This window comes from Amblyraja radiata, chromosome 31 (assembly GCF_010909765.2).
Source record: "Amblyraja radiata isolate CabotCenter1 chromosome 31, sAmbRad1.1.pri, whole genome shotgun sequence".
NCBI lineage: Eukaryota > Metazoa > Chordata > Chondrichthyes > Rajiformes > Rajidae > Amblyraja > Amblyraja radiata.
The window spans coordinates 31,895,892-32,039,177 of record NC_045986.1 but is presented as its reverse complement, the minus strand read 5'-3'; the positions used below and the strand labels follow the sequence as shown (position 1 = coordinate 32,039,177).

The following is a 143,286-nucleotide window of genomic DNA, read 5'->3' as shown; positions in this document are numbered from 1 at the left end:
TTATGTTTACTTTAGCTTTCAGCTAAATCTTAACTACATTGCACTTTTAACTTTTGCACTTTTTATAATGCATTTTTAATTTTGCTTTTCTTTTCTTTTAGTTCTTCTATTTTATTTTATTTCATTTTATTATTTCATTTATTGTATGACATGTTTTTATGTGAAGCACTTTGAGTCTGCCTCGTGTATGAAATGTGCTATATAAATAAAGTTGCCTTGCCTTGCCTTGCCTTGAATGCTGATGACTATACTGGTGGCACAATATCACAGCTGGTGGACCTGCTGCCTCTCAGCTCCAGAGAGCCAGGTTCCATCCTGACCATCAAGGCTATCTGTGTGGAGTTTGCACGCTCTCTCTGTAACTGTGTGGGATTCCTCTGGGTGCAATGTTTTTCTCCCACATCCCAGAAATGTGAGTAGTAGGTTAATTGGCCTCTGCAAATGGCCTCTTCATGGAAGACGAATGGAAGAATCTCGCGGAACTGAAGGGAATGTGAGGGGTTAGAATAAAATTAATGCAATATGGGTGGCTGATAGTTTGTGTGTATTCAAAGGGCCTGTTTCCATGCTGTACAGCTCTGAGACTACCAATGATGGAATTAACAATAATGGACTAGTGTAGCTGGGACATGTTGGCCGGTGTGGGCAAGTTGGGCTGAAGAGCCTGTTTCCATGCTGTATCACACTATGACTATGACTCTATCTCATCATCTATCTGCTCATTAGGAAGGAAGGAAAGAAGGAAGGAAGGAAGGAAGGAAGGAAGGAAGGAAGGAAGGAAGGAAGGAAGGAAGGAAGGAAGGAAGGAAGGAAGGAAGGAAGGAAGGGAGGAGGGAGGGAGGGAGGGAGGGAGGGAGGGAGGGAGGGAGGGGAGGGGAGGGGAAGGAGGGGGAGGGAGGGAAGGGAAGGGAAGGAGGGGGAGGGAGGGAAGGGAAGGGAAGGGAAGGGAGGAAGAAAGAAAGACCTACACTGGACAGCAGTGAGGAGCAACAACTCTGAATCAGGGAACTCCAAACCCAACTGTTGCATTTAATATGTAAATTGGCACCCAGAACTTTTTGTAATCACGAAGGTCAACAGTACTGCATTGTGCACAATCTTTATCCTTGTGGATGATTGAGGAGATAGAACTTTTAGAGAGAGCTACTACATTGAAACAGGCCTTTCAGTCCACTGGGTCTGCACTGCCAATCAACCCCCCATTTGCTTTGATCCTATTTTTATTTTACTGACATTCCCAACTCTCCCCAGATTCCACCTCCAATCTGCACACAGGGGCAGTAAATCTACTGCCACACACATCTCTGGGAAGGAAAGAAAATGGAGCATGCGGAGGAAACCTATTCAGTTACAGAAAGAATGTGTAAATAGGCCTAGACAGTACAGGAGGTCAGGATGGAACCTGGATCCTTTGGCACTTTGTGGGAATGGCACTATTAGTTGTGCCCTTGTAGCGAATTCCCCAATATCACCCAACCCCCAGCTCATCTTATGATCCCTATTCCCTTACTCTTACTCTCCACTGATGTTAAACCAGTTTGGGCGAGGGGGCATGCCCTCATCTCCCATGTCATCTCACCACCAAGCCAGTCACATCAGCCAAGCTCAGGATAAGTTACTGGGGCTTTTACAGGCATGGTGCCTGTATGTAATTTATCGACAATGTTCTAACATGGTCTTATAACAAACATCCACAACAATGCACCATCATCAGCACATATTTTAAGTGACAATACTTCCTCTGGCACAAACAAACGGCCATTCAAAGACACTCAATTACTATGTTATTTTAATTTTCAAATGTGAAAACATTGAGAATATTGAAATCCTGTTCCTGTTTTCCCTGATTGTGAGCTGATTCTTCAGTCTGACCAGCGTCCAAGTTTAAGAATAAGGGGTAAGGCCATTTAGAATGGAGATGAGGAAACAGAGGTACTGATTGGGGATGATCAGCCATGATCACATTGAATGGCGGTGTTGGCTCGAAGGGCCGAATGGCCTACTCCTGCACCTATTGTCTTTTGTCTATTGAATACTCGTGAATCCCATACTAATACTGAAAACTACGAGTTTACCTTTTTGCAATAGGCAGATCTGAGACAAATCAACCAATTTGAATTAAAGGTAGACTAAAATGCTGGAGAAACTCAGCGGGTAAGGCAGCATCTATGGAACGAAGGTGACTTTTCGGGTCGAGACCCTTCTTTAGACCCGAAACGTCACCTATTCCTTTGCTCCATAGATGCTGCCTCACCCGCTGAGTTTCTCCAACATTTTTGTCTACCTTCGCTTTTTCCAGCATCTGCAGTTCCTTCTTAAACATAATGTGAATTAAAGCTATTTTCATCAAATGTTATAAATTTCAGTATTTCATTTGTTCAGATACCACAAAGCCAATGGTGCCGTAAATCCAATGGCATTTTAAATTGTGCATAAATCATGTTTAAATTCCAAAGTCCTATGTAAGATATTGTAGATCAGAACTTACTAATTTACCCTGAAACTGACCCTCCCTTTACCTGTTACACACTGCGTTTCTGCAATAGCTCGGCGTGTCAGGGCAAAGGGCTCAGTTTGTAAATGTAACTGTAGAGGATGTCACTCACAACTGTCAGTTCCAATGCTTGGAGAAATTACTTTGATATCATTGGTGGCTTTTCCAATTTTAAAATGTCCCAAATCATTTAAAGGCCCAAAGAATATGTTTGAACTGCAAGTGCCATTTGAGGCAGCAGCTGCAAGATCCCACAGACAACAATGAAACAAATGTCTCAGTTTCACTAGCTGGTTGAGCAATAAATATTTGCCTGGACATCTGGGACAATGCCCATGCTCTTCAACTGCTGCTTGGTCCACCAATGGACTAAGTGGAGGCACAGGAGGTCGTTGCACGTTGGAGGGAGGCACTGCCAATGATGGTCACCACCTTATCTTGTGGTGCATGTCTGTCTGCACTGGGAGCCGGAACTCACAACATCAACAACATAACTTTCAGCAGCCCATTACCAAGAACATAGTGCCCCAAAGCAAGGACTTACAACAGTATTGGATTGCAAACTGAAGACTAGGACTGATTTCAGTTTGGTGGGGAGAGTCGGGAAGGGGTCGATGGTAATTAGCAAAGCAGTCAGTAAACATAGAAACATAGAAAATAGGTGCAGGAGTAGGCCATTCGGCCCTTCGAGCCTGCACCGCCATTCAATATGATCATGGCTGATCATCCAACTCAGTATCCTGTACCTGCCTTCTCTCCATAACCCCTGATCCCTTTAGCCACAAGGGCCACATCTAACTCCCTCTTAAATATAGCCAATGAACTAGTAGTCACTCACCTCCAAGCTGTCATCAGCGTTAACCATCCAGCAATCGGTCCAGGTCGCTACAATCAAGAAAAACGTTGACACGAAGGCAAGACTGAAGGACATGAGCTGCAGCATAAAAATCATCTTCACTCTAGGCTGGAACACTAAAGGTGATGAACATTCATAGTTAGATTTTTGTAATAAAATGAAACGGATTCAAAGATCTAAAGCAAAACACTCTGCTTTCTCAGCACATTTGAGAAATATAACATTTATTTGAAAGAAAAGGTTTGCTCTGGCATTACCTCCACCCGCCGCACTCAGGAATCATTGTAAATATTCAGTCACTTTCAGAATCACAGAAACTAATTATTCTGCCCTCTCTGGGCTCAGGGACCCGTGAAAATCAAACGTGCTGCCGGAAATGTTGTCTTGACAGCTGGTCAGAGCTGGAAAAATCCAGATGGACCCTTAACCTCCTGAATATTTACGTACTGTTTTGCATTGGGATTTCTTTGCAGCTTTTATCCGTTGTAATAGTTATTTGATCAGATAGACAAAAATGTAACTACATCTTCTCATCTCACTACAGAGTGTATGAATAATTTCACAAATTTTCCTTCCCCATCATTCAACATCACCCTCTCCTTCCACTGCATCAACCCCACAATGTCCCCCCGATGTTGGGGGACATCGGCGGGGGGGGGGAGGGGGAATCCAGAACCAGGGGTCACAGTTTAAGAATAAGGGGTAGGCCATTTAGGACTGAGATTAGGAAAAACATTTTCACACAGAGAGTTGTGAATCTGTGGAATTATCTGCCACGGAAGGCAGTGGAGGCTAATTCACTGGATGTTTTCAAGAGAAGTTTGATATAGCTCTTAGGGCTAAAGGAATCAAGGGATAGGGGGAGAAAGCAGGAACAGGGTACTGATTTTGGATAATCAGCTACGATCATATGGAATGGCGGTGCTGGCTCGAAGGGCCGAATGGCCTACTCCTGCACCTATTTTCTATGTTTCAAGACCTAAACACAAAGGACTAATCTCAAAAGTGTATCGACACTACCAGTAGGGAGTGCAGTGACTCTGGCATCAATCAATAAGCATACATTCACACAAGAAAGCCAATGGCATGTTGGCCTTTATAACAAGAGGAGTCGAGTATATGAGCAAAGAGGTCCTTCTGCAGTTGTACAGGGCCCTGGTGAGACCACACCTGGAGTATTGTGTGCAGTTTTGGCATGTTGGCCTTTATAACAAGAGGAGTCGAGTATATGAGCAAAGAGGTCCTTCTGCAGTTGTACAGGGCCCTGGTGAGACCACACCTGGAGTATTGTGTGCAGTTTTGGCATGTTGGCCTTTATAACAAGAGGAGTCGAGTATATGAGCAAAGAGGTCGTTCTGCAGTTGTACAGGGCCCTGGTGAGACCACACCTGGAGTATTGTGTGCAGTTTTGGTTCCCTAATTTGAGGAAGGACATTCTTGTTATTGAGGGAGTGCAGCGTAGGTTTACAAGGTTAATTCCCGGGATGGCGGGACTGTCATATGATGAGAGAATGGAGTGGCTGGGCTTGTACACTCTGGAGTTTAGAAGGATGAGAGGGAATCTTATTGAAACATAGAAGATTGTTAAGGGTTTGGACATGCTGGAGGCAGGAAACATGTTCCCGATGTTGGGGGAGTCCAGAACCAGGGGCCACAGTTTAAGAATAAAGGATAAGCCATTTACTGTGATGGAAGGCAAAAGTCTTATCTCTTCCCTTTGTTCTTCTCCCGCGGTCCAGCAGTCCAACTGCAACATCAAGGCGAACTGGGGCTCCCGATGTTCAAGCCCCTGGCGGGCGATGGTAAGTCTCGCGGCCGTTAAGCCACGCTGGGTGATGTTAGGCCCCGCTCCAAGTCATTTCACCCCGCGATTCAGGCGAGAGAAGTTGCCGTTGTGGGAGCTCCGAAAAGCGGTCTCCCACCAGGGACCTGTGAGCTCCCGATGTTACCGTCCATTGCTGCCGGAGCCTCCGAAGCTCCGAAGTCGGGTCGCAGCCACGCGCCACTACAGCTCCTCCCGCCCCGAAGTCGGCCAGCTCTACAATGGCAGGTCCGCAGGCTTCGCGACTGGAGCTCTCAGGTTGGTTCCAGCCGGAGGCCGCCGCCGGCTCCACGATGTTAGGCCCAACGACATCGGAGACCTGACCGAGAAAAGGTCAGGTCCCAGAACAGGGAAGAGATTAAACTAGATAGATCCACTCGATGTTAGGGAGGTCAGAGCCGATGATGGACTGGGTTGTGAGTCTGGAATTCTCTACCTCAGAGGGCGGTGGAGGCCGGTTCTCTGGATACTTTCAAGAGAGAGCTGGATAGGGCTCTTAAAGAATAGCAGAGTCAGGGGATATGGGGAGAAGGCAGGAACGGGGTACTGATTGGGGATGATCAGCCATGATCACATTGAATGGCAGTGCTGGCTCGAAGGGCCGAATGGCCTACTCCTGCACCTATTGTCTATTGTCTAACCCCAACCAGGGCTGTGACCCCTCCCCCCTCACTGGGGTATTGACTAGCTTGTCCCTACTCGGAACACACTAGGATTCAAACTTGGAACCCTTCAGCTCGCTATTGATCTATCCAAAAAGGTGAACATAGAATCATAGAAAATTTACAGCCCAGGAGGTGATTCAGCCCATCGTTATTGTGCCAATTAAAAAATGTCCAACCGGTATAATCCCTGGTCACACGATGAACCTGCAGGTCACATCGAGCCACTCGTGAGTGGTGAGTATTTCTGCCTCTTTTCACCTATTGAGACAATTATTTCCATATCACTCTCTGTGTGAAAATATGTTTCTTCATCTCCCCTCTAATCCTTCTAGCAGCTCCTTTAAAACTCCTCTGCACACAGAGAATGGATCCAATCAGGACAAGATCAGGATTACACCCGTGCTTCACCGTCACTGATATAGGAAGAGTCAAGAGTATTTTATTGTCATGTGTCCCAGATAGGACAATGAAATTCTTACTTGCTGCAGCACAACAGAATATGTAAACATAGTACATAACGGGAGATAAAAAGTTCATTGTGTATATATACACATGCACGCATACTCGATAAATAAACAAATAGAATGCAATAATAATAATAGTCTGTGGTAGTTCAGAACTTATTTGTGGTCGTGTTTAATAGCCTGATGGCTGTAGGGAAGAAGCTGTTCCTGAACCTAGACGTTACATTTTTCAGGCTCCTGTACCTTATTCCCAATGGCAATGGTGAAATAAGTGTATGGCCAGGATGGTGTGGGTTTTTGCTGATGTCTATTCCACCATTCAATCATGGCTGATCTATCTCTCCCTCCTAACCCCATTCTTCCTTCTCCCCATAACCTCAGACACCTGTACTAATCAATAATCTCTCTATCTCACCCTTAAAAATATCCACTGACTTGGCCTCCACAGATTTCTGTGGCAAAGAATTCCACAGATTCACCACCCTCTGACTAAAGAAATTTCTCCTCATCTCCTTCCTAAAAGAACGTTGTTTCATTCTGAGGCTGTGCCCTCTAATCCTAGACTCTCCCACTAGTGGAAACATCCTCTGCACATGCACTCTATCCACGCCTTTCACTATTCTATATGTTTCAATGAGGTCCCCCTTCATTCTTCTAAACTCCAGCGAGTACAGGCCCAGTGCCGACAAACACTCATCATAGGTTAATTTACACATTCCTGGGATCATTCTTAAAAATCTCCTCTGGACCCTCTCCAGAGCCAGCACAGATATCCTCAGATATGGTGCCCAAAATTGCTCATAAAATTCCAAATGTGGCCTTACCAGCGCCTTATAGAGCCTCAACATTACATCCCTGTTTTTGTATACAAGCCCTCTTGAAATAAATGCTAGCATTGATTCGCTTTCTTTAATACTGATTCGACTTGCGGATTAACTTGTTGTGAATCCTGCACCAGTACTCCCAAGTCCCTTTGCACCCCCGATTTCTGGATTATCACCCTATTTAGAAAATAGTCTACGCCTTTATTCCTACGACCAAAATGCATGACTCCACACTTTGCTACACTATATTCCATCTGCCACTTCTCTGCCCACTCTCCCAACCTGTCCAAGTCCTTCTGCAGAGTCCCTGCTTTCTCTACACTATCTGCCCCTCCACCTATTTTCGTATCATCCGCAAACTTTGCCACAAAGCCTTCAATCCCCTCGTCCAAATCATTAATACACATCGTGAAGAGTAGAGGCCCCAGCACCGACACCTGCGGGAAGTTATTGGACTTTATCAATCACTAAACGTTGTACCCTTTATCATGTATCTATACACTGTGAATGGCTCGAATGTAATCACGTATTGTCTTTCCGCTGACTGGTTAGCACGCATCACAAGCTTTTCACTGAACTGAACACATTGCTACTGTTTTGAGAAGATTGATCATATCTTCCTGGCACTCTGCCTCCATTACAAAGCCCAGTGTCTGCACTCTCATGGTTCTCCTTCAATCTGATCTATTCTCCTTATTCCCTTTCACACAACTGAAACGTTGTGGTTTTGTAGCTTTGCCAACCTAATTAATGAAGCCTGAGTTTTATTTTAATGTTTGTTCAAATGATTTTGAACATTTGTGAATTCAGATCAGAAGTCCTGGGGCAAGGAAAATGCAAGAATTCTCATTGACCAGTTTATTTATTCATGTGTGTATATATTTATATCATGGTATATGGACACAGTTATCTGTTTTGTAGTAAATGCCTACTATTTTCTGTGTGCTTAAGCAAAGCAAGAATTTAATTGTCCTATACAGGGACACATGACAATAAACTCACTTGAACTTGACCCTGGAGCACAGGCATTGGTACAGACTGGATATTGCAGCAGAAGAGAGATTAGATAATGAGTTTGTCGATGACAACACACGTAAGTGATGAACCAGACTTGGTCATGAATCAATGTGGCTCAGATAGGACAAGCCTAGTTAGGGGTAATATTGTATTCATTCCCACCACTGGTAAAGCAGATATGTATTGGCCTGCTCTAGTTTTCCTTGTGAAGGTAGTGTCAGTGCTGCAGGAATGCCATAATGTTAATAGTTTAGTAGTTTCAGATTGATGTTTGTGAAGTGTGACTCAGTGGTGGTAGCTCCTCCATCCTCCTCTTAGTGGTTGCTCTCAGGAAATAATGCTGAAAAAGCATTTAGTGAATAACTTAGTAAGACTTAGTGAGCAGTGCAAGCTGTGGATGGTAACAATAAAACTACAGTGTTCTGGTGAAGCAGAATATGAGAGGGTGCCATTGAACATGTTGCTTTGTCTTGGATTGTATCAAGATTCTTATGTGTTGAAGCTGTATTTATCCAGTCAATGTTGTTACATCACATCCTTGGTTTGGGTGGTGAAGCTGGTCGAGTTGCAACATCACATCTCCAGTTACCCAGGTGCTGCCTGTGTGAAGTTTGCACATTCTTTATTGGACTTTATGTTGCACTAATTGTTATTGTATACCTCAGTACACGTGAAAATAATAACTAAATTAAACTAAATGTAAGAGAGCAGTAGTGAGGCATTAGTGTGTTCGTCATAGGGCCTTCCAGCACGGAAACACATCCCCTATAACCATATAACCATATAACAATTACAGCACGGAAACAGGCCATCTCGACCCTTCTAGTCCGTGCCGAACACATAATCTCCCCTAGTCCCATATACCTGCGCTCAGACCATAACCCTCCATTCCTTTCCCAGCCATATAACTATCCAATTTTATGGATATCCTAGCCCCATGTCCCCACTGACCATCAGAAACAAGTCTAATGCTCTCTTAAATTAGACATTAATTCAACACTAATCCCATTTTAATTCTCTCCATTACCCTAATACCTCTGCCCAGAGTCTACCATTCCCTTGCATCTTTAGCCCTTTAGCTCTTCGGGCTAAGGGAATCAAGGGATATGGGGGAAAAGCAGGAACGGGATACTGATTTTGGATGATCAACCACGATCATATTAAATGGCGGTGCTGGCTCAAATGGTCGAATGGCCTACTCCTGCACCTATTTTCTATGTTTCTAAGTGCAGGCAGGTGGGACTAGTGTTGCTGAGACATGTTGGCCGGTGTTGGCAAGTTGGGCCGAAGGGCTTGTTTCCACACTGTATCATTCTATGACACTCTATGACTAAGTGGAGGTGGATCAGCACAAGAAATTCATATCATTGCAGACAATTTAATTTGATAGGAATGGTATCCATGGTTACACTTTCGGCCTTAAAATCGAGACCTTATATTTCGGAATTTGGAACTAGAGGTCAATTTTCAAGGCAACTTATGTGATGGAAAACAAATCAATTTTAAAACATCTACTGGGGGAAAGTTGCTTTAAAACACCACAAACTAAACATCAGAGGATTGTTTGTGCAGTTGTACATCTGTTAACGGCACGGTGACAATCTCTCCTCTATCTTCACAGCAAATAAGTTGCTCAAATTGAAGTTTGGGTACATGGTATGTCTAATGAATCATGGACTATCACAGCTACTTATAAATAAAATTCCATAGTTACGTAAACCAATGATCTATTTATGTCCAAATGACATATCTCTCTGGCACATGTCCCAGAGCATTTGAACAGGCATCTGGAATTACACTTCATAATGTTATTGGTGTTAATTTTTGGGCCGGGTATTAAATCAAGATCTTTTCAGATTGTCATACGTTGAATTGATTTGAAAACAATTCCTAGTTCTGTAGGTATAGTTCTTCCTTTGATTGAGCAGCCCAGCAGGTGAATCCTCTCACCTTCTCTCTATGAGATGTGGCTGTCCACATTTGCCGCCACCACTATTCCAGAATGACTCATCGCCAGTGATGCACATTGAGATACACAAAAAAATATCAGTTTTACATTGATGCAACTTTGTTGTTTTCATTTCTGTATCAAAATAATATTGAGATGCATTTCATTGCTCTTTATTTTCTTTCCTGCATCCAGTACAAAGAGTGAACGTGTATACATGAAAATTCGGTCTCCTTATGCACATGTAACCAGAGAATACAAGCGAGTTCTAATTCCATACCATAGATAAGCAACAGCAACAAAGACCAGACTACTCAATGTCCTGTATATTGTCCAAAGCTCCTTCTTAGTAAAGACACAGAGCTTTAAAATTCTTCTCTATTTAGACATTTGCTGATGTGTAGGATTCAGTCAGATTGATGACATTGTTCTGAAACCGGACTGACTTGCTACAAGTATTGCTCCCCCTTCACAGATATTGTTTTCTTTAAATTTGACCTGTAATTTAAAGGAAAAAGCAGAACACTGGTAAGTTGTCTGAACACTTTTGACCTTGTAGCTTCAACCCTGTAAATTGAAGTCAGAAACACTCAGCAATGCAGACATTGCTGTCCCAACACCTGCTGTGTGTGATATAACAACGTCCGTGGACATATATGTATATGGGATGGTTGGTAATCTGTGGATAACAGCAACATTGTTGGAGTTGTGGTCAGCAAGGAAGGCTGTCAGAGTATACAGCGAGTTCAGCTTCAGAAATGGACGGAGAAATGGCAGCTGCCATTTTAGTAGGTCAAATTTAAGGGGAAAGTACACAGTTAATGGCAAGTCCCCCAAAAGCATCGATGTACAGAGGGATCTTGGGGTCTAAAAGTCCGCCTAAACCTACCTGATCTCCCGAGTGCTAAACATCCCCTCCCATTCCCACACTGACCTTTCTGTCCTGGGTCTCCTCCATTGTCAGAGTGAGACCCAGCACAAATTGGAGGAACAGCACCTCATATTTCACTTGGGCAGCTTACACCCCAGAGGTATGAACATTGACTTCTCTAACTTCAAGTAACTACAAATAGCTACTCCTGTGATGGGATGAGACTTGGTAACTTTGGATATGTTTCCTCGTGACTTTTTCCTGCTACCACACCTGTGATCACTATCAATGTCCATTTACACAAAGAACTATCTCAGTTGAATCATAATCTGTCTATTACCCAGCTCAACAGTCAATAATCTCTGATAATTTTATGTGATGGAATGTTCTATTGCCATATCTCCTGGGTTGTATACAATACTGGAATCACGGTAACTCTGTAATTCCTTAAGATGCCAGGTTAATGCAATCCTTGTTTTAACTCTCGTACAAATTGAGGTCCAAACCTACTCTTTGGCTGTTGATAGTTGAGAGGTTCTGTAGTGGGCCTGACTTCTTCTCTCTTCATTGGGGCAGGAACAGCAGAGGAAGGATCCTCCCAGGACAGTGAGGCTCGCAGATGCCCACCCCACAAACAGAGCCGACCCAAACTCGTACCTGCAAAGGTCAAATTGTTAGTGTCCAAAATATAATTCTAGCAGAAAAGTTGATTATAAGGGCAAAATATTTGTGTCTTAACCTAACACATATTTTTTCAAGGAGTTTACTCCTCTCATTCTCACCACCAGAATGCTGCCCAAAGTTGGTAAGGTAACAATTACTGGTGTGGTTACTTGAATTATTGGGCCAAAGTTGAACTGCAATGTGCCCAATAAAAGATCAGGTCCTGTTCCTTGAGATACTGGCCATTGGTGAAGCAATGCAGGAGATGACAAGCTGGGAGGTCAGTGAGAATGAGACATGGTAGGTAGCTCAGGGTCACTCTTGTGAACTGAAATGGATGAGAGCAGAATGAGGAGAAACCTGTCAACTAGGCAGAGAGGAATTCTAGCTAAGGAAGAAGGGAAATGCCTTTAAAGCACTGGAAATACTACAGTGCTGGAGTAACTCAGCGGGTCAGGCAGCATCTGTGGAGAACTTGGATAGGTGACGTTTCACAGAGTGCTGGAGTAACTCTGGGTCAGGCAGCATCTGTGGAGAACTTGGATAGGTGACGTTTCACAGAGTGCTGGAGTAACTCAGCGGGTCAGGCAGCATCTGTGGAGAACTTAGATAGGTGACGTTTCACAGAGTGCTGGTGTAACTCAGCGGGTCAGGCAGCATCTGTGGAGAACATGGATAGGTGACGTTTCACAGAGTGCTGGAGTAACTCAGCGGGTCAGGCAGCATCTCTGGAGAACATGGATAGGTGATGTTTTGATGTTTCAGACTCATCAAGGATCTGAAGATGGGTCCCTGCCCGAAATGTCACCTCTCCATGTTCTCCAGAGATGGTGCCTGACCCGCTGAGTTACTCCAGCACTCTGTGTCCTTTTTCATCAATCAGAGCATCCAGGAAGCAAAGAGAGAATGCTCTCAATCCCCAAGAATTGGGTTAATTTGTCTGAGTATTATGTTAATATTAATTTTGCATTCATATTTCTGTAGTTGGGTGATTGATCTTCAATCACTGGCCTGGTCTTGCATACCTGGCATTGACTGGTGTTAAAGGATCAAAGAACTCATTTGAAACATTTGTTGCATACCAAGATACGGCCACCAGGGTGCAGAGTCCTGTGGAGTAGACAACAAGAAGGCAGGGATAAGTCTCCAAATCAACAGTAAAGATTCTGGCTTCACACCGTTAAATGTGCCAGAGCAGAAACAAACCTCTCTTCTGCAACCGTTCTCATCAACAAGTGTCCTAACTGTAAATGAACCTCAGTGATTCTAATGAAGAGTATCTATCGACTACAACATTCCCAGATACAATATCTGCTGAGCTCTCCTATCTCTGCTTAAGTGGTAGATGCTCTAGACCTGATCTCTTCACTCCTGGGATAGGAAGAGGGATGGGGAAACTCCAACTCGATTACAAAACCAGCTGGAAGATCTAACTACATGGGCCGTAACATTTACCTCTTGCAGATGCTGCAAATTAAAGAGCATCTATGCATTGGGAGTTCATGTTGCAAGTTCTCAAATCCTTTCATTATAGCAATAGATTTTGAAGAAGGTCATTAATGCTCTTTCTCTTTCCACAGACGTGGTTTTAATCTGTTTAAGAACCCCACCATTTTCTGTTCTTTTTTAATATTCTTGCATTTGAACCGGCTGCGATGAATTTTAACAGGGCAAGGATCATGGTCTATTATGGGTTCAATTACTGAAACTTCCTGAGAACACTTTGGGTGAAGATCTTCCAGGATAAGATGAAGATATCCTATCTGGTCAATGGTGACATTATTAACTCACAGAATGTCCACTAAATGTCATGAGTAACAACTAGTAGTCAATGGGTTGAAATAGTAAGCTCCAAAAATACTTATAGGCATGAATAAATGCAATTTACTGTGAGAAATAAAGGAGAAAGATGAACCCTGCATGGTCCAGGAATGATTACTGTCCTAAGAGTATGAAGATAATAAGATACATCATTTTAAAATGACTCCACGCATAGGGTTTAAAAGCCTATCGGCTGAGAGAGATATTAAGAATGGTGCTGGTGGGAATGCCTGACTTTTGAAGTCTATAAATACAATGTATAAGGAACACCGTCAGGAGATCTTGATGAGGCAACCACTGGAACGACTGCTTCTAGTTTTTAATGAATAGGAGAGGAACATTGTGTGCAGCACGAATAATTGTTCAATCCCAATATAAGATATGTGAGCAGAATTAGGCCATTCGGCCCATCGAGTCTACTCCACAATTCAATCATGGCTGATCTATTTTTCCCGCTCAACCCCAATCACCTGCCTTCAGATTTTCACAATTCACAAGTTACTAAGTATTACCAATTATTGTAAGGTAGTCAGGTAAGGAAAACATTGAGGGCATTATAACAATTATGGGAAAAGCCAACTACTGCCCCAACGACGATACAATCACTATTCCACTATATTGTGGAATAAACTTCTAATGAAATAACCTTGAAACTGACCGGCCATGAGAAAGAGGACCCCTCCAGAGACAGCAACCCTGCTCTTGGTCAGTGGGTTATTGTCTCCCACTTTTGTGCACTTCATTCCCACCACGCTGACAATGATGCCGATAAATCCCAGGACCACAGACACGATCATTAGCGCCCGGGATGCCTGGATGTGGGCTGGAAATGGGAAAAGGTTCAGAAGGAACAGTGTGATCACAATTATATTAGATTCATTCTACACCATTTCAATTCACAGAATACACTGAAAGAACAATTTATTGATCCCAGACATGCAAACTTTCAATACACAAAAATACATAACTATTTATTTTAATAAATTTGTATCAATTATATGATTTTCCCTTTGAACATTTAGAAAAAAGAAACATAAAGTCCAGATTTATAAATCTACTGGGTGTGTTTTTTACTATAAAGAGGTTCAGTTCAATAATATATTTGAAAATTCAGAAAACAGTCGCTCGTCTTTTTCTTTTTGTTATCACTTATAATTTCAAGTTTTTTGTACTTTTTTGGGTGTTGGAACTGTCGACAGAGCAATTTCCCGTTTGGGGATGAATAAAGTTTTATCGTATCGTATGAATCTCCTCTGCCTACCTGTTCCATACCCTGCATATCCATGTGTCCATCTAAAACCACAATTGTATCTGGCTGGCTGTATGATCTTGCCACTTACCTTTCTCTCTTGCCCCGCACATCTCCTTCAAACGTTTCCCCTCACCTTATAGCTATGCCCTCTAGTCTTTAATACCTTGGGAAATGAATATGTGGATCAATGTAATAATTTCCTCATATTTATAGCTGTTTACTGAGTATGGAAGTTTGGCTGAACTGTACTGAACATGGGAAGTAAGAAGGCAGAGCAAACTGCACGCCTATCACAGTCAGATCAGGAAACATCAGCAAATTTCAGGCAGCCAGGATTAATCTTCCACTTGGCTCAATCGTCCAATGTCCTGTGCCCACATCAGACAGCTCCCTGAGGAGTCACTTTATCCAGTGTCCAGGTGTTACCGTATCCAATGTCCAAGTGTTACTGTACCCAGTGTCCAAGTGTTACTGTATCCAGTGTCCAAGTGTTACTGTATCCAGTGTCCAAGTGTTACTGTATCCAGTGTCGAGGAATCACTGTATCCAGTGTCCAGGAGTCACTGTATCCAGTGTTGAGGAATCACTGTATCCAGTGTCCAGTAGTCACTGTATCCAGTGTCCATGAGTCACTGTATCCAGTGTCCATGAGTCACTGTGTCCAGGAGTCACTATATCCAGTGTCCAGGGGTCACCGTGTCCATGAGTCACTGTATCCAGTGTCCAGGAGTCACTGCATCCAGTGTCCATGAGTCACTGTATCCAGTGTCCAGGAGTCACTATATCCAGTGTCCAGGTGTTACTGTGTCCAGGAGTCACTGCATCCAGTGTCCAGGTGTTACTGTGTCCAGAAGTCACTGCATCCAGTGTCCAGGTGTTACTGTGTCCAGTGTCCAGGTGTCACTGAATCCAGTGTCCAGGGATCACTGTGTCCAGTGTCCAGGAGTCACTGTGTCCAGTGTCCAGGTGTCACTGAATCCAGTGTCCAGGGATCACTGTATCCAGTGTCCAAGTGTTACTGTATCCAGTGTCCAGGCATTATTGTGAGATCACTTTTCCTTGCCACCACCTCACGGTCCCTGCTTGAGTATCACTATCTGTCATCCACCATCCACGTTACTCTTACAACTAGTAAAGAACATTTTCAAAGAAAAGGAGAATAGAATTTCCCTTCATGATTTCCCCTTGACCGATTATTCTCCAGGAAACAGTGCCGGTGATGAGACATGGAGGAACATGCCATTCAGCCCACAATATCCGCGCTGAACCTGATGCTGAGTTAAATTAATCTCGACGTGATCCATATCCCTCTATTCCTTGTACTTCCAAGTGCCTGTCTAAAACCCTCTTAAACACCACTATCGTATCAGCGCGTTCCAGGCATCCACCACCTTGGCTGTTAAAAACTTGACCCACTAATCTTCATTAAACTTTCTTCCCTCTCATCTTAAACATATCCCCTCCTGTATTTGACATTTCCATCTGGGAAAAATGTTCTGACTGTCTACCCCATCTCTGCCTCTCAGAATGTTGTATGTTTTTATCAGGAGGATACAAAAGAGTCACAGTCATTACGACAGAAAGGCAGAAATAGAGACACAGACACACACACGGCCATAGAGACAATGACACATGGACACACAAACACACACACGGCCATAGAGACAATGACACACGGACACACGGATATAGAGACAAGGCCACATGGACACGGACACAGAGATGGACAGAGACACGGGGTTAGGGACATACGGGTTGAATCGGTTCAGTGTGGTAATCCCCGCACACAGCCCGCGTTGCTCACGGCGACCCACTTTGACCCGCTGAGTTACTCCTGCACTTTATGTCCATCCACTTTGTACTGTGGTTTGAAGATCACAGGAGGTGTTGTTCGTGTGAATATTAAGTTTCACTGATAACAGCGCGCAACAAACCCTGCGGTTGTACTCCAGAAGGTGCGGGCTGTGTGTGTGTGTGAGGGTGTGAAGGTGCGGGCAGTGTATGTGTGTGGGGTGAAGGTGCGGGGGGACCTGTACATACCCTCCAACAGTAAGAGCGTGTCGTAGACTTTGCACTGGACCTGCCCGGTGCTCTGAGACGCGCACGACATCCACAGCCCCTCGTACAGTCCGACCGCGGTGATGATGGCGTCGCCCGCGTATGAAGACTGTTTCCACTGAGGTAGCGCTGTGGTGGAGATGATGCCAACCCAACCTCCCAGCGCCAGGAAATAGCCGAGCAGCTGAAAGCCCGAGTTTGCCATCGCGACCCTCTCCCCAAATCTTTCCTCTTCCCAATTCCCCTTCAAATTCCAGCCAAGGGGAAGTTGTCCCGTCTCCAGGGGAGGTGTTAGTGTCCTGGAGACTGACGGGCGGGCGGGATTAGTCCTGTACCAGGGAACACGGCGCAACATCGGCGCAAAGTTACACGTTGTCACCAACTGCATCCACGCCGACGGAGCCTCTCAGTGTGATTGGTTATCCTTCTCTCTAGCAACTCCCTCTTGGAGAATGTACGGGGCTATCAGCGACAAGCTGGCACGAATGGCCGCCGGAGCCCACATGTACACAATACACTGTCATTGATCTCAATAGCATCTTCGAGGTTTATTGTCAAATGTACCAATTAAGGTGCAGTGAAACTTGTTACCGTGCAGCCATACTATGTGAAAACACATAAAAGTTAACATAAACATCCATCACAGTGGATCCCACATTCCTCATTGTGATGGAAGGCAATAAAGTTCCAACTGCTTCCCCTTTGTTCTCCCGCGGTCGAGGCAGTCAAACCACCCGCAATCCGGATCTTATAGAAACATATACAATTCTTAGAGAATTGGACAGGCTAGATGCAGGAAAAATGCTCCCGATGTTGGGGGAGTCCAGAACCAGGGGTCACAGTTTAAGAATAAGGGGTAGGTCATTTAAGATTGAGATGAGGAGAAACATCCACCCAGAGAGTTGTAAATCTGTGGAATTCACAGAAGGCAGTGGAGGCCAATTCACTGGATGTTTTCAAGAGAGAGTTAGATTTAGCTCTTAGGGTTAACGGAATCAAGGGAAGTGGGGAGAAAGCAGGAACGGGGTACTGATTTTAGATGATCAGCCACGATCATATTGAATCGCATGCTGACTTGAAGGGCCGAATGACCTACTCCTGCACCTATTTTTCTATGTTTCAATATCCCTGTACTGCTTTGAAATATTGTCTTCCTGTTTGTCTCCTCCTCTTGTCCCCACTTCTAGAAATCTGAACGAAACTGGAAACACCCAGCGGGGCGTGCAGCATCTGTGGAGAGTGCAGTTACAGGTGGCACACCCTTAACTCAACGGGACAGGCAGCATCCGTGGAGAGTGTAGTTACAGGTGGCACACCCTTAACTCAACGGGACAGGCAGCATCCGTGGAGAGTGTAGTTACAGGTTGAACACCCTTGGGTCTGGTCTAACGATGCTTAGTCAGTTGTTGCACATTGGTTCCTGCTTCTGAATTCACTTGACCAACTCAGTCTGGAGCATGAGTCTGAAGAAGGGTCCCAAACCTAAACGTTGCCTGTCCATGTCACTCTCCGGATGCTGCCTGGCCCACTGAGTTACTCAGCACTTTGTTGTGCACCGGATTCCAACGTCTGCAGATTCTTGTGTCTCTAACTCAGTATGAAGCGTGGATTGTATCGAGTGTTCAATCTTCAAACAGCTGGAAGGCCAGGGATGGTGCTTCTGGGCAGGAACAGTCGACATTTCAGAAACCTTGTTCAAACCTTGTTGTGGCAGATTAAACCGAGTAACTGCAGGTTATAGAGTCATAGAGTGATTCAGTATGGAAAATGGCCCTTCAGCCCAACTTGCCCACACTGGCCAACATGTCCCAGCTACACTAGTCCCACCTGCCAGCATTTGGTCACTATCCTTCCAAACCTGTCCTATCCATGTACCTGTCTAACTGCTTCTAACTAACTTCTCTGGCAGCTTGTTCCATACACCCACCACCCTTTTGTGTGAAAAAGATACCTATGGTAGACAAAAATGCTGGAGAAACTCAGCGGGTGAGGCAGCACCTATGGAGCGAAGGAAATTTAATAATAGATTCCTATTAAATCTTTTCCCCTTCACCTTAAATCTATGCCCTCTGGTCCTCAATTCCCCTACTCTGGGCAAGAGACTGTACATCTACCCGATCTATCCCTCTCATGATCTTATACACCTCTATAAGATCACCCCTCATCCTCCTGCGCTCCAAGGAATAGAGTCCCAGTCTACTCAGTCTTTGCCTATAGCTCAGACCCTCTAGTCCTGGCAACATCCTCGTAAATCTTTGCTGTACCCTTTCCAGCTAGACAACATCTTTCCTATAACACGGTGCCCAGAACTGAACACAGAAATGTAGCCTTACCAGCATCTTATACAACTGCAACACAACCTCCAAACTTCTATATTCAATACTCTGGATGAAGATCTACCTGCTACTCCACCTTCAGGGAACTATGCACCTGCTCTCCTAGATCCCTCGGCTCTACAACACTACCCAGAGCCCTAACATTCACTGTGTCGGTCCTGCCCATGTTAGACTTCCCAAAATGTAACACCTCACATTTTTCTGCATTGTTCCATCAACCATTCCTCAGCCCACCTGCCCAATTGATCAAGATCCTGCTACAATTTTTCACAACCATCTTCACTATCTGCAAAACCACTTTTATATCATTAAATTTGCTAATCTTGCCGTATATGTTCTCATTCAAATCATTGAAATAGATGACAAACAGTAACGGACCCAACAACGAACCCTGAGGCACAACACTAGTCACAGGCCTCCAGTCTGAGAAGCAACCTTCCACCATCACCCTCTGCTTCCTTCCATGAAGCCAATTTTCTATTCATTCAGCTATCTCTCTTTCGATCCCATGCGATCTAACCTTCCAGAGCAGCCTACCATATGGAACCTTGTCAAATGCTTTGCTATAGTCCATATATGACAGCTCATCAACCTTCTTGATCACATCTTCAAGCTTTGGGAATGGGGACAAATCTTAGAAAACATAATAAGGGTCAGAATTAACAGATGATTGGATGTGGACATTAGAGAAAGCTAGTGTGGATTTATGAAAGGCAAATCAATGTTTAGCCAACTTGCCTGTGTTATTTTCCATGAAATAAAGGAATGAGATGATATGGGCCATGGCAACATTGGATCTGATGCCACAAAATAGACACGTTGTCAGGATTTAAGGTCAAAGAATAAATAGCAGCATGGAGAGAAAAATGGTGAAGCTGGTGAAACATGTAGTTTGTCTGTTGGTCTGAAACATAATGTGCAATGAAGATTCTGTGGGCTAGAACCAGGAGATCGGCTTCCCCACGTACGCTCCCAAATTAATGGTGTTGGATGGTAATGGATTTCATGAAGAAATAGACATGCTGATGGAATGGGCAAGCATGTGGCAGATTAAATTCAAAGCTGGAAACGTGTTGGTAAGATGAACAAGGAGAGGCAATATAAACCATGTTCAGGAAGGAACTGCAGATGCTGGAAAATCGAAGGTACACAAAAAAAGCTGGAGAAACTCAGCGGGTGCAGCAGCATCTTTGGAGCGAAGGAAATAGGCAACGTTTCGGGCAGAAACCCTTCTTCAGACTTCAGGTCTCTAGAAGGGTTTTGGCCCAAAACGTTGCCTATTTCCTTCGCTCCATAGATGATGCTGCACCCGCTGAGTTTCTCCAGCTTTTTTTGTGTACCAAGGAACTGCAGATGCTGGTTTACGCCGAAGATTGACAACAAATGCTGGGGTAACTCAGCAGAACAGGTAGCATCTCTGGATAAAAGGAATGGGTGATGTTTCGGGTCAAGACCCGTCTTCAGACTGCTCTAGTCTGAAGAAGGGTCTCGACCGAAACGTCACCCACTCCTTCTATCCAGAGATGCTGTCTGTCCCGTTGAGTTACTACAACATTTTGTGTCTATCTTCAGCAAAATAAACTATATGGTACAATTCTAAAAAAGAGTTGAAGAATAGGGGGATTTGGGATACATATCCTGTGGCAGGATATAGTTAGTGATCAATATGCATACAACGTCCTGTGCTTTGTCATGAGGTTCAGAATACATGAATATGTAAGTTTAAAGATGTGTGGGGCAAGTATTTTATACAGAGGGCGGAGGGTACCTGGAACACTTCCAGTGGTGCTGGTGGAGGCAGATACAATAGTTGTGTTTAAGAGACTTTTAGATAGACTCATGGATATGCAGGGAATGGAGAGATATGGATGAGAAAGAGAGGGGTTTCCCCGGTGATGAAATCATGTTGTCTTCCTCAAACAAGAGTACGAAGAGGATATTATCCAATTATTGATTCCTGAGCTAGTGCGATTTGTGGAGGAAAACAGGAGAGTATAAAGAGTAAAGTTGTAAACACTCAGCTGGTCAAACATTATCTGTGGAAAGGTACTGAAATAGCTCTGCTTCCCTTTCCACAGATGCTGCCTGACCTGCTGAGTTTCCAGCATTTTCTGTTTAATTTCAGATTCTTGGTGCTATTTCTGAAGTCTACGTTGAAGGGTTGCTATCAACAAACAGACCACTACAATGTTTTATATTTTCTTCAGCAGACAGAGCCTGGTGTGATCGGCGAGACTGGCAAGATTGCTTCACCTTGTTACAATGACCGCAAATGACCAAGCCTGCAGGAACAATCACTCTGGCCCCACTCATCCCCATACAAATGGCTCTTTACTGACCATCACTGCCCAATAACAGTAATCTTGCAAGGGTCATCGTGACCTCATTTAACATTCCAAAAACAGCCCTTGTGACGGAAGAGATTTCCCACCGCACTGAAGCATCATATTGGATTCCAACTGCAGGAGATCTCAAATGAACAAGCAGAGGCTGAGATGGCATCACTTTGTGGAGTCTATCACATTCAGAAGTAATATTACACTCTGTGATTCATATCATTTATTCATATGTTTAGTGAAGAAGGCAGTAAAGGGTTAGCTAGTGGAAAAGCGGAATAAAATTTACCAGCAGCTTAGGTTACCAACACAAATGTTCCCAAGACATATTCTCATGCCTTTTAATATGGGACCATTAATTAATAATGTTTTCAATGGAATCTCATTGTCAGCATAACAGACCTTAATCTTAGGATTAAATTCCCCTGCACTCTTTCAATTTACTCAGAGTTGTTGATGATTTCAACCCAGACATTGGCTTGAGTTTCTTTCCCCTGCCTTGTGCGCAGTCTCCTGTTGTTACAAAATCCCATCTCTTCCCGTCCCCTTGCCTTGCAGGGCCTTTGAGATCACTTGTCAGTCTCATTATCGCAGACACTCACCTCTCCCCCTGGTTGGACCAGGCTGGACCTCCTCACCCTCTATCGCTCTGACTGGGATTGTAGGGATCATACTGGGGATGGGACGGTGGGGGTAGATTTTATGTTGAAATGTGCTCAGAAGAGAAAGTTTCACACCAGTGTCCAATTCCAGTCAAGCAATGGGTGGTTTGCATTCAATTCCAGTCTCAGGTTAAAACCAACCAGCTACGTTTAGCTTAATGCTGGATTTAAATTCCTCATTCTGAACTTTAATAGCTAATGGTAATAGCATTATTGCTAACTATTATTGCCCAGGTCAAGGTGAAAACTACAACATTTAAGCAGCAGCAGAAACAATCCTACTTGTGTCAGAAACACCAGCTTTGTGTCATCCACAATCCAACCTCTTTGGCAAAGGGTCTTTGACCAGAAACATTAACTCTTAACGTTTCTATTTCTGTAGATGCTGAGTTGGAGTTGTCTCATCTAGTGGTGAGCAGTATGACCTTAGTGGAGATAGTTCACACCCAGCTACTACAGGCTTGCACTATTCTCGATAGTGTAGATAGTTCACACCCAGCTACTACAGGCTTGCACTCTATAGTGTAGATAGTTCACACCCAGCTACTACAGGCTTGCACTCTATAGTGTAGATAGTTCACACCCAGCTACTACAGGCTTGCACTCTATAGTGTAGATAGTTCACACCCAGCTACTACAGGCTTGCACTCTATAGTGTAGATAGTTCACACCCAGCTACTACAGGCTTGCACTCTATAGTGTAGATAGTTCACACCCAGCTACTACAGGCTTGCAATGTGAATACATGAGAAAGTTTCATTCAGAAAATTGATTTTTCATTCTCCGTGTTTTGCCGTTCATAATGCAATATCCAGTCTGAAGAAGGGTCTCGACCCAAAATGTCACCTACACATGTCCTCCAGAGATGCTGTCTAACCTGCTGAGTTACTCCAGCACTTTGTGACCTCTGTAGTTGATATCATTTCAATGCAGTATGAAGCGTGGCTGTAACACTGGGCAAAATGCAAAGTGCTAGAGGAATCCAGTGGGTCAGGCATCATCATGTGTAGAGGGAATGGACTGTTGATGTTTTGAGTCAACTTGAGTCCACTGCGTTTCCTTCCTACAGATTGGTGAGTGCTTGTCGTGGTGATACAGGTGTGCCAATGAGTATTCTTTGTTCCGTACTTAAGTTGCCAGGAACTGATCTACAAAACTAATGGGAAACTGTTCATTCTACTTTGCTTCCACTCCAGGAACCAGCACTCTTTAGTCAGGACCTGTGCATTCTGCACACCACCTGTTCTCCTTTAGATGGTGTTAATATTGTCACATGTGCCAAGGTACACTGAACAGTTTTCTGCAACACCTGATCAGATTGCAATGTCCTTAGCATCAGGATTCTAACTAATTCCAGGTGCTTCTTGGTAAAAGCTAAGCTTACTTTCCCGGCCCCTGAGATGAAGAAAGTACCATGGTGAGGATGTGGTAGAATCAGAGACAAATATTCTCATCACGTCTCATTCACAGCGACTAATATAGAATGGCTACAAGGGGTCATTAGGTTCCTCACACAATCTCCTCCCAGGAGTCAGCAACTTATGAATTGAATAAAGAACTAAAGAATCACAGGTAGACAAAAATGCTGGAGAAACTCAGCGGGTGAGGCAGCATCTATGGAGCGAAGGAAATAGGCAACATTTTGGGTCGAGACCCTTCTTCAGACTGATGTGAGGGTGGGGGGAGCGGGAAGTAGAAAGGAAGAGGCGGAGCCAGTGGGCTGAGGGAGAGCTGGGAAGGGGAGGAGAAACCAGGGACTACCTGAAACTGGAGAAGTCAGTGTTCACACCCAAGCGAAATATGAGGTGCTGCTGCTCCAATTTACGGTGGGCCTCACTCTGGCCATGGAGGAGGCCCAGGACAGAAAGGTCGAATTCGGAATGGGAGGGGAAGTTGAAGTACTGACCCACCGGGAGATCAGGTTGGTTATTGTGGACCGAGCAGAGGTGTTAGGCAAAGCGATCGCCAAGCCTACACTTGGTCTCACCGATGTAGAGCAGCTGACACCTAGAGCAGCGGATGCAATAGATGAGGTTGGAGGAGGTGCAGGTGAACCTCTGCCGCACCTGGAAAGACTGCTTGGGTCCTTGAATGGAGTCAAGGGGGGAGGTAAAGCGACAAGTGTAGCATTTCCTGCGGTTGCAACGGAAAGTGCAAGGAGTGGGGGTGGTTTGGATGGGAAGGGATGAATTGACCACGGAGTTACGGAGGGAGCGGTCTCTGCGGAAAGCAGACAGGGGAGGAGGTGGGAAGATGTGGCGAGTGGTGGGATCCCGTTGGAGGTGGCGAAAATGTCGGAGGATTATTCGTTGTATGTGACGGCTGGTGGAGTGGAAGGTGAGGACTAGGGGGACTCTGCCCTTGTTACGTGTGGGGGGATGGGGAGAGGGAGCAGTGTTACGGGGTATTGAAGAGACCCTGGTGAGAGCCTCATCTATGGTAGAAGAGGGGAACTCCTGTTCCCTGAAGAATGAGGACATCTCCGATACCCTGGTGTGGAACACCTCATCCTGGGAGCAGATGCGGCGTAGACGGAGGAATTGGGAGGAGGGGATGGAGTCCTTACAGGAAGCAGGGTGGGAAGAAGTGTAGTCTAGATAGCCATGGGAGTCAGTGGGTTTATAGTGGATGTCGGTCAGAAGTCTATCCCCTACAATGGAGATAGTGCGGTCAAGAAATGGTAGGGAAGTGTCGGAAATGGTCCAGGTGTATTTGAGTGCGGGATGGAAGTTAGTGGTGAAATGGATGAAGTCAGTGAGTTGTGTGTGGGTGCAGGAGGTAGCACCTATGCAATTGTTGATGTAGCAGTGGCAGAGTTTGGGGATGGGGCCCTGGTAGGTCTCGAACAAAGATTGTTCAACGTACCCTTCAAAGAGGCAGGCATAGCTAGGGCCCATGCGCGTGCCCATAGCTACACCTTGTATTTGGAGGAAAAGTTGTTACGGGTAAGGACCAGCTCCGCTAGGCGGAGGAGAGTATCAATAGATGGGGATTGGTTGGTTCTGTGGTCGAGAAAGAAACGGAGGGCTTTAAGACGCTCCTGGTGGGGATGGAGGTGTCAAGTGACTGGACATTCATTCACAGGCCTCATTGACCAGCTCTACAACACCAAGCATCAAAGGTCTTCACTCTACCTCGATACACATGACAATCATAAACTAAACTAAACTCCCCATTGAAGGTATGTTTCATGGTACCATGCACCTGTCTGAACGTGGGGAGATCTCGAAGACACCATGGAACAAGTAGCTACGAGACTCACAATTCCTCTCTAAAGGAGTCCACACCCCATCAGGGCAGTTCAACTGTGGAATCCGGGCTGTTAATGTCCGTGCTTTCTGATTACTACTTTGCCCAAGGTCAGGATCATAAAATAGTCATTTCAATCACCTCTGAGGTTAATGCGTGGTAATAACTGACATTCTTAAGACTTACAAATCGCGTATTAATGCTAATAATGAACATTCCAGCATGTTTAATGCTGAAATAAAGGAGTTCAGACAGGTTAAACAACTGAACAACACCCAGCCCCATGCATGTTGATCAGCTCCTAACGCAGTGTATGATGCAGACAAATGTCTCTCATTCCCCAACATAGCCTCTTGGGGAAACATAGCCTCAAAGAGAGATTCATTAACTGGGAAATGTATAATGTGGAGCACAGAAGTGGTAGAGCAATTAAAACAATACTGGTTCTCTTCATGGCAATCAAGTGCTTAATATGAAGGAGTAATGAAAGGAAACATTAGTTAACAGATAGTTCTGGAGAAAGTAATGACACTGAAAGCCATTCAATTCCCAGGCCCAATAATCTGTATCCCAGAACACTAAAAATGTTTTCCTTGGAAACAGTAGAAGCTTTGGAGGGCATCTTTCAACATTCCCTGGACTATTTCTGAATTCCTCAAAACTAGAAGGTGGCAAATATAACCTTATGATCTGGCTACAAATTTAAACAGGAGGATTGCATTAGATGTTCCTTAAGTTTTTGCAAACAGTAAAAGCTGAAGCCACAAGGTAAAGCAAGGCTAAAGACCCATAAAATGCAACTCTTGAGGACTATGACATCCCAGAACTCATGGACAATATTGAGCTAGATGCACAGTTTGTGTCTGTAATTCACCACAGTGACTGCTTTGGGACATGTGAGGAAACAGAGCACCCAGAGCAAACCCACACAATCACAGGGAAAAACTGCACAGATAGATAGCACAAGAGTCAGCACTGAACCTGAATCACTGGCTCTGTGAAGCAGCAGTTTTATTAATGAAGTTCTATGTTTCCATGGCTACTCACCTCTACCATAAAGTTCCTCGCTGTCGTGTGCTGGGGCAGCAGGGTGAAGGCCGTGGACACCAAGAGGATCAACAAACTCATCAGGAAGGCTGGCTCCATCCTGGGGGTGGAGTTGGATTCACTGGAGATGGTCTTGGAGGGGAGGATGCTCCTCAAACTGCGGAGCATCCTGGACAATACAGCTCACCCCCTCCATGACCCACTGGTCAACTTGAGGACCACCTTCAGCAACAGACTGGTTCCACCAAGATGCAGCACAGAACGCCACAGGAGATCCTTCTTCCCTGTAGCTATCAAACTCCAACTCCTCCCCATTCTGTCATGGGGTGGACTGAGACTGACTCCCATCCCCCCCCCCCCCAATCTTTGCACATCCCCACTGGTCACTTTAATTTCATGTTTCATGTATTTTGTGTTTTTATGACTGTTGGCAGATCAATTTCCCTCCTGGGATAAATAAAGTTCTATTGTATTGTATCGTATATATTTATATTTAAAACATTTTAATTCCTTTCAAGGTAAAATATTTTTGTGTTTCACACAGTGAAATACAGAAAATGTAGCAGAAATATATCCTTATACATTAACATTTCTCAGCCATAAAACTAATCTGTATGGTCTGAAGAAGAGTCCTGACCCAAAGTGTCACATGTCCATTTCCTCCCTGATGAGTTCTTTCAGCACTTTTTGCTCCATATTCCAGCATCTGCAGTTTCTTGTGTCCTCACATTCCAAGCTGGGTTTTTGATAAAGGTGTTGGAATTACCTTGTAGACCTGGCAACATTATTAGAGAGTGAAATCTGTAGTTAACTCAAAGTCCAGGTCCAAGGTCCAAAAAACTGCCTGTCACGCTGAGTTACTCCAGCTTTTTGTGTCTACAATATCTTTGATTTAAACCAGCATCTGCAGTTCCTTGCCATACGAATGGTAAAACAGATGTTGATGTGCAGTGGAATTGTGGGAGGCGGTGAGATTAAATGATTGGATCTGAAGAACTGCAGGCAGGTGGGACTAGTGTAGCTGGGACATGTCGGCCGGTGTGGGAAAGGGGCCGAAGGGCCTGTTTCCACACTGTATCACTCTATGACTCTAACTGGTTCTGGGTATGTCTGTGTAGAGTGGCACTGACAGAGTATTGAGCATAGCTCCTCTAGAACCACCTTTCATTTCTAGATAACTGTCAGTACAGGGTAGCTAGCGAGATCACATTGCCTGTATTCCACAGAACACGTTCATTTGGCTGAGGAAAGGAAGACGTTAATAATTAAATAAACAGAAGAACAAAGTAAATCAGGAAAAATGGGAGGAGAAGATGAAGATGGCCCTTCGGCCCAACTTGCCCACACCGGCCAACAAGTCCCAGCTACACTAGTCATAGACTCATAGAGTGATACAGTGTGGAAACAGGCCCCTCGGCCCAACTTGCCCACACCGGCCAACAAGTCCCAGCTACACTAGTCATAGACTCATAGAGTGATACAGTGTGAAAACAGGCCCCTCGGCCCAACTTGCCCACATCGGCCAACATGTCCCAGCTACACTAGTCATAGACTCATAGAGTGATACAGTGTGGAAACAGGCCCCTCGGCCCAACTTGCCCACACCGGTCAACATGTCCCAGCTACACCAGTTAAAGTTACAGAATGTTTTCAAAATAAAAGAAAGGTAGAAGAAGAAATAAAACATCTTTTGATAAAAAAGAATATAAACAAAATAAGCGGAAGAGAGACTAAATGTAAAATGAGATGGAAGGGTTAAAACTCTTCTGAAACAATTGCATCACTTCCCATCTGGTTCTTGTGGGTTCACCACAACTGGTTAAATGCATGGCAGAGTTAGTCCCAGTTATTATACATGCATGCCAGAAAGTGAACTGTATGGTACCTGTCACAGGCTGGGTGTGGTCCCTTTAACACCCTCGAACCTTGTGGTCTACATTCCACATTCAAGCTGAGGTCTGCATGTAATCCTTGGGTAAGTCTTGAGCCATCACTATGGCAACTGATCAGGGACCTTTCATCTGTAGCATTACCAAGTAGTTAGAATCTTTTTTATTTATAATCAGCTCTCAACAGTCATACATAATGCTGATTGTTGATTTCACGATTAATATTCCTATTCCATGTTGTCCTTTGCTAGTTTATAGATTTAGATATTGAGTTATCATAGAGCCATGCAGCATGGAAACAGGCCGACTGACCCCACTCATTCATGCCAAAGTGGAGATGGTCAAGAGCTTCGTGTTCCTGGGCGTGAGTATCACCAACACTTTGTCCACGACCAACCACAGCCAAGAAAGCACACTGATGTCTCTTTGTTTGGCATGCCTCCAACATCTCTTAGCAACTTCCACAGATGCACCATAGGCCTGTATGTCCCTGTTATAGTGAAAGGCAAGAGTAGGGAACCCTGGATGACCAAAGATATTGATGCTCTTGTCAGAATAAAAGGTGGGGTCAGGTACTAGAGTCTGGCATCAAGTGAATCACTTGAGGAGTATAAGGGATGCAAGAATATACATGAACAATCAAGAAGCCAAAATGTGGGCAAGAGATAGATTAAGGAGAATCCAAAGACATTTTATATATGTGGAAAAAAAGTAACTCAGGACAGAACAGGGCCCCTCAAAGACCCAAGAACATTTCCTAGTTCCAGTGTGTCTCTGCTCCTTTCTCACCAAGTCCAGAGGTGGCCTCTGATTCACTGGTTCCACCATGTGGTCGATGTAGGAATTGCAAGGACTGGTCAAGCCTGCATTTGGAGTTGACCGCTGTTTACAGGAAGGGTGTGGAGGCTTTGGGGAGGCTACACGGAGAGGTTGGACAGACTTGGATTGTTTTCACTGAAATGCACGATATTGCAGAGAGACCCGATATAGATTCATAGCCATTGAGTCACTGAGAGGAAACAGGCCCTTGGGTTCAACATGCCCCATCTACACTAGTCCCACCTGCCTCTCTTTGGCTCATATCCCTCTAAACCTTTCCTAACAATGGTCCAGTTTTAATGTTTTTTAACCATTGGGTACCACCGGGTGGTTCCATCGGCGATGGCAGCCTCACCAACGGTCTGTCTGTCTTTTCATCTATTTTGTTACTTTTAGTGTGTTTTAAAAAGTTTGTGTTAATGTTCTCTGGTTTGTTTTATGTGGGGGAAGGGGGGGGGGTGGGGGAATGGGGGGGGGGGGGGAGTGGGAAACCTTTTTCAATCTCTTGCCTTGCCGGAGATGCGATTGTTTTCTGGATCATATCTCCAGTCGCTCTGCAGCCTAACATTATGGAGCTGGTGGCCGTGCTCCAGACTGACTTTGAGCCCCACCGCGGGGCCGTGGACTTACCGTCGGAGCCTGTGCTCCCTTGCCTGGCACCTACGCTCCAACCGCGGCCCGCGGATTTCAACATCAAGGAGCTCGCGATCTCGGGTAGAGGCCAATGTCGGGAAGCTCCAAAGTCGCAGAAGGTTTGACCAGCCCCGACCCGGGGTCCAATCGCCCGGCGCTGGGGAGCTGAGATCCCCCCCCCGATGTGTGAGCTTGATCGCCCCGACAACAGATGCTCGAGGCCCCTGACCGCAGGAGAACAAAGGGAAGATAAGGATAAGGGGGAAATCTTTTAGGACCGAGATGAGAAAAACATTTTTTACACAGAGTGGTGAATCTGTGGAATTCTCTGCCACAGAAGGTAGTTGAGGCCAGTTCATTGGCTATATTTAAGAGGGAGTTAGATGTGGCCCTTGTGGCTAAAGGGATCAGGGGGTATGGAGAGAAGGCAGGTAAAGATTGAACTTTTTTTGCCCCATCACAGTGAGGAATGTGGGGGAGTCGCTGAGGTGGATGTTCATGTTAAACATTTATTTGTGTGTCTTGTTGCTTTTTATTGGTATGACTGTACGGCAAATCAAATTCCTCGTTTGTTGCAAAACACACTTGGCTAATAAAATATGATGATGATTAGTACCTGCTTTAACCACCTCCCCTGGCAGCCTCTTTATATACCTACCATCCTTCCTGTAAAATAGTTGCTCCTCAGGTTCCTATTAAATCTTTCTCCCCTTAGCTTAAACTTATGTCCTCTGGTTCTCGATTCCCCTTCTCTGGGAAAAAGACACTGTGCATTCACCCTATCTATTCTTCTCATGATCTTATACACCTCTATAAGATCACCCCTCATCCTCTTACGCTCCAAGTAATAAAGTCCTTGCCTGCTCAACCTTTCCCTGTACCTCAGGCCCTTGAGTCCTGGGAACATCCTCGTATATTTTCTCTGCACCCTATAAAATTATGGGAGGTAATTCACCTCCACCAAACTCCCACTGGGAGCAGTGATGATCTTTTTTTAGAACCAATGGGAGACTGTTCAATCTATTGCAACCAAACTCCAGAAGCAGAGTCACCTGAACATCAGTTGTTGAGTATTCAGACAATGCCTTTGTTAGTCCATGCTCCAGGTTAAGGACGGGCCTTGTACTCAACATCTGAAGACAAAGGTCCTCTGGTTAATCTGGTGTCTTCTGCACCAAAAGGTGAGAGCTTGGAAAACATGGAGCACCTCCATATTGACAACCACCCCCTGACATGGTAGCCCACCAATGATGAAATTTACCATCTCCTTCAATGGTCCACCATAGTCTTTGGTTCATTGATCAGATTTTTGGGCCTCATGGTCCAAAGAGCAGCATTAATCCTAGCCCTTCTTTGTGCTTCCAATTCCTGGACTAACAACTCAAGTGGACTAACAACTCAAGTTCAAGTTTATTGTCATGTGTCCCTGATAGGACAATGAAACTCTTGCTTTGCTTCAGCACACAGAACATAATAGGCATTGACTACAAAACACATGAACTCAAGTGGACAAACAACTCAACTGACAGGAACATTTAGTCACAGCAGCATTCTCCACACTGTTTGCAAGGGTTATGAACCAACTCTCCCAGGCCCACATTCCCAGCAGTATGGAGAGGAACTGCAGGTGCTGGTGTATACCAAAGATAGACACAAAGTGTGAAATGGTCAGTTCGACATAGATTACAAGACTTACACCAAACCCAAAACAATTAGGAGCAGACGAGGGCATTCGATCCAATTTGAGATACCAGCTACCAAGACAGATGTGTACAGCAATTCGTTCTTCCCCCGCACAATTAAAGCATGGAATAATCTTCACCCTACCATAGTTACCCAACCAGATGCAACTAAATTTAAGGTAGCTCTTTCTTCCCAAAAACCCTTTCTGGCTTAAGTCCTCCTTCCACCACCAGTTTAAATTCCATTTGGAATATTTTGGAGGACCAAGAAACCAAGAAAGTGTTGTAGTAACTCAGCACGTCAGGACGCATCTCTGGAGAAAAAGGATGGGTGACGTTTCTGTTCAGGAACCTCCTTCAGACCCAATGCATTCCCAGCAGTGGTGCCTTGGTTAGTCTCAATCAATCTCATTGGGCAAGCTATGGCATTCATGTGCCCGAAACCAGACTCATGTCATAAGTGATAGGAGCAGAATTAGGCCATTCGGCCCATCAAGTCTGCTCTACCATTCAATCATGGCTAATCTATATCTCTCTCCTAACCCTTCTCCTGCCTTCTCCTCATAACCCGACACCCATGCTAATCAAGAATCTATCTATCTCTGCCTTAAAAATATCCATTGACTTGGCCTCCACAGCCTTCTATGGCAAAGAATTCCACAGATTCACCACCCTGTGACTAAAGAAGTTCCTCCTCATCTCCTTCTTAAAGGAACGTCATTTAACTCCGAGGCTGTGACCTCTGGTCCTTGACTCTTCCACTAGTGGAAACATCCTCCCACATCACTCTATCCAAGCCTTTCACTATCGGCTAAGTTTCAATGAGTTTCCCCTCATCCTTCTAAACTCCAGCGAGTACAGGCCCAGTGCCGTCAAATGCTCATCATATGGCGACTCACGAAACAGGCCTTCTTCTCTGAGCTTTGCCATGAGAAAATAGGAAACAAGTCAATGTTGCTCAAAGTGCCTGTGTCTGCAGGCTGCTGGGTATCCTGCCCCATAACTCCTGAAACTGGGACAGGATTCGAGCTGCTGCTGAGACAGACCACCCCTACATGGGATGGAAGCAGCGTCCCACCTCACAAACCACACCCCCTTTGACCATCGGTGGTCACCACCATCCAGCTCGGACCCAGCAGCCTGAGGATGGACACAGTGGTGGAATATCTCACGTCTGCAGAGAGGTTCCGACCCAAAACGTCACCCATCCTTTTTCTCCAGAGATGCTGCCTGACCCAAGTTACTCCAGCACTTTGTGTCTATCTTTGGTATATAGCAACATCTGCAGTTCTGCCGACATACCTTGTGCCTGAAGGGCTCCCTCAGAAGAAAAACAGTAGGCGTCACACTGAGAAACACGGCAAAAAATGTAATTATGAATAAAAGTTCACAAGAACTGGGTAGTGAAACATCAACACCTGAACAAATCGAGGCATCAAACAGAAATCAAGTAACTACTGTTGGATTTGTACTGAACGGTCATGTGGTAGATGCGATACTAAAGTATTGTGCATAATGAACAAAATCCAGTCTCATCAAAGGGAAACGAGGCAGACCTGGCCATAACGTGGCTGCATTGACCCGTGTGACCCTAGTGTGACCTGGCCGTAACGTGGCTGCATTGACCCGTGTGACCCTAGTGTGACCTGGCCATAACGTGGCTGCATTGACCCATGTGACCCTAGTGTGACGCATGTTCTCAGTTGCAGAAGAGGCATTCTGTCAAAACAGCAAGAACGGTCTCGAAACGTCACCATTCCTTCTCTCCAGAGATGCTGCCTGCCCCGCTGAGTTACTCCAGCACTTTGTACCTATCCACGTTCTCCAGAGATGCTGCCTGTCCTGCTGAGTTACTCCAGCACTTTGTACCTATCCACGTTCTCCAGAGATGCTGCCTGCCCCGCTGAGTTACTCCAGCACTTTGTGTCTATTTTGTTTTGGATCTTCTTTGGTCAAGTTTAAAATGAGTAAAATTGATGCATTATCATATCTACCTTTTCCTCCTCACCTCTAAAAGGCCTTAACACTTCCTCCTCCAAAACCTCACAAGCTCACACATTGGATGGCACAGGGACCCACGGCAATAGAAAATGACTGAGAGGTGGGACTAACTCCCATTGACACTAAGTAACACAAAGCAATCACTCCACCAAAGAGTGTGCGTGTTTGTGGCCCAATGCCACCACGGATTGACATTGGAGGCAGACGTTCATGTTGGTTCATATAATAATAAATGAACAAGCATGAGGAACGATGCATCATGGTAGATGACAGGCAGATACTGGCTGGTGATGTGCGTGTGGATAATGAACACAGAACAACTTCTCATGACAAGTGAAGTGATAGGGTTGACTGACATGGCATACAATGGTTGGTGTGGTGCCAATAACTGGTGCTGGTTTCATTCACCATGGTATATCCGTTATGTCCGTCTATATCTCTTGTTTCTCTTTCCCCTACTCTCAGTCTGAAGAAGGGTCTCGAGCCAAAACATCACCTATTTCTTCTCTCCAGAGATGCTGCCTGACCCACTGAGTTACTCCAGCATTTGGTGTCTATCTTTGGTAAACAGCCCTGAGCTACAGAATTCATCACATGTTGGTGAAGCTACACTCTCATGTTCGTTAGCAAATGGCTTGGCAGAGGACAGAGCTTCAACCTACAAGTCCCAATTATTCTCTCATTTACAAACCAGGCAATTCAGCCCAATTTGGAATCAGTCAGAATACGAGTATGGACATTTGGAAAGGGCTACGGTAACTGCCGACTTTACATTGGTAAGTCCCAGAAATGGCAAATATTTATACAAATACATGGAGACAGGCCTTCTTGCCATCATGGTATCTCTCTTCCATATAACAATTACAGCACAGAAATAGGCCATCTCGGCCTTTCTAGTCCGTGCCGAACACTTACTCTCACCTAGTCCCATCTACCTGCACTCAGACCATAACCCTCCATTCCTTTCCCGTCCATATAACTATCCAATTTATTTTTAAATGTTAAAATCGAACCTGCCTCCACCACCTTCACTGGAAGCTCATTCCACTGGCTCAGGTAAAAGGACTAATGTGGCCCTTGTGGCTAAAGGGATCAGGGGGTATGGAGAGAAGGCAGGTACAGGATACTGAGTTGGATGATCAGCAGCAGCTCGAATACTCCTGCACCTATTTTCTATGTTTCTAATGGCTGATGAGTATTTGCTGAATTACCAGATGCTGTGTGTATCAGAGAGACAGAGAGACAGAGAGAGACACAGAGAGAGACAGAGAGAGACAGAGATACAGAGAGAGTGTGCATGCAGTTAAAATGTGTGTTATTGCGATGTGGGTAAAATCACCATCATTCATCAAGAAAAGCAGCCTCAGCAGGTTGGGTGGAATGTAAACATGGATGAGAGAAATATTGGTGTGTTACACATCTTCATTCAGTCTGAAGGGTCTCAACCCAAAACATCACCTATCCATGTTCTCCACAGATGCTGCCTGACCCGCTGAGTTACTCCAGCACTCTGTGAAACGTCACCTATCCATGTTCTCCACAGATGCTGCCTGACCCGCTGAGTTACTCCAGCACTCTGTGAAACGTCACCTATCCATGTTCCCCACAGATGCTGCCTGACCCACGGAGTTACTCCAGCACTTTGTGTCATTTTCCAAACACTGCAACAAAGTTCGTCATCTAAAAATTAAACAACTACAGAACTGAAAATCAGAAATATAAGCGGTGAATTGTGGAAAGGTGGATACTGTGCATCGCTCACATTTGAAGACTGTCCATCATTGCTCCCACCTTGCCTCCATCACCTACACAGTACGGTGTGAAGTCAAGACCATCGAAGCCTGTCCGCCCCCCCCCCCCCCATCGGTCTTTGTGATGCCCACACATTGGCAGGAGGCAAGGTCAGAGCTGCCTAGACTGCCCTGCCGAACTCCCACCCCCAAAGATCAGATAAAGACAGGACTGGGGTGGACTGAGGCTCCCTCCGATATAGAGTCGTGACACTCACCCCTCCAGAGAGGTTTACAAAACACCTCGCAGACTCGGAACAATTAATCTGTCAGCAAGATTCAAGGGCTTCACGTGAAGGGCTGGGGAACATTGGGACAAGGAAATGGACAACAAAGTGGCAGAGAGACATTGTCCAATTAATATTGAGAGGTTAAGACAAGGAAACAACAGTCGAGTTGCAGTTTACCCCCCTTTCAATGACAGATATCTTATCCATTGTGTGACCCAGTGTAGATGGGTGTGTGTCAATAGACAATAGGTGCAGGAGTAGGCCATTTGGCCCTCCAATAGTCTGGTTGCTGACGTGGACATGGGCAGTGTTACATGTCAATGGGTGGCAGCTCTGACCACCTTGTGGGAGAGCTGCCCAGAGTGAAGACATCCTGTATACTCTGCTGACCTAGATAGGCTGGCTTGGCCATAGAGCCAGGTAGAAGGTTGGCGATGGACACAGGTAGAATGGACCAAGGGACAGGAGCTTTGACATGGAGCTAGGTAGATGGATGCTAGGGGGCTTGCCATGCCACAGGATATCATTGGGGCTACGGGGGAGGGGAGAAGAACAGGATTTTGATAAATAAATTGCCACGCTTGGAGTGTCCAAGGCACCAGCTGAGAGGAGGATGGCCACTGTGGGAGGGAATGTTCCACAGTTTTGAGCTCCTAAATTGGAAAACAGTTACCAGGAACAACTAAACAATAAACCCATCTGCCCTTGTGTGAGGCTGCATCATCCCTTGTGTTAGCAGCTGTAAATTGATTTACAACTCTTGCTTTGTAGATGGAATATTCAGAGCTGCTGTTGACTTTGTATCTGGGACAGTGGGTGCTGGCTCCTGGGAAGAGTCCATAGTTTTTATCATGGGTTCAGGAACTTTGCTGCCTTCTGTCATTGGCCCCTTCACCTCCGTCTCTTGCTCTGCAGCGTCCCCTGCAGGTTCCGCCCCATCCTGCGGCTTGTGGATGGGCTCAGGGGCTGGGCGCTCGCTTGACTGGTGGTCGGTGGGGACATCGCTTGACCAGTGGTCAGTGGGGACATCGCTTGACCGGTGGTCAGTGGGGACGGGCTCCTTGACGTCCCCCTCATCTGGCCGCAGCTCCTCCTCCATCCCAAACAACATCTTCACCAAGTCATCGGCCTCAATCCTTTCCTGGGAACAGAGAGAGCTGGTTAGTCATCGGACACTGAGCAACCAAGACCGGGACTGCCGGGGTCTGGGCATAAACACGTGGGCTCCGGGGCTTGTTGCTACGTTATACTTTCCTATGGTCTATACTCTATACTTCTCCATGTTCTATACTTTTCTATGTTCTATGTTTAATAAAATGAAGAGAGAAGGAAAGTTAAAACATTATAGAAAAGGAGGACCAATGAAACAGGAAAATCTACCTGATTTAGCATTACATACAGTATCTTGTAAATAGCTGCGGTCCCAGCACCGAGCCTTGCGGTACCCCACTAGTCACTGTCTGCCATTCTGTAAGGGACCCGTAAATCCCTACTCTTTGTCTCCTGTCTGCCAACCAATTTTATATCCATGTCAATACTCTACCCCCAATACCATGTGCTCTAATTTTGCCCACTAATCTCCTTTGTGGGACCTTATCAAAGACTATCTGAAAGTCCAGGTACACCACATCCACTGGCTCTCCCTTGTTCATTTTACTTGTTACATCCTCAAAAAATTCCAGAAGATTAGTCAAGCATGATTTCCCCTTCGTAAATCCTTGCTGACTTGGACCGATCCTGTTACTGCTATCCAAATGTGCCGCTATTACATCTTTGATAATCAACTCCAGCGTTTTCCCCACCCCTGATGTCAGGCTAACTGGTCTATAATTCCCTGTATTCTCTCTCCCTCCTTTCTTGAAAAGTGGGATAATATTAGCTACCCTCCAATCCACAGGAACTGATCCAGAATCTATAGAACATTGGAAAATGATCACCAATGCATCCATGATTTCTAGAGCCACCTCCTTGAGTACCCTGGGATGCAGACCATCATGCCCTGGTCATTAGATAGATCTACCTGTAGAAATGGAAGATCCTGTCTGACTGGAGTGATCCCATGAACTATGAGCCGCCACTCATGAGGGGAGGGAGGGATGTTAGTTTAATTGTTCCAGACTCTTCCCCAATCTGCCCAACATCTACAGACAGTGTCTTCATTAGAATCCAGCCCCACTCGATGAGACTGAGCGTCAAAGACTTGGGGAGAGGGATGGTCATAGAGTGGTACAGCATGAAAACAGGCCCTTTGGCCCAACTTGCCCACACTGGCCAACATGTCCCAGCGACACTAGTCCCACCTGCCCGTGTTTGGTCCATATCCCTACAAACATGTCCTGTGGATGGAGAGGAAGAGTGACTGTTTGAGTTTGGAATTGAGACACTGTTTACACATAAATTATCAGTGAGAGACAGGTCTGAAGGTCCACGAGGAAAGATTATTTATTTAAACCTGGCAATACTGAGGATGAGACTGAAACAATGGTTGGAAATGACCACTGCATCTTCCCCACCGCCATGTTCTCCTCCTCATCTTACAACATCATCCGACATACCTCGCACTACTCCTTCCTCTACCTATACCACCTCACCATTGCCCACACCTTACCCACGCCACACACCACCAGGATCCACTCCTGCAAGTTAGACCACATTGTGCAGTGAAGCTTAGTGAGTTAGTCGTACCCGTTCTTTCTGCGTGGGATCCAAGGTGAACCAGAGTGCCACTCCACACCTCTGCCCTTTGGTCACGGCTTGCACTCCATGAGGATTCTCCGCCCCTGATGAGAAGGCCACCACACGACCACACTTTGGGTTCACCATCGCCTGCAGAGACATCATTAATCTGGAGTCACAAGGTGGAAGTAGAACTAGATTCTGCAAGATCCCAAATCCTTTCCCAGTGTCACTTCCACCCACCATGTGGCTGGAACCTCTCCCATACACGGAATCCTTAGCTGAATTCACTGGCCCAGGGGATTAGGTTGTGTTTCTGTTGTGTTTGGGACTGCCCCCACCATGGTTCTCCCCAATAGCCTTAACTCAGGCACTGAATTACCCAAATTGTGCAGAGGGAAGATGTTGAATAAGTTGATTGGAAATGGAAAAATAAAACATGGAATGGTTTGAGGCAGGTGAATTAATCTTCATTTAAGCAGAGTATTCCTGATCTTGATACTGACAGAAGTGACAAGAGTTTCAACTCCTTCTGCTCGATGACCACAAAGAAAAGGTTTAGAAACTTACTGTAATAACTTTAGCATCAATCTCCGTGAATATGAAGTTCCCACCTTCAAAATCGTGGTTTAAGTAAAGGATTGCACTGTAATAAAATGTCATTGTGATTATTGAGAATCTGTAACTAACTATGCCGAGTTCTCAAAGACAACGCGAGACTTGTCCCCAGCTCCTACAGAGGCCAGTTATGGAGGCGCTGAGGCCAAACACAACACATGAAGACAGGAACTCAGAACAGAAGAGATGGCCAGCTGGATGGCTCTCCTCTCATTGAGAACCAGCAGTGAAGACCAGTGGGCACTGAGGAGTTGACACTTGGTGTGTTACACAAGATTGGCTGGGGTGTAGGATGGGGCACACATTGGTTTACTATGCATTCACAATGAAACTTGCACACAGTGACATCACCAAGTGGCGTTAATACTAAACCATGGGGAGTTGATTTATTACAACATAAAGCGAGAATGTACTGCTGGGGCATCAGGCATTTATCATCAATGATAAATGATGCAGTTGTGTTAAGTGGTGCACGTTACTGATGGTGATCAGGCTGACAAACATCGGCCGTTTGCTCTCTCTCTCTCTCTCTCTCCCCCCTCTCTCCCCCCCCCCCCCCCCCCCCCCCCCCCCCCCAGAGGAAGTCGTGCGAAGAAAATGCCCAAAAATATGTTAAAACTGGTCAATAAAACGTCGTCAGATGTTTCTCTCTTCTTGTCCCAAGGTCATGCTGCCAAAGTGACATGAGTTTCTGCAGCTCTTTGTGCCGGCACTCAATTCATTCAGAACTCTGCTGCCCACAACCCCTATCGCCCACCACTCACATCTGCCACATGACCAAGGCCTCTTCCTCATCAATCTCACACATCACTTCAAAGCCAAGAAGAGCTGGCATTGCTCTAATTCCACCCCTTTGCTGCTTCTCTGATTTTCATCCCTCAATCTTTAGGTGGTATCTTCTCAGCCCCAGGTTCTGAAATTCTCTCCCTAGCCTTTGGTCCTATGCTCTGGGCATCTGAAACCCAGCTCATCGTCCAAGCTGGAATAGATGCCATAATATGCAGCATTTATGGCATTAGACGAGAATAGTATTCTCTTTAGTTTTGTTTAAAGATACAGCATGGAAACAGGCCCTTTGGCCCCAAGTCCATGCCGACCACTTTCTCATCCACTCCCTGCACATTGGGGGCAATTTTACAGAGGCCAGTGATCTTACAAACTCTTTTGTTCAATGACAAAGGGAGTGTTATACTGTCAACTATTCTGTTAAGTTGTTTAAGAAAGAGCTGCAGATGCTTGAAAAATCGAAGGTAGACAAAAATTCTGGAGAAACTCAGCGGGTGAGGCAGCATTTGTGGAGCGAAGGAAATAGGTGACGTTCAGACCGCCCCCAAAACGTCACCTATTCCTTCGCTCCATAGACGCTGCCCCACCCGCTGAGTTTCTCCAGCATCTTTGTCTACCTTTGGCCTTACAGTGATAGGTTAATCAATATCCTTACCTTGCTAAAACTGGTCAGGGAGTTTACTTTGAAATCCTGACTAGCACAGACCACTCGATAACTACTGGTTCAATTCTGTTCATTATCCGGCAGCTACTTGCGGGAGCTTTCTATGTATCGCACAGCAGTAGCTATAGCTTTAAATATTTCACTACTAAGATTACTTTGGGGCATTCAAGGTGTAAAGTCGTTGTGTAAAAGGCTTTCATTCCAGGTGGCAATGAAAGGGTGTCAGTGAGAGAGGTGAGGCTTACCTATAATCCCGCTCAGTGTAAGCTGGGTGCTGCTTTGGACATTCCAGAGCCTCCGAGTTTAAAATGCAGTTGTCCACATGCACAGAGTGGCTGAGGTCTTCTCTTTTGTCCTGCATTCCTAATGTAGGGAAGAAGGTCAAAGAATTCAAAGTTAGCAACTCACAGCTGTGCGCGTTGCCAGGAATAGGTTGGTGATTCAGGAACCAGCCTGAGTAGCAAGTCAAGGAAGTGGGGCATTCTTAAGCAGCTGCAGTGCTTCATGTGAAAGTGCTCGCGTAGTGCCACTGGGTAGAGTTGGGTGTAAGAGAGAACTGCAGATGCTGGTTTAAATCGAAGGTAGACATAAAAAGCTGGAGTAACTCAGCAGGACAGGCAGCATCTCTGGAGAGAAGGAATGGGTGTCGTATCAGGTCAAGACCCTTCCCCAGAGGGTTGCAGCATTCATCAACAAATTCTACACAGCAACAATCAGGTTAGGGTTAGGGTTAACTGTACTGAGTGGGAACAGACCCTTTGGCCCACTGAGTCCATGCTGACCATCGATCACCCATTCACACTAGTTCTATGTTATCCCATTTACTCATCCACTCCCTACACACTAGGGGGATTTTACAGAAGCCAATTAACCTGCAAACCCACACGTTTTTGTGATGTGGGAGGAAACCCACGCGGTCATGGGGAGAACGTACAAACTCCATAGAGACAGCACCCGTAGTCAGGGTCAAACCGGGGTCTCTGATGCCGTGAGGCAGCAACTCTACCAGCTGAGCCACTGTGCCATCTTTAACTATCTGCAAACAGGCTCAGCTGTAACCACTCGGTCCAGGTGCTCGAAAGGTAAGTTGAACCACCTGGTCCACATGTTCTAGAGTTAAGGGCGAAGCTGTTACCTTCCACTGCTGTGCGACAGACAAGATGCGAGTAGGCAAAGTGGAGTGGGGTTTCCATTCGGAAGTAGGACTCGATGATTCTTCTCACCTTCTCACTGACATCGTAAAAGAGCCTGGATGTTTTAAGTGGGATGGTGCCCTTCTGACTAAGCTGCCAGAGTTGTACATGTTAGAGAAAATCAGAGGAGAGACAGAGTCACCTGGCAATTAATTCACAACAAACCTCATGAATCATTTACAGCAGGAAATAAACAATGCGATGACATAGAACATTGAAAGTTTAAAGTGTAAAAAGCTCACCAAGGTTGAAATTGCAAAAAATAGAATTGATAAAGGACTTAAATTTTCAGTTGAAGTTTATTCCTGTTATCCAAGACTTTATGTTCTGATGCTCCCTTCTCCTCTCCAGGAACTACTGAGTTATTAATGTCCTGCAGCAAAACACAAAATGTTGGAGGAACTGAGCAGATCAGACAGCATCTGCGGAGGGAATGGACAGAATGTCTCAAAAAGGGTCCAGAGTCAAAACGTTGTCTGACCATTCCCTCCACAGATGCTGCCTGACCCATTCATCTTCTTCTTGCGTATGGCGTGCACAGCCTAAAGTTGTAGGACAACTTGTTCTATTTGATCTTATTTGATTGTGCACGCCGGGTTGATTGCATTTGTCGAAACAGGGCGGACCACGTGAAGGTTGCAATCTTCCACACAATCCTGACCCATTGAGTTCCTCCAGCACTTTGTGTTTTGATCAAGATTCCAGCACCTACAGTTTCTTGTGTCTCTCTGAGATAATGTTCTGATGGCTTACCTTGTTTGATCAGGAGTGGTCCAAAACCATTAATTACTCAAGGAAAAATGCATCAAGTTGCAACAGTGCCTCAGCATTTTCCCAGTTCCCAATTTGGAAAGCTGACACACAAGGGTTGTAAGAGTGGGAGGGAGGTTGCAATGTTTGTCTGATGTTTGACTTTGGAAGGAGTAGGAGGGGGGCCCACAGCCCCATTTATATCAATGGGTCGATGGTTGAAAGGGTCAAGAACTTCAAATTCCTGGGCGTGCACATCTCTGAAGATCTTTCCTGGTCCGAGAACACTAACACAATTATCAAAAAAGCTCATCAGCGCCTCTACTTCCTGAGAAGATTACGGAGAGTCGGATTGTCAAGGAAGACTCTCTCTAACTTCTACAGGTGCACAGTAGAGAGCATGCTGACCGGTTGCATCGTGGCTTGGTTCAGCAATTTGAGCGCCCTGGAGAGGAAAAGACTACAAGAAGTAGTAAACACTGCCCAGTCCATCATCGGCTCTGACCTTCCTTCCATCGAGGGGATTTATCGCAGTCGCTGCCTCAAAAAGGCTGGCAGTATCATCAAAGACCCACACCATCCTGGCCACACACTCATCTCCCTGCTACCTTCAGGTAGAAGGTACAGGAGCCTGAAGACTGCAACAACCAGGTTCAGGAATAGCTACTTCCCCACAGCCATCAGGCTATTAAACCTGGCTCGGACATAACTCTGATTATTAATAACCACTTTCTGCTATTTGCACTTTATCAGTTTATTTATTCATGTGTGTATATATTTATATCATGGTATATGGACACATTTATCTGTTTTGTAGTAAATGCCTACTATTTTCTGTGTGCTGAAGCAAAGCAAGAATTTCATTGTCCTATACAGGGACACATGACAATAAACTCACTTGACTTGACTTGATGTTAGCCAAGGAAAACCAGGGAAACCAATCTGATTTTAGAAATGTTGTTTTGTGTTGTAGCAGTTCAAACATTATTTTTTTTTAGCTCGGTTTAGAGATACAGTGCGGAAACAGGCCCTTCGGCCCACCGAGTCCACACCGACCAGTAATCTCTGCACATTAACACTATCCTACACACTAGGAACTATTTACATTTATACCAAGCCAATTAACCTACACACCTGTACATCATTGGAGTGTGGGAGGAAACCGATGATCTCGGAGAAAACCCAAACAGGTCATGGGGAGAACGTACAAACTCCGTAAAGACAGAACCTGTAGTTGGGATCGAACCCAGGTTTCTGGCGCTGTGTGGCAGCAACTCTACCGCTGCACCACCGGTAATGCAATTAATACAAGATAAATATAGTATGATTTGTTGAAAAACAACAAATGCAGATGCTGGACATCGCAAATAAAAACCAAAAATGCTGGAAATACTCAGCTGGTCACAGATGTTTCAGGTCAGGCAACGTCTGCGGAGAGAGAAAATACAATGAACTCCTCAAGTCAATGACCAGATCTGCACAATCGGATCGTCTTTATGATGAAAGGTCCTGGAACATTAACTGCTTCTCCTTCCACGAATGTTGCCTGACCTACTGAGAGCATCTAGTATTTCCTGCTTTTAATGCACCATAAATTAATTGATGATCTATTTTACTTTTGTGCAATTATAATTCTTGTAAATAAACTTGATTTTCAGCTGTAGTTGGAATGAAACAGTGGGAATGTTTATTTTTAGCCTGATGCAGATGCTGGATTAAATCAAAGGTAGACACAAAATGCTGGAGTAACTCAGCGTGCAGGCAGCATCTCTGGAGAGAAGGATTGGGTGAAGTTTCGGGTCAAGACACTTCAGTCTGAAGAAGGTTCTCGATCCGGAACGTCACCCATTCCTTCTCTCAAGAGATGCTACCTGTCCCGTTGAGTTACTCCAGCATTTTGTGTCTATCTTTTATTTTTAGCCTAGTGTGCAAAGGAGTGTGGGTGTGGGAGTTCAGTGCCAAAGAGTGTGGTAGAGTGAAGATTGGTGTTCGATTCACAGCTGCACAAGGATAGAGTTCAAGTCCGTCGCTCAGTATATGTAGAATGTTGAAGGTGAATGCTGCCTGACATTGGACCATGGTGAACAGACACAGGTATAAAGGGTGAAATGGTGTCAAACCTGGAGACAGAGGTGGAGGAATAGAAGCAAAAAAAAGACTAATGTTAAACAGGTGGGATTGAAGGAGACCCATCAAGTAGAAGGCAGGAGTGAAAGGTAATGTTTCACCTGTCTACACCTGAGGAGATGCTGAGCCGGTCTATAACAGTGTGGACTCACTCACCTTTAACGCCTTCAGCACCGTCACCCCCTGGAATCGCTCATTGGGCGTGTGAGGAGAAGGCCTCCCATAATAACCGTCACCCAGTGAAGCAGCAGCCTGCAAAGTCAGCACAGGCATACCAAGGATTTGGAAATGTATTGCAAGAAGTTACTGCTTCCCTCTCAGTAGAAGTATTGGCCCGCATATCATTATCCTTCTACCCTGCACAACTGCCTTTGGACACGATCAGAGCCTTGATCCCTGCCTCATGTGTTTCACAGTGGATAAACCCACACCACTCAGCCCCGTGAAAATGCCAAGAGCATTTGGAAAAGTGGCTACAAACTTCACATCGAGCCATGGTGGCAGACGCTGGTAATCTCTCTCCTACCATCTCCCCACCCACACACCCAACCACCTACCCACACCCTACCACCCACCCACCCTACAACCCACCCACCCTGCCACACACCCACCCACCCTGCCAAACACCCACCCACCCATCCACCCTACCACCCACACACCCACCCAAACACACCCTACCACCCACCCACCCTGCCACCCACCCACCCACCCACTAGTAGTGACCTAAGACTCTATAGTCCCGGCCTATAGATTCCCATCCTATAGAGTCCCGGTCTATAGAGTCCCGGTCTATAGAGTCCCGGTCTATAGAGGCCCATCCTATAGAGACCCATCCTATAGAGACCCATCCTATAGAATCCTGGCCTGCCCAACCTCTCCCTGTAGCTCAGGCCCTGCCCGGTCTTGCAGGCTGTGGACAGAGATACTCACATTGGAGAGGTAGCGCATTTCCTGACATTCTTCATCGGTGATCACTCCGTCGAGCAAGACCCGCTGCGTGCCATTCAACAGGCGTGCGTTCATTACAACTTGGACACTGTCAAACAGCAACGGCCCCCCTGGAAGTCACAGAACATTGGGGATATTTACACAGGGCCTTACTGGGAATTGACAAAATCAGGGTCACATCATGAATGGATAGGTTGTAAGATTGTACAACACTCCATTCTCAAGACCATGTCTGCAAGATTACATCAAGAAAGACAAAGTTAAACATGCTGAGAGAACTGAAAGTAGTCTGTCAGGTGTTTTACAGAAGGTACACAAAAATGCTGGAGAAACTCAGCGGGTGCAGCAGCATCAATGGAGCGAAGGAAATAGGCAACGTTTCGGGACAAAACCCTTCTTCAGACTTCACCCGCTGAGTTTCTCCAGCATTTTTGTCTACCTTCGATTTTCCAGCATCTGCAGTTCCTTCTTAAACAGATGATTTACAGAAGCTACCAACCATAAAGGAAATAGTTTTAAGGTTAGAAAACAGATTCAGCCAACACATTGCATCATTACAGAGTTGGAACAAGATCATTGATAAATATTAGGATAACAAAATCTGAAATAAAAACAGAAAAAGCTAGAAATAGTCAGGAGGTCATGCAGCACCTGAGGAGAGAGAAACAGAGTTACTGATTCAGGTGAAAGGTACTCAACCTGAAATGTTTATTCTGTTTCTCTTCCCACAGATGTTGCCTGATCCGTTGGCATGGAAATGGTATAAGACCACCTGATCGGACTGAGGGGAAGGCTGCGTATTTCAATATTACTTACCTTATTTAGGGTAGGATAGAAATCTGTCAATAACACCCCTTTTTACCCCTATTTGGAACGATCCCCCCTCCCCCAAACTCTGTGATAAAATGGTTTGTCCAGAAGCAGGTCCGATGGACACTAGAAGCTTACCTTCTCTCACCATCTTCACAATCTCAGATGATTCCTTGGTTTTCTCATCCACCAAGTTCTCAATCTCTTTCATCAAATTTCCAATTTCTTCAGAGATGCGAGCTGCAGTTTCCCGTTCTGCCCTGTTAGAAGGATCATTGTCTCAATCAAAGAGGATTTGTTCAAGGGTCAGGAATCTCCCTTTCTCACCTGGAGATTGTTACAAGAAGCCCCATGGTTGGGGTGAGCACGGACCCTTCCCAGGTAATCCCCTATCCCAATCCCAGTCTCGTGGGAAACTGCCACTACAGCTCTCCCTGACTCAGGGGGTGCACTGTTTAACATCGCGGAAGGGCAGGAAAATCTGTCAGAATTCACCACGTGGATAGTGTGAAAACTGCAGTTTTCATTTCTGATGATCACACTCAGAGTAAGAATCTGGGCAAAAACAGGAAGGACAAGGTTGTGCATGGTCGGCTGCTTTGGAAGGTTAGAGCATAAGAGATCCAAAGAGAAATAGCTGAATGGATTGAAAATTGGCTTAATGGAAAGAAGGCAGAGGGTGAAGGTGGAAGGTTGTTTTTGTGACTAGTGGTGTGCCTCAGGGTTCATTGTTGTTTGTCATCTATATCAATGATTTGGATGAGAACATACAGAGCAAGATTAGCAAGTTTGCAGATGACTTAAAAGTGGGTGGTATTGTTGATAGTGAAGAATTGCAGCAGGATCTGGATCGATTGGTTGGGTGGGCTGAGGAATGGTTGATGGAATTTGATACAGAGAAAGGTGAGGTGTTGTATTTTGGGAAGCCTAACATGGGCAGGAGCTACACAAAGTGCTCTGGGGACTGTGATAGAGCAGAGGGATCTAGGAGTGCAGGTGCATGGTTCCTTGAAAGTGGCATCACAGGTAGAAAGGCTTTTGGAACATTGGCTTTCATCAGTCGGAGTATTGAGTATAGAAGATATAGAAAGACGTTGGTGAGACCACATTTAGTGTATTGTGTTCAATTTTGGGCACCATGGTATAGGAAAGATGTCAAGCAGTAAAGGGTACAGAGAAGATTTATGAGGATGTTGCCAGGATTCGAGGGCCCGTGCAGGCTAAGTGCCTATTCCATGGACTGCATAAGGATGAGGGGTAATGTTATAGGGGTGTACAAAATCATGAGAGGAATAGATTGGGTAAACGCAGAGAGTCTCTTACCCAGAGTAGGGGAATCAAGAACCAGAGGACATAGGTTTAAGGAGATGGGGGAAAGATTTAATAGGAACCTGAGGGGTAGCTTTTTTACACAAAGGGTGGTGGGTGTATGGAACGAGCTGCCAGAGGAGATAGTTGAGGCAGGTACTATCACAACGTTTAAGAAACATTTAGACAGGTACATGGATAGGGCAGGATTAGAGGGATATGGGCCAAATGCTGGCAGATGGGACTAGTATAGATGGGGCATGTTGGTTGGCGTGGGCAGGTTGGGTTGGGTTGCAGGGCCTGTTTCCACACTGTATCACTCTGTGACATCTGGAAAGATAGTGGGGTTTTGAATCTTACTTTTGCTTTGCCTTGAGTTTAACCGGTATCACACTCTCTGGAGTCCACTTGTCCTGGAAATGCAGGGAACAAATAGTCAGTGAACTGCTGGAAAACTTGGCATCATTGTGATCATTGATGAGATCAACTGGCTGGGAAAGATCTCTCCCAATTTCATTACATGGAAATTAAACAGAACTGCAGATGCTGGAAATCTGAGACAGAAACAGAACGTGCTGAAACCATTCATTTAACGGTTTCTTTCCCCTCCTGACCAGCTGAGTGTTTCCAGCGTATCCAGTTTCTGTCTTTCAATCCACGTCTGTTGATTTAAATATGTAGCTATATCAATGTCACACAATCATGTGCGGCCACATGAGATCAGTTCAACTTGACATCATGTTCAGCACAAACGTGGTGGGCTGAAGGGCCATTCCGGTGCTATGTTCTATCTCACACTATAGTCAACTTAGCCAACCCCATGTTCAGTCACAGAGAAACACTAGTGTGTGTGCAAGTGGCCTGGGATATCTTTCACATTTATATAAGGATTCCACTGGGGTCCATATCCTTACCTTCCCTCTGTATTCTGCTGCCAATGCTGCTTACCTCGTGGACAGATACAGGCACAAGACAGGAACAACAAGCAAGGCAAATGGCTTTATGCATTGTTAGAATTAGAAACTCAATAGCAGCAGACAAGATGCACCAACTCCAGGCCAGGGTCCGCTACTGTATAAGAAGGAGTGCGGTAAAGATGTTAGAGACAACACAGAACATCTCCTAGATGGAATCAGGAATGCCCTTCGGAGTAAAGATGATGCCCATCTAACTGATTATATGTATATACAATAACTAGCCCGACATTTGTATTATTACTTTTATACAGGGAGGGTAAGTGCAGCTTTCATAACTAAGTGTGCCTTGTGATATATTTTTACACCATTGTTGGGAGTTTATTGCTTTCAGTGAAGGATGGTCAGTGGTTGCAGAGTCAATGGTCACCTCTGTAATCAGCAAAACTCAGGACCCTTCAAACACGACACATTATATAAATCCCATTGATAAGTGAAACCTTATCCTGCAGGCATTCGGGTCAGAAGGAAAACCGAGTGTAACTGCTCTGTGGAGAAACATAGACATAGAAACATAGACAATAGGTGCAGGAGTAGGCCATTCGGCCCTTCGAGCCTGCACTGCCATTCAATATGATCATGGCTGATCATCCAACTCAGTATCCCATCCCTGCCTTCTCTCCATACCTCCTGATCCCTTTAGCCACAAGGGCCACATCTAACTCCCTCTTAAATATAGCTAATGAACTGTGGCCTCAACTACCTTCTGTGGCAGAGAATTCCACAGATTCACCACTCTCGGTGTAAAAAATGATTTTCTCATCTCGGTCCTAAAAGACTTCCCTCTTATCCTTAAACTGTGACCCCTTGTTCTGGACTTCCCCAACATCGGGAATAATCTTCCTGCATCTAGCCTGTCCAACCCCTTAAGAATTTTGTAAGTTTCTATAAGATCCCCCCTCAATCTTCTAAATTCTAGCGTGTAGGTACTATGACTGAACCATGTTGAACCAAGTGAGGTACCAGCGACAGAATGGACACTTACCGGATCAATAAAAGTGACTCCAAAGATTTCATTGGCAAAGTACAGCAGCTCCTTCTCCAAGAGCGAGTTGTTGATGTACGTCTGAATGTCCTGAGGGAATTAACACTGGTCAGTAAAGCTCAGAAACCCACAGAATTCAGACAAGAACATGAAGTCATTGGACACAAGGGATGCCTTGGGACCATGGCTCCCCTGACCATGAGCTTGGGCTTGGTGGGTCAGGGTCAGGGTCAGGGTCAGGGATCAACAGCCATAAATTAGCAATAGATGCTGCCAGACTCGAATAAGTGTACAAAACTATTAAAACATGTCTGACTTTATTGTCCACATGTGGTGCAGTGTGCATGGAGTGCAAGGGTAACAATCAGGTCTCGCTAATGTCAGAAGGAACTTCAGATGCTGGTTTACACCAAAGATAGACACAATGCTGGAGTAACTCAACGGGTCAGGCAGCATCTTTTGAGAAAAGAAATAGGTGACGTTTTGGGTTGAGAATCTGATGATGGGTTTGTGTCTATAATCAGGTTGCTTCACAGTTACTGTCAACAAAGGGACTCACACCGCTCACTCATGATACCCTCTGGAGTATCCATTCCATATTGTGGGCTCAATCAGTCCTATCAGACATTATGATATTGTTCTGAAGGATTGTGGCCACAAAGCAGCCATCTGAATACTACAGGTTTATTCCGGTAAATTTGAGCAAGGTGAAACCTGTGGGAGGACTGTGGGTGGAGTTGACCTACCTCAATATGTGTGTGATCTACCTGCCTACCTGTGTGTGGTCTACCTGCCTACCTGTGTGTGATCTACCTGCCTACCTGTGTGTGATCTACCTACCTCAATGTATGTGTGGTCTACCTACCTCAATGTGTGTGTGGTCTACCTGCCTCAATGTATGTGTGGTCTATCTGCCTACCTGTGTGTGATCTACCTGCCTACCGTCCTCGTGGCCTACCAGCGGGCTTGGAGCGCCGTTTCCTGGCGGGGACCACCCAGCACCTCGGCTTCAGTGGCGGCACAGCGCTGGGGCGCTATCGTGGAGCGGAGCAGGCGATGCCTTGCCTGGGTTAGGCTGGAGCTCCGGTGAGCTGTGACCGCCGAGATCATCACCGAGATGCTGCGGATCTGCGGAGCGGGCGGCGCCGACTCTAACATCGGGAGCCTGGGAGCTCCAAACCGGCGCGGCCTTGTCGGCTTCGGAAGCCGTGGTCCCCAGTCAGGAAGCGGCCGTTCCAGGTGGCCCAGCCGCTGAGAGGACTCTCCCGACGCCGGGGCAACACCACCCGGTGAGAACGGCCAGGAACATCGGGCCTCCGTAGAGGCAATAGCGGAGGCCTCAATAGGCCTGACTTTGGGTGAACTGGGGATGGGGACTGGACATTGTGCCTTCCCCCACAGTGGTAACCATTGTGGGGTGAAGATTTTTGTGTGTGTCAGTAAACATGTTAGTCTGTGTCCAAGATGGCTGTCGGAAGGAAGAGTGGACGCTGGCGCGCTTTAGCTGCCGCTGCTCTCTCTTCACATTGTGTTTTTGATTTTTTGTCTTTGGATTGAATTCTGTTTTTAATTTGTGTTTTGGTGATGTCTTTACAGGTGCACAACCTTTTATCCGAAGATCCAAATAACGAAAACCTCCGAATAGCGGCCATTTTTTCGGTCCTTGAAGAAAGGTCCTTGAAAACGTTCACCGAGGGCGGCCCGCAGAGGTGACAGCGGAACCTCCGGTCGGTCCTCGAAGAAAGGGGAACTAAATCCCCATTCATAAAAGAGAAGGTGAGGGTATATTGCGCGGGAGGGTTAATAATTGACAATCTGCTGCTGCCTGCCCGCTGAGTTAAAAAGTTCCCACGGTAGACTCACGATACACAGTGCAGATTGTCGCTCCCTTCAGTTTCACCCCACCTACGCCCCTCTGCTTCCCGGCCATGTGTGTGACCCCTTCCCTCCCCTCTCCAGCTCCCCGCCCATTGCACCGGCGCGGGGGCTTTGCACTGTCTTCACGTCGGCGATTGCAGCAGGACTGTGCTAGTCACCGGAGACGTCAGGACCAATTGGACACCGACCCCCAGGCCCACCGCAAGCACGGAGATCCCAGAGACCCACAGCCAACAGCAGCCCAGCCCAGCCCAGCCCCACTCCAACTACAGAGGAAGCTGGGTTGCGGATGACGGGGCGCAGCTCGGGGCGTCGTAGGGGCCCATCGATGAGCGGCCACTGAAAGCCACGCTGGGAGATGTAGGGCCCTGCCCCGGTCTTGATGTTGGAGCCCCCGGCGGGCTCTAGCAAGTCCGCGGCAATTTACAGCCGCGCCGGGCGTTGTAAGGCCCCCCTCCAGGTCACTCTCAACCCCGTAATTCGGGCGGGAGAAGTCGCCGTTGCCGGTGCCCCGCAAAGCAGTCTCCCACCGGGGACCCGCGAGCTCCCGGTGTCACCATCCACCAGAGTCGGGTCGCAGCAGCTCGCCCCCGCAGCTCTCCACGCTCCGAAGCTGGCTAGCTCCACGGAGGTAGGTCCGTAGGTCCACAGCTCCCACCGCCGCCCACCGACCCCCAGGCCCACTGCAAGCACGGAGATCCCAGAGACCCACAGCCAGCAGCAACTCCAGCCCAGCCCCGCTCCAACTCCAGAGGAACACGTAGGGGCAGAAGCTGATGGTGTGCAAGGTACGTCTTGTTCTTGGGGTGGCGGATGATGGGGCGCAGCTCGGGCTGTGGGCGAACTGCCGCTTGTCGCTGTAGCGGCCAAAGATCATAGAGGAGCTCCTCTATGATCTTTGGTAGCGGCCCATCGGGGAGCGGATTCCTCTGGAGTTGGAGGGGGAGGGGGTATTGTGCTGTTTGATCGCCCCCTGCTATCCCAGGGACAGGGAGACACAGCGGCTTTTTAGACTGGTGGGCAATCACTTACAAAGTTCTGCCCACACAGTCAGTACACTTCTCCTACACTGCATTTCATACAAACATTTATTCTGCAAGAAAAAACGACATTGAAGACTCAAACTCGCGATCGAGTAACTGCCAGGATCAAGGCGCAAACTCGCGACCTTGCGGATATGAGCCGAGCACTCTACCACTGAGCCAGCCATTAAAACCTACGCTAAAAAATTTCCATTCCGAAGACCGACAAATTCTGAATTACGAAAAGTGTCTGGTCCCAAGGCTTTCGGATAAAAGGTTGTGCACCTGTATTATATATATTTTTTTCCGATTATATGTTTTATTATTCTTGTTAATCTCTGTAAGGTGTCCTTGAGATTTTTGAAAGGCGCCCAAAAATAAAATGTATTATTATTATTACCTGTGTGTGATCTACCTACATCAATGTATGTGTGGTCTACCTGCCTCAATGTATGTGTGGTGTACCTACCTACCTGTGTGTGGTCTACCTACCTCAATGCGTGTGTGGTCTACCTACCTCCCTGTGTGTGAGATGTCTGGATAACTCGTCTCCCAGCACTGCCTGGTAGTACTGCAGGTTCTGATTCATCACTTCATCATTTGGATAGAAGAGCAGGTATGTCTTGGTGCATTCTATGGCCTGGGAGTAATTCTCAGCTGAAATTAGAGTACAGACAAATCATTAAGATCTGAGTTCCAAGAATGAGAATAAGCATCTTACAAAACAGGAAGACAGACACAACATAACTTTTTTTAAATCTTAATATTCCATCTGATAACAGGAAGACACAGTTTCCAAACATATTTATATGATTATGGCAAATGTTACTCAATACCCACCCCAGCGTTTAACTGAAAATCTCAAATATGTCTAATCTAAATCGGTACCAATCATCCTGTCCTGTACCATACTGTACAAGACCATTGTAGATGCATTAGCCATTTGTCATTTTGATTTTATTGGTTCCACTATTAAAGTTTGTAGCTTTAGCCCCACAGAAGTTTCCTGCTCAAGTATATCTCAAATATCCACAATTCAGTACAGTCCCCATGTATATGGGAGGTTGAGAATGGGCGCTCTTGATTCAGCAAAGACCAGCTTAACTCACCTGCCTGGACTATCAACTGGAATGTGTTTCCTCCCGCATATCAAAAGTATGGTGGTTGCAGGTTAATTGTCAACTGTAAGTTGTTCCTAGTGTGTAGGTAAGTGGTAGGATCTCAGAAGAATTGATGGCAATTTGCAAAGAATTAAAACGTAGTATAGAAGAGTTGTCCAGACACAGGGAGGTTTGTAAACTCTGCACATAGTACTCCCGTAGGGCACTTGATGGTTATCATGTGGGCTGAAGGACCTGTCTCCATGCTGTATCTCTTTGTCACTTCATGGAATTGGTGCCCAGACATGGATGACGTTATACAATAAGATACATAATGTGAGCATATGAGTCTGTGAATGTTTGCCCCGTAACATCCAGGAGTAGCGCACATGCCCTTGCAACTTTCTTTGAGGTTAAAGTCCTGCTCACGTTCCGTTCTAAGCTGCAGCGGAACTCCACCCCAGGGTGAATGGAGCGAAGGGAAGGGATCCTCAGGGTTTGAGGAAGCAAAGACATTCCCAGCACTTTGTTTTGCAACCCAACTTGTCCAAGCCCAGTGACGAAGAAAGGTGAAGGCACTTACAGTTATAATAAGCAAACTGAAGGTAGTCAAGGTGTGTGGGGAGGAAGTCTTCAATGGGTGCTTCTCTGTCGGGTCGTATGGCCAGCTCAGTCACACAGTTCTGCTTGCAGCCTAGAACCTGAATATAGTGATCTCAAAGGAGACAGCAGAAGATGGATGTCAATGCACTGTAAGGCACCAATTTATATACATACTAGTCTATAAGACCATTAGACATAGGAGCAGAATTGGGTCATTCGGCCCATCAAGTCAACTCTGCCATTCAATCATAGCTGATCTATCTATCTATCTATCTATCTATCTATCTATCTATCTATCTATCTATCTATCTATCTATCAACCCCATTCTTCTGCCTTCTCCCCATAACCTTTGACACCCTTAATAGTCTTAGATTCCATTGGAAGCTAGAAGCAAGCCCTTCGACCTAACTTGCCCACACCAACCAACATGTCCTATCTACATGAGTCCCACCTGCTTGCCTTTGGCCCATATCCCTGTAAACCTGTCCTATCCATGTACCTGTCTAAATGTTTCTTAAAGGTTGCAATAGGACCTGGCTCAACTACCTCCTCTAGCAGCTCGTTCCATTCGCTCACCACCCTTTGAATGAAAATGTAACCCCCTCAGTTTCCTATTAAATTATTCCCTCTTCACAAACCTATGTCCTCTGGTTCACCATTACCCTTCTCTGGGTAAGAGATTCTGTGCGTCTACCTGATCTATCTTCTCATGATTTTCTACACCTCAATAAGATTACCCCTCATCCTTCTGCGCCCCAAGGAATAGACTTCTAGCCTGCTCAACCTCTCCCTATAGCTCAGGCTCTCAAGTCCTGGAAACATCCTCGTAAATATTCTCTGCACCCTTTCCAGCTTGACAAACTCTTTGCTAAACGTGAACACAATACTCTAAATGTGGCCTCGCCAACGTCTTATACAACTGCAACATGACCTCCCACCTTCTATACTCAATACCCTGACTGATGAAGGCCAATGTGCCAAATGTCTCTTTGACCACCCTGTCTACCTGTGACACCACTTTCTTCGAACTATGCTCTACAAAGCTCCCCAGAACTCTACCATTCATTGTGTAGGTTCTGCCCATGTTGGGCTTCCCAACTTGCAACACCTCACATTCCCATGAACCATTCCTCAGCCCACCTGCCCAACCGATCAAGATCCTGCTGAAATTGTTGACAATTTTTGGTTCCACTCTTCCTTTCCAATGAGATTCCATAATCTGCAGCCTGTCAGAAGGAGATAGCATGAGTGAAAGTACCTGTTATGGCTTGGTAGAGGTCTGCATTGTATTCCATGTAATTGTACCCATCAAAGTTGTATGGACCTTCACAAAGTGCCCGGCACTCGGCATTGGCTTTGAAATACTCCTCCAGCGCATTCTCCAAAAAACGGATCGAATGTTTAAACTGCTCGTCGGTGTAAAGCCGGACCCCTTGGCGGAAAGCTTCCTGAAGAACAAAGATAACAGCTTGTGATCAAACACAATGGTTATAATGGTATATTTGACCCAACCAACAGCACATGATACACAATTGCTTTAGATATCTGATTCAGTGATTTCTGTTTATATTCCCCATGCGGACCAAGGTGCCCTATCTACAATAGTCCCACCTGGTTGAATTTGGCCCAAATCCCTCTAAACCTTTCTTAACCTCATGGTGAATCATTACCATTGGCATATTCCTGAGGCTTGAAAGGCTTCAAGGAACAACCAGGTTGGTGTGGGCTGGCTGGAGTTACACGTCAGTCAACAGCTGGGGGTGAGTGTTGTTCCTTCTCTAATGAGAGTAGTTTGATGACAATCTAACAGATTTACAAATCCATAATTTCTGGGTTATTATTCTAGGTTTTTGGATTATTAACCCAGAAATGTAATCGCAGAGCTAGTGATCCTGCTCTGCCTTTCAGTCAGGTAAAGGCTGACCCACTACCTCAACTACATCCTTCTTTCTCCTACCTTGGCTACAAAAGTCAATCATTTGGAAAATACTCAATAACTAAGCATCCTTAAGGTGTAAGAAGGAATGGGTGATGTTTTGGGTCGAGACCCTTCTTACCCTAAAGCATCCTTAAGGCACAGGTGGAAAATTCCGAAGATATTTAACCATGAATTAGAACATTCTTCTTCATCTCAAGCCTAAATATTGCTTCCTTGCTCTGAGCTCCAGATGAGGGAATCAACCCTCAGCAGTTACCATGCCACCTTCCTACAGACCTCCATGGAAGGGCCATTTGACCCTTTGACTCTCTGCTGGCCCTTAGAGCGATTCAATTGGCATTTCCCTGTAACCTATTCTCTCTCACACCTCCAGTAATTTGGGGAAAATTACAGCAGCAATTATCCTAGCAACCAGCAGATCTTTGGGATGTGGAAGGAACCTGGATCGCCATGGGGAACCCCGGGAAGAGAACGTGCAAGCTCCTCACAGACAGCATAAAGATGTCTGGAGAAGCTGTACTACCTGCTGTGCCCTGGATTGGCATCATATTACAACCACCCTGGACTACAGCTTGCTAGTTGCAATCTCGCACTAGTGGACCTGTTAGTTTGGTAGACCAGTCATGTATCATTACCATATGGGCTTTGGCTTCTAGATCCTTAAAGTCAGCATCCTTCACGCCAGCCATCATCTTGTAATACTCCAGGTTTTGCCTCATCTCTAGGTGATCCGGGTTTACCATGAAGAAGGTGTGAGCAGCAGCAACAGCCTTGTCCAGCATCTTGATCTGATGTGAACAAAGAGACATAACAAGGGAATGCAAAACACAGACATGGTTAGTCAGCAGCTGAAGGAGAGACAAGGAAGCAGCATGTTGACATAAGGATTAGTAGATGCTGGAACCTCGAGCAAAACATAAAGTGCTGGAGAAACTCAGCAGGTCAGGCAGTATCTGTGAAGGGAATGGACAGACGACTCTTCTTAGAATGCAGGTGAATGGTGGAGTAATCCTGCTACACACTCACTTCTCCAAACACAAATTAAAACAATGTGTTACAAACTCAAGCATCCTCTGGTTCACACTATTAGAACAGTGGAGTCAAGAAAGGTGACTGAGATTTGGTTAAAATAGTGGGTTTGAGGTGAGTATGATATGCAGGGATCGGGTGTATTTAGAAGATGGCAGCGTTAATGAGGGGGTTGTGGTCCTGCCAAGTAAATTCATTAAGGATTCCCAAAAGAAATGGCTAATGCCTGCTCCAGACTACAGGTTTCTACAGGAGTCTAATCATTCACAGAAGGCAGGCTGATTACAGGGCAGTGTGCAGTAGCTTGGAATTTTGTTTCAGCCCTTAGGCTTCTGCTGATGTACGTCCTAACCTGTCACGTGAATAAGCTCTGCAGCAGATGTCCAGGACTATGGTTTCTGCATAAGGAAATAAGTAGATGGATTGCAATTGTATTTTTACAAAAGTTAATGGACGAGTTGATTTCCAAGAATACTTTTCCAATTTAGGCTTTGTCTCAATACTAAGTCAGAGTATCCCAGTGCACCAAACATCCCAGGTATAGACTCAAAACCTGCTCAGACTAGAAACTCCAGACAACATTTGTTCGGAAGAAAGATTACACAGAAGAAAAAGATTGGGAACAACAAGTTTCAATACAGGGTTTCATTGCCTATTTCCTTCGCTCCATAGATGCTGCTGCACCCGCTGAGTTTTCCCAGCACTTTTGTCTACCTTCGATTTTCCAGCATCTGCAGTTCCTTCTTAAACAAGTTTCAATACTTTTGTCATTTTCTAGTTCAATATAATGAACCCCGGGAATGTTCCGGAAATGTGTGTCGGTGTCAGAACAACAACCTAGCCCTTAATGTCAGCGAGGTGACAAGGTGGGGGGAGAAGGAGGGTGGGGGCGGGGGATGAAGAACACAATCCTGTCCTCCTCAATGGAACTGCTGCAGAGATGGTCAACAGCTTCAAGATGTTGGGCCCATGAAGGACTGGGCAGTGTCCACCACATTTTGTAATCTTCTTAGGTCCTGGGCATTCAAGTTGCTGAACCAGGCCATGATACTACCAGTCTACTGTGTACCTGTAGAGTTTCAAGAGAGTGCTGACAAATTGAATCTCCATAATCTTCTCAGGAAGTAGAGGCATTGATGGACTTTATTTACAATTGCATCAATATGGTGGGTCCAGGACAGATCTTCAGATACATGCACACACACGTACAGTGTATGTACTTTCTGAGGGCAATAGGGGCTTGTTTGTGTGCTGAGCTGTTTGAGAACTCTGACATGATTTGGCACTCCATGTGCATCCTGTAAAGCTTGTACTGTGTGCTGTAGAGAGTATTCTGGCAGATGCATCTCAGTCTGGTCTGCCAACTGCTCTGCTCTGGACCACCTGAACCTACAGAGAGTGGTGGACACAGCCCAGTCCATCACAGGTTGGTCCCTTCCTACAATCCAGGATGGGACGGCTGGAAGTACCGTCATGGATGCCTGACACCCTGGCCATTCCCTTTGGTCTCGTCTACCATCTGGGAGAAGATACAGGAGGTTGAAAGCCCAGACATGCAAAGATAAGAACAACTTCTTCCCCAAAGTCATGGTGCAGCTCGACTGGACTTGGTCATTTGGACAATTGTCCAATTGCAGTTCTAGTCACCCCGTTCCAGGATGGATGTGGAGGCTTTGGAGAGGCTGCAGAGGAATGCCCGGATTACAGGGCAATTGTTATTAGAGGCAGGACAAATTAGGTTTTTTTTCTCTGGGATTTTGGACAAAAGGCTATAAAACTATGATTGAGTAGGCAGTTCAGATCAGGAACATGGATATGCAGGGAATGGAGGAATGGACCACATGCAGGCAAGGGAGATAAGGGACGAACGGCCTGTTCCTGTGGTGTTCCATGATCTATGACACTACACCAATGTATGGTCTATTTTTCATCTTTTTAATTGTATTAAAGAGATAATTTATCAAAAGATGATGTTAATACTGCAATAAAAAGGGGATGATGGACATGGTTGTAAAACTGTAAAATGTTACAGTAAGAAACAAAGTATTAAAATGATACAGAGTTGACAAAAATCCAGTGTTGAAAGTATAATTATCATGTGGTCGCTGTCTGGGGAAAGGTTCTGTGAATAATTACTTCCGTCAGACACTCACTGGGAGGTTTGTTCCTGCAGAAGAGAAAAGGGGAGAGAGGGAGGTGGGGAGAGAGGGAGGGAGGTGGAGAGAGGTGGAGAGAAGGAGGGAGGTGGAGAGAGAGGGAGGTGGAGAGAGAGAGGAGGGAGGTGGAGAGAGAGGAGGGAGGTGGAGAGAGAGGAGGGAGGTGGAGAGAGAGGAGGGAGGTGGAGAGAGAGGAGGGAGGTGTGGAGAGAGAGGGAGGTGTGGAGAGAGAGGGAGGGGGAGGGAGGTGAGGAGAGAGAGGGAGGTGTGGAGAGAGAGGGAGGGGGAGGGAGGTGAGGAGAGAGAGGGAGGTGTGGAGAGAGAGGGAGGTGGAGAGAGAGAGGGAGCGGAACTTCAGCTGACACCGGATTCCTACGTGGCACTTGGGAGGCCGGAGCTTGGCTGGGGGAGGGGGGAGGGAGGCTTAGAGGGGCCCAGCTACAGCTTTTGCAGTTTTGCGATCATGATTGTGCAGTAAATGTAGGCAGGGTTATAACCGAGTGGACGTGTTGGTGAGAGCCGGACACTATTAACACACCGGTGAATGCGCGTGTGTGTGTGTGAGCGAGGAGCAGATTGTCAGGCCGTGTTTAATCTAATGCATGAACGCTGTAACCCACAACATTCAGACATTGTGTAGAGGATTCACATTCATATGGAATGGAAATGAGGAGCAAGGGGAACGTTAGAAACTGATATTTGATACTAACTTTGCCGATAAACGGTGTTAAACCGCTAGATGTGATTTATCTGCAGCCTGTGGCTCTGCGAGGTTCATTCCTAACATCCTCCATTTCTGCCCAAACACCTTCAACATCTGCTGCTGATAAAGACACTGTGTGAAAGCTGGTTGAAATGACGCCCCTGCCTGTCCCATCTTTACTCCTTCAAAGTGTCTGAAGCAGCAACCGAGGAGATATCAGAACCGCCAAGATTCCGTTTTGGTGAAAGTTTAAAAATCCCATCCTATATTAAGCTGCTAATATACTAGTGTTTTTGGGTGAGGGTGAGCAACACCAATGATAGATGGGAATCGATGGAACAAGGGCAGTTGTTACCTTGAAGTAAGCCACTTGTAGGTAGTTATAAGGGGTCCTCTTGTGGAATTCCAGCTGCACTTCCTCGGAGATGTGGTGGAGGGAATGTGGTCCCAGCCTCTCCCCCTCGCACACCTTCAGACAGTCCGCCTTCCTTAACACCGTGTGGAAGTAGTTCATGTCCAAGAAGAGGTCGTGGCTGCTGTTGGCGATGCTGAACTTCATCTTGTGGCTACACTCGGCCCGACAGTGTATCTTTGCCCGGCGGAGGGCTGCCCGGTTCTGTAATGCCCTCTCCATGCTGAGAATCACCCCTTGCCAGTCGTCACGGTAGTAGGCCTCCACTGCCATGCTGAATAACCGGTCATAGGGCTCCAGGGGTAGTCTGTCTGCCATAGAGTCAGCGCTGCCCACTCTGGCTGAGCCCAGGGCCAGGAGGGTCAGGCAAGCGTACCACAGGGCCATGTTACTGAGAGAGGAGCCAGGGTCAGGGTGAAATGTGAACTGGAGAGACTGCTTCCTCTGAGCGAGGAGCCGGCCTGTCACTTCCCTGCCGCCCATGGACAACTTTTTCAACGTGGAACGCTACTTGTAAAGTGTTCAATCTCAAAGCGGGGGGAGGCGGTGGTTTTATAAGGAGCAACGATTTCTGGGAAGTTAAAAGTTTCTGTAGGCAGTTCCTTCTCCTCCCAGATGCTCAGTGGGTGTGCTCAAATATCCCGTTAAAAACCCATCACTCCGCCCCCTCCCCCAGCCTGGGTCCTAGCCTGTGTTCTCCTCCCAGATGCTCAGTGGGTGTGCTCAAATATCTCGTAAAAACCCATCTCTCCGCCCCTCCCTCAGTCTGGGTCCTAGTCTGTGAATGTCTGTCTGTCTCACTACTGTAGTGAAAAGTGAACACTCACTTTCAACACTTTCTTCACAACTTGCTCTGTACTGTACTGTACAGAACACATACGAGTAATAGAGCCAGAGTGCTGGAGTAACTCAGCGGGTCAGGCAGTATCTGTGGAGAACATGGATAGGTCCGAGAACACTAACGCAATCATCAAAAAAGCACATCAGCGCCTCTACTTCCTGAGAAGATTACGGAGAGTCGGATTGTCATCTCTCTAACTTCTACAGGTGCACAGTCGAGAGCATGCTGACCGGTTGCATCGTGGCTTGGTTCGGCAATTTGAGCGCCCTGGAGAGGAAAAGACTACAAAAAGTAGTAAACACTGCCCAGTCCATCATCGGCTCTGACCTTCCTTCCATCGAGGGGATTTATCGCAGTCGCTGCCTCAAAAAGGCTGGCAGTATCATCAAAGACCCACACCATCCTGGCCACACACTCATCTCCCTGCTACCTTCAGGTAGAAGGTACAGGAGCCTGAAGACTGCAACAACCAGGTTCAGGAATAGCTACTTCCCCTCAGCCATCAGGCTATTAAACCTGGCTCGGACAAAACTCTGATTATTAGCAACCACTTTCTGTTATTTGCACTATCAGTTTATTTATTCATGTGTGTATATATTTATATCATGGTATATGGACACATTTATCTGTTTTGTAGTAAATGCCTACTATTTTCTGTGTGCTGAAGCAAAGCAAGAATGTCATTGTCCTATACAGGGACACATGACAATAAACTCGCTTGAACACTTGAACTTAGGTGACGTTTCACAGTGCTGGAGTAACTCAACTTCCCCAACCTACCCCGTCTGATTATTACTGGGTTCCAAATCCTTGGGACAGTCCATGATGAACAGATACCTCACCTGAGTGCTGTGTGAATGACAATAGACAATAGGTGCAGGAGTAGGCCATTCGGCCGTTCGAGCCTGCACCGCCATTCAATGTGATCATGGCTGATCATCCACAATCAGTACCCCGTTCCTGCTTTCTCCCCATATCCCCTGACTCAGCTACCTTTAAGAGCCCTATCTAGCTCTCTCTTGAAAGCATCCAGAGAACCCCCAGCCCCCGTGTGGCCCCCAGCCCCACATGCCCCAAGCCCCCCCGTGTGGCCCCCAGCAACATCACGGTGGCAATCTGCGTCTCTATCTCTCCGGCATCCTACTGTCCACAGATCAGCATCACCTCCCATCTTCACTGGAACAATTACTTATGGCCGTGTTTTGTTTAAGACGTTCTAAGAGGGTTGTATCCTTTGCTGCCCGGTTCCCCGGAACATGGGCTGCAATGTACAGGTTACACTGGGACACGCGTGTGGGACATGTGTGTGGAACGTGTGTGTGGGACAGAGTGCAGGGCACCCGGCCGCGTTGTGGGACAGGCCCGCTAAGCAGTGTGTGGCATTACAGGGGGGGGGGGGGGGGGGGCTGCCACCCGGTGTGTGACGCTTCACATGGCGGGGACTGTTGTGTGACATCGGACACGGGAGGTCGGGCCCCATGGACAGTGTGCGGGACATTACAGGGCGGGTGTGTGTGTGTGTGTGTGTGTGTAAGTGTGTGTGTGTGTGACTGTGTGTGTGTGTGTGTGTGTGCTGTGTGTGTGTGTGGGCAGGAGGGGGGAGAGGGGAGGGGGGAGCGCATTGGGCGGGTTGAGGTTCCGGGTCGTTGTGTTGCAGAGTTGAGCGCGGGACGTGACCGCTTGTGTCGGACAGACGCGGGGACGGGGAGAGGGATCAGGATCAGGGAGCGGGCAGCGGGGGGTGGGGGTGGTGAGTAGAGAGAGAAAGAGGGGGGAGAGAGGGGCCGAGTGGCCGGGTCGTGGCCGCAACATGAGCCGGGGGGGCGATGGTGAAGAGGATGCGCCGCCCGCCGCGGGTAAGGAGACGCCACCAGCCGGGTTGAACAAACATGTTGCTTGTTTGTTGTCACTGGTAGCGAGCGGCCTGTGCCCGCTGTAAGGCAGATCAAAGATAGAACACGGGCAGGCCCTTCGGCCCACAATGCCCGTGCTGTACATGATACCGTTAAACTAATCCCCTCTGCCTGTACATGATCCCTATCCCTCCATTGTTCAAGAAGGAACTGCAGATGCTGGAAAATCGAAGGTACACAAAAGTGCTGGAGAAACTCAGCGGGTGCAGCAGCATTTATGGAGCGAAGGAGATAGGTAACGTTTCGGGCCGAAACCCTTCTTCAGGGTTATCCACAACCTTTCTTCTCCCCACCACCCCCTATCAGTCTGAAGAAGGGGTTCGGCCCGAAACGTTACCTATCTCCTTCGCTCCATTGATGCAGCGGCTGAGTTTCTCCAGCATTTTTGTGTGTACCCCCTATCCCTCCATTCCCTGCTTATCCAAGTGCCTGTCTAAAAGCCTCTTAAACACCACTAATGTTTCCCCCTCTACTCTTAAGCTCTGTGCCAAACAGCTGGCACCGGTCTATACAGACATTTTTAACCAGTCCGTGCCTGCTTCAAAGTCACCACTATTGTCCCTGTACCCAAAAAGGCAAGGATTACTTATCTTAATGACTACAGGCCTGTCGCATTGACCTCTGTAGTCATGAAGACACTCGAAAGGCTTGTGCTGGCCAAGCTGAAAAATATCACAAACCCCCTGCTGGACCCTCTGCAGTTTGCATATGGGGCCAATAGATCTGTGGATGATGCAGTCAACCTAGGCCTGTACTCCATCCTCCAGCACCTAGACCACCAAGGGACCTATGCGAGGATCCTGTTTGTTGATTTTAGCTCTGCATTCAACATCATTATGCCAGAGCTACTACACTCCAAACTTTCCGAGTTGACTGTGCCTGAACCCCTCTGTCAGTGGATCACCAACTTCCTGACAGACAGGAAGCAGCATGTGAGGCTGGGAAAGCACATCTCGGACCCGCAAACGCTCAGCATAGGATCACCGCAAGGCTGCGTACTCTCTCCTCTCCTCTACTCTCTCTACCCCAACGACTGCACCTCCACAGACACCTCTGTCAAGCTTCTCAAGTTTGCGGACAACACAACCCTGATTGGACTGATCCAGGATGGGGAGGAATCTGCCTACAGACAGGAAGTGACACAGCTGGCGTCCTGGTGCCATCGCAACAACCTGGAGCTCAATGCTCTTAAGACAGTGGAATTGATTGTAGACTTTAGGAGAGCTCCCCCTCCCCTACCCCCACTCACCATCAACAACACCACAGGCACATCTGTGGAGTCTTTTAAGTTCCATCATCTCCAAGGACCTTAAGTGGGGGGGCTACCGTTTACTTCACAGTCAAAAAGGCCCAACAGAGGATGTACTTCCTACGGCAGCTGAGGAAGCACAATCTGCCACAGGCAATGATGGTCCAATTCTACACGACCATCGTAGAGTCTATTCTCACCTTCTCCATCATGGTCTGGTTTGGCTCAGCCACCAAGCACGACACTTGGAGGCTGCAGCGAATCGTCCGATCAGCAGAGAAGGTTATTGGCTGCAACCTTCCCTCATTGATGAACTGTACACTGCAAGGGCCAGGAAGTGAGCGGGCAAGATCATCTCTGACCCCTCTCACCCTGGCCACAAACTCTTTGAATCACTTCTCTCTGGAAGGCGACTCCGGACTGTCGAAGCTGCCACAGCCAGACATAAAAACAGTTTTTATCCACAAGTAGTTGCTCTACTCAACAGCCAAAAATCTGTAGCCTCCCTTTGATCTGGTATTTTGTTGGTTCACATGCTTGATCAATGGTGTTTTATCATTAATGTTTTATTATTATTAATGTTTAGTGTTTTCTGAGTCATTTCGTAACTGTCACTGTATGTCATCTTGTTACTTGTGGGCGGAGCACCAAGGCAAATTCCTTGTATGTGAATACTTGGCCAATAAACTTACTTACTTAAACCTACTATCGTATCTATGATCGTACCTGCCTCCACCACCACTATTTCCAGGCACTACCACCCTCTGTGTTTAAAAAAACCTATTTGAACTTTCTACGTTCCCCTAAAGGCTATTTGGTTTGGGTTAGTTTATTTTCACATGCACAGTAAAAAGGTTTTTTGGTTGCGGGCTAACCAGTCAGCTGAAAGACTATACACAATTACAATCGAGCAGTCCATGGTGTACAGATACAGGATAAAGGGAATATCGTTTAGTGCAAGGTAAAGTCCAGTAAAGTCCGATTAAAGATAGTCCGAGAGTCTCCAATGAGGTGGATGGTGGCTCAAGCCTGCTCTCTGGTTGTGGTGGGATGGTTCAGATGCCTGATAACAGCTGGGAAGAAACTGGAGTGCTCCTTCTGCACTGTGTTATGTGAAATGTATAAAGAGAATTCCAGGAATGTGTATATTGATTCACTCTGACAAATGTCCTGTGGACTGGTGGCCAGTACGACACCAAACTATCTGCCACCTCAGCCTGCCCCGCTATCACACTAACCTTTCCTTGTTTGGACAGCAGGAAAGACTAATATTTAGACAGGACACAATACAAACACTCCCGGTTTGACACAGGACAGGGTTAACGTTTCAATTTTAAACAAAGCCGGAAAACATAATAAATAAAATAGGAGCAAGCCATTCAGGCCGTTGTGTTGCCCATGTAATGTTGTGTCACCAAGCGGGGCACCATTTGCTTGCACTGACCTCATGTTCCTTGCTCCACACCCTATGGGTGGAAAACCCCAGCGATTCATGACTACTCACCTGGGGTCAAATGCCAGCCCTCAGTTTGAGACTGTGGCCTCGGGTTCTGGACATGCTGGACAGGCAGCTGACCCATCATCCCAACGCCAGCCACCCCATTGGGGCCGAGAACACACGCTCTTCAATCTGATGTTTCTCATTCTTCCAAACTAGAGATAACGAGTCCAGTCTAGTTATTCTCTCTGTCTGGTACAAAACAAGACTGCTGTTATTCAGAACTATTTCCAGCAGACTGTATGACCAGTAGAGCTATGGTGAAGGCTGCACATGTACCGTCTCGGTAGGGACAGTGCTTAGAGTGCGGCCAAGTTTGACCAAGGCCGAGCATAACATCCATCTGCTGTTGTTGGTGTTCCACATGTCTTGTCCAGTGGAGTTGGCGAAGACTCATCCTGTCTCCTCATTTGGTTTACAGTGGCCCTGGTGGAAAGCAGTTCCAAGCCCTCAGGCCTACAACTGGTCAGTACCCACCAGACCATTCGGCTCGGAGACCCACTCGACCTTGTAGCTCTGGCACAACAAATCCAAAAGGTAGGATTGACTCTGATAGACACAACTCCTCTCCCATCCAGGCCAGTCTACTGCTGGGGCTCAGCTTACACAGATACTGTGTGGTGGAGTGAGTATGGGTTGGCATCAGTGAGGAGGTGCAGACAGCTGGTGGTGGGGGATGTGGAACGATGCACAAGGCTGGTCTTGTGAGGAGGTGCAGACAGCTGGTGGTGGGACATAAGGAGGCGAGTTCACGCTGAAGTGAAGCACAGAGTTCAGTTGTTGTGTGGTGCAGAGAAGCAGACAGCTGGCTTGTTCAGGCTAGTTTTAAGTGTGAATCCAAGCACATCTTCAGGAAGAGAAGTCCTAGTTAGCAACACATGCCCGAGAACAACACACTGACCAACTGAATGGCCATGAAAATACACACACCATCCTGGCCATTGGATCTGGTCGAATGTATCTGTCTGGCTGGGCAGATACTGAACTGGTATGCCAGGGTGGAGGAAGCTGATATAATAGTGGTGGGTGCCAGCATGGTAGGTGCCAGGGCGGTGGGTGCCAGCATGGTAGGTGCCAGGGTGGTGGGTGCCAGGGTGGTGGGTGCCAGGGCGGTGGGTGCCAGTGGTGGGTGCCAGCATGGTAGGTGCCAGGGTGGTGGGTGCCAGGGTGGTGGGTGCCAGGGCGGTGGGTGCCAGTGGTGGGTGCCAGCATGGTAGGTGCCAGGGTGGTGGGTGCCAGGGTGGTGGGTGCCAGGGCGGTGGGTGCCAGCATGGTAGGTGCCAGGGTGGTGGGTGCCAGGGCGGTGGGTGCCAGGGTGGTGGGTGCCAGGGTGGTAGGTGCCAGCATGGTGGGTGCCAGGGTGGTGGGTGCCAGGGTGGTGGGTGCCAGGGTGGTGGGTGCCAGGGTGGTGGGTGCCAGGGTGGTGGGTGCCAGGGTGGTGGGTGCCAGGGCAGTGGGTGCCAGCATGGTAGGTGCCAGCATGGTAGGTGCCAGGGTGGTGGGTGCCAGGGCGGTGGGTGCCGGGGCGGTGGGTGCCGGGGCGGTGGGTGCCAGGGTGGTGGGTGCCAGTGGTGGTGGGTGCCAGTGGTGGGTGCCAGCGTAATGGGTGCCGGGGCGGTGGGTGCCAGTGGTGGGTGCCAGTGGTGGGTGCCAGTGCGGTGGGTGCCAGTGTGGTGGGTGCCAGTGGTGGGTGCCAGTGTGGTGGGTGCCAGTGTGGTGGGTGCCAGTGTGGTGGGTGCCAGTGTGGTGGGTGCCCGTGCGGTGGGTGCCAGTGGTGGGTGCCAGTGTGGTGGGTGCCAGGGCAGTGGGTGCCAGGGCCAGAGGAGGCTGATACAATAGTGGTGGTTCAGAGGTTTTTAGATGGGCACGTGGACATACAGGAAATGCTGGGGTATGGATCACGTTAAGGCAGAGATTAGTTTATCTCGGCATTATGTTTGGCACAGACATTGTGGCCCAAATGGCCTGTTTCTATAATCTATGATATGGTATGGAAGGCTAGTTATCCCTAATTACCCCCTGGTGTGTGGGTGAGGGGGTAGAATCTGGGTGAGCTGGTGGGAATGTGGAGCAATAGCAACATGGAATCATTGTGGTCGATATTTGTTGGCTACACGGACGGGCAGCATTAATCCTGACTTCTTCAAGTCAGGCTGACTGTAGTGACTTTCACCCCATTAAATTTGAAACTACTTTTATTCCAGGGAGATGAATTTGTTCGAGCCAACGTCACTAATAAACTGACTGTGATAGCCGAACAAATCCAGTACCTCCAAGACAAAGCTCGACAGGTAAAAGCAGCCTTAAAGTGATTCAATACTTCCCCCTCTGTGTCCCCATCACTCCAGACCCAATCGTTCCCAATACGTTACCAATGCCTGCACTAGCTTTCTAACTCAAAGCCCAGCGAACAAGATTGAGCTGTGCACATAAGGGTCATTCTGTGTAACAAATTGCTACCTTCAATATGTTTATAGGTTAGTTTGTCTCGTGGTGTTGTGTATTCAAAAGTGATAGGAGCAGAATTGGGCCATTCGGCCCATCAAGTCTACTCCGCCATTCAATCATGGTCGATCTATCATTCCCACAACCCCATTCTCCTGCCTTCTCCCCATAACCCCTGACATCCATACTAATCATTTTTAACCCTACTAATTTATCTGGCTTTCTTTGAGGGGTGGAATTTAGATCTTTGGGGCTAAATATGATTTTGAATTTCAAAGACTGAATCTGCCTGCTTTCAATGTAAGCTCTGCATGCGCGGGGCTAGGAGTCACCGTACAGGTGGGCCAGTGACTGTACAGGTGGGCCAGTGACGGTACAGGTGGGCCAGTGACGGTACAGGTGGGCCAGTGACGGTACAGGTGACCCAGTGACGGTACAGGTGGGCCAGTGACGGTACAGGTGGGCCAGTGACGGTACAGGTGACCCAGTGACGGTACAGGTGGGCCAGTGACTGTACAGGTGGGCCAGTGACGGTACAGGTGGGCCAGTGACGGTACAGGTGGGCCAGTGACGGTACAGGTGGGCCAGTGACGGTACAGGTGGGCCAGTGACGATACAGGTGACCCAGTGACGGTACAGGTGGGCCAGTGACTGTACAGGTGGGCCAGTGACGGTACAGGTGGGCCAGTGACGGTACAGGTGAGCCAGTGACGGGACAGGTGGGCCAGTGACGATACAGGTGACCCAGTGACGGTACAGGTGGGCCAGTGACTGTACAGGTGGGCCAGTGACGGTACAGGTGGGCCAGTGACGGTACAGGTGGGCCAGTGACGGTACAGGTGGGCCAGTGACGATACAGGTGACCCAGTGACGGTACAGGTGGGCCAGTGACTGTACAGGTGGGCCAGTGACGGTACAGGTGGGCCAGTGACGGTACAGGTGGGCCAGTGACGGTACAGGTGGGCCAGTGACGATACAGGTGACCCAGTGACGGTACAGGTGGGCCAGTGACGGTACAGGTGGGCCAGTGGCACGTGTGGCAGGTGGAACTCCTGCCTCACAACTCCAATCTTGGCCTCTGCTTCAATTTCTGTGGAGTTTGCACGTTATTGCTGTGACCATGTAGGCTTCTCTGGGTATTCCAGTTTCCTCCACCATCATCAATTGCCCCTAATGTGTCGATGGATGGTAGAATCTAAGGGTGGAAGTTCATGGGAATGTGGAAAGAATAGGTTACATGGAAAAACTAGTGGAGGATGGATTGCTTTGTGACCCGACATAACCTCTCTGTATATCGTATGTATATAATATTTGGAGTCGTACAACACCAAAATAGGCTCTTCGGCCCACCAGTTCCATGCTATCACTTGTACCGATCGACTTTAATCCCCCCCCACCATGGCATTCCACGCCTTGGTGATTCAAGTACTTCTCAAGTACTTGTCTGAATGGTTCACATCAGCTGTGAGTGTGGCTGGTCCCGTCACCTCCTCAGGCAGCAGGGTCCTGATTCAACTACCCTCTGCTTGAAAGAAATCTCCATCAGATCCCTTCTAAACCTCCAACCTGTGTCCCTCGTCTTAGATATCCTCACCTTAGGAAAAAGGATATTTAGCTTAGATATCCTCACCTTAGGAAAAAGATGTTTGCTATTAGGCCGTATCTCCCCCTCATCATTTCACAACCCGTCAGACCAGATTTCTCACCTCATTGTCAGAGGCATTGTTACTGTTTCTGCTGCTTCTCCACCAGTGAAGACAACACCAAGTTCCTGGCCTCTGAAATTCATTCTCTTCACCTCTATTATATCCATGTGGAGATTGTGTCACAAGGAACTGCAGATATTGGAATCTTGAGCAAAACACAAAGTGCTGGAGTAACTCAACAGGTCAGGCAGCATCTGCCTGCACTCCAGCACTTCATGTTTTCCTCTTTAATTGAGCATTTGATCTCCTCCCTGGTTACAAAAAAATGTCTAAATGACAGTTGTCCAATTGTCTCCAGAGGACATCTAAAAGACCCAGTACAAACATGTATGGTGACTTACCTCATGCCCTGACCACATGACAGGAAATGCGTACTAAGATTATTCTGCACTAGATTCGAACCAGTCAGAATGTCAGAGTGGCTCCAAATTAATTCCTAAATCTGAAGTGGAAATGCCAAATGGCCCAAACCTCCCGTGATGTTAAATGTCTACTCCCTCTAGTACCTTTGCTGCAGTGTTCACCAGCGACACAATGTACAACAGTGACACACTAAAGATTTTTGGTAGGACCATCACACAAGGACTGCACCAGAGGAAGGAAGTGACTAATGACAATGGATAGCCAATAACTGGCAGTCTTCAAACTATGAACCAAAGGTACAGCTGCTGCCTCACAGAGCCAGAGACCAGAGTTCAATCCTGACCACGGGTACTGTCTGTGTGGAGTTTGCACATCCTCTCATTAGCTTTAGCTTCCTTCCACGTCCCAAAGATGTGCGGATTTGTGGGTAAAATTGCCTTTGGACTCATTGGTCCGAACAGCCTATTTCCATACTGTATCTCTAAAACTAAACGAAAATGTAAATGAATATAAAACTACGGTGTTTAAGGCATCCTCCACACAACTTGCTCAAGCCCTGCCTCAGTGGATTAGGAGAGATTTTGTATCTCTACTAAATCACAAGTCCATGCGTACGAGCAGCGTGCCACAACAACTTGTTAAACTGCTGAATTCATCAAGGCTGAAGGGGATACAGATAAAAACTAAAACTCTAAAGTCATAGAAACATAGAAAATAGGTGCAGGAGTAGAGGCCATTTGGCCCTTCGAGCCTGCACCGCCATTCGATATGATCATGGCTGATCATCCAACTCAGTATCCAGTACCTGCCTTCTCTCCATACCCACTGATCCCTTTAGCCACAAGGGCCACATCTAACTCCCTCTTAAATATAGCCAATGAACTGGCCTCAACTACCTTCTGTGGCAGAGAATTCCACAGATTCACCACTCTCTGTGTAAAAAATGATTTTCTCATCTCGGTCCTAAAAGACTTCCCTCTTATCCTTAAACTGTGACCCCTAGTTCTGGACTTCCCCAACATCGGGAATAATCTTCCTGCATCTAGCCTGTCCAACCCCTTAAGAATTTTGTAAGTTTCTATAAGATCCCCCCTCAATCTTCTGAATTCCAGCGTGTACAAGCCGAGTCTATCCAGTCTTTCTTCATATGAAAGTCCTGCCATCCCAGGAATCAGTCTGGTGAACCTTCTCTGTACTCCCTCTATGGCAAGAATGTCTTTCCTCAGATTAGGAGACCAAAACTGTACGCAATACTCCAGGTGTGGTCTCACCAAGACCCTGTACAACTGCAGTAGAACCTCCCTGCTCTTATACTCAAATCCTTTTGCTATGAATGCTGACATACCATTTGCTTTCTTCACTGCCTGCTGCACCTGCATTCCTACTTTCAATGACAGGTGTATCATGACACCCAGGCCTCGTTGCATCACCCCTTTTCCTAATCGGCCACCATTCAGATAAAAGTCTACTTTCCTATTTTTGCCACCAAAGTGGATAACCTCACATTTATCCACATTATACTGCATCTGCCATGCATTTGCCCACTCACCCAGCCTATCCAAGTCACCTTGCAGCCTCCTAGCATCCCCCTCACAGCTAAGTCCTAACTTGCAAGCATTTTTACTCAATTTTGTCAAATTTATAAAAATTCTATTCAATTAACATTAAAGTAGAAAATAAATTGTCCTTTAAAATCCCAACCTCATTATTTTCTTACAGTCAAGGCACAAAACAGGCTCTTGGCCCACATTGTTCATACTTGTGCTTTATAATCCAGTTCTGTATCCTCTCCAGGTACACACTGTACCCTCTTGTCATACACCCTGTACCCTCTCCTCGTGAGCCCTGCATGTTTTTATTCAGGTTCTGGAAGAGGCCAAGAGAGATGTTGATCTACACCATGTTGCCTGTAATGTTGTGAAGAAACCTGGCACCATCTACTTCATGTACAGACGTGATTCTGGTCAGCGATATTTCTCCATCCTTTCTCCAAAGGTCAGAAAGTGTGGATTTTTAAATATCACTAGAGAATGAGAGGCAGCTATGATTAATTACAGCTCTGCTGTGGTGTGAAGGTAGACACAAATTGCAAGAGTAACTCAGCGGGACAGGCAGCATCTCTGGATAATCTCAACCCTAACCTGAAACTTTCTGTCTGAAGGGTCTCCACCTGAAACATCACCCATTCCTTCTGTCCAGAGATGCTGCCAGTCCCGCTGAGTTACTTCAGCATTTTGTGTCTACCTTCAATGTTAACCAGCACCTGCAGTTCTTTCCTACACATTCCACTGTGGGGTGTTTGGTGGGGTGGGGGGTGGGGGGGGGGGGAGGGTGAACAGAGGCTCATAAACCATGATGATTCTGCCTCAGGTTTAGTTCTGGCCGTGGTCCAGTTCTGCCCGTGATCTAGTTCTGTCCGTTGTCCAGTCCAGTTCTGGCGTGGTCCAGTTCTGCCCGTGATCTAGTTCTGTCCGTTGTCCAGTCCAGTTCTGGCGTGGTACAGTTCTGCCCGTGATCTAGTTCTGTCCGTTGTCCAGTCCAGTTCTGGCCGTGGTCCAGTTCTGGCCGTTGTCCAGTCCAGTTCTGGCCGTGGTCTGGCCAGTACTCTGGCCTCTGCATTAGATCCCATTTCAGACCCAACAGCAATAATTCTGCCCGTCACTTCAGAGCTGGGCATGGGGAGTGGATGCATGTTGCAGGCATGCCCTTTAGTTATAAAACCGCTGACCTGCCTGTGCTTTCTGCGTGGTGTTAAACACTGCGTGGTACAGCATGAAGCAGCAGGTTCTACTTCCTTTTGTTCTGGACAACATTTACATCTCGGCCAACATTGCCACATCTGATTATTTCATATCTCATTACAGTTTCTGGGAAATTGCTGCACGCAAATTGTCTGTGTGTTCCCCATGATAATTATACCAAAACTATTTCATTGGCCCCATGGTAATTATACCAGATGTATCTTATTGTCCAGGAGGCAGCTTAGGATGTTCCGAGGCACGGAGGTTCTTTGATGTACATTGTTTTTAAAGTGTAACTGATGGTTATTTCCCACAGGAGTGGGGGCCGAGCTGCCCACACGAGTTCCTCGGTGCCTACAAGTTACAACATGACATGTCATGGACACCCTATAAAGAAATCAACAGACGAGATGCAGAAATGGGTCTAATTGACAAGCTTCTGACCCAGCACCAGACACAACCAGACCGTGGAGCTGAACCTATAGGGACTGATCCAGTGATACTACCTACTACCTCCCACCAAGAACAGTCTTGAATATTCAAGTGGTCTTGATGATAAATGGTGAAATACTGTGCCTGCTGATATGTTCACAGAGCCATTTTCAAATCTTGTTTTTCATGTACCCTTGCCTTTCTTGGTTCTATATTTCATTTACACTAAACTATAGCCAGGGTGTGACATGGTGAAATGTCATCCCTTTAATTTCACTGTAATCACCAATTTAAATGGCCACATGACAGCATCATTCAGTTACCATTAACAGCAAACCTCAGGCCAAAAATAAATATTACAGCACTCAAATGTATTCCCTCATTGGACAGTATCAGGCCATTCAAGTCTGTTCCATCGTTACAAACTTGTAACTCTACTCACCAGTGTCCACTTCACATCTTTTAACATCTTTGATGAACAAAACTTAATTTGATCTCAATCTTGATAGGAATGTAATATTTCTACGGAAGGAACATCTCTCCAGCTTAAATTCTGCAAAGAACTTGACACTTATACGGCAGGCGTATTTTAAAGCTGTGCTCTCCCATTTTCTTTTAACGCAGAACCCAGCACCATTCCCGATGTGTACCATGGCCACACTGGGCAGATTTCACACGCACTTTGCTTTACAGAAATCCTGTAACAAGAATAAACCTCGAATTAAAAACTGGCAGTGAAATTTTGTCATTATTGAAAGTGAGGTAACAAGGACCGAAGAGTTGTGAAGCTGCTCACGTGTGGAGGTTGTCTGAAGGGTGGCAGTGTTTGGGCTGGTCTTGGTTGGTATTGGCACAGAATCTGCCTCCAATTTACCAGCATAGAGGCAAGGTCTGGGCGTGTTTACTGCATTACTGGTGGTTTTCCCAAGGTTGTGGCTGAGAGCAGATCTGCATACAGGTCATTCTTCAGCAACACTGGGTGTAATTGGATGCTTGAAACACCAAGTTACACCTCCCACCTGTACAGCCCCCACCCCTCCCGGTACAAACCCCCACACAGACCCCCACACACAGACCCCCACACACAGACCCCCACACACAGACCCCCTCCCCGTATCAGTTTACAAGCAATATCAACATCCTATAATTGAAACACTAACGATGTATTCACTCATTATCGCCTCAGCAACTTGCTTTCTGCCTGTTAGCAACATTATTTGGGTGTGTAGTTACTGTCACTTGTTGCAGTGTTTCTAACCTGGTGGATCATGCTTCATATTCTGCCCATTCTGAAGATGCTGATATCTGCCCAGGTCTTGATGTGCATGGAAACTTTTCAGAAATGATGATAATTTGGGAGGTGTTAATTCTTGGATAGCTCACTTACGTACCAACCCTCTCCTTATTGGATGTCCAGCATCTCTTCAATAGCTGGCGAATCCTGTTTATGACTGCACCACAGCAAGTTCAAGGCCTCAAGGCCAATAGCGAAGATGTTGAAACACAAAACTGCAAATGCTGGTTTACACCAAGTGCTAAAGTAACTCAGTGGGTCAGGCAGCATCTCTTTGGGTCGAGATTGTTATTCAGACTGATTGTGGGGGTAGGGAAAGACTACCTTCAGATGTCTGTCACAAGGTCTTTAATAACCGTCGACAGGTAAAGTCAGTCTGAAGAAAGGTCTCAACCCGAAAAGTCGAGCATTCCTTCTCTCCAGAGATGCTGCCTGTCCCACTGAGTTACTCCAGCATTTTGTATCTACCTTCGATTTAAACAGGCATCTGCAGTTCTTTCCTACACGGGTAAAGTTTAGTAATGTGCCCCATTATTGCAACTGAGAGGTTGGAGCCATTAAAAGAGAAAATGGCCACAACAGGTACTTTGTACTATTATTGGTCATCTCCATTCAATCCTCCCCTTAAAGATTCAATATTGGTGCCTGGCAAGGTTGCGTTCTCAGCCCCTTACTATACTCCTTATACACTCATGACTGTGCAGTCAAATACCAATCCAACACAATTTATAGGTTTGCAGATGACACCACCGGAGTACAGGAAGGTGATTGAAAACCTTGTAACCAGGTGTCAAGACACCAATCTGCCCCGCAATGTCAGAAACACAAGGTATATTGTGATTGACTTCAGGAAGCAATACAATATGTACATACTAGCACCAAAGTAGAGATGGGCAAAGGTTCCTGGGAATAAATATCAGCAGCAATTTGTCGTGGACCAGCCTCATCAAGCTATGACCAAGAAAGCACACGTAAATCACAGGGCTCTGTGCAGTCCACCCACTCCAACAAGCAGCTCCTGCCTGCGTCCCTCCCCCGTGACACTCAGCACATCCCATGGCCTCAATGGAACTGGAGAGGAGACACGTCATCTTTGACCTCCAGAAGTTGCCTGAGAATATTAGTTGTAACAAAAAGGTACTTTCTGTGCATTGAGTCATCCCAAGTTGAAAAGTTGTTACATAAATGTAAGATTTATTTTCCTTAAAGCGCTAAACCCGACACTACATCTGCAAACTTTACTCAACACAAGCTGCTGGCAAATGTGTGCAGTATGGATAATCAGTAAACAATGCCCTCCATTCAATATCCTACAGCGTTACTGTTAGCCTGAAACACAAAAAGGAGTAGCCGTGTATATAATGTGGCTACAAGTCAGAGATTAGGAATCCTCATCTAACATGCCATGGTCTGTCCACCATCGGCAAAGCTCAAGTCAGGGGTGTGAAGGACTACTCCCCACTTGCCTAGATGCCTCAATACTCAAAAAGCTTGACACTGTAGAGGACAGGGCAGCCATTTGATAGGCACTCATCCACAACCAACGTTGGATAGGCACACGTCTACAACCAGCATCTCTCTCCATCTACACCATCTACAGGCCACCTGTCCACAACTGGTCCATCCATCTACAGGCCACCTGTCCACAACTGGTCCCTCCATCTACACCATCTACAGGCCACCTGTCCACAACTGGTCCCGCCATCTACACCATCTGCTGGTCACCTGTCCACAACTGGTCCGTCCATCTACAGGCCACCTGTCCACAACTGGTCCCTCCATCTACACCATCTGGTAGGCACTCATCCACAACTGGTCCCTCCATCTACACCATCTGGTAGGCACTCATCCACAGCTGGTCCCGCCATCTACACCATCTGCTGGTCACCTGTCCACAACTGGTCCGTCCATCTACAGGCCACCTGTCCAAAACTGGTCCCTCCATCTACACCATCTGCTAGGCACTCATCCACAACTGGTCCCTCTCCCCATCACCGCTGTTGGGCACCTGGTCCAATACCAGTTCTTCTCTCCATCACCAACCCACAGCGGCAGCTGGTTGTCCAATCTCCAGGTTGTCCTGCAGTCACTCATCAAGTGTCACGGACAGAACTTTCCCAGCCAAGGACGTCGACCAGGGAGAAGGACAAAGGCAGCATCACAACTAGGTTGTGTCCTCCGCTCACACACCACTCTACACTGGAACATGTCTTGCCGTTCCTTCATGACTGGCTGATCCTAGAACCTCCTTACACCAGCATTGTGGACATACCATCCCTCAAGGACAGCACCATCACCTTCCAAACTGCAAGTAAATGCTGACTCAGTCTGCCAAGCTCACATCCTTGGAATTTCAGTCACAGTCAAACCGGCTACAGATCTTATCACTAATAATGCAGGTTACCAGTTAGGCTTCTTCAGGAGAGGCACAATTCCAGTTTATGTTGAATTGTCACCACCTTTTCCCCCACAATGTGAATTCCAGCTTTATGCATGTTTCATAGCAGTATCAGAACCTGCTGATCTGCCTTTACATCCATTCAGAAGTCAATAAAGCAATGGGTTAAAATGTCAAAGGAAATCCAACAGGGTTTGTGGATCATGTGGGAGAGACTAGGTTACTGAGAACAAAGTGGGGAAATGGGCCTGATGGGATACTTCACGAGCTAGCGATGGGCCAAATGGCCTGTCTGTCATAAGCAAATATCAAATACAAGCCAACATCAGGAAAATATTGAACCACGTATAAAAATAATTTATTTTTGTTCCTTTAAATGCAATATGGAATCAAGCGAGCCAAGAAGCCACATACACAGATCAGTATTAATTGCCAACACACAATGAACTTCAGCTAATTATCTTTCACTCCTTTTCTGAAAGTGATTTCTTCATTTCATTGTAGTTAATTTCCATGGGAATTACTACCAAGACCACTCCTGTCACCACCCGACAACTCAAACCTCCAGGGACAGTGAAGTGAAACCATGAACAGTTAGGCACTGCAACATGAGAGGCATCTGTCAATGTACAGTGTGCCTAGCCTTACTAGTGTTGGGATTGACAAACACACAAGGATTAGAAATAGAAATATTCCTGGTCTGAATAATAATATTGCCAGCATTTTTGATAGGCTATCTTTAGTGATAGACTTTAAACATTTTCCTTTGTAATAAGCAAAATAGAATTGAACATATGTTGAATCTTGTTTGAAAGTATCTCACAGGCAAGATAGCTTGCAGAGAACAAAAATCCACACCCGTGCTGCACTATTCTGGAGGTCAGGTAACCCTTTCTGCAGCAAGCCTGGCTGCTAGTTTTTAGACGTCATATCCACAAGGTAAGAATTAATGAATGGTAAAAGTTTCCAGTTATCAGTGACTATATCAACCTTCACAATATCATCTATTTGCTCGAGTTGGAACAAAACATTGATGCACGGGGGCAGGAACAGAAAAACCTTGTAGGACTCTGGCTGTGAATGTTGGGAGACCACATACTTTTGAAAGTGCAAGCGTATCAGTTCACAAAGAGGCCCTTGGGCCGTCTTGAAGCAGAAACGACTGAGAATGGACTGGCTGGATCCGTTTTGGATCAGTGATGTCCACAGCTTGGTGAAGAGGCTAACCTTAACTTCAGGAGGCCAGCTGAGAGGCACAGGAAGGGGCAGGAACAGCCTCGGGAACTCAACATCAACAGGCTGGATCTGACTGCAATAAGTGTCGCCGTCCTCTGTGGTAAAAATGGCGCTCGCATGCAAGGTGAAAGGGAACGGTGACCGTGGCTTGAACACCAGAGAGAAAGCATGGGGCTTTTTGTTGAAGAGGAGACAGGGTACGAGGAGATCACTCAACGGCTCATAGTGAGAGCTCTGCAAGTCAAAGTGGAGAAGTATGGTAAAGATTTTGTGAAAATGTGGATCAACTTTCTCCACAAAACCCAAATGAAATGTCAAGGTAATTGTAGAAGCAAATCCAGGATCACAAAACTGACCCAAGTATTTTTCCAAGTAATCTTCCCCGATGTCCTGTTCACTGGCTTCTCCTGCAGGACTGACTGTCGGACAGGCATTTTCTGGAATTGGAATGAGTTGGAGTATTGGATATTTGACTGGAAGAACGGAGACAGAGGAGCCGGCACTCTCCGACATGAGAGAAAGGGAACGGATCTTGGTGCAACTGCAGTTGCCCGAGCCCTCTGCCACAATCCCTGCCAGCTTATCAGTGGAGAGACACGTGAGCAGCGCATAATAGAAGTGAGCGTGATCTTGAATGTCGATGTCTTGGAACCAGAGGTGAAGGTGCTGCAAGAGATCAGCAAGATCCTTGAAGATGGGCTCCAAGTTCTGGCAGTGCAATATGTTTCTGCACACGGACAGGACGGCATTACCCATTTGCCACTCACCCATCCCACACACGTTGCAAGACCGGATGACAATCAGCAGGAACTGAACGGTTGCCTTCTGTGGGATGCTGCCTTCTTTGGCCACTCTCGCCAGGACTTTAAGATGCCACATGAGATTAGGAGGCAATTGCTGTAATGGCCGCGCCACGATCAGCTTCTGCAGGGCCCCTGCTAGCGAAACGGGCCATTTACAATCTTCCAGCAGGTTTTGGGTGCTGCTTATAAGGTTGATCATATGTGGAGCTAAGCTGCAATGCTTGTCATACAATTGGACCATACGGTTGGTCAACTCTGCCATATACTCCTCATTGGTATAGAAGTGACTCACAAATATGTAAACCGCTTGGAAAAAGGTTACTATCCTGTCCCTGCTTCCACTGATGTCTACCAGTTTGTATAAAGACATCAGGTAATCAAAGATCTCAGCGATGCCTCTTTCATCCACCCCATTCTCCAGGCACACAAGACTCAGTAGGTTGAGACGGCCCAGCATCGTACTGCTGTCATTAAACAGGGTGGGGAATAGGCAATTTGCCATCCTCGAGGTGAACAGAACGGGAACATTCTCTTGCAGGTTAGAGCTAAGGGGGCGGTTTTCAGGGAAGTGAAGCAGACAGTCCATGTAGAAGAGTTTGAGAGGAACACCGAGCAGTGGGTGCTGGGCCATGCCAACTAGACGTTTCAAAAGGAGGTTCTCATCCTCAACAGTGAATAGACTGTCGGTGAAGGTTGCCTTCATGTAGAGCATGGTGTGGAGCAAGGACACGTCCATCGTCCCAAACAGACGCAATATCTGCGACCTGAACATCGCTGGAGAAAGTGAGTGCACCATCAGAACGACCTGGGCCAACTCCCGAAGCAAAACAGCTTGAGAAGCTGGAGTTAAGAGGAAGGACTCCTCCAGCAGTAATGATACACAAGACTTCAGCTCCTTTGTTTCATCAGCAGAAGGAAACAATGACAAATGAGTTGTTACTGTGACAGCTGCCAGCTCCTGCTGCTTCTCCCTCCCCTTCCATCTGATGTCCTCATTCCGTTCCAACATCTCCCGGATGGTGCCCCCACTAGCATTATGCACCTGTGCAACTGTGTGAATTGCATTTTTCAACACCTGGCTGTACAGGAGTGTGTAGGCCTGGTGCAGAGGAGTCACCTCCCTTCTCTGGAGGCTAGATAGAAGCTCCAGTTTCCCTGACAGGAGACCTGGATAGCAAGTTTCAAATTCCCGGAGGCAGTCGCACACCACAGTCCTGAGAGGCCGGAAAGTCACGCCGTTTCTGTGATCGTTTGAATCGCACGCCACATCGAGCAGCTGCTTCATCAAGTTCTTCAGTGTCTGCTCATCACTCAGCAGATCATCAGTGGCAATTACTATGGTGGTCACTGAGAGCAGCAGATGGCATTTCAACTTCAGTGTCTTGGGCGTCAATGGCAACCGCAAATAGAGGTTGAAGACAGACTCCACTGCCCTTCCTGCTGACTGCGAGCTGACCAACAACAAAGTTGGAAACTCCTGAAGAATGACGAGGATCTGCACCTGAAATACAAACACACACAGCTATGTTTCAATGCATACGTTTGAATGCAGGTACAGCAAATCATTAGGAAGTCTAATGAAATGTTGAGCTCTAATGCAAGTTTCAGTGCCGCCTTACAGGGTACTGATGACGCCTCACGTGGAGTACTTTGTGCACATTTGGTCCCATATAGGGTCACACAGCATGGAAACTGGCCCTTCAGCCCAACTTGCCTATGCTGACCCACGGGGCCCATCTACGCTTGACCCACCTGCCTCCATTTGGACAGGTGCATGGGTGGATGTATATTCATGCATTGGAAGCAGTGCACAGAAAGCTCACTAGGTTTAATTCCTGGAAATAAGTGATTGTTGCATTAAAGTTGAGCAGGTTAGGTCAAAGCTCGCTAAAGTACTGTGGAATTATAGGAGACTTGGCAGGATGGATCCTGAGATGATTTTCCTCATCTGGGTGTATCTAGAACTAAGAGGCACATATTCAAAAAAAGGAATTCAAGGGGAGATGAGGATGAATTTTCCTCTCAGGAGATCGTGAATCTCTGGAACTTTCTACTTTAGAGAGCTAAGGGATTAATGTAAAAGGTTCAAAGGGCTGAATGTATCTGTTTGTGGTCCATGTATTCAGATGTTCTGCTAACCTTCAATGAAAATATCTAAACTTTATTATACCTGGGATGATTGACTTATGAAGAAATGTCTCCTTTTATGAAAAAAGTTATCAATAATAATCTCACACTAACTTTGTGCATAATTTATACAACCAATGAGGCTCTGGATTTAATCCCTGACCACTGCTTAATTAACTAGTTATTAGAAAGGGGATGGAGCAGAGCTCATTTTCCCTTCCCCCAAACTTTGTCCAGCTGCAGTTTGAACAAGTAGAGAAAGTGTGAACATCAGATGCTGTCTCAGCCTGCCAAATTTAAATCTAACTTGTCGAGTAGGGGTTACTAAGTCACTTAGGTGGTATATCAGTCAATCTATAATGATAGCATTTTAAGACTAGAAGAAAGGCATTAATAAGTACTATATATTGGTCATCGATATGTATTTGATTCAAGAGTTTTATGAAAGAGCTGTCTGGCACCTTGATATTTTCACCCATCTTCTCATCAGTAAGGACTCTCAGCAAATCATGCACAAAGTTCTCAGCTGTTGTACTTGCAAGAAAGTGCGATGGATTGGCATGGAATGCTGCTACCTTTTGGGTCCATTCGTGATTAGACGACACTGCCATGGCACTGAATTACTGCGACAGAGAGGAAATTACAGATGAACACATTTATAATTCTCCTTCTCAAAGTACAGAACCCCCCACCACCACCACCCTCGCCTCCCTAATATTGGATCTTCATTAGTTAACAATGGAGTTATTTCACATCCATTGCCACCTGGGAAAGAAGGGGTAGTTGGTCTAGACAGTTTGTGAAGCCATCTCATAAGCTATCAATCTACCAAAGTGCCTGGTGCTGCCACAAGATATGATTGGGGAAATGGAGACACAAGCAATTGCAAATGCTAGAATCTTGAGCCTGTTTCCGCGCTGTGTCTCTAAACTAAACAAAAACAAAGTGCTGGTGGAACTCAGCGGGTCAGGCAGTACCTCTGGAGGGAATGGACAAGCAAAGTCACCTGTCCATTCTCTCCAAAGACGCTGCCTGACCTGCTGAGTCTCTCCAGCACTTTATGATTGGGGAAATGTCTATCACTCATTCTCAGCAGAGGGTAATGGAATAATGTTCACTCCACAGTCACGAGTTAGCAGCATAGCCCAAGGACAACTAATTTTAAGTACACAAGAAATAATAGGAATAGGCTGCTTTATCCCACTGGCTACTCCGTTATTCAAGAGGTATGGGAGTCAGTGAGGGCGCTGCGAGATGGCTGCCCTGCCAGTAGCGTGTTAGTCAATTCTACTTTTAGTATGTCCAAATGTTTGTTTTAATGTCGCTTGGTGTGTCTTGTGTGGGGGGTGGTGAGGGGGGGTAAGGGGAGGAACCGCTTTCGGTCGCCTCCTCCACGGAGAGGCGACTTTTTCCATGTCGCCTCCCTCGTGCCTAACACCAAGGATTGGTGCGGCCTTTCCCAGAGTCGGGCCTGGAGCTTCAGCAGTGGGCGCAGCGTGAACTTTTCATAGCGGAGCGGGCGAGCCCGCGCCAGGGATCGCCAGAAGGGAGTGCTCCGATCGCTGGCCCACGGCAGCCTGAAGCCGCGGTCCGCGGAGATTCTAGCTGGCGCGGCGTCCGGAGCCTGGGATACCTCGTTTAGGAACCTGGAGCAGAAGAGCTCCGACCGCCGGCCGGAGGCCTACATCATCTAGAAGCCGCGGACCGCGGTGCTTCTAACCGCGGGCGCAGCAGGGACTTACTTACCATCCGGAGCGGGATCCCTCGCCGGGAATTCCTGGAGAAGAGCTCCGACCGCCGGCCTGCGGCCTACACCATCTTCAAGCCGGGGTCTCCCGTAGGGAAACACCGATTCGGGACTTACCTTGCCTGTACATCTGGCTGCCCGCAGCGGCGACTGCGGAGGTTTATGGTCCAGACCATGGGGAAAAATGGAGGAGGACTGACTGAACTTTGTGCCTTCCACCACAGTGATGAATGCTGTGGTGGATGTTTTGTGTTAAATGTTTTATTGTGTATTGTGTGTTTTTTTTTTAAATTGTACTGCTGCAGGCAAGTTCATTTCACTGCACTTCATTGAGTATGTGATGAATAAATCTGACTAATGACTGCAACATTGTCTGCCCATTTTTCTTCACAGATACTGCCCAACTCGCTGAGTTCATCCAGCAGTTTGTCTTTTGCTCAAAGATTCCAGTATCTGCAGTCTCTTATGTATTGATTTAGGACTTACTTTTCAAAGAGAAAACAGCAGTAAAGCAGCTCATCACTGCAAAATTAAAACATTACGAGGCAAACTGACAATGAATTGAGGCGGTGGGAAAGGGGTTAAAAAAACAGCACAATGAAAGGATGTAGTTTGGTCAGGATGTGATTGTTGGTATGCACACAAGCAATTTGTCGTTGAAAATAATTTATAATTCTTCAGAGGAACTATAATAATTGGGCACTGGACTGCACTATGAGTGATCAAATACATTTACAAGTGGTTTAAGAGTGATGATTATATTTTCTCTAAGAATTGGCATTGGTTTGGATCCAAAAATACACACAGTCCAGTTCCAATTGTGCAGGACTTAGAGCTTCATATGAATGTTGCCAAAAGGGAACTTCTGAAAAAAATCACAAAACTATAAAGGCAAGAAATCTGAAATAAAACTAGAAAATACAGGAAACAATCAGCAGGCCGGGTGGAATCTGTGGAGAGAACCAGAATGAATGTTTCAGGTCGAAGCCCATTCGTCACAATGATCTTTCACCTGAAATATTAGAAACTAAAAGGATGGCTTTGGAATGGTTCTGACAGAAGGCCATTGAGCTGAAATGTTAATCCTATTTCTCTTTCCCCTGATATTCCCCGGACTGCTGGCTGTTTCCAGCATTTTCAGTTTGTCTTTCCAGAGCCGCTAAGTATTTTCAGGTTTTGTTTAAAATGTCTGCAAATAAAAGATGCAAGAACAAAACGGTTTGTAATATACACCGCATACAAGACCATACCTAAACTGTAGGCTAAATATCTAAAATTCAGATGTGTGTTGCAGATAAGACAGACAGAATTGAGAAAAAATTATCGTTACTGTTATTAATTGAAGTAATTGGCAGTCAGTTGGTTTTTGATAGCTTGTCCAACAGGCTCAGTCCTATGATCACCCTGTGGGGCCGAACCATTGTTTGACATTCACACTGCTGTCCTGGAGGGGATGCAAGGAAGGAAAGCTCAGAACATATAAACATCTTTTAAAACTCTTCCATTATTTTATTACATCATGCATGTGGAATATTTTAGCTTGGTTACTTTTTTAATTCAATGCTCATTCCTCTGTGCACTTTGGTTTAGTGCAAGAATCCAGCATTATGGAGAGTCTGTGGCAACAACAGGGAGGACTACAGTTTGCTATCAATGGAGGGATATCGGAGACCATGCAAGTTGGAGTGGGCTACTTCTGGCCTTGCACTGAGTAATCTGCAATATTATATGTAGAAAGGAACTACAGATACTGGTTTATATTGAAGATAGACAAAAAGCACGGGAGTCACCCATTGGGTGACAGAGCCTCGCAGGTCAAGTCAGCGGTCGATGAGGGCGCCAGCAGTCGAGAACATGCCACATGGGAGCCGGAGAACTCGCCGCCAGGAACAAAGGAAGACGCGAGGGAACCACTGGGGGGGGGGGGGGAAAAAAAAGAGGACCTGCCGCGGGATACATTATCAGTGCCCTTTATGTGGCAACTATTTGTATACTGTGTGTTTGTGAGCAAAGAATTTCACTGTGACTTGTCATTCATCTCTAAACCCACCCTTTTTCTCCAGGGACGCTACCTGACCATCTGTGTTACTCCAGCAATTTGTGTCTATCTTACATGTGCAATATTACATGTACAGTAATGCTTTAGCTGCAAGTAATTTAGCTATGTACATCGCTTTCTTCACTGCCTGCTGTACCTGCATGCTTACTTTCATAGACTGATGTACAAGGACACCCAGATCCCATTGTACTTCCCCTTGTCCCAACTTGACGCCATTTAGATAGCAATCTGCCTTGCTGTTTTTGCTACCAAAGTGGATAACCTCACATTTATCCGCATTAAATTTCATCTGCCATGCATCTGCCCACTCCCCCAACCTGTCCAAGTCACCCTGCATTCTCATAGCATCCTCCTCACAGTTCACACTGCCACCCAGCTTTGTGTCATCTGCAAATTTGCTAATGTTACTTTGAATCCCTTCATCCAAATCATTGATGTATATTGTAAATAGCTGCGGTCCCAGCACCGAGCCTTGCGGTACCCCACTAGTCACTGCCTGCCATGAAAGGGGCCCGTTAATCCCTACTCTTTGTTTCCTGTCTGCCAACCACTTCATGTCAGCACTCTACCCCTAATACCATGTGCCCTAATTTTGCCCACTAATCTCCTATGTGGGACCTTATCAAATGCTTTCTGAAAGTCCAGGTACACTACATCCACTGGCTCTCGCTTGTCCATTTTCCTTGTTACATCTTCAAAAAATTCCAGAAGATTAGTCAAGCATGATTTCCCCTTCGTAAATCCATGCTGACTCGGACTGATCCTGTTACTGCTATCCAAATGTTCGTCTATGTCATCTTTTATAATTGACACCAGCATCTTCACCACCACCGATGTCAGGCTAACTTGTCTATAATTCCCTGTTTTCTCTCACCTGCCTTTCTTAAAAAGTGGGATAACATTAGCTACCCTCCAATCCACAGGAACTGATCCTGAGTCTATAGAATTTTGGAAAATTATCACCAATGCATCCACGATTTCAACTGTTTGTGTGTGATCAATATCTCTCTACTGCTTGCCCTTCCATGTGCCTATCACACCACTATTGTATCTGTCTCCACCACCACCTGAGCAATGCTTTCCCTCACCTCCATTAAACTTTAGCCCTCTCACATCATAGCTTTGCCCACAAGTGTTGGACCACTCCGAGAAAAAGGTTCTGTTCACACAATTATGTCTCTCTTAATTGTATACACTTCTATCAAGCCTCTCTTCAACAGCCGACGTTCCAGAGAAAACAATCGAAGTTTATCCAACCTCTCCCTGGAGTTGAAACCCTCTAATCCAGACAGCCCTCTGGTGAACCTGCATCACACCGGCGCCAACGCCTCCGCACCCTTCCTCAATGAGATGCAGGTTGTTCCAGGACCCGGGGCTGGGCTTGGGGGCTGGGCTTTGGGGGCTTGGAGCTGGGGGATGGGGCTGGGGCTAGAGCTCGCTGCCCCGGGCTGGGCTTGGGGGCTGGGGTTTGGGGCTGGAGCTGGAGCTGGAGCTTGGACCAGGGGGATGGGGCTGGGGCGGCTGCTGCTGGGGATGGGGCTGGAGCTTGGGGTTTGGGGCTGCTACTACTACTTTCACCCCCCCCCCGGCCCGGCCTGGGCCTTCCCCTCACCTGGAAACGCCGCTCCGAGAGCCACGTGATGCGCAGCGGTCACGTGACACGAAGGGATCGAACACGTGACGTCATTGCGGGGCAGGTTTCGTCCGCAGTGTGTGGCGCGACGCCATCTTTAGTGTGGGCAGAGCGCCGCTCGAGTCGCCTGAGCCGCCCCTTGGTGCGGTAACGGACCCGGCGCCATGTTTAGTGTGGGCAGAGCGCCCTCGCCGAGTGAGCCGCTTGGTGCGGTGAGGACATGGCAGAGAACACACAGGTTTTTCTTGATGCTCACTATATCTTTAAAGTACTTGTACCTTAATGTAATAACATTCTAGTACGTTTTTCTAGTACGTAATGCAGAAACAGGCTCTTCGGCCCGCCATGTCCATTCGAACTATCAGTTATTCAACTATACCAATCCCATTAACCAACAATGGTTCAATGCTAGTTTATTATCACATGTACGTAGGCACAGTGAAATACCTACTGGTCTATTCCCTTCTTGCCTTCACAGTTCATGTGCCTGTGAAGATACTTACTTCACTGTTGTGAGGGGATCTACTTCACTACCCACATAAGCAATTGGTTCCAGGTTCAAGTTCAAGTGAGTTTATTGTCATGTGTCCCTGTATAGGACAATGAAATTCTTGCTTTGCTTAAGCACACAGAAAATAGTAGGCATTTACTACAAAACAGATAAATGTGTCCATATACCATGATATAAATATATACACACATGAATAAATAAACTGGTAGTGCAAATAACAGAAAGTGGTTGCTAATAATCAGAGTTTTGTCCGAGCCAGGTTTAATAGCCTGATGGCTGAGGGGAAGTAGCTATTCCTGAACCTGGTTGTTGCAGTCTTCAGGCTCCTGTACCTTCTACCTGAAGGTAGCAGGGAGATGAGTGTGTGGCCAGGATGGTGTGGGTCTTTGATGATACTGCCAGCCTTTTTGAGGCAGCGACTGCGATAAATCCCCTCGATGGAAGGAAGGTCAGAGCCGATGATGGACTGGGCAGTGTTTACTACTTTTTGTAGTCTTTTCCTCTCCAGGGCGCTCAAATTGCCGAACCAAGCCACGATGCAACCGGTCAGCATGCTCTCTACTGTGCACCTGTAGAAGTTAGAGAGAGTCTTCCTTGACAATCCGACTCTCCGTAATCTTCTCAGGAAGTAGAGGCGCTGATGAGCTTTTTTGATAATTGCCTTAGTGTTCTCGGACCAGGAAAGATCTTCAGAGATGTGCATGCCCAGGAATTTGAAGTTCTTGACCCTTTCAACCATCGACCCGTTGATATAAATGGGGCTGTGGGTCCCCCTCCTACTCCTTCCAAAGTCCACAATCAGTTCCTTGGTTTTGCTGGTGTTGAGGGCCAGGTTATTGCGCTGGCACCATATGGACAGTTGCTCGATCTCTCTTCTGTACTCTGACTCATCCCCATCAGTGATATGCCCCACAATAGTGGTGTCGTCAGCGAACTTGATGATGGAGTTCGCACTGTGGTTCGCTACGCAGTCATGGGTATAGAGTGAGTACAGCAGGGGGCTGAGCACGCAGCCTTGAGGTGCTCCCGTGTTGATTGTTATTGAGGCTGACACATTTCCACCAATACGAACAGACTGTGGTCTGTGGACGAGTCTGTCGACGATCCAGTTGCAGAGGGATGCGCAGAGACCCAGTTCTGCGAGTTTGGTAACCAGTTTGGAGGGGATGATTGTGTTAAATGCCGAGCTGTAATCAATGAATAACAGCCTGACATATGAGTTTTTGTTGTCCAAGTGGTCCAACCACATTCTGTGTGAACAAATTATTCCTCAGATCCCCTAAACCTCTTCATGCTAATCCTAAACCCAAGTCCTTTACTTTTTGACATCTCTGCTATGCGATTTCTGCTATCTATCGTATTTCCCTCATAATTTGGCATATTTCATTCGTCAGTCTTTTATGCTCCATGAAAAAAACAGTTTAACCATTTTCTCTTCATAAGTGAAATGCTTAGGCGTTTCCAACACTGTCTTCCAATTCAGGAATATTACCGGCCATAGAAAATACCTACATTCTATCCACGGAGGATATGAACGATTCACATGCCCCAGGCTGCCTATCAATGTAACTTTTTCTTCAACTGCATCTTCATTCAATGCGTGACGAAAGTTTCACAGTAAAAGTGTGTGCACTCCAGCTCTCTGCAGGTTTGCATTGTCTTACTTGCTTTGGGGGGGGGGGGGGAAGGAAAGAATTGTCAAAACTCTGCAGCTTGGTTTTTGCTCCAGATTCCAGCAGCACCTGGAGTTTGATGTAGCACCTAGAGTTTGCTGGAGAAACTGAGCGGGTGAGGCAGCATCTATGGAGCGAAGGTAATAGGCGATGTTTCGGGTCGAGAGTCTTCTATCTCTTTTAGTTGCAAACTACTTTGCAAACATCCTGTGAAAAGCACTAAATGAATGCAAACTTCTCATTTTCTGCCATAAATTAAACTTCGATTAATTTAAAAGTTTAAACATTCAATTTTCTTCTGATCAGAGATGGCTCAAATGAAATAATTAAAAATTAGGATGTATCACCGGTGATGGTGGAAGACCAAAGGTTCAGTGAATTTGAATAGTTCAGTGAATAGCTGACAAGACTCTGATCAGACCCAAACTTGAATATTGCTCCGTGGTCTGGGATTCACAACACAAAACAGATGAGGACAAGTTAGAAAGAATTCAAAATAGAGCTGCAAGGTTTACCGTTCATGATTACAGCCGGGAGTCCACTATCACTAAAATCCTTGCTGATCCAGAGTGGGGAACTCTTCAAGACCATCGGACCAAATTACACCTGACGACCATCTATAAAGAAAATGCACGGGTTTATTCCAAGCAACATCAAGAGTCATATTCAATCTACAAATTCATCCAGTCAACCAAAGACCATGCAATCGGGGGTTTTCAAATACAACATCATCCCAACAAATGAAGACTGTTATAGGTATTCACTGTACCCAAAGACAATTTGCCAATGGAAACATCTCCACCATGACATTCGCACCGCACCTGACGTCAAGACCTTCAAGACCAAGTTGGAAACAATCAAAATTAAGATGTTGACTTCGAAGGCCCACTTTAAAATTTAATTGTGTCTTTGCACATGACCCTCCTAATATGTGTGACAACCAGTGATGGTGATTATATGTCAAGATACAGATACAGATATTTCCTATTCCCACTTCAGAATGATCACTGTTCCAGCTGAAGGAGAATGTAACCCGTAACGTCACCTATTCTTTCTCTCCCGAGATGATGCCTGTCCCGCTGAGTTACTCCAGCATTTTGTGGCTACCTACAATTTCGTACACATCCTTTGACAAGCCATGTACCATTATACATTGGCTTATCTTCATGATTACTGTGTCCAGATCCTGGAAATCCCTACAAACACCACGGTGTTTCTTCGGTTATACAATACGACAGAACTTTATTTATAAGAGGGAAATTGGTCTGCAACAGTCATAAAACACAAGATACATTAAACATGAAATTAAAGTGACAAGTGAAAAGGATTGGGAATGTGCAAAGATTTGGTGTGGGGGGGGGGGGCTATGGAGGGGAATCAGTCTACCTCATGACAGAAGGGGAGGAGTTGTACAGTTTGATAGTACAACCCCCCCTCTTTTGTCATGGGGAGACTGACTCCCCTCCCCCATTTGCATTAATCCATAAAGCAACGGTCAAGGTGGCAACTCAACATTACCTTCCTTTGGACAATTAGGTGGAACAACAAATCTTGCCAGTGATGCCATGTTCTGTAAATTTGTAAAAAAATGATGAAATTACAGTATTTATTCCTGGTGATAATTTTGCTGATAAAGTTGCCTTTATAACAGTAAAAAATCCATTCTTGTACTCATGACAATATTTTTTATTTAAGTCAATTAAGCAATTTAATATTTAAGTCATCTAAAGTGATTTCGTACTGCTGCTTTTGGTGATGGTGAAAATGGACCATTCACATGTAGATTGGCATCAAGAGAAGGAGATGGAACTAACAGCTGGAAGATAGAATCCTAGATTGAAGGTGACCAGATTGTTTCTGTTATGTTTGTAATATTCAGTGATGGCCTATTCTGGTTTATATGTTATTTGATGTTAGACAATGCACATATTGTTGTAGAATAAATGGTCGAGCTATTAGCTTAAACATAACACGGATCCCATGTTGTGAGGGGGATCCCAATAGACATCATGTAAATAACTAATTAGAAGGGACAAGTGGCTTTCACAAACTATTTGATTGCTGCCTCACCCGCTGAGTTTCTCCAACAATTCTGTCTGTTAGATTTTTCCAGCATCTGCAGTTCTTTCCTCAATGGCAGGTTTTCAGTCACCAATGATGTCCACTCTAACTGGCCAGGCCAGACTAGTCTTGATATGGTGGTCAACATCAAAACCCCAATGAAACAATACAAGCAGAAAATTGTCATCAAATAATTGTGGCAATAATAAAGGAGGGTAAGAAATTGACGAATATTCAATCAGGAAAATAAAAATAACACATGCTTGGGATAAGGGAGCATTGGGTAAGGCATTTTTGTGTGGTTGGAGGTTGAGTTGGCAAGGCACAGTGGGAAGGGCCTGTGGTGAAAGACTAGATGGCAGAAGGGTGGATGCAGTGGTGAGGGGTAGGGAAACTCAATTGATATAGTGCATTCAGAAAGTATTCGACCCCTTCACTTTTTCCACATTTTGTTACGTTACACCCTCTTTTATTACTTCAATGCAACATAAGGAATTTATGTTGGAAGAAACTGCAGATCCTGGTTTACACCGAAGATAGACACAAAGATAGACTGTCAGGGTCCTTGGACGGAGTTGAGAGAGGAGGTATGGGAACAGATGTTGCATCTCCTGCGGTTGCAGGGGTAAGCACCTGGGGAATGGGTGTTTTGGGTGGGAAGGGATGAATTAACCAGGGAGCTGCTTAGGGAACAGTCTCTGCGGAAAGCGGAAAGGGGTGGAGATGTGACTTGTGGTGGGATCCCGTTGGAGGTGGTGAAAATGTTGGAGGATTATGTGCTGTTGCGACTGGGGGGAGGGGGAGCAAGAGCTGAGCTGCAAGGTACTGAGGAGACCTTTGTGAGCGTCTCATCTATGAGGGAAGATAGGAACCCCCGTTCCCTAAAGAAAGGGGACATCTGGGGTGCCCTGGTGTGGAACACAATCAATCAATCAATCAATCAACCTTTATTGTCATCTTGCAAGCAACAGTTGTACAGTGCAAAATGAAAAGACGTTTCCTAGGGAATAGCGGAGCATCACACATGAAATTTAAAACATTTCACACATAATACTAAAAACAAACCAGTCCCTGATGGAACAGTATAAATAGTTAAAAGCAGGTAAAACACAACGTTAAAATACAATAAACCAATCATAAAATGTCCGTGGCAGCTGGTTTGAGTGGCCAGTGCCAGTTATTAAAGTGGCCAGTGCCAGTTATTAAAGTGTCCGTGCCAGCCGCAGAATCAAGTGACTGTGAGTACAGAGTGACTGTTTAGCAGCCTCACAGCCTGTGGTAGGAAGCTGTGTAGCAGTCTTGTAGTCCGGGCTTTGATGCTTCGATATCTCTTGCCTGATGGCAGGAGATCCAGGTGTATGTGGAGGGGGTGCAGTTTGTCCTTAGCAATTCTCTGAGCTTTTCACCTCATCTCATCTTGGGCCCTGAAGAATGAGGACATCTGGGGTGTCCTGGTGTGGAACACCTCATCTTGGGCCCTGAAGAATGAGGACATCTGGGGTGCCCTGGTGTGGAACACCTCATCTTGGGCCTTGAAGAATGAGGACATCTGGGGTGCCCTGGTGTGGAACACCTCATCTTGGGCAGTGAAGAATGAGGACATCTGGCGTGTCCTGGTGTGGAACACCTCATCTTGGGCCCTGAAGAATGAGGACATCTGGGGTGCCCTGGTGTGGAACACCTCATCTTGGGCCTTGAAGAATGAGGACATCTGGGGTGCCCTGGTGTGGAACACCTCATCTTGGGCCTTGAAGAATGAGGACATCTGGGGTGCCCTGGTGTGGAACACCTCATCTTGGGCAGTGAAGAATGAGGACATCTGGGGTGTCCTGGTGTGGAACACCTCATCTTGGGCCCTGAAGAATGAGGACATCTGGGGTGTCCTGGTGTGGAACACCTCATCTTGGGCCCTGAAGAATGAGGACATCTGGGGTGCCCTGGTGTGGAACAGAATGGTGACCAGATCCAGGGACAATGTCCATGGGAGCGGCGGCGTGATGACGCAGGCGGCGTGATGACGCAAGCGACGCGATGACGTCATGGCGGCGTGCCCCTGCAGCGGTTTAAAGCTGTGCAGGAAACCCCGTGCAGCGCCAACGCCCGGTGCAGTCGCTGCCGCGTCCGCCCGTCGGTGAGTGAGTGACGGGATGATATATAAATATATATAAATATATGTATATATGTGTGTGTGTGTATTACATGTAAACCCTTGCCCCAGCGGGGGGCCGGGTCGTGTCCGGCCGGGCGCCGCGGCTTCACACGGCGTCTGGGCCTCGGTTTCCTGGCCCCGGGCTCTGGTTTCGGTTTAAGACGGGGTTGGGCGCGGCCGGGCGGGGAGGCAGCGGGCCCGGGTGCGGTGCTGCAATGCGGGGGGGCCGTGGCCGCAGCCCCGGGATGGCGGACGGGGTCGGGTCGGGCGGGCGGCGGCTGCTACAGCCTGGGCGGGGCAGGGCGGCTCTTCGACCTCACTGCCGTAGCGGAGAGGCAGCAAACCTCTCTCCCCTCGTCTCCCCCACCCCCCCCCCCTCCCCGTGTCTCCCCCCCCCTCTCCCCGTGTCGCCTCTCCCCGTGTCGGCCCCCCCCCCTCTCCCCGTGGCTCCCCCCTCTCCCCGTGTCGCCTCCCCCCCTCTCCCCGTGTCGCCTCCCCCCCTCTCCCCGTGTCGCCTCCCCCCCTCTCCCCGTGTCTCCCCCCCTCCCCGTGTATCCCCCCCTCCCCGTGTCTACCCCCCCTCTCCCCGTGTCTCCCCCCCTCTCCCCGTGTCTCCCCCCCCTCTCCCCGTGTCTCCCCCCCTCTCCCCGTGTCTCCCCCCCTCTCCCCGTGTCTCCCCCCTCTCCCCGTGTCTCCTCTCCCCGTCTCCCCCCTCTCCCTGTTACCCTCCAACCCCTGTGTCTCCCCCCCTCTCCCTGTGTCTCCCCCCCTCTCCCTGTGTCTCCCCCCCTCTCCCTGTGTCTCCCCCCCTCTCCCTGTGTCTCCCCCCCCTCTCCCTGTGTCTCCCCCCCCTCTCCCTGTGTCTCCCCCCCCCCTCCCTGTGTCTCCCCCCCCTCTCCCTGTGTCTCCCCCCCTCTCCCTGTGTCTCCCCCCCCTCTCCCTGTGTCTCCCCCCCCCTCTCCCTGTGTCTCCCCCCCTCTCCCTGTGTCTCCCCCCTCTCCCTGTGTCTCCCCCCCCTCTCCCTGTGTCTCCCCCCCCTCTCCCTGTGTCTCCCCCCCTCTCCCTGTGTCTCCCCCCCTCTCCCTGTCCCTGTGTCTCCCCCCCCCTCTCCCTGTTACCCTCCAACCCCCCCTCTCCCTGTGTCTTCCCCCCCCTCTCCCTGTTACCCTCCAACCCCCCCCTTGCCCTCTCCCTGTGTCCCCCCCTCTCCCAATGCTGCAGTCTGTAGGCGTTTTCCTCCCTGAGCTTGCAGCTGATACCAGCAGCAACCTAGCTCTGGGGACAATGTCACTGTCCTCCAGCCACTGCCATTTCACAAACGGGTTTCCTGTTTTAAGGTCGCTCCTGTATTACAAGGAATCGAAGAGGAAGTTAGTGCGATGCAACTGGGTGCTATTTTGTCCTTTTGGGTTCTGCATACTCCAGTGCAATCACAACTGGGCTTTGAACAAATAGCTTTTTGTAGTGAAGATGTTACTTGTAGGCTTTTTTTGGTAATATGTGTAGGTTGTGATCCAAATATTTCTTGTCTGTTTTGGGGCATACAGAAAAATGCTGATCCTTTTATTGAAATGTTCCAACTGGCCTTTTTCAGGTTTGCATTTAAATGCTGTTTGTTTTAAAGTGATCGTGATCTTTATTATATTGATCAATTGGAAACAGCACTTTTCAAAGTGGATTCTATGTTCCACTGATTAAAGTGTACTGTGTCTCTTTGATAGATATACATTTTAACTTTTGTAGCTGAAATTCAATGTTACTGGGGTATTTAATACCAAGGAACTTGTAGCATTCCCTTGTTACTGATTCAGATGTGAATAATATTTTCAAGAATTGTGAAATTGTCAAAAATGCATTAATCTGTCATTACTCGCTGGGTGCTATTGAATCACTCCTAGCTTGAATCACTCCTATCTGGTCTGACTAGGAATTGAATCATAGGTTGTTTTACTTAAATCTATATATTCATAAGTTTAGTAATAAATTGAAGGCGTGGGATTATAGTATAGCTAATATTGAAGTAACTGGAAATCAGTATGATGTTTCAAATTAATCTGGTTTGTTTTATTTTATTTTTAAGCATTCGTATTGAAAAAGATGTAATTGGCTTCTAAGTATCTTTACTTCCATTTGTATGAATTTGGTGGGTGCTTCCAGTTTTCTAAAAGTTGGGAGATGAGGGGCTATTTTTGCTGGTTGTATAAACGTTGTCAAAAATGACAACTTGTAGAGCCGAATGAAATGCTTCACCTACCCTCATTGGGAGTAGGACACAAATAGCTAAATGCCAATTTTGACATCTTAAAATTGGAGGTTGGAGCAATTGTAATGTACCTTCTGGCAAATGGATTAGTGTATGGCAATCAAAAATCTGTTGAAATTGATTACAACATTAATGCTGCATCAAGCTTTTTGTTAAAGACTGGATCATTAAAGGAGGCTTCTTGGTTTACCTTGGCTAATATCACTTCCTTGATTGTGTCAGGCAATTTGATTTTTCTTCCTTCCCTTCCCCCTGAAAAAAAATCATATACTTTAATTTTCCAAAACATGAAATTAAACAAAAAAGGTATAAACTGAGCTACTTTCTTTAGTTTACCCATTTTGAAAATTTTCGTTTGGATCTTCAGGACCACCTTACTTTAGATTGAAGATGGGAACCCTACCATTGTTATCTTGAGATATTTTTTCTGGCTCGGTGAACAGTGCAGTGCCTCAGTTATTGCACTTTGTAACATGTATAAAAATGTAACATTGCTGTGTTCTTCAAGTGTCACTTCCTGTGAGGAGACTTTGCACTTGTGTGCTGTGGTTAGTAGCCTTCAGTGTGATTAGTTATAAGGTTGCATCAGCATTTCTTGGATCACTACTGGCCTGGTTTTTGAGCTATAAAACAATTTCTGTATCTAGTCAAATTTTATTGCTATCTGAATTTGTTTCATACTTGCTTGTTTTCAACTATTAGCAGTGGTAATACATGTAAAATTGCAGATAAAATCTCATGCTGCTTTCTAATGCTATTCAAGCAATTGATCATAAAATACAAGGCAGCATCAGGGGTAGAAAACCCATCCCACACATAGACCAGTATATTTCTAAGGAACATTTATGGCTAAGGTACCCATGCATTATATTGGCACCAGGAAATGAACTGTCATACTCTCAACTCCATATTTGTGATTTTTGCAGAACATAATAGCCCTGGACCAAAACATTGTTCGTAGTAGCCTGACTGATATTATATTGTGAATTATTTATTTTCCTTCCTTTATTGGTTCAGGAATTTAAATGCACAAATGACTCCTTTTTGTTTAGATTGACCATTGTGCTCTAAAGCTGTAACCATGTCCAAATACAAACCATTTTCACATGCTTCTTTACTTGTATGTCATACTAGACCAAGTGGGTCCCATGTTCACACGGGAGGGCTGGTCCCCCAATGCAATATTCCACTTCTCCACCAATTCCAATATTTGTGGCCAGTGGGGGGGGCTTTCTGGAGCGCCACTATCAATGTTGTGGGCTGAAGAGACTGGTTTCCAGAGGGCTAGTATGGACATTGTGGGCCAAATGGTTTATTGGGCTGGCAGCTCAGTCACTCAGGCCTGGTGGGCTGAAAGCTCAGTCACTCAGGCCTGGTGGGCTGGCAGCTCAGTCACTCAGGCCTGGTGGGCTGGCAGCTCAGTCACTCAGGCCTGGTGGGCTGGCAGCTCAGTCACTCAGGCCTGGTGGACTGGCAGCTCAGTCACTCAGGCCTGGTGGGCTGGCAGCTCAGTCACAGGCCTGGTGGGCTGGCAGGTCAGTCACTCAGGCCTGGTGGGCTGGCAGCTCAGTCACTCAGGCCTGGTGAGCTGGCAGCTCTGTCACTCAGGCCTGGTGGACTGGCAGCTCAGAAACTGCCAGAAATTCTGCCCAAAACAGGTGAGATGAGAGGCTCTGTGTGATAGAGAAGGGGGAGAGGGTGGAGAATCAATTTTAGACATTTTTCATCTATTCTGCAGATCACAGCGATGGAGGAAAGTCTATCCTGGCCTGGATCTCACAGGGTGCCAATGAAGGGAGGGAGAAAAATACTGGGGTGAGGTTTAATACTTGCAGGGGGAATACTTGCTGATGGGCCGAAGGGACTCCTGGGCTAGTACAGGCCTGATGGGCCAAAGAGGCTCTTAAAAAAAGAAAAAAAAGAGTGAAATCTCAGTGAAAGGCACTTTCCCTGACCTGGCACGGGCCTTTTGTGCCAAAATGCTCTTCCTGGGCTAATATGAGCATTTTGGGCAAAAGGGACTGGTTTCTCAGATAATAGGGGCCATGTGGGCCGAAATGAGTGGTTTCAGGCAGGCCAAACAACTCATTTCATTTGCATTGCCATTTCAGTTTCAAGCACAGGGTTGGCCAAACAACTCATTTTATTAAGGGCTAACAAATCATTTATTGCAAGTACATTGCGGACTCACAGTTCAGTTGACTCACAGCAGAAGCACAGTTGTGGCCTCTACCTTGCGATCTTCCAGAGTGACTGACTCGCGTCCAGGCATCCAGGGTTTTATAGTCCTGTCTCCCCTCCCGGAAGGGCCGTTACCATCATCATGGTGATTGACAGGCAGGGAGGACCAATCAGCTGGTCTCAAGATTTTTTAATCTTGAGGACTGAGTAAGATGTCCAAAAATCATAGTGATATAGGGTAACGTTTTTTCTAAAATCAATATACAGCGCAGACAGGAAGTGGTCAAGATGAGACTTTTAGTTATATAGATATTGTCTGTGGCAAGGCCTGCTGTAAATCTGATTCAAGTTGCAAAAGGTCCTTGGTTGCCTGAAACGTTTCGATATTGACTGAGATGAGTTTCCTGCCCTCACTCATGAACAATCTTGCATATGCCGAGTGCTGTGATTTCGCGCCTATTTTGGGAAATTTTATTTCATGTGGAACTATCTTTTATGAATGGGAAAATTGTTCATCTTCATATTCTGCAGGAACATGTGGAAAAAATTTGGGATGAGAAATAAAAACAGTGGCCATTGTGCTCTGACACCATTTAATTAGATAGTGACTGATCCTTGGTGCTTCTTTCATGCACTAACTTTGTAATTCCTTGACTCTACATCAAAAAAACTATAGACCAATTACTGAGGTGTGATAATGGGTTGCATAGATGAAAATCTAAATGGCAAACATCACATATATCAATAACAACCCACTATTCAATGTCTGAAGAAGGGTTTCGGCCCGAGACGTTGCCTATTTCCTTTGCTCTATAGATGCTGCCTCACCCGCTGAGTTTCTCCAGCACTTTTGTCTACCAACTATTCAATGGTTCTGTTTGTGATGAATTCTGTTTTGTACTATGCAAAAGAACTGTTTTTAAATTTGCACAAACGTTTGAAGTGTCTGATGGTGGGCTGATCCAGAAGATTTAATGCATGCGTTCCATGGTTGTTTGGATTTGGACTGGCTTATAGAGACCTGGTGTAGTGGTGAAGGATTTTACTCTGGCTGGAAACCAGTGGGATTCTGTTGGGACCTTTTATTTGTGATAGAAACCTAGACATAGAAACATAGAAAACAGTTGCAGGAGTAGACCATTCGGCCCTTCGAGCCGAATATGATCCTGTCTGATCATCCAAAATCAGTACCCCGGTCTGGCTTTTTCCCCATATCCCTTTATTCCCTTAGCCCTGAGAACTAAATCTAACTCTTGAACGTCCAGTGTATTGGCCTCCACTGCCATCTGCACCAGAGAATTCCACAGATTCACAACTCTGGGTGAAAAAGTTTTTCCTCATCTCAGTCCTAAATGCCCTATCCCTTATTCTTAAACTATGACCCCTGGTTCTGGACTCTCCCAACATGGGGACCATTTTTATACATTTTGGTTTCACCATGTAGAAATTACAGCTGTGTTTATACATCGTCTCCCCCCCCCCCATTTCAGGGCACCATAATGTTCGTGACACATGCGTTCACAGGTGTTTGTAATTGCTCAGGTGTGTTTAAATGCCTTCTTAATGCAGGTATAAGGGAGTTCTCAACACCTAGTATTTCCTCCAGTCTTCCATCACCTTTGGAAACTTCTATTGCTGTTTATCAACATGAGGACCAAATTTGTGCCAATGAAAGTCAAAGAAGCCATTATGAGACTGACAAACAAGAATAAAACTGTTCGAGACATCAGCCAAACCTTAGGTTTACCAAAATAAACTGTTTGGAACATCATTAAGAAGAAAGAGCACTGGTGAGCTTCCTAATCACAAAGGGACTGGCAGGCCAAGGGAGACCTCCACAGCTGATGCCAGAAGAATTCTCTCTATAATAAAGAAAAATCCCCAAACACCTGTCTGACAGATCAGAAGCACTTCAGGAGTCGGGTGTGGATTTGTCAATGACCACTGTCCACAGAAGACTTCATGAAATACAGAGGCTACACTGCAAGATGCAAACCACTGGTTAGCCACAAAAATAGGATGGCTAGGTTACAGTTTGCCAAGAAGTACTTAAACGAACAATCACGGTTCTGGAAAAAGGTCTTGTGGACTGATTACAATTAAATTGTTTCAGAGTGATGGCAAGAGCAAAGCATGGAGGAGAGAAGGAACTGCCCAAGATCCAAAGCATACCACCTCATCTGTGAAACACAGTGGTGGGGGTGTTATGGCCTGGGCATGTATGGCTGCTGAAGGTACTGGCTCACTTGTCTTCATTGACGATAAAACGGCTGATGGTAGTAGCATAATGAATTCTGAAGTGTATAGACACATCTTATCTGCTCAAGTTCAAATAAATGCCTCAAAACTCATTGGCTGGCAGTTCATTCTACAGCAAGACAATGATCCCAAACATACTGCTAAAGCAACAAAGGAGTTTTTCAAAGCTAAAAAATGGTCAATTCTTGAGTAGCCAAGTCAATCACCCGATCTGAACCCAATTGAGCATGCCTTGTATAAGCTGAAGAGAAAACTGAAGGGGACTAACTCCCAGAACAAGCATAAGCTAAAGATGGCTGCAATACAGGCCTGGCAGAGCATCACCAGAGAAGGCACCCAGCAACTGGTGATGTTCATGAATCGCAGACTTCAAGCAGTCATTGCATGCATAGGATATGAAACAAAATACTAAACATGACTACTTTACATGACATTGCTGTGTCATGTGAACATTATGAAGACTTGAAATGGGGGGGGGGGGGGGGGGGGGGGGGGTGAACTATGTATAAACACTGCTGTCATTTCTACTCGGTGAAACCAAAATGTATAAAAATAGCCTTTAAAATCTGACGATGTGCACTTTAACCACATGTGATTTTTTTTAATTTAATACAAATCTCAAATTGTGGAGTACAGAGGCAAATAAATAAATGATGAGTCTTTGTCCCAAACGTTAGGGTGGGCACGGTAGATCAACAATAGAAATAAATAGCAGATGGAGTTTGATCCAAGCAAATGTGACAATGGCAATTCAGGAAGTATGGGGAAAGTATAGTTATTTGCAAGATCCTTAACAGTATTAAGGTACAGAATGACCATGGGGTCCAACTCGATGGCTCCCTGAAAGTGGGAACACAAGCAGAGTGGTAGAATAGTCTTATGCTATGATTGCTTTCAATGGTCGGGGCATTGAGTATAACAGTCAAGAAGTCATGTTGTAGTTTTATATAACTTTGGTAGTCTGCATGTGGAGTGTTGGGTGCAGTTCTGGTTGCGCCTTTGGGAGAGGGATGTGGAGGGTGCAGAGGAACTTTACCAGAATGTTACCTAGTTTTGAGGATATTGACTAAGGAGAGTTTAGATAAACTTGGATTGTTTTCTTTGGAAAGTCAGAGGTTGAGGGGACACCCGGCAGTATATAACATTAAGAGGCAGTATGAAAATGTCAAGGACTAGAGGTCGTGGTATTGATTTTAGATGATCAGCCATGATCATATTGAATGGCTCGAAGGGCCAAATGGCCTACTGCACCTATTTTCTATGTTTCTATGAAGGCGAGAAAGGCAAAGTTTAAAGATGTATAGGGCAAGTGTTTGGGGGGGGGGGGGGGATGTGTGCCTGGAATGCACTGCTGGTGGAGGCAGATAAAATAGTGGCATTGAGGCGTTTGATAGTAGAATAGAATAGAATAGTTTCTTTATTGTCATTGTAACATGAACCATGTACAACGAAATTGTAAAATGTCAGCCAGTCAGTGCACCATTCAAACATTTCTAAAAGCTAACGATACATACAAGGTAAAATATTTAAAAGGTAGTAGCCATTTAGCTTAACTCAGTATGTTATAACTATAACCAGTTACCTTTAAATTTTATCTGCCTGTAATTATGTGGGTGGGATTTATACGTAGTCTGAGGCATGTTTGCGGCTGGGATTCTCGCACAGACTCCCAAGGAGTTTAGTTTGAAGAAGATCGGGGAAGAGACAGTTTTTGACCATGCATGAGCATGACCACGAGTATGATTAAAATGTGCTTATTCTAGTATGAATTATCTTACTGTTTGCACTACTACAATAAAGAAACTATTAATCAAGAGATTGTTTTTGGAAGATTTATCTTTCGACGGCATTGAATGTCTCGTGGAAAGCTCATGGGTGTGTATTAATTAACTTCTGATCCTCGGTCATCGATAAAGTGACTATCGAGGACTAAATCCTTGAGACGATGTGAAATCTGTCACTACATAGAGGTACATGGAAATCAAGTTCAAGCGAGTTTATTGTCATGTGTCCCTGTATAGGACAATGAAATTCTTGCTTTGCTTCAGCACACAGAAAATAGTAGGCATTTACTACAAAACAGATAAGTGTGTCCATATACCATGATATAAATATATACACACATGAATAAATAAACTGATAAAGTGCAAATAACAGAAAATGGTTATTAATAATCAGAGTTTTGTCCGAGCCAGGTTTAATAGCCTGATGGCTGTGGGGAAGTAGCTATTCCTGAACCTGGTTGTTGCAGTCTTCAGGCTCCTGTACCTTCTACCTGAAGGTAGCAGGGAGATGAGTGTGTGGCCAGGATGGTGTGGGTCTTTGATGATACTGCCAGCCTTTTTGAGGTATTGTATTGTATTGTATATCTTTATTGTTATTTTCCTGAGTACTCACATACCCAGAGGAAACAAAAAAACGTTACTCAAACCAGTGTCCATTCAGTGTGCAGTAAAAAATAAATAGAAATAAAAATACATATATCATGAACAAGTTTAACACTACTCTCAACTAAACATCAACAGGCGTTCCGATCGGCAGCGGCACGGCAGTGGCTCTGTCCAGGTTGGTGGTTGGTGCGTGATACTTTGGCAGGGGGCAAAGTCCGTTTAACAGTCTTATAGCCTGCGGGAAGAAGCTGAGGAGCATCCTGCTGGTTTTGCAGCTAATGCTCCTGTACCTCTTCCCAGATGGCAGGATGGAGAATATGTGATGCGATGGGTGGTAGGGGTCTTTGATGATGGAGATCGCTCTGTTGATACATCTCTTCCTGTATATGTCCAGCAAGAAAGGGAGTGGAGCACCAATAATCCTGCTGGCGGTCTTCACAATCCTGTCAAGTTGGTGCCGTTCGTACGCCTTGCAGCTCCCGAACCAGGAAGTGATGCCGTTGGTTAATGTGCTCTCGATTGTCCCCCTATAAAAAGTTTGTAGATGTGTAGTGGGGAGACCTGCTTTACGTAGTCTTCGGAGAGGGGTAGCGACTGCGATAAATCCCCTCGATGGAAGGAAGGTCAGAGCCGATGATGGACTGGGCAGTGTTTACTACTTTTTGTAGTCTTTTCCTCTCCAGGGCGCTCAAATTACCGAACCAAGCCACGATGCAACCGGTCAGCATGCTCTCTACTGTGCACCTGTAGAAGTTAGAGAGAGTCTTCCTTGACAAACCGACTCTCCGTAATCTTCTCAGGAAGTAGAGGTGCTGATGAGCTTTCTTGATAATTGCATTAGTGTTCTCGGACCAGGAAAGATCTTCAGAGATGTGCGCGCCCATATGCAGGGAATGTAGTGATATGGTTCAGTCACAGGAGATTGACTTGTCAATGTTCGATTTCTACATTGTAGGCCGAAGGACCTGTTCCTGAGCTATTATATTGATGACCAACAAGTGAGGCGTTGAATGGATGATTGTTGTAGGAAGGAACTGCAGATGCTGGTTTAAACTGAAGATAGACACAAAATGCCAGAGTAACTCAGCGGGACAGGCAGCACCTCGGATAGAAGGAATGGGTGACGTTTCGGGTCTTGAACGTCTCGAAACGTCACCCATTCCTTCTATCCAGTGATGCTGCCTGTTCTGCTGAGTTACTGCAGCATTTTCTGTCTACATTGTACAGATGATCTTGGCAGATTTAAAAAAAAATACGAATCACTAATTTTGTACAAACTGTTTTGCATTTAGGTTGAAGTAAATTGTCAAATATATTAGGCTTTGGCGATGCTCAACACTGCGCTCTTATCATTGACTATTTTTCCAAGCAAAGCTGAGTATAAAATATTTAATAACACATCTGAATTTTACTACGAAGTCTACTAAAAAATTATATATATATTAATAATAATAATAATAATACAACTAACACCATATTTGCTGTAAAGAAATTAGTAATTGTGTACAATAATGGTTGTATTAGGATTTGGATAGAAGGAATGGGTGACGTTGTATTGTAAATAACTGGGGTCCCAACACTGAGCCTTGGAGTTAGAAACAGCACCAATACTATGTTTAAATTTGCTGTTGTTGGATGAATGATGGGTAATGAGTCAGCATAGGAGGGAGATCCGTAAACTGGTTGAGTGGTGCCAGAGCAATCTGCTCTCAATGTTAACATGACCAGAGGAGGGCTTGTTGACTTAAAGGAAGGGAAAGTAGAGGGACTATTCACCCCATCTTTTTTTTGTCGTCGAGTCAGCAATGGAGCTCTTCAAGTTCCTTGGCATGCACATCCCTGATAATCCATCCTAGTCCAACATACTTGCAAAAAGACAATTACACTCACCAATGCCTCTACTTCCTCAGAAGTGCACATATTAAGCAGTTTCTTCACAACCCATTGTTTTAGTTTTGAAAGACCCAAGAATGAATAATGCAGAAAGTGATAGACATTGCCTGGACCATTACAGGGATTGATCTCCCCAAAGGGATCGACAAGTCAGCTAATACCAGAGACCCCACACCAACCTGGCTCCACTCTCATCTCGTTGCCCCCAACAGAAAGGTAAAACCAAGAACCATTACCTCAAGGTTCAAGATCAGCTTCTTCCCATCAAGCTCTTGATCCATCCTGCACAATTCAGTACAGAACTACGATGGAGTTTGAAATACATTCAATTATTATAACTGATCATTTTTGTGTTGTTTTTAAATGTGCCTATAAGGATGTAGCAAGTAACAATTTCATTGCAAGACCTGGCGCTGCCTGACCTGCTGAGTTATTGCAACACTGTCTTTTTTTACAAACATGCATTTGCGGTTCTTTGTGTCTACAGGACTTCATTGTTTCAGGTCACAGTGCATATGACAAATTATACATTCTTGAATTCTGCATTGAGCAAGAAAGGTTGGCATCACTTGCTACATAACAGCCTGCACTTTAAATCTTATTGCTTGGGCACAATCATATAGGGCAGGCCAAGTTGCACTGCCAAGAAGCAACAAAAGAGAAATTGTTGTGCACAGTTCGCCCAATGCACGTACTTGGAGGGCTCAATCATGCTACTCCAGGGAGTGGCATAGATTCAGGCCCTCAACCAAATTACATCAGGTCTGATTTTCCCATTTGAACCATGCCCCCAACTTCGCCCAAATCCTAATACAACCATTTTTGTACACAATTACTAATTTCTTTACAGCAAATATGGTGTTAGTTGTATTATTATTATTAATATATATATAATTTTTTAGTAGACTTCGTAGTAAAATTCAGATGTGTTATTAAATATTTTATACTCAGCTTTGCTTGGAAAAATAGTCAATAATAAGAGCGCAAAGTGTTGAGCATCGCCAAAGCCTAATATATTTGACAGTTTACTTCAACCTAAATGCAAAACAGTTTGTACAAAATTAGTGATTCGTATTTTTTTTTAAATCTGCCAAGATCAGTAACTCAGCAGAACAGGCAGCATCACTGGATAGAAGGAATGGGTGACGTTTCGAGACGTTCAAGACCCGAAACGTCACCCATTCCTTCTATCCGAGGTGCTGCCTGTCCCGCTGAGTTACTCTGGCATTTTGTGTCTATCTTCAGTTTAAACCAGCATCTGCAGTTCCTTCCTACAACAATCATCCATTCAACGCCTCACTTGTTGGTCATCAATATAATAGCTCAGGAACAGGTCCTTCGGCCTACAATGTAGAAATCGAACATTGACAAGTCAATCTCCTGTGACTGATCCATATCACTCCATTCCCTGCATATGGGCATGCACATCTCTGAAGATCTTTCCTGGTCCGAGAACACTAATGCAATTATCAAGAAAGCTCATCAGCACCTCTACTTCCTGAGAAGATTACGGAGAGTCGGTTTGTCAAGGAAGACTCTCTCTAACTTCTACAGGTGCACAGTAGAGAGCATGCTGACCGGTTGCATCGTGGCTTGGTTCGGCAATTTGAGCGCCCTGGAGAGGAAAAGACGACAAAAAGTAGTAAACACTGCCCCAGTCCATCATCGGCTCTGACCTTCCTTCCATCGAGGGGAAAAAGCATAGCCTTTTCACTCCTTTAAATCTGGCATGTTAGTCAGATTGTATCTCTGAACAATTTCCCTTAGCTTTTTGTTTCCCTGAGCTATAAAACATTTGAATAGGTCTATTATAAACTGGAAAATGTATCAAATACACAAGAGTTGTTTTTGTTAATGAGGTTTGCTAAATTAAAGTGCAAGGTGCCAGTCTGTAGGCTTTCAAGAAGGTGAGTTAGTAAAGGACATCAAGTATGAAGCATTGTAGGTACACAAAATTGCTGGAGAAACTCAGCGGGTGCAGCAGCATCTATGGAGCGAAGGAAATAGGCGACGTTTCGGGCCGAAACCCTTCTTCAGACCGAAACCCTTCTTCAGACTAGACATGAAGCATTGTTGATTGGTTCTACAACTTTGAGCTCCCCAATGTTGATTTTGAGTTTAAAGTAATTATTGCTGCTCATCTTGACTTGGAAATAATTGAGAGCATGTGATGAGGATTTTGGGACTGCATCCACAGATAGTGGGTAAAACTTGGCAAATTAAAAACCTGGCAGTGAAAAGATGCGTTTGTGTACCAAGGTGAACTATTTAGACCGTGAAAGATTTGCAAATGTGAAATAGAGGAATAAGGGTGCTCTTATACATAAAGTTGGGCAGGTACACTAGAATATTGGCCTTTAATGAACCAAGGTTGGGGCTTATAAATGGAATTTGTGTACAGGATATTGATGTGGTTGGGCTTGGAGTAGGGTGTACAGTCTTGGTTCCATTTATGAAAGAACATGCTGGCATTGGAGGCAGCCCAAAAAAATAGATTTGGACTAATTCTTGTAATGAAGGTTGTCTGATCACAAATGTTTTAATGTTGGTTCTATATTAAGTTGAGAAAAAGTTAATATTATTGAAATGCAAGATTTAAAAGGGGCATAACAGGGTAGATGTCAATTCTTCCATGAGTGGTAGCATCCCAAAGAGGACTGAGTTAAGGGCCTGTCCCACTGTACGAGGTAATTCAAGAGCTCTCCCGAGTTAAAAAAAAAAAATCAAACTCGTGGCGAGTACATAGCGTGGATGTCTCGTAGCGGCTCGTAATGCTAATGGCAGGTACTCGGGAAATGCGGTAACTCGTGACATTTTTTCAGCACTGTGAAAAATGCCCACGAGAGCCCCGAGCACCTACGAACGGCTATTACCGTAATTCTCAGAGTTCGAATCAGGGGAAACTCGGGAGAGTTTTTGAATTACCTCGTACAGTGGGACAGGCCCTTGACAAGGTTAAGAGATGGTCATTTAAAAGTGAGGTGTGTAGGAAATTTTAAAGTTCTAAAATCCTCTACCCCTCTGAAAGTTGTGGAGGCTAAATTGTTGGGGGTGTTTAAAAGGGAAACAAGCTTAAGTAAGTTATTAAAATCAGAAAATGAGTGCTATGGAAGCGAGTATCTGTGATATTGAATGGCAGGACTAGCTGGGGAGGGGTTGAGTGATCTACTTTGACAGTCATCCATGAATTGAATAGACTACCTGCTCTACCTGATGCAAAGCTTGCAAATTTGAATAATACTGATACAATGTAGTGCATTTTAAGGAAATCTGGATTAATAATGGATTGCTATATTTTCTAACAGTGACTTCACTAGTTTTTTCAGCAAAGGGCTTCAGCTAAGTTCTGATTGGCATATGTGAACTGAAACACTGCTGACTGTTGCTAAAATTGTGATTTGTAAATGCTAAAGCTTGCAATGAATGTAAAATTAAAATGTATGCCATGATGTCTAAGAATCTTAGAATGTTGGTCGAGAAGGCCACCTGCATTGAATATTAACTTTTTTTACTGTTGGCAACCTAAACTGAAGACACTTGCAATTTCAATACCTAAAATCTAACTATACAGCTGTACTTTAACTTGCTCCAAAATTTAATACAAATGTAGCCAGATAGGTTTGATTGCGGGGAAAACACAAGACCTTTGTGGTCAGACTATTTTGTCCCTTTTGGTACCCTAGTCACAAACAGTCTGACCTTGTTTGCCCCACAAGTCTGGTAATCCCTTGGATTTTAATTTAAAAATTCCTGAATCTGAAATCCTTCCAGGTCCTTGCATTGGCCATCTCTAAGCTTTGCCTGCTGTAACTCCAAAATACTTTGCTCAAAAGTGGCCTGGTGCGTTTACCTCTCCTTAAACTGTTTGCTGAACAGCTGCCTTGCCTACTGGTAAACTTTTCTCCCTTTGGGTTCATTTGGATTTTGACTGCAATCAGTCAAGTTTTAACACTACAGTGGAGAATTTTGGAACATTGTTGTTGTGAAGGCACAATGTAAAATAAATCGTTACTCTGTGCAGAAAATTGCCCTGTCAGCTCTTGCCTAGCAACATTGAGGGAAGCAGTTATGTTTTTATCTCTGGCCTTTGTCCAACCATCTGCCTATCAAACCCTCGCCTCACCTGCATCCACTTACCACTTTGCCCTGCGTTGCCCCCACCTCTTTCAGCTTTCTCCTCCCTATTACAATCAGTCTGAAGAAGTGTCAGGACACAAAGTTCTTTTGGGTGGGACCCTATCTACATTCTCTGGAGGTGCTGCCTGACCTGAGTTACTCCAGAACTTTGTCTTTTTTGTAAACCAGCATCTGCAGTTCCGTGCCTACCTCTAGTTTTGAGAAAATGCTGTTTGTACCTGGTTGGAAATGGATTATAGATATCACTTTAGGTAATGCCAATCAACAGCTGTAGTGAAATTGACCATGAGCTGTATTTGAGGTGCTGTGTAATGTAACTTGCAATGTTATCCACCTAATTGGTTAATAGAGCAAGGAATAGGCATGGGGTTATTTTATGTTGAAGCATGTGCAAAGTTAAATGCACTAGTAACTGCATCCATTGATATTTTTAGGGTTGCGTAGTTAGTAGCAATGTTACAAAATTTTGAGATTTAAAAAATCAAGTCTTTAATTTATCCCATCAGATAAAGCATAAAAAGAAGTTTAATTTGACACCTAATTCACTTTCATATATTCAGTATTAAAAAAGTTATGGCCATTTTCATACTCGGAAATTGGCATCTTGTCCCCTATTGCTTTTTTATTGACTTAACACGAAAGCTGTGATCGAGAACATTTTAAAGCCCATAACTTTCTTAAAATTTAAGAGAACTGAAAGATATTTTCAGTTATTATAGATTGAAGCATTCTGAAACAAATATGAAACAATCCTACTTAGATGACTTGAAATTAAAGCATATAGTTAGTTAGTTACCTAATTGTAACTAATTACCAAATTCAATTACTAGATCTAAACATCTATCCATTTCTTAAGAATAGATTAACATTTTTAAATAGCCTAAGTGCCCAAATAACATTCACACAATAATTCACAATTTAACATAATTTTTAAATCTCATTGTCGTTAGGCCAAATGGAAGGAATTTAATGTTTAATACCTGTAAATTAATGGCCATTTAAATCAGCTTGCGAGTGGGATTTTCTGGAACGGGACCATTTGGAACGTTGAGGTTGCGGTGAATTTAGTCCCCCATATCGGCAGCAAATACACTGCCGGTTCTTCGGGGGGGGGGGGGGGGGAATCCCCGTTTCGCAACTTAATGTGAATTAAATACATCTTAAGAAACACTTTTATACATAAAAATAAACTACTTTCTTTTACCTGTCCCCTCCATAAAATCTGTCCCCGTTGTTGGCATTGACGGCTTCAGAAGCTGATTTTAAAATCATTCCAGCGATTAACTTGTCGGGCGAATTTTTTTTAAAAACACACAGAACGGCCGTCGGAACGATTCTTTAGCAACATCTTGCACTCCCAACAAAATATAATTCAGGACCAGGTTGGGAAAAAACCCGTTTTAACCCCCCCCCCCCCCCCCCCCCCCTCCCCCCTCAAACGTTCCAAAATCGTGCACACGGCCAGTGGCAGAATTGCAGCGCCGCTGAAGGTAAGTATTGTAACATACCTATAGTTAGTGATTCCCTTTTATCCTTGCGTCCATAAGTCATGGGAGCAGAATTAGAACATTCGGCCCTTTGAGTCTACTCTGCCGTTCAATCACGACTGATCTTTTTCCTTCTCAACCCCATTCTCTTGCCTTCTCCCCGCAACCTTTCCTACTCTTACCACTTAAGAACTTGTCAATCCCTGTCTTAATGGCAATGAATTCCATAGATTCACCAAACTCTGACTAAAGAAATTCCTCCTCATCTCCTTTCCCACTAGTGGAAGCATCCTCTCCACATCCACTCTATCCAGGTCTTTCACTATTTGGTAAGTTTCATTGTGGGTCCCCTTCATCCTTTTAAACTCCAACGAGTACAGGCTCATGCTCCTCCTCATCTCACATCCATCCTTGTCTCATGCTTATTCTTCTGCCTTCTCTCCCCATTCTTCCCAGTTCTGATGGGCGATTGTGTTTCTGTAATAGTAACATTTTGCACATATGGTGCCTGACAGGCTGAATGCTTCCAGCTTGATTTTTTTTTCAGAATGATCAGGTTTGAATTCCTGAAGAGCTAATTGGATAAGAGCTTGTTGGCAGTTTTTTTTTGATGATTAGCTTGTCAGATAGCATAATTTAAGAGAGATTGTCAATGTTTTGGGATGAAAGCCTACATCAGGTTTCAAGCAGTTCTGCACGTGAGGGAATTTTTCAGAACTTTATTTCTTTTGTGCTTTTAGAATTTGGAACTATCATCCAGTTAACAGGTAATATAATATATGCATTAAATTGTAATTTACAGTTTAAAAAAACACTTTAATATCTCATTGGACCTCGTGGATGGGGACTGTCGTCTTGCCTTGTTCTATGCATTTAAAATTCTTTAAGGGTTTGACATGGGAGACGCGGGGAGATGTTCCCCCGGCGCCTTGGTATAATATCAGAATAAGGAGAGAGTAGTTTAGATTAGAGATACAGCGTTGAAATGGGCGCTTCGGCCCACCGAGTCCGCACCGACCAGCGATCCCTGCACACCAACACGAAACGTTGCCTATTTCCTTCGCTCCATAGATGCTGCCGCACCCGCTGAGTTTCTCCAGCACTTTTGTTTACCAACAACTATAGTCTGGATTAAACCCAGGTCTACGGCACTGTAAGCGCTGTAAGACAGCAACTCTCCTGCTGTGCCATTGTGCCGAGGAATTGGTCAGAAATTCTGAGGGCGAAGGGCTTTGGAGATTCAAAATCTGGTGATTCAAAACCTAGGTTGATACTGGTAACTGACAGATAGTCATGGAAAAGACAGTTATAGGCAGCCAAAATAATGAATGACAGGTCTGAAGAAGGGTTTCGACCCGAAACCTTGCCGATTTCCTTCGCTTCATAGATGCTGCCTCACCCGCTGAGTTTCTCCAGCATTTTGTCTACCTATGATGGATAACAGTTTGGGTTGAAGGGCCAGGTGACCTACTTGTGTCCTGTGCAATTAATTATACCTTGCTTTGTCATTCTAAAGACAATGTTAGAAAGTGATGGGTCACTAATATGACGTGGCAACCTGGGAATCTGCCACTTTAATATGTTTTTTCTCTCTCTTCCAGACACAACAATAGATTCAATAAAGGTGGAGACTTGAAAGTGATCTACAACTATGCAGACCATTAAATGTGTTGTAGTTGGTGATGGTGCTGTTGGTAAAACATGTCTCTTAATCTCTTACACGACAAACAAATTTCCATCAGAATATGTTCCCACGGTAAGTGTTATAATTAAAATGTGAATATAGCTGTGGTATTTCAAAATCGGCAGGATTTAGTTCAAAAATGTAATTGGGTAAACACAATTGGAGTAATGCTACTCAAGATACGGCTTGCTCTCCTGATATCAGTGATGGCACGTGTGGCTTTGTAATCATAAACCAACCTCCAATGTGGCACTCAGTATTTTGTCTTGGTATGACCCACTAGGCTGGGAATTAATCCAGTACTCCAATAATATATGGCACCTTTTGGTTGAGGAAAAGTGATAACCTTCAAGAAGGCACTTTCTATACATGTTCTGGTGTTACCAGAGTTTCCGTGGAACTGTTCATTATTTGAAAAGGTGTTTCACCATGTTTTTGGTACGCTACATTGTTGCTTCCTTGTTAAATTGGTACAAATATACATTAGTGGATCAAATGTAAAGTTGAATTTACTATTGGATTCTTTAAACATGAGCAACTGTAAATATACTTGGATTACATTACAGAACAAATTAGGTAATTGGATAAATAATACTGCATCTTGATTAAATTTTGCATAGTTCAGCAGTTAAGCTGTACTTCTTCCCCCCCCCCCCCTTCTCTTCCTTGAGAGATTGTTTCAGGTTTTTTGCTTTTGTCCCAAAGCGGATTGTAGTATTTGGTGGTCTTTGTTATTGTCTTGAGTATGTTTTGCCTCAAAGGGAAAGCATTGCATTGTTCCCAAGTCAATTTGAAAGCTGAATACGGGGAAGGTACATTCTTTGTAGCCAAATACTATTGTTTTTTTAGTTTGGTGTCATGATTGGATTGAATAATTTGTTTCCAAAACTTAATCCTGCTAAATCTACTTGTTCGGTAGGCGGCGCGACTCTCGTCTGCAGCGGCCTCTGCAGTCCGTCTGCGTTTTTATTATTTTATGTCTATGTTTTTATGTAGTTTTTGTTATTTTTGTTGGGGTATGTGTGTGGGGGGGGGGGGGGGGGTGGTGGGGGGGGTTGGGGGTAACTTTTAAATCTCTCCCTGCACGGGAGACCCGACCTTTTCTTTGTCGGGTCTCCGTTGTCGTTGGGGCTGCAACGAGGAGCGGCCTCCAACAGGAAAACCGAGGGCTCTGGTGCTGACTACTCACCTCACCGTCGCGGAGCTGGCCGAGTCCAGAGCGGGTGGAGCTGTGGTGGACGCTGCTGCGGCCCGACCCCCGGAGATTCGGTGGCTGCAACTGCGGGTTTGGCGGACGGCACCGGGAGCCCGCGGGTACCTGGAGGGAGACCGCTTTTCAGGGCTCCCGCAACGGCGACTTCTCCCGCCCGAGTTGCGGGGTTGAAGAGCTCCTGGAGCGGGGCCTTACAGCACCGCCCCGCGCGGCTTGGAATGGCGGCGGGACTCTGCGAGCGCCCGCCGGGGCTCTAACACCAAGACCCGGTGTGCGACCTTGCATCACCCGACGTGGCTTAAATGGCCACGGGACAATTCGCCATCGCCCGCCAGGGGCTTTGACTTTGACTCTGACATCGGGGGGGGGGGTGCAGTGGAGAGAGAAGTTTTTTTGGCCTTCCATCACAGCAATGTGATGGATGTTTATGTAAAATATGTTGTGTCTTGGGTCTATTTGTTTGTAATGTATGGCTGCAGAAACGGCATTTCGTTTGGACCTCAAGGGGTCCAAATGACAATAAATTGAATTGAATTGAATTGAATTGAATTAATGTGTTTAAAAATGAAATCGATTTAAAATTATCCTAGATCCCCAGTCTTTCCTTTCCATGGGAAAGATATCTACTTTTCAACTGAATACAGCTTTTCATGTGATTCTTAAAATGGACATTGCTGTTGGAGTTGGCATTTAGTTTGGACATACAGAGTGGAAACAGGGCCTTTGGCCATTGAGTCCAAGCCTCGCATTGATCACCCACACACGGTTTCAATGTTATCCCACTTTTGCATCCTGCAAATTAGGAGCAATTTACAGAAGCCAATTAACCTACAAACCTGCTTGTCTTTGGAATGTGGGAGGAAAGCAGAGCACATGGGGAAAACCCACATGGTCTCAGAGAGAATGTGCAATTTCTACACTACAGCACACGGAGTTGGAATCGAATCCGGGTCTCTGGCGCTGTGAGTCAGCAGCTCTACGGCTGTGTTACTGTGCCTCTCTGGTAATTGTTTTGAGGGAATAGTCATTGTATTACAATGTGGAAACAGGCCTTTCGGCCCTACTTGTCCACAGTGGCCAACATGTCTCACCTGCCTGCATTTGGCCTATTTCCCTTGAAACCGGCCCTATCCATGTGCCTGTGTAAATGTATCTTCAACATTACAATAGTACCTGCCTTGACTATCTCCAACAGCTCTTTCCATACACCCATCACCCTTTGTGTGAAAAAAGTTACCCCTCGGGTTCCTATTAAATCCCCCCCCCCCCCCCCCCCCCCCCTCACCTTAAACGTATGTCCTCTGGTTCTCAAGTTATTGGGCTAGATGACTTGACGCTAGTGGGAGTTGTGTACAGGCCACCTAACAGTAATAGTGGAGTTGGGGATGGCTTCAAACAGGAAATTAGAAATGCGTGCAACAAAGGTAAAACAGTTATAATGGGTGACTTCAATCTACATGTAGATTGGGTGAATCAAATTGGCAAGGGTGCTGAGGAAGAGGATTTCTTGGAATGTATGCGGGATAGTTTTCTAAACCAACATGTAGAGGAACCAACGAGAGAGCAGGCTATTCTAGACTGGGTACTGAGTAATGAGGAAGGGTTAGTTAGCAGTCTTGTTGAGCACACATAATATGGTTGAGTTCTTCATTAGGATGGAGAGTGACATTGTTAATTCAGAAACAAGGGTCCTGAACTTAAAGAAAGGTAACTTTGAGGGTATGAGACGTGAATTGGCCAAGATAGACTGGCAATTGATTCTTAAAGGGTTGACGGTGGATATGCAATGGAAGGCATTTAAAGACGGCATGGATGAACTACAACAATTGTTCATCCCAGTTTGGCAAAAGAATAAATCAGGGAAGGTAGTGCATCCGTAGATAACAAGGGAAATCAGGGATAGTATCAAAACAAAAGATGAAGTATACAAATTAGCCAGAAAAAGCAGCCTACCAGAGGACTGAGATAAATTCAGAGTCCAGCAGAGGAGGACATAGGGCTTAGTTAGGAAAAGGAAAATAGATTATGAAAGAAAACTGGCAGGGAACATAAAAACTGACTGCAAAAGTTTTTATAGATATGTGAAAAGAAAAAGATTAGTTAAAACAAATGTAGGTCCCTTGCAGTCAGAAACAGGTGAATTGATCATGGGGAACAAGGACATGGCAGACCAATTGAATAACTACTTTGGTTCTGTCTTCACTAAGGAAGACATAAATAATCTGCCGGAAATAGCAGGGGACCGGGGGTCAAATTAAATGGAGGAACTGAGTGAAATCCAGGTGAGCTGGGAAGTGGTGTTAGGTAAATTGAATGGATTAAAGGCCGATAAATCCCCAGGGCCAGATAGGCTGCATCCCAGAGTACTTAAGGAAGTAGCCCCAGAAATAGTGGATGCATTAGTGATAATTTTTCAAACCTCTTTAGATTCTGCAGTGGTTCCTGAGGATTGGAGGGTAGCTAATGTAACCCCACTTTTTAAAAAGGGAGGGAGAGAGAAAACGGGGAATTACAGACCAGTTAGTCTAACATCGGTAGTGGGGAAACTGCTAGAATCAGTTATTAAAGATGGGATAGCAGCACATTTGGAAAGTGGTGAAATCATTGGACAAAGTCAGCATGGATTTATGAAAGGTAAATCATGTCTGACGAATCTTATAGAATTTTTCGTGGATGTAACTAGTAGAGTGGATAAGGGAGAACCAGTGGATGTGTTATATCTGGACTTTCAGAAGGCTTTCGACAAGGTCCCACATAAGAGATTAGTATACAAACTTAAAGCACACGGTATTGGGGGTTCAGTATTGATGTGGATAGAGAACTGGCTGGCAGACAGGAAGCAAAGAGTAGGAGTAAACGGGTCCTTTTCACAATGGCAGGCAGTGACTAGTGGGGTGCCGCAAGACTCAGTGCTGGGGCCCCAGCTATTTACAATATATATTAATGATTTGGACGAGGGAATTGAATGCAACATCTCCATGTTTGCGGATGACATGAAGCTGGGGGGCAGTGTTAGCTGTGAGGAGGATGCTAGGAGGCTGCAAGGTGACTTGGATAGGCTGGGTGAGTGGGCAAATGCAAGGCAGATGCAGTATAATGTGGATAAATGTGAGGTTATCCACTTTGGTGGCAAAAACAGGAAAGTAGACTATTATCTGAATGGTGGCCGATTAGGAAAAGGGGAGCTGCAACGAGACCTGGGTGTCATGGTACACCAGTCATTAAAAGTAGGCATGCAGGTGCAGCAGGCAGTGAAGATAGCGAATAGTATGTTAACATTCATAGCAAAAGGATTTGAGTATAGGAGCAGGGAGGTTCTACTGCAGTTGTACAGGGTCTTGGTGAGACCACACCTGGAGTATTGCGTACAGTTTTTGGTCTCCTAATCTGAGGAAAGACATTCTTGCTATAGAGGCGGCGGCGCGACTCGCCCGTTGCAGCGGCCCCTACAGCCTGTCTGTCTTTTTAAAATTTTTTGTCTAGTTAAATGTAGTGTTGGTGTTTTTTTTAATACTAGTTTTAAAGCGGGAGGGGGCGGGGGCAGGGGGGGGGGGGAGGGGGAAACCGTTTAAAATCTCTTCCCTGTCCGGGAGACCCGACCTTTTCCCTGTCGGGTCTCCGTTGTCGTTGGGGCTTAGCACCGTGGAGCGGCCTCCAACCTGAACAACCCGGGGGCTCGGGAGACTGCGGAGCTGCGGACTACTCACCATTCGTGGGGCTGGCCGGCCTCGGTGCGTGGGGAGCGGTGGTGACTCGATGGATGTTTGTGTGAATTAAATTGTGTGTATGTCTAGGAAATTGTCTTTGTTTGTATGGCTGTGGAAACAGAATTTCGTTTGAGCCTCACTGAGGCTCAAATGACAATAAATTGTATTGTATTGTAGTGTATTGTAGGGAGTACAGAGGTTCACCAGACTGATTCCTGGGATGTCAGGACTTTCTTATGAAGAAAGACTGGATAGACTCAGATTGTACTCGCTAGAATTTAGAAGATTGAGGGGGGATCTTATAGAAACTTACAAAATTCTTTAGGGGTTGGACAGGCTAGATGCAGGAAGATTGTTCCCGATGTTGGGGAAGTCCCGAACAAGGGGTCACAGTCTAAGGATAAGGGGGAAATCTTTTAGGACCGAGATGAGGAAAACATTTTTCACACAGAGAGTAGTGAATCTCTGGAATTCTCTGCTACAGAAGGTAGTTGAGGCCAGTTAATTGGCTATATTTAAGAGGGAGTTAGATGTGGCCCTTGTGGCTAAAGGGATCAGGCGGTATGGAGAGAAGGCAGGTACAGGATACTGAGTTGGATGATCAGCCATGATCATATTGAATGGCGGTGCAGGCTCGAAGGGCCGAATGGCCTACTCCTGCACCTATTTTCTATGTTTCTATGACTTCCATCTCCCCTGCCTGAATATATATACTCAGACAATTAAAATGCAAGTTTTATTTTGCTTGTAGTGCTTTTGTATTTATGAAGTAGCACATGAGCTCACTTCTCTGCATTGGTCAAGCAAGCAGAAAATCAAAGTTGCAATTGTATCTTGAATCTATTTTTGACCAACTGCAGCAAGGACAAGTCATGTATGTATGTTAAAATGCAGCAAGGACAAGTCATGTATGTATGTTAAAATGCAGTTCATTTATGATCTTTAAACTGTTTTGCAGGTATTTGATAACTATGCTGTGACAGTTATGATTGGAGGTGAACCATATACCTTAGGACTGTTTGACACTGCAGGTACGTGAGGCTGCCTCCTTATTCATTTGAGGAATAGTCAAAATTTCCTGAACCAGCATTTGCCCATTTGCCCCTTTAAATTTGATGTCCAGACCCGAAAAGCAGTAACTCTGGTTCTTAAGAATTAAGTGGGAAATATTTTGAACTCTGACTTTAAAAATTATGCCCACATGTATGGCTTAAGTGGCATTTTCATGTGTCTTCATGGAGATAAATGTGCTGGAAATCTTAACAGGATAAGCTGTATCCTGTAACCATGCATGTACTTTGGTAGTTTTTTATTTTGTACTAGACTAATCATTATCTTAATCAATCAAAGTGTCATTCTTAACACCAATCTTAAATGTACAGTTTACATGTATCAAATGTCAAACTAAATAATGAGTCTTCATTTTGTTAAATTGCCATTGTTCGCCATAACTTAGTTTTGACATCCATGCTTAGCACATTTTGCAGCCAAAGTTTATTTAAGCACCATCTATCTTAAAGAAAAGTGCTTGCAGTTTTAATCTTGAAATCAAATATTAAAGCCCCAAATCATTTAAGAGGGAACAAACTATTGTTAGTATTTACACCAATGGGTGATGTGCATGCCTGTATCTCCATGATTATTGAACCATCTTAATTCCACAAGTTCTAGAAAAAAAGGATTTGCTTTATTTCGAGCCAGTGGACTATAGTGATCAGTATTTACACAGGTTGGGATTGCAGCCTTGGTTGTGTGCAATGTTTTTTGACATGGAATCTAAATTTGTCTCCAGGTCAGGAAGATTATGACCGATTACGACCACTGAGTTATCCGCAGACTGATGTTTTCCTTGTGTGCTTTTCTGTTGTGTCGCCATCATCATTTGAAAATGTTAAAGAAAAGGTTTGTACCTTTTGGTCTTGCTTTAAATTCTGCATGACAGTTCCTCACCAAGACCAGAGATTCAGAAATTTATATATTGGTTTCTTTTTATATGTGCTTTACAGGTTAACTTTAAATTGGACGTGAATATACATGCAACAGCTGCTTTATGCCTCTTTATTTGGGCAATGATTCTGTATCTAGTACTTTTTGGGAGGAGACCTGTGGTGGTGTAACACCAGCATGGATAAGATCGTGGCTCAAGGGCCTGTTCCTGTATTGTACTATTCCATGTTCTAAGATGCTATTTGAAAATGTTGTCGTAATCTGTAGTACTTTCATGTCTCAGTATGTTACTTGTTTGCTTCAGACGATACGCACACTGAGAACAATTTGATTGTATGATCTCGAACAAGGATCTGCGTATACAGGGAAGGCAGTGTCATCAGTGTAAATCTTGATTTTATGCAAGACCATGGAATTATCTGTTTCCATAACTGTACTCTGTCTTTATAAAATCGAACTTCCAAATAGTGTTGATAGATGTTCACACTCTCTCCCTGATTCTTATGCAGTGGGTACCTGAGATAACTCATCATTGTCCAAAGACTCCATTCCTGCTGGTTGGGACTCAAATTGATCTAAGGGATGACTCCTCGACCATTGAGAAACTTGCAAAGAACAAACAGAAGCCCATTATCCTTGATAATGCTGAAAAGCTGGCCAAGGATCTGAAAGCTGTCAAATATGTGGAGTGTTCTGCCCTGACACAAGTGAGTTTTCAAAATTATCTTCTCTATAATAATAATAATAATAATAATAATAATAATTGCTTAATCGGTAAATGACTTGTTCTGACAGTCATGGTATTGATGTGCTTTATGGATAGAATGTCTATGTATCTTTGGATGCATGCATTTCAACTCTTGAGGCTCAACAGAAGCACATTTCCTAAAGGCTATGAGCATAGAAGGATCCAATTTGGGCTAATTTGCCACTCTGTTATCTAGCACAAAGTTCTAATTTTTCCTCTGGGGTCTCCCTTGTTTTGCACTATTACATTAATATTGAACTAACCTCAGCTGCTCTGTGCACCATGCATCATTTTTTCACTTGCATGCCTCCAGTTCAGTATGAAATTCAAATGACAATTGTTAAAAATTATGAATATAATAACGAGGCATTCTTGATGCTGAAGTGTGGAAGCTGACCAGGAACAGGCTAGCCAGGTACTTTCAGGTGTTGATGTTTTGTTAGTGTGCAGGGGCTGTATGATCTAAAAGTACAAATGCTTTTGTCCCTGGCATTACATTTGAGCAATTCAATTGCAGATGTCACCTAAAATGGCTATATATTGAAAAGCTCATGGAATGCAAAATAAGCCTGACTTAGATGTCAGAGTATCTGAACAGATTAACAGATAAATTGTAAACAGTTGCTGAGAGTAACAATTAGAATTATCGTCCACAAGTCTTTGTTTGTCCCATAAACTTCAAATACATTTTGGTAGAAGTCGAGTAGGATTCTAAGTCTTTTTTTTGCAGTTATACTTCTCATTTAAGCTTTAGATGAAGGCATCTCATGCTTGTCCATCCCAGAGCACCAAACCATTATTTCCAGATTCCACCATATCTGCTTCACATGGTCGATTTTTAGATATCCAATTTAAATCTTTTTGTAAGCTGTGAAAAATTATTAAACTTATTGACCATTCGGGGGTATGAAAAATAAGTTCAACTTGAATTTGCCGCCTTTTCCTTTTTTTCCCCTTTTGGGGTAGTTTTGAAAGGTTTGAGCTTAAAGCTGCTAAGTCCCGTGTTGAAATTCTACAGCTAATTTATAATCTTGTTTCTAACTTCTATGTCCTGTTTACCAAAACAAAAGAGTGCTAATTTTGGAGTGTGCATGGGGTTGATGCATCTTTTTGGGTCATGGGGTTGAGGCATCTTTCCTGGCCTTGCCATCTGTTGTGATTGAGATGGGTTTTGCAGATGTAGAGACTGTACATTTTTGTTTTAAAACAATGGTTGGAAACTAGTCTTGTTTTTTGAGTTGATTGCAGTTCCCAGATGAGTGAACAAATGTAACATTAAGGATTAAACCAGAACAATGACTTGTATGGTGTTTACTGGCTAGTATTGCCTTGCCTTTTTGCAATCACTTCCATTGTCTCTATACTTTTCCCCTTCCATCCTCCCTTTCTCTATGTCAGTGGAAGAATCTAGACTTTATTCAGTGTGTTTTATACAAAGCTTTCTATTGTCTTCTGCAAAAGAACTTTATGAACTAGTTCAGTTCTTTGAAAAGCAACAAGTTATTTTACTTTCATGTACCTTTTTGAGAACTAATAATTTGAGTTAGCGCTGCAGAATTGCATAGATTGGCGATCCTGTTTAATTGTGATACTTTGACTAGAGATGCAAATCTTATTATAAAACCCAGTACGAATCTTTGATTGTTGTGAAAATTAAGTTCATCCATGACAATAGCAGGCTCTAACTTGCAGCAACTAGCCTGGCTTCTTTCAAATGAGAACCACACAACATGAATCCTGAAATAACCCAAAATTGTTGAGATTCCAGATGTCTGCCTTCATGTCCAGCTTTTGTGCAGTTGAGTGGCTGGTCAGACATGGTGATAACCAGTAGAAGGGTATGAACTTCCATCAAGTGAGAAGTAAATTGGTACTTGTGTGGTTAAGCTCCTCAAATAATTGTTTTCCCAAAGTCAATTCTCCACTCCTCCCCCCCAGAGTAATCCAGGTCTCCTTGGTGTTGGGATTTTGGGAGATTGTACAAACGGGTGCAAGTCATGGCATACAGAACTGAAGTTTCTCTTAATATTTAAACCAACGTTTTGAAGCTGAGTGAGTTGATATCACTAACACATTTTCGGTGAGGATCTGTAGCAGACGCCTCCCCCACTTAGGTACATTGCTTTTGTTAGGATCTGTCCTGATCTGTCTAGTTGTGCATGTTGGATATTTAATCCCACAGGTTAAATGGATGTTGTTAAAACTGTCTTTCTAACCCAAATCTCTCCTCTAACTTCATGCTATTTTTCCACTCCCACCCTTCTCTTTCCTCCCCACACCTTGTCTTGTAGAGAGGTCTGAAGAATGTTTTTGATGAGGCTATCCTAGCTGCTCTCGAGCCACCGGAAACTCAAAGGAAGCGGAAATGCTGTATATTTTAAGTGTCCCTGTTTTTCTGTATGCAGTCCAATAGAGATGTTGTTCAAATGAATCCGTTTAAATTGTTTCCCTCTCCATATGGAAATGTAAAAGTTGCTGGATGCCATTTTGAACCTTTCCAAAGTTTCTACTCATGTAACTGTGATGTACATCTAGGTATTGTACAGTTGCACCTATTTTGTAGGTGTTAATTTGGTTGAAATAAAATTGACTCAAATGTTCTGGTTCATAATGGAGAGCTGTAAAAATGGAACTGATGGCTTTCATGGGTCCTTGTCTTGCTTTTATCCTTTGCAAATGTGGCAAAGTAACAGTCACCTTCTGTTTGTCATTGGCTAACTTCAACTGAATAGTGTCACTTAATGGTAACATTGCAGTATTGTTCCTGCCTCTACTGTGACTTCTGTGCCAGATCTTTGGGTTCTTGGTCCCATAGTTGTAAAACTCGACCTACCAGTAACTTTAAATGCTCTTTTTCCTCTTCTCTTCTTCCCCCTCCTCTCCATCCCTGCTTTATTTAAACTGGATTGTTTTATCCCATTTTATTTTGCATAATGTTAGTAATCCACTGCAAAATTATACCTGTTGATGCTGAAGAGTTGACTTGCTCAATTAATGTAACTAGAGACAGATATGAGTAATATTGCAATGGGACTGCAGTGGTGATTAAATAGTAAAACCAAACTGCAACTAAATTAGAATAAATGGTCCTTAATTAGCTGTTGTATAAATGGAATGGACAGTTTTGGTGTCTTGAATGTTAGGTGCTTAATATCTACATAGTCCTACATTGTTGAAATTATGAATGTTGTATGTTCTAGACACTACCAGGAATCCAAACCTCTCTCAATAACAGTTTTAAATTGATATTCATAAAAGCTGTCTTTTAATGGAAGACAGTTTTATTAAATCCTTTTAGCTAGGACCAAGGATGTTAGTGGTAGTTGTATCGTGTAGTAGGTTTTATAGAGTTGTATACAGTAAATATCAGCATGTTAATGCTAACATCACAGATGCAAGTTTTAAAATTGTATTGCTATTTCATATGTGCAAGGGAAATGCATGTCTAGGTAATTCTACTGCTGCTGTTTGGGAAGTTAATGAACTTTTAAGTGATGGGTAAGACCCCCCCCCCCCCCCCCTCCCCCTGGCTCAGCTCATTGGCAAGAAATTGCTTAAAACGTGATCCCATAAACTTCCAGGTCTATTCATTTGTTTTTGTTTAATCTATTGTGGATGAGGCCTTTTATTCTACAGCTTTCATTAGTGGTTTGGAACTTAAGCACTGTAATAAACCTGTCAAGAGTATAGAAAGGAGAGATCAAGGATTACCGTGTTATTGGAAAATGGGGATAATGAAGTGATTCCTTCACTCCCAATCTACCTTTTGATTTGCATATACTTGAATCCTTGTAGTTAATCCTTTAGAATTATTTATTAACAAATCTCATCAGGATAAATATTTTTATAATTAATTTTGAACTACATCTTAATATGTCAACAAGATTTACCTGGCTATTTGTTTGGTTCTTGTGTTTTTTTATTTTGAACCTGTAACCATGAGACCCCACCTTTCTCTCCCACTTTTCAGAAAGGACTAAAGAATGTATTTGACGAAGCAATATTGGCAGCCCTGGAGCCACCAGAACCCAAGAAGAAAAGACGTCCCTGTTCACTGTTATGAACAGTGTCTGCAGGCTGACATATTGAAGCATTGTTTTAAAAAAGTTAAATCATCCCGCAATAACACTCTGCACAAAACCATGAGGGCGATGATGGGAGGAATAGAATAGCCAATGGTAAATTTGCCCCTTTTGTAATGTAACATTTGAGTAGACATAATGAATTTTCTGTTCAACTTTCCACTGGATACTTGTCCATAACTAGGTTTTAATCTGCTGTTATAAAATTCCTTGCCACAGGCATGAAACTTGCACAGTATTGCTTCTGTTTAATAAACTAATGGCTTTTTGTAAGGTATTGCCACGCTCCAAAATGCCACATCCAGCAACCTAGCATCACTGTTGCACATTATGTCACCAACTGAATTAGTCTGTTACCACTTGGCTCTAAGAATCATAATTGGATCCCTTGTACCTTGGTGTGCATTAATGGGGAGCTTTAATTTTTGGCTAAATCTTGACTACATTGCAACATGCAAAAATGTTTTTGTTAATTTTCTCCATTAGTTACACAAATTTCAAAGGCCAAAAACAATGCCACTGACTGTTCAAGGATCGGTATGCAAATATAGTGGGTCATGGTGATTGCACAAAAATATGTTTTTAGCCCAAGCTGGGTATTGGATCTGGTTGGTGTTCCCATGCAATCTGCTAGATGATTTGAGTGATTAAGATGCTGGTGATGGATTGTTGCACTTGGGAGAGATGTAGGAGATACTCGTACACGTGCAGACTGGATTCCTGTGGGAATGCTAAGGATCTCTTGTAGAGTTCAGTGTTAAGATTTGACCAAATTTTTGATTTCCATTTTGAAGAGTGTGTTTCATTATCCTTGTAACTTTGGTTTAAAATGAGCTTTATTTCATGTTGAGTTCTTTGTATATGCTTTTTCAAAATATTAAACTTGTACCTTCAATGGCCTTCATCCTTATTGATGTATTGAGATTGATTGCCAATTGGGCTTTACCCTTTTTGCCTAAAACCAATACTGTATCAGATTTGACATTTCGTGGCATTAGCTTTTTTCTGTATCTGTTGCTGCATTGGCCACGTGTAGATAAGATGTTTGCTGGTAATTTTGCAGTTCATATCAGCTTAAGTTTAACATTAAATCTTAACTATGGTCTCGATCCAGAAACTAATCCTTGAATCTGAAGATTAAATTGTATACATTCTGTTAATTCAGCTTGAGGCATGGGTAGATCTGAACTCGATAATTCAATTATTTACTAATGCTAGTGAAAGTGGTCCAGGGTTGCACACAATTTTAAAGGAATATGCTGAATGAAATTGAGGCAACAATGAAGCCATGTGTAAATAACTATGCTATTTTGTTTGGTAAGATCTACAATAGTGATTGCACAAAAACTTGGCAGTTTGTAACTAAAAATATGGAACTTTTCATTGAAGATGCTGTGTGCATTGGATCTTTCCATTGTAGCAATAGTTATGCGATCTTCAACGCAAAACCAATGTACTGTATTAGAAAGACAGACAGAGCAAGGTAAAATCGATCTTATCGGTTGCCGAGTCCTAAGGATAATGGGCAACAAACTACAAGGATGCTGTCAATTGCATATGAAAAGCAGAAAAGGCTGTTAACATTTCCAAGTTGCATTGGTGTATTTAATTATTAAACTGTCCACTTATTAGCATGGAATCGGGTGCAAAGAGAATTAATGACGTTGCATGTATCCATGTCAGAATGCATGCATTCAATTGCATTAGAATTGCAGTGTTGTCACTGTGCTTGCATACTTTGATCATGGACTGTAGCAGTTGTTGGGGCCACAGAATGTATCATGTGAATTTGTAACTTGCAAATTTTACAAATATTGAATGACACATTATTTACACAAGCCTAACCCAACAGTTCATGGAACTCGTGTAGCTCTAGTGACATAGTTTGGAGATTGTAGATTTACGGTATCTGTATGGGGAAAAAAGTTGTCTTGAAGCATAGTGATTAATTCTAGTCTTAAAATGTAGCATGTATGTATTTTTCCTACTCAACATTAAAATGGTACATTTTAATTTTCTCCTGTCCTCATTACTTTTTTTATAATCCACTCATTTGGATTTTAATCAAGTAATCTTTAATTATGTGGAGGATATTGCCTTTAAAAAAAAAAAAAAGAAGCAGCTAAATGAGTTGCCCATTTATCATCCTTGGATCTCAAACATTGAATATTCATTGCCAACATGTGAGTACATCCATTTTACCTTTTTACTCTTTCCCCTCCCCTCTAGTGTTCCCAAGCTGTGGAATTGATGACATGATTCAGACAAATAGCTTGGGAGGAACACCACTAATGAAAAATGCCCATCTTGTAAAAAGAGAGCATTTTGACCAAGGGCTGAGTTGATTTTCATCAATGTCAATTAAGGAATGGGGTGGAGGTAGACTTGGTGTAGATCTCCAATTTATTGTTATTTATCTAATACATTTTTATATGGACACTGCTACCTTGAATGACACCTGTTCGGTGGAATACCTGGAAGCTTAATTGATGTAAAATTATTTCCAACCTGAGGATATTTGCTCAGATTAAGACATCGGTCAGTGTCTGCACGTGTTAAGTTACTGTCTTTAAACTAATTGAAAGCCATAGAAATGGTTGACCAAACAGTACATTAATTGTAGTAATGAAGTAGACCTTTGTTTCTGAATCCATGAATGCAGCGTTTCTCAACCTTTTTACCCTTGCGGAACCCTTGAAATTGTCATGTCTCAGGGAACCCGTACATAAAAATTATTATATCTTTAATCTCTTTCTTTCTCATTCATAAACTTAAAGTTCATAAGGCAAACATAATATCTTTTTCTGATAACTGGTTTAAGCAAAAAAAAAAAACACAAAAAAACTTGCATTTTTCTCAAGTTTATTGACAATGTTAAAAAAAAAACTGAAATCAAAATGCTTGTTCAAAACTGAAGCAAATAAAGGCAAACAGAAGAACTAACCTTGGAGGGGAGAGAGCGAAAACAGCACACATAAACTTTCAATAAACCAACAAAAACATAAATAAACTTTTGATAAACTAACAAATAAACATAAACATACTTAAATTTAAAAAATTCATACAGCATCCCTAAATGATGGGTAAAAACGACTAAATGTGGGTGAATGAGGGACTGTACGTGCACGCCAAGAGCACAGACAGGACTGCTGGAAACCGTGCATGCGTCCGTACTCGAGTGAGTCACTTGATGATACACGAATCTGTCGCGTACAGCTCCTGTCCACTGACCACTAAAGGCTTTCACACTGGCGCTGTATAGATGTCGCTAAATATGGTGTACGTGTATAATAAAATTACAAATATGAAATTAAGCACAAAAATGACTCAAATGCATTTGCATATGATTAGCCTATTTATTCCTCTTGCTCTCTGAGCCCCTGGCGACCTCTCTTGGAACCCCAGCGTTCTGGGGAACCCCGGTTGAGAAACGTTGCATTAGTGGGATTGGTTTCCTTTGGAGAAGAGGTGAATGGAAAATAGTGGAGAAGCTAAGCCTTTGATGACCTTAGTATTGGATGACTAATTCTTGCATCATTTCATCAATATTATTGACGTTGACAACTTTGTAGCGTAATTAGTATATCCTCTGCCAGAAATTTGTGACATGGGTTTTGGTAAAATGATAAATTTTGATATAACACATTATGCCCTGGGTAAAATAAGCTTCAATATAGAAAATTGTAAGGGAAACTGACAAAGGGTATAATAGAAGTTTCCTCTTGAGGGGCCAGTATGGTTGAAAATCCAATAAAGAATTTGTGAGCGGTTCCTGATGCAGAAGGAGAATTTGGAACTTGCTACATGGAATGTTGTGTGAGGGGAGAGGAGGCTTTACAACAAACTTGCTTTGGCTTCATAATCATGCTGTTGGCCTTCATAAGGAGAGGATTTGAGTATAGGAGCAAAGAGATCCTACTGCAGCTGTACAGGGATCACACCTGGAGTATTGTGTGCAGTTTTGGTCTCCTAATTTGAGGAAGGACATTCTTGCTATTGAGGGAGTGCAGTGTAGGTTCACCAGGTTAATTCCCGGGATGGCAGGACTGACATATGATGAGGTGAGGAAAAACGTTTTCACCTAGAGAGTTGTGAATCTATGGAACTCTGCCACGGAAGGCAGTGGAGGCCAATTCATTGGATGTTTTCAAGAGTTTGGAATCAAGGGATATGGGGAGAAAGCTGGAACGGGGTACTGTTTTTGGATGATCAGCCATGATCATATTGAATGGTGGTGCTGGCTCGAAGGGCCGAATGGCCTACTTGTGCACCTCTGTTATGTTTCTATGCTATTTGGAATCTAAATGTTGGTGGTAGAGGATAAATAGTGGTCTTTGCTTGATCTCTTTTCTGGCATTGAGTTGGGTTACGCTGCTGTAAAGTCTCCATGCTAATGAGCCCAAAACATTTTATTTCTTAAAAATGTAGTACAATTAGGCAATTCAGCCCATTGGATTTGTCCTGCTTTTGTGAAATGGGGCATACAGGGGTCATGTTTCTGTAGTGTTGGCAATGATGTGTGAACATTGTCCAGAGGTGTAGCTTGTTCTGGAGTACAAATCTTCAGCTCTATGGCTGCAATGTTGCTTGGTTCCATGGCCTTTGCTCTCAACTATAGGATACTAGCAACATGACACACTGGACAGTGGATAGATTAAAAGGATGCAAAGGGCAACAAGTTAATCAGAATTTAAATGGGTTTGCCAGTTTTGGAAGATTATGTGAAATAGGCCTTGAGTGAGGAAGAATTAGTGTGGAAATCTTGCTGATGGCTTGAAAGGCTATATAGGCTAGGGACTGGTTAATTTTCCCAGGAAGGTTCCAAGCCCTGGTTCCAGTTTCCAAATAAGGAGTTGGATGTTGCTGAGACTAAGACATTTCTTCATCCACAAAGTTGTATGTCTTTGACATTATCTACCCAATGGGGCTTTGAAACCTTAGCTTTTGGTATGTTCATGGAATTTTGGAATATTCATAGGCATAGGAATGCAGCATGAGGAGCTCGATGGCTCATCCCTAGTTGAAAGGGTGTTGACCTTAGCCGGGAACCCTTATACCTATAGGAGGAGCCATCTTGAACGGCTAGCCAGCAGCCGTCCGTTTTAATCTGCTTTTTTTAAATAGTTTTTAGTGAGTCCTGTTTTTTGCTCGTAGGGGATATGGACTTTTTAATGTGGGGGGTAGGTGTCAACTCTACTTCTAAGTCCCTACCTGGTCGGTGAGGCAGCTTTTTCTCCAGGCTGCCCGTCGACCTGTCCTCGTGGCCTACCAGCGGGCTTGGAGCGCCGTTTCCTGGCGGGGACCGCCCAGCACCTCGGCCTCGGTGGCGGCACAGCGCTGGAGGGCTTTCGTGGAGCGGAGCGGGCGATGCCTTGCCTGGGTCGCCGCGCTGGATCGACGCGCTGGAGCTCCGGTGAGCTGTGTTCAACACCTCCCGTCTGCGGAGCGGAGCGGGCGGCGCCGACTTCATCATCGGGAGCCTAGGAGCTCCAAACCGGCGCGGCCTTGTCGGCTTCGGAAGCCGCGGTCTCCAACTAGAAAGCGGCCATTCCAGGTGGCCCAGCCGCTGAGAGGACTCTCCCGACGCCGGGGCAAGATCACCCGGTGAGAATGGCCAGGAACATCGGGCCTCCGTAGAGGCAATTGCGGTGGCCTCAATAGGCCTGACTTGGGGCGGGGACTGGACATTGTGCCTTTCCCCACAGTGGTATCCACTGTGGGGGGATGATTTTTTTTGTCTGTAATGTAATCCTGTTAGTCTTTGTCCAAGATGGCTGCCGTGGAGGGAGAGTGGACGCTGGCGCGCTTTGGCTGCCGCTGCTCTCTCTTCACATTGTGTTTTTGATTTTCTGTTTTTGGACTGAATTCTGTTTTTAGTTTGTGTCTCTGTGATGTCTTTATTATTTATTTTACTCTGATTATATGTTTATATTCCTGTTAATCTATGTAAGGTGTCCTTGAGATGTCTGAAAGGCGCCCAACAAATAAAATTTATTATTATTATTATTATTATTATTATACAAAAGGCAGCTATTGTCTTAAGTGTAATTCCAGTGCAAATCACGGCACCATTAGAGGTTAATACAATATTGCAAATCCTGAATGGATTTACCAAAATACCAGATTTGGCCTGGGACTTTGATTGCAACGGAGGTTTGTGGCAGTAATTACATAAACTTCTGCAAATGAAGAAAAACGACTGCTGGAAATGCAGGAACTTCACAATAGGTTGGGCAGTGACAATGGGTAGAGGGACTGTATAGACAGGCTGCTGACCTTTTCCATTGCATTTTGGATTAGATACAGGTTCCATGTACGCCATTGAAAATGATCAATTTCTTGGAAGACTAAAGCAGCATGGTATCTATCATTCTCGTGGTCTAGCTCCAGCCAACTTTTCCCCTGGTAGAACACCTCAATTATTATTTGAGCTTGTTTTGAAACCAATTGCTTCATTTTTACATTATAAACAATGGCAGCACTTTGGATGAATTTCAATTATTGCAAATACCTTTTTTGGGACCTTGTATTGGGCACTAAATGTTTTAGGTCTCTTTGGCTCTCTGCCCATCCACAATCCAATGAAACTATTGCTGATCTGAGATCAAACTTTATTTACCAGCCCTCCAACACTCCTCCTCCCAGCCAACGCACGCACACACCTAATCCATCAACACTCTTTGCTTAGGATCCTTTCAGATCTGATGCTGGTCATTTGAGTGCAAAAGCAATTTTTTAAAACCAGCTTCTGCAAAAAATATGTTCTCGCCTAAGGATTGAAAACCACTGGGTCTATTTCTGTATTTTGCCACTATCCATTCTGAAGCAGTTTTCCTAGCCATGATTCAACTATCTGCAACATAACTACAAACTTGTAATCTGTCAGCATTCCATTATTGTGTTGTACAATTTCTGCACATTGACCTCCTTTTCATCTCTTGACTTTCACTGCTTCTGTCTTTGAAAGAATAACTATTTGGGGGCGAAAGTGAGGAGCTCAATTTCCTATATCAAAACCTATTTGCAAGCGTTCTTTCCCATTCACTAAAATAAAGATGTATTAAATTTAACAAACATTCTTATCCTTGCATTGTCTGAACTATTCACCCATTGGTTCCATTTCTATTCCTGAGCATCTTTGGCCAAGTCTCGATAGAATTCATCATACCTTCCTTCCTAAAGCTGTCCATGTCACCCAGACACGGTGTCCTTTCCAGTAGATGGGTCACCCCTAAAATGTGATTGAAATGAAGCATATAGTACCTCAATCATAATATTGCCAAGGCATTAAAGGTGGCCATTTGACTCACTGGGTCTATGCTGGGTCCCAGTGGTGCAGTCTCACACTTCTCCTTGCAGTGCTACAGATTATTTTCTCATTGGCACATTTACTGTACTGTACTGTAGTGTTAGTTCTTTAAACAGTTACTAATGGGAGCTGCTTCCCTTTATTTACACTAGTGATGCTCTTGCACACTCTTGTTCAATCTGCTTTAAACCTTCTCTGCACCAGACAACTTGACCCCTGGATTCATGTCTTATAGCCCTGTCCCACGGTACGAGTTCATTCCAAGAGCTCTACCGAGTTTAAAAAAAAATCAAACTCGTGGTAAGCACGGAGAATGAACGTAGCGGGTACGTCGGAGCTCGGTGACTTCTCTTAGCGGCTCCTAACACTAACGGCAGGTACACGGGAAGACTCGTGAAGATTTTTCAACATGCTGAAAAATGTCCATGAGAGCCCCAAGTACCGACGAGTGGCCATTACCGTAAATCTCCGAGTTCGAATCAGGGCAAACTCAGGAGAGCTCTTGGAATGAACTCGTACCGTGGGGCAGGGCTTTAACCGTGTGCAGCTAAGTTGAACTAGCTGGTCTTCGTCTAACCAGGAAACTAATTTTCTCCAGAAGTCGATACAAGTTGTTCCTTCACACTGAATTTCCACTTCTATCTGGTCTGCATCTGCTGTCTGAGGCTCTACAAGTAGGGCTTCTATCTAAAAGTAGAAGCAAATTGTGCTTCCAATCTTGCAGAAATTGCAGGCAAAACTGAAGGATGAAAATGGCAATAAGTTGAAATTCAAATTGTAACTGAATGGTTTTTCAGCCTTGCTCACTTCTGCTGTTCTCTTCAATCACTCTAAATTTTGTTCAATCAATTTTATTCATTTTCGTTTGCTTTGAAATGTTTGGAAACTGCAACAATTCCCTGACCCATGGTAATCAAAGGTTGGAGCCCTGTAATCTCCATCGTCTCGGTTGGATGTGTCAGAATTGGCAAGATTTTAGATGGTTGGTTATCCTGTTTCCTACTTCAGTGCAGCATCTGAAAGCAGGAGCTGAAAAAAAACTTGACCAAGAAAATGCTCTTTTTTTTTTAAAGTTACCTTTTTATCAGAAGTAGGTGCGTGATCTCACTAGCAAACATTTATAAAGCAGCTGCAACTGGTGAACTAAGGGTAGCTTTCAAGAATTTGATTCCAATTACTCTATCAAAGATGAGTGTATAATCTGGCATTCTGTGGCAAGTCAAACATTAAAGACTTAAAGGAAGCAAATCCGATTAGCGAAACTGAAATTGTTCTCAAACCACCTCACTGAAGTTGGAGAATGAGAAGTTGAATTCTGGGTGAAAATAGATGCTGATATAGAAATCACTTCAACTTTTTGGTTTGATAATTAATGTTATCTTGAGCAAGCTACAGCAGCAGTTGAAGATTGAGGAAAGCAACGATAAATCTAATGAGCTATGAATATCCTGGGTGGATGCTGGTAAAGATCAGGAATCATTCCTCAATGTGAGGCCAAGTGCAGTACAAGTGTACAAGCATATGGTTATGCAGCTTTCTAAAGGCAGGTTAGTCAGACATAACAAAATGCTGCAGACTTTATCTCAATACCATCAGCATCAATGTATGATGCTGCAGATTTTCCTCTTGAAGCAACTTGCAAACATGAACTTGCAGTAAACAGTGGTGTTGTAGTAAGTGAGATGTATAGTACTGTTGCAATAAGTTTAACATTTCAGTGTACTTTTTAATTTTAAGTAACTGCAGAATAATGCAATGATGTATGATACTTTATTACTGAAATACACAAGATGAATAACAATACTCTAAACTGTAAATGTGGCATTTCCAGTCCCATCTATAACTTGTGTAGGAAGGAACTGCTGCTGTATACTGTCGATAGACACAAAGTGCTGCAGTAACTTAGCGAGTCGGGCAGCATCTCTGGAGAAAAAGGATGGGTGACGCTTATTGAAAATACCACAATTTCAAGGTGCGGTCACTGCTTGGAACAGTCTGCTAAAGTAGCCCAGACCGATGAACCTACAGTAATATCGGAATGTGTACAATACAAATCAGTTCTGAAGGCATTTTTAATTCCTGGTAAAGATGCAGTTGGATAAAGCCTCCACCAGATGTCAGTAGATACCAAGGTACTGAACATACTCCCACGCTGGTGATTTAGTGCTTGGAATCTTTGCTTGTAGTTTAGTGATCTAATTCAATTTTAGTTCCCTGAAGTGCTCTGGCCCTGTCTGTCACAAATGCATTAGTAGTTAATATGACTTGATCTATTCACTCATTCCTTTCGTTAAATCCTTTTATGCAGCATCCAATCATTTAAAATGCTGGCACCAGTTATATTAATTTGGCTGTTCAGGAGATTCAATGATTCTTACCCGTTTTCACTCCAGAAAATTACTGAATGATTAAACTGCTTATCTCTGCCTGACTAAAATAAAGACCCTCATGTTTTTGGAATGTAAACTTCAATGCTCCAAAGGAGAGATACTTGGAACGGCTCATGTGCCCCAGACACAACCCATCCACTCTACACCTTGAACCACATCATCATCACAGTCCAGGAACATTAACCTGCTCAATAAACACCAGAACTTGTAAAGTGCCTTTCACAAATCCTCAAACTAAAACACTTTACACCAGTTATCAAAAGTACTGCAGCATACAGCGTGTGAAACAGGCCAAGCAAGATACACACTGGAAAAAACTCCAGGGGTGTGTTGGACTTTGCAAGAACTACACCTCTGCTCATCTAAATGGAGAGGAAAGGAAGTTGACCAAAAGGTAAGAATCAGGTAATTTACTCTTTCCCAATTCTAGTTTAATTCTTTTAAGTGGTTTACTTTTAATATTATTTTGGATGCCAAATATATTCAAAGCTTTAAGCAGTCTTAACAGTAGAACGACTTAGCTGACAGTCGTGTTTTTAATTTCCCCTGCCCCGAACATGACATCTTGTGCTCCCAACACCCAGTAAAGACCCTGTGCCCACCATGTTGCAGGAAGGTGCTCACATGGGGACTTGCTGAAGGTAGAAGTGGGCTTGGAGCATAGCGCTGCAGATCCATGATATCTCAGATCATTGTTGGCAGGAATTGTAGCTGTTTTTTAATCAACGTTTGGAACATTTCCCGTGGATCTTAAAGACCAATGCAATGTGATGGATCACACACTTCCACTCAAGTCCACTTCGTCTCCTTTGGCATCTGTGCACTCCTCTTTGTGGTTATAAACCTTTGCCCTGCTGTGTCCAGTTGTGCAATCGGCACCAGATTAAACCCCAGGTACGAGCCGAATATTTCCGGCAGTGTGTTTTATTTCCTGTTTCCTGTAACTGCTGTGCTCAGCAAGTCACAGATTCAGCACGGTTTTGTTCTATCAACTGCCATTTATCTTTCTCAGTTTGCATTTCTCCCAGACAGATCAGCTATTTTGTAGATGAGCCAATGATTAAAAACATTATTGGTCCATGCGGGAAGCACAGATTCGTCCATGGAAGGGCGTGTGGGTAGTTTGCAATGTGGTTTTAAAAACATTAATTTCTCTGGCTTAGACAGCAACAAAAAACATTTGTCACCTGGACAATGTGTCTCCATATTCTTGTGGACACTTACCTCCCCTCTTTCCAATGTAAAACACCTGTTTTCTCACTTCACCACTTCTGAGGAGGTCACTGATATGAAACATTTACCTCTTTCTCTCTCTGCACATATGTTACCTGCTGCGTATGTCCAGCATGTTTCATTTTCATTTCAAGTTTATAACATCTGCAGTTGTTCACTCGGCGTCTAAAATTGCCTCCAATGTGTAAGGAGTAGTTGAGGAAGTGAAAACATAGATCTGGCGTGAATGGGTCTTGGGCCAAAGGGCCTATTTCCATCCTGCGTCTCCAAACTAAATTGTTGCTTTTCATCATTGGCCTATCTGCATCAGGAGATGTCCATCGTGCTGCTGCTGCTGTGGATGAGGTGACAAGTAAACTCTTCAGATGAATGAATGGAGAATTGTTGCCCTGCTATTTTTTGTCTAGTTAAATGTAGTGTTTGGTGTTTTTTAATACTAGTTTTAAATGTGTATATTTGGGGGGGGGGGCAGGTGGAAACTAATTAAAATCTCTTCCCTGTCTGGGAGACCCGACCTTTTCCCTGTCGGGTCTCCGTTGTCGTTGGGGCCTAGCACCGTGGAGCGGCCTCCAACCTGAACGACCCGGGGGCTCGGGAGACTGCGGAGCAGCGGAGCTGCTCACCATCGTGGGGCTGGCCGGCCTCGGTGCGTGGGGAGCGGTGGTGACTCGCTGCTGCGACTCGACTCCTGGGGCTCGGAGGCTCCAGCAACGCAGCCGCAGGTCCGGTGGAATGGGACATCGGGAGCTCACGGGTCCGGGGGGAGAGAGAGACCGCTTCCCGGAGCTCCCGCAACGCGACTTCTCCAGCCCGTGTCGCGGGGTTGGAACGACCCTGAGCGGGGACGTACATCGCCCGGCGCGGCTTCATGGCCGTGGGACATTCCAGTGCCTGCCGGGGGCTCCAACTTTGTGACTTTTAGACCGGGAGCGGGGCCGTAAATCGCCCGGCACGGCCTAAAATGGCCGTGGGACTTATCATCGCCCGCCTGGGGCTTGGATATCGGGAGAGACATGGAGTAGCAATGTTACAAAATTTTGAGATTTTAAAAATCAAGTCTGCAATTTATCCCATCAGATAAAGCATAACAATAAGTTTAATTTGACACCTAATTCACTTTCATATCTCAAGTATTTAAAAAGTTATGGCCATTTTCATACTGGGAAATGAGCATCTTGTTCCCTATTGATTTTCTATGGATATATCAAAAAAGCTGTGATCGTGAACAGTCAAAAGCCGATAACTTTCTTAAAAATTAAGAGAACTGAGTGAAATTTTCAGTTATCATAGATTGAAGCATTCTGAAACAAATATAAAATAATCTTACTTGGATGACCTGAAATTAAAGCATATAATTAGTTAGTTACCTAATGGTAGCTAATTTCAGACTTCAATTACTAGATCTAAACATCTATCCATTTCTTAATAAATGATTAACATTTTTAAATAGCCTAAATGTCCAAATAATATTCACAAATAATTCACAATAAAACATGATTTTTAAATCTCATTTACATTAATTTATAGACCAAATGGAAGGAATTTAGTGTTCAATTGCTGTAAATAAATGCCCATTTAAATCAGCTTTCCAGTGGGTCCCTGTGGAACGCGCTGGTTTAGAACGTTCACATTGCGGTAGATTTGTGCCCCAAATGCCCAGAAAAATACTGCGCGATATAATGGGCCTAAATTGAGCTACTCGCAATATTAAACTTTGTATAAAGGGATCTTTAGAAGCCCTTTTTAATGTAAAAATATACAACCCACCTTCTGCTATTTGCTTTATGAGACCCAGCGGTTGGTGGCGGTCGCGGGTTTAGAGATTGATTTTTAAACTACTATAACTATTATACGAGGCCTTTAAAACTAATAATAGCTTTTGCGACGGGGTCTTTCAGCGATTTTTCGTTAATAATTAACTAGGCTGAACATCTTCGATTTGAACAGCCTAGAGAAAATCGCGTTTTAAACCCGCCCCCTCTAAACGGCGCCAAAATCGCGCACACCCGCAGCGGCAGATTTTCAAAGACGCTTCAGGTAGGCTTTGCAACATACCTACATGGAGAACAGGGGAGAGAAAAGACTTTGCCTTCCATCACAGTGGGTCCACTGTGATGGATGTTTGTGTGAATTTAATTGTGTGTATGTCTGTAGGACATTGTCTTTGTTTGTATGGCTGTGTAAACAAAATTTCGTTTGAGTCTCACTGAGGCTCAAATGACAATAAATTTGTTTTGTATTGTATTGTACTGCTGGCCCAGAGATCAATAAATATTCATGCTGTCTGTAATTCTGAGTGCATTCCAAATAGACAACAGGTGCAGCAGTAGGCCATTTGGCCCTTCGAGCCAGCACCACCATTCAATGTGATCAGGGCTGATCATCCCCAATCACTACCCTGTTCCTGCCTTCTCCCCATATCCCCTGACTCTGCTATTTTTAAGAGCCCTATCTAGCTCTCGCATGAAAGCATCCAGAAAACCTGCCTCCACCGCCTTCTGAGGCAGAGAATTCCACAGACTCACCACTCTGAGGAAAAAGTGTTTCCTCGTCTCCGTCTTCTGGGCTCCCCCAACATCGGGAAAATGTTTCGTGCCTCTAGCGTGTCCAAACCCTTAACAATCTTGCACACAAATGTTGCACACCTGGCTTTTGGCAAAATAATGTCACTCAACAGCCAATCATTCTTAATAAATCTCAATTGGAGATACCACCTGGACATCTGCTCTTTGAAAGAAGCGTTTAGTTTAGAGGTACAGCATGGAAACAGGCCCTTTGGCCCACTGGATCCATGCCGACCAGCGATCCCCACATATTAACATTATCCTGCACGCACTTTTACATTTACCAAGCCAATTTTCCGACATACCTGTACGTCTGTGGAATGTGGGGGGGAAACCGAAGATCTCAGAAAACTCACGCAGGTCACGGGGAGAACGTAAAACTCCGTACAGACAGCGCCCGTAGTCAGAATCAAACCCGGGTCTCGGGCTCTGCACGCAATCGAAGGCTGCAACTCTACCGCTGCACAACTGTGTCAAAATCATGAATAGATTGATTTGGCTTAGACACAGCCTATTTCTAAATACATATTTCCAAATAAATAAGTTCTCCATCTTTGATGTCCCATGGTCACCATTGACCAGGATTCACCTGGCCCAACCACATAAATAACCTGGTTATAAGAGGCTGTGTCTTGGGACAGACACTCCTGACAAACTGTTTACAAGGCTCAAGTGTGGTGGAGTTATATCCATTTGCCTGAATGAGGTCAGCTCGAACACTTGGCAGGTTAACAGAATGCATGCTGAAGCAACTTGCTTCATCAGCACCCCACCCAAGACCATCTGCACTGCTTGCTATATGATGTCATTTGCTCTGACTGCATCTCCCAAATCTGTGATCCTCCAGCACAGGGGCAGCAGGTAGAAGGCAATGCTACCACCTGCAGTCATGCAGTATCCTGAAGGGCAAATGCTTTGCTATTCCTTCATCATTAGGGACTATACATTTTTAATCAATAGGACGTAGTAACGTCAATGGAAGGTTTTGATTGATAAATCTTTGGTAATCAAGTGATGTGGGGGTTAGTGTAGATAAATTCAGCGGTGACCCTGTAAGATGGCAGAGCCAAAATGAAGGTCTGCTCTTGTTTCTTGTCTAAGGACTACAATGATTCAAAGAAGCTGCCTTGCCTCCCTTTTCGAGCTTATCGCGATGAGCAGTGAATAATGGCCTTGCAAGTCACACCTACATCCCAAGAAATTAATAATTGAAATAAAGGTGTTTCAGACCTGCTTCCATACTTGGCTCAATGACCAACAGGAACCGAGTAGTCGACATGCTGGGTGATTCGGGGTTAAGGATCGGGACTGGCAAAGATTCTTTGAAGTAATTCAGCAGCACGTTTGTTGAGCTTCACCATGGTAGTGAACAGCAGGCCAAAATCTTCCACCCCTCCCCCATGCACTTGCACCTCCCGGCTCTCACCTCCCCTTCCCCATCTGCACTTACACCCCTACCCCATCGGTACTGCGATCCGTGCTCTTCCCCCCCCCCCCCATCTACACAACTACCCCCCTCCCTGCCCCATCTACATCACCATCCCCCGCTCTCCCCCCTCCCCCATCTACACAACTACCCCCCTCCCTTCCCCATCTACATCACCACCCCCCGCTCTCACCCCCCCTCCCTTCTCCCATCTACACAACTACCCCCCTCCCTTCCCCATCTACATCACCCCCCCCGCTCTCACCCCCTCCCCCATCTACACAACTACCCCCCTCCCTTCCCCCAGCTACATCACCATCCCCCGCTCTCACCCCCTCCCTTCCCCCATCTACACCACCTCCCCCCCGCTCTCACCCCTGCCACTTTGCTACTTCAAGAAAATATTCCAAAATAAGTTAAAAGTAACTGGAAAATATAAATTATCAGCCTCACAACATTCCAACCAGCTCCTCCCAATGATCTCACAATCAAACACTTTCTAAACACAAATGGGGAAATCAGCAGGAATTTTGTCTGACCAGATGCTGCACATAATTTAACCTTTGTGGATCGAATACCCTTCCCATTGCTCAGTCCCCACTTGCTCTATAAATACATCTCAATATGAATTTCACAGTTTTGTAATTGATTGTTTTTCCGTCATCATGAGCTGCTGAGTCAGCACCATACACTTTACTGGGCACCTCCACATAGAACATAGAACAGTACAACACAGGAATGGGCCCTTAGGCCCAGCATGACTGCAGAGAATGATACCATTAAATCCATCTCTACTGTCTGCACATGATCCATATCCCACTATTCTCTGCACTTCCATGTGCTTTATAATAAGCCTCTTCAACACCACTATTATATCTGCCTCCCACTCGTTCCACACCCCCACCATTCTGTATGTCTCCTTTAAACTTTCACCCTCTCACCTTATGGCAATGCCCTCTAGTGTTGGACATTCCCAACATTTTTAAGCCTCATAATTCTACATGCTTCTACCAGACTCTTCCCAACCTCTGACGTTCCAGAGAAAACAATTCCAAGTCTATTCAACCCTTCCCTGTAGCTGAAACCCTCTAATCCAGGCAGTATTCTCTTCAAAACCTCAAAATCTTTCCTATAATGCACGACCAGAACTGCACACAGTTCTCCAAATGCTGGCCAGCCAAAGTCCCATGGAGCTGCATCAGGATGTCCTGACTCATACTCTTCAAGAACAGTACCACCTCTTCTTCCATCTCAGATTCTATCTCTCTATGTCTGTCTCGCTCTCTCTATGCCCGTCTCTCTCTGTGCCTCTCTCTGTCGTGCTCTCTGTCTCTCTCTGTCTCTCTGTATCTCTGTGAATGATTCACTGTCTCACTGACGTTCTGGGATAGGTGTGGAGAATAAAATGGTATTAGTACTGAGTTAGGGTAAAATGGATGTTTGATGATTCTGTGAAAAATGATGGCTCTGGAGCCTTCCAAGGAAACTCCAAGGTGCTCTATAAAATTCAAGTTGGATTGTTCCAATATTTAGACATCTGGCAAAATTCTGAGTACGATTGTAATATGGAAGCTAAAATGAGCTAGATAGAGATGTCCCACAGCATCACAACCTATTCCTTTCCTCCCACTGCATGTCTAACCTTCATCAATTGTCAGATGGACATTTGGGTGATGAGCTGGTGATCCGAGCGCGCTGGAACTCAGCAAGTGTGATTCACCAAAGGACGAATCTTCGCCAACAACGGCCCCATTGCATCACTTCCATAAGCAAGCACAGTTATTTACTTTGGACTAAAACATGAAATGATAAACAACTGTGTTATCGAGGTAATCTGTGGGGACGGACAAGCAGCACCAATTGCAATCTTTCTCCCAGTAATATATATTTAAGGTATATATTTGTGCCGACTCTTCTAAGGCTCTGTGCTATTTTCATCACATTTGTTGCTCAAGAAAAAACACCTTTTATCTTTCAAGCTAAACTTGAAAGGACTAAGTTATTTCTTGATGTCTACTGAAAGTCATAAAAACGTCTCACTTGTTTGTTAAAAAAGGTTGTTATTGCTTATTTTGGCCCCAAAATCTAATAAATGGAGGAATTTATTAAGTGAAAATAGTATTTTCCTGTCATGATAGTCCAGACTCTGAAGAGATGATAGGAAACAGACTATCTTTTCTGGCATGTTAGCAAAGCCTTAACGATTAGGCCGTCAGCCAAGCAAGCCGTTAGTGGGGACTTGTTGCACTGAAAACTAATTCTTTTACATGTGCAGCTCGCTTTGGTAGCTTCTCAATGAACTTCTACCAACAGGTAGATTGTTTTATCACAGCTTGTGACCTCTGCACTTTGTTAGTTTGCAGATGAAATTAACTGGACGGAACGAGACCATTCGTCCCATTGAGCCAATGCCAGCTTTTGTAAGAGATGACCAATTAGTGGCACGTGTCTATCTTTGCACATGCCTGTGTAAGATGCACCCCAATCTATCCCAATCCTGATTGAACCTTTATGTTAAATCGCATTAAATCCAGTCTATCCAGTCTACCAAGCGATCTTGATCCACTGTAGTTTGCCTATGGCTACAACAGGTCCACAGACATTACCATCGCCCTGACCCTACACTCATCCCTGGAACACCTGGATAAGAGAGACACCTACGTCACACCACATAGACTACAGCTCTGCCTTTAATACCATTACACCATCCAAGCTCATCACCAAACTCACGGGATTTGGTGTCAGCTCTCATCTCTGCAACTGGATCCTCGACTTCCTGACCAACAGTCCCCAAACAGGCCCTGGTCTCAAAACAACAAGGAAGGGTTTCGGCCCGAAACGTTGCCTATTTCCTTCGCTCCATAGATGCTGCTGCACCCGCTGAGTTTCTCCAGCATTTTTGTGTTTCTCCACCAACCTTTTTCTCAACGTCAGCATGAAAAAGGAGATAATGATTGACTTCAGGAAGAGAAACGGTTCACATACCCCGCCCGGTTTGCATTGACGGCACCAAAGTAAAGATGATTGAAAACTTCAAATTCTTAGGATTATTAAAGCAACAACCAAGAACCAACACCTCTACATCCTCAGAAGGCTTAGGAAGCTCGGCATGACTGGAACAAAACTAGCCAACTTCTACAGATGCGCTGTTGAAAGCATTTTATCAGGATGCAGCTTGGTTTGGGAACAGCTCCATCCAAAACCACCAGAAATTGCAATGAATTGTGGTCGCAGCCCAGACCATCACACAAACCATTGACTACATTTATACCGCGCGCTGCCTCGGCAAGGCCAGCAGCATCATCAAGGACGAGTCGCACCCTGGCCACTCCCTCTTCTCCCCTCTACCATCAGGCAAAAAGGTACAGAAGTGTGAAAATGCACATGTCCAGTTTCAGGGTTGCACATGTACATGCCCAGCTGTTATCAGGCAACTGAACCATCCTACCACAACTAGAGAGCTGTGCAAGATAAAGCCAGTACAATCTACCTGCCTCTTTATAACGATAGTGCTTCCTTCGCAAGCTTTTTCAATATATTTATTGGTACAAGCTGTAGCAAGATTCAGATTCAATTTTAATTGTCATTGTCAGTGTACAGTACAGAGACAACGAAATGCATTTCGTTGTCTCTGTACGAAGATAATGGGTCTGAACTGTGATCGTCCACTCACTCAGCGCCTCGGCTCAGCTCCTTCAACAAACTGCCATTTATAGCAGTGTGTTGGAGGGAATGGCAGATGCTGGTATTCATCGAAGATAGACACAAAGTGCTGGAGTAACTCAGCGGGACAGGCAGCATCTCTCGAGAGAAGTAAATGGGTGATGTTTCAAGTTGAGACCCTTCTTCAGACTGAGAGTTAGGGGGGAGGGAAACTAGAGACTATGAAAATATACAGAACAAATCAGCCGGAACCAATGATCAGGGTAAGGTGGAGCCCACAATGGTCCATTGTTGGTTGTGGAAGAGGTGATAACGATGGGATATTAACAGTGAAGCTAACAGGATGAACAAATCATTGATATAACCAACAATGGGCCCAGCACCAATCCCTGAGGCACACCACTAGTCACAGGTCTCCAGTGTGTGGACTCAGTGGGAAAAAGGGCCTGTTTCCATGCTGTATCTCTAGACTAAACTAAACTAAACATTCACCTCTAATTCTACACAATGCTGACCCAGTTCCTGACATGTCTTCCTTTGTTCTTCCACACTGCCAACCACTTCATCATAGTTCACAGGGTATTAAACACCACCTGTTCCTTGTGCCCCACTCCTCACTGTCTTCCCTCCCCACTCCTCACCCCTCTTTCAATCGGAGGAAAGGTTCCCTCTGTCCATCAGCCTACACATTCAACCAACCATCCTCTTGATTCCTGGCACCTTCGACACAGCTCCTCTCCGCTCACTCTTTCCTCTTTCACGTATAAATCTTTCCGATTCACAGGTTGACTCTTCTGTCCCTGCATGCCCCTTCATATCCGTACAACACTTGCCCTTTCACCTCTCCCCTTCCAGTAACCAAGGACCCAGACATTGTCCAGGTGAAGCAGCAATTCAATTGCATGTTCCACGTTTCATTCTATTTCATTCCACGTTTGAACTGAGGCTGATGCTGCAATGCTGTTGGTGAGCAGTAGATGGCAGCATCACACCCTGGTCCAGTCCCATTGCTTGACCCACATGGTCGTCTGTTGCCATCAACTTGTGGTCCACACAACTAAACAAAGCCAAAGTCATTCACACTTTCCTCTTTTCCATTCCATTCAATCCCATCATCTCTTTAAATCAACGTCTTCAGGAATCTGGTCCATGTATGTGTCTGTGTCTGTCTCTGTGTATGTGTACATGTATGTGTCTGTGTACATGTATGTGTCTGTGTATGTGTACATGTCTGTGTACGTGTCCGTGTCTGTGTCTAATGCTTCATTCTTGTGCAATGTCACTCCAAGCTGGCTCTGTAACGTCAGTGGAACAAGGGTCAGTCGGCTCTGGGTTTCTGCCAGTCTTCAGCTGAGGTCAAACTGTCCTGAGGAGTAGATGTGGGAATGTTCACAGAGCCCCAGAACCGACTCTCTCTCTCACAGTCTCTCTCTCTCTCTCTCTCTCTCTCTCTCTCTCTCTCCCATCTGTTAGAGCTTGATCTGTACATTTAGTGAGGCCAGGGATTTGTTGCAATTCCTGTCTAAACCAGGAGATTCTCAATGTGGATAGGCTGGGGGCTGAGGCGTTTTTTTGTTTAAGTTTGTGACCCAAATCACGTAACTCCCTGAATTTTCAACATTTTGTGTGAAAATATGATAGAAATTATCTCTGAAACTCGTCGACCAAAACCTTCACACACCAAGCAGTAATTGTCCAATCAATGCACGTTTGACATTGC

General features: G+C 45.1%; 6 protein-coding genes and 1 long non-coding RNA gene across 16 annotated transcripts in view; 2 read left to right on the top strand and 5 right to left on the bottom strand.

The window, feature by feature from the left end:
• cldn16 (claudin 16) overlaps nt 1-3,446 on the bottom strand; it is a 10,796-nt gene extending 7,350 nt beyond the window's left edge. The window contains exon 1 of the mRNA XM_033048493.1: nt 3,333-3,446. Within this exon, the coding sequence (XP_032904384.1) occupies nt 3,333-3,446 (114 nt within the window). The remainder of the gene's footprint in view (nt 1-3,332) is intronic.
• A 6,801-nt stretch (nt 3,447-10,247) lies between these two features.
• cldn19 (claudin 19) lies at nt 10,248-17,144 on the bottom strand. The gene is made up of 5 exons (XM_033048491.1): nt 16,738-17,144; nt 14,104-14,268; nt 12,650-12,734; nt 11,472-11,618; nt 10,248-10,588 (listed from the first exon to the last, which is right to left on the bottom strand). The coding sequence occupies exons 1-5, from the start codon at nt 17,141-17,143 to the stop codon at nt 10,540-10,542; spliced, it is 852 nt and encodes a 283-aa protein (XP_032904382.1). The 5' UTR covers nt 17,144; the 3' UTR covers nt 10,248-10,539.
• Nucleotides 17,145-32,762: 15,618 nt separating this feature from the next.
• On the bottom strand, nt 32,763-34,259 carry LOC116990620. Of its 2 annotated transcripts, XR_004416581.1 has the most exons (3): nt 33,278-34,259; nt 33,055-33,211; nt 32,763-32,964 (listed from the first exon to the last, which is right to left on the bottom strand). It is a non-coding gene; the product is annotated as an uncharacterized LOC116990620 (long non-coding RNA). The 2 variants fall into 2 exon arrangements; XR_004416580.1 differs by having other exon boundaries at nt 33,055-34,259.
• A 779-nt stretch (nt 34,260-35,038) lies between these two features.
• p3h1 (prolyl 3-hydroxylase 1) lies at nt 35,039-60,747 on the bottom strand. Its single transcript, XM_033048481.1, has 15 exons — nt 60,055-60,747; nt 56,447-56,599; nt 55,131-55,320; nt 53,852-53,983; nt 52,686-52,825; nt 49,269-49,358; nt 47,670-47,722; nt 46,140-46,261; nt 45,174-45,301; nt 44,400-44,495; nt 41,309-41,459; nt 40,419-40,536; nt 38,676-38,751; nt 38,115-38,255; nt 35,039-36,570 (listed from the first exon to the last, which is right to left on the bottom strand). The coding sequence occupies exons 1-15, from the start codon at nt 60,592-60,594 to the stop codon at nt 36,181-36,183; spliced, it is 2,520 nt and encodes an 839-aa protein (XP_032904372.1). The 5' UTR covers nt 60,595-60,747; the 3' UTR covers nt 35,039-36,180.
• A 1,647-nt stretch (nt 60,748-62,394) lies between these two features.
• c31h1orf50 (chromosome 31 C1orf50 homolog) lies at nt 62,395-74,031 on the top strand. Of its 3 annotated transcripts, none has more exons than XM_033048484.1 (5): nt 62,395-62,476; nt 66,034-66,149; nt 67,817-67,903; nt 71,990-72,121; nt 73,184-74,031. In XM_033048484.1, the coding sequence occupies exons 1-5, from the start codon at nt 62,431-62,433 to the stop codon at nt 73,400-73,402; spliced, it is 600 nt and encodes a 199-aa protein (XP_032904375.1). In that variant the 5' UTR covers nt 62,395-62,430; the 3' UTR covers nt 73,403-74,031. The 3 variants fall into 3 exon arrangements, with proteins under 3 accessions (XP_032904375.1, XP_032904373.1, XP_032904374.1); XM_033048482.1 differs by having other exon boundaries at nt 62,395-62,482; XM_033048483.1 differs by having other exon boundaries at nt 62,431-62,808.
• A 3,294-nt stretch (nt 74,032-77,325) lies between these two features.
• On the bottom strand, nt 77,326-86,611 carry ap5b1 (adaptor related protein complex 5 subunit beta 1). Of its 3 annotated transcripts, none has more exons than XM_033048477.1 (4): nt 86,576-86,611; nt 84,235-84,348; nt 81,619-81,780; nt 77,326-80,531 (listed from the first exon to the last, which is right to left on the bottom strand). In XM_033048477.1, the coding sequence occupies exons 3-4, from the start codon at nt 81,766-81,768 to the stop codon at nt 77,904-77,906; spliced, it is 2,778 nt and encodes a 925-aa protein (XP_032904368.1). In that variant the 5' UTR covers nt 81,769-81,780; nt 84,235-84,348; nt 86,576-86,611; the 3' UTR covers nt 77,326-77,903. The 3 variants fall into 3 exon arrangements, with proteins under 3 accessions (XP_032904368.1, XP_032904369.1, XP_032904371.1); XM_033048478.1 differs by lacking the exon at nt 86,576-86,611 and adding an exon at nt 86,221-86,372; XM_033048480.1 differs by lacking the exons at nt 84,235-84,348; nt 86,576-86,611 and having other exon boundaries at nt 81,619-82,079.
• A 160-nt stretch (nt 86,612-86,771) lies between these two features.
• Nucleotides 86,772-124,998, top strand: cdc42 (cell division cycle 42). 5 transcript variants are annotated; one of them, XM_033048487.1, is made up of 6 exons: nt 86,772-86,834; nt 111,202-111,356; nt 117,163-117,235; nt 117,997-118,106; nt 118,661-118,858; nt 122,870-124,998. In XM_033048487.1, the coding sequence occupies exons 2-6, from the start codon at nt 111,252-111,254 to the stop codon at nt 122,960-122,962; spliced, it is 579 nt and encodes a 192-aa protein (XP_032904378.1). In that variant the 5' UTR covers nt 86,772-86,834; nt 111,202-111,251; the 3' UTR covers nt 122,963-124,998. The 5 variants fall into 5 exon arrangements, with proteins under 5 accessions (XP_032904378.1, XP_032904379.1, XP_032904376.1 ...); XM_033048488.1 differs by lacking the exon at nt 86,772-86,834 and adding an exon at nt 92,868-92,972 and having other exon boundaries at nt 121,191-124,998; XM_033048485.1 differs by lacking the exon at nt 86,772-86,834 and adding an exon at nt 92,881-92,972.
• Nucleotides 124,999-143,286: the final 18,288 nt, after the last annotated feature.

Coding starts and splice junctions, on each gene's coding strand:
- ap5b1 (XM_033048477.1), bottom strand. CDS start 81,768: ATGGCAGTGTCGTCTAATCACGAATGGACCCAAAAGGTAGCAGCATTC. Junction 80,532..81,618: donor AGATGGGTGAAAATATCAAG/GTGCCAGACAGC, acceptor TTTGTATTTCAG/GTGCAGATCCTCGTCATTCT.
- c31h1orf50 (XM_033048482.1), top strand. CDS start 62,431: ATGGACAGTGTGCGGGACATTACAGGGCGGGTGTGTGTGTGTGTGTGT. Junction 62,483..66,033: donor GTGTGTGTGTGTGTGTGTGT/GTAAGTGTGTGT, acceptor TTTGGTTTACAG/TGGCCCTGGTGGAAAGCAGT. Junction 67,904..71,989: donor TCCAAGACAAAGCTCGACAG/GTAAAAGCAGCC, acceptor GTTTTTATTCAG/GTTCTGGAAGAGGCCAAGAG.
- cdc42 (XM_033048487.1), top strand. CDS start 111,252: ATGCAGACCATTAAATGTGTTGTAGTTGGTGATGGTGCTGTTGGTAAA. Junction 111,357..117,162: donor CATCAGAATATGTTCCCACG/GTAAGTGTTATA, acceptor ACTGTTTTGCAG/GTATTTGATAACTATGCTGT. Junction 117,236..117,996: donor AGGACTGTTTGACACTGCAG/GTACGTGAGGCT, acceptor ATTTGTCTCCAG/GTCAGGAAGATTATGACCGA.
- cldn19 (XM_033048491.1), bottom strand. CDS start 17,143: ATGCAGTTGGTGACAACGTGTAACTTTGCGCCGATGTTGCGCCGTGTT. Junction 14,269..16,737: donor CACGCTCTTACTGTTGGAGG/GTATGTACAGGT, acceptor TCCCATTTCCAG/CCCACATCCAGGCATCCCGG. Junction 10,589..11,471: donor CAACTATCAACAGCCAAAGA/GTAGGTTTGGAC, acceptor TTTAAATTACAG/GTCAAATTTAAAGAAAACAA.
- p3h1 (XM_033048481.1), bottom strand. CDS start 60,594: ATGGGCGGCAGGGAAGTGACAGGCCGGCTCCTCGCTCAGAGGAAGCAG. Junction 53,984..55,130: donor CCTCTACCAAGCCATAACAG/GTACTTTCACTC, acceptor GTCTCCTTTGAG/ATCACTATATTCAGGTTCTA. Junction 44,496..45,173: donor AAATGCGCTACCTCTCCAAT/GTGAGTATCTCT, acceptor CTGACTTTGCAG/GCTGCTGCTTCACTGGGTGA.